A 144,179-nucleotide genomic window follows, 5' to 3' on the forward strand; every position below is an offset into this window, starting at 1 on the left:
TTCAGAAGTACCAACTATCAAACCAGAAAGGGCTTGATTTAGGAAACAAACCCAGGATGTCATGATGGAAATAAAAAAAAAGAAGGCAGAACCTTAGCTATAGAACTGCAGCGTGCAGCAACAGCCATTACTTTTAGTTTGGCCTGACTAGCAAAAAGTTGGCCTCATTATGTATATAAAGCCCCTTTCATAATCAAAATTAAAAATCTTTCTTTTTTATCCCCTTTTGCTGGCCATTTTTCTCCCTCACCACTTCAGAGGCATAGTTCCCAATAACTTGGGACTTTCTTTGGATTTGATCAAGTCAGATAGAGTTGATCAAACCCAATGGGGAAAATGACCAAAACAACAACAAAAACAGAAATAAACAACAATGAAAAACAGCTAAGCAAAACAAATGATGGTATGACTTATATGATCACCAAGCACTCTATTGGTAAGGTGAAATTAAGACCTGCACAGGTTTTTAATCTTAACTTTAGCCAAGACAAACCCCAATTTAGTTACTTACCTAGAGATGGGTCTCAGGCTGTAAATTGCTCTCTACCATCCTAGAAGCAGGGAAAAACAAAAACAAACAAAAAAAAAACCTAATCTTTCTTGTTGGAAGCAAGCTCAAATGGAAACAGGAAATATTGTCTTGTTGGAAGCAAATAAAACTCAAAAAAAAATAAATAATAAGTGGAGTTGTAGAGCAAAATTAACTTTAGATCTTGACCAAATTTTGGGAGATCAGGGATTCTGTGGTGGAGGTACTCTCAGACCTCAGCAAATTGTCCTATTGGTTTGAGCCATAAAGTTAGCTCATGCTGGTACCAAACACCAATAGGAGATTTGTCAAAGGTCAGTGGCATCTCCACTCAGAATCCCTCTGTGGTTAACAAAATGTAAACCCCGAAAACCTGAGACAGGTGTCAGTTAATTTTGAAAGTTTATTTTGTCAAGGTTGAGGACACACACCTATGACACAGACTCAGGAAGTCCTGATGACATGTGCCCAAGGTGGCCAGAGCACAGCTTGGTTTTACACATTCTAGGGAGACATGAGACATCAATCAACATATGCAAGATGAACATTGATTTGGTCTGGAAAGGGAGGACAACTCAAAGCAAAGACAGGAAGACTCAAATCAGGGAGGGAGCTTCTAGGTCACAGGTAGATAAGAGATAAATGGTTGCGTTCTTTTGAGTTTCTGATTAACCTCTCCAAAGGAGGCAATCAGATATGCATTTATCTCAGTGAACAGAGGGGTCACTTTGAATAGAATGGGAGGCAGATTGGCCCTAAGCAGTTTCCAGCTTGAGTTTTCCCTTTAGCTTAGTGATTTGGGGGCCCCAAGATCTATTTTCCTTTCACATAGCAAACCTTCATATGTACCCCCAAACATCGAATGTTTTTAAAAAGAAATTTAGAGATCTCTTCCACAATTCTGAGACCCCAATGCCAGAAAACTTCCAAATACTTCACACTCAAAAAAATATGAGCTTTCAGATCTGGGCTTTGCCCTACTGGATATCCCCACTCCATTCTAAGAAATAAGAAGGAATCGCTAAAATATGAGGTGTTTCTGTCAATAAACCTCAATATAATGACCGAATATTTCCCAAGAATTGCCTCTTGTCAGGCTCTGGTCAAGGTACTGAGTCTACAGAAATGAATATAAAATGTAATCTCTGACATCAGTGATTTCATGAGGTAGCACAGGACACTGAGCCAATATTAGCCACTTGATCAGCCTTCCAGCTGTGCCTACTCTAGCCTTTAAAATGAGAAAGTGTGTCCAGATAATAAATCAAATATTTACATGTGTGGAAGGAAAGACTATTGCCAGGGATTTTTTTTTTACTCTTAATCACTCACTTGAGCACACATAGTACCCGGCAAGAAAAAAAAATCTCTTCTCTGTCTTTGCAACACCAGAAATTTGCCTTGCAAAAGGAAGGGTTTCCTCCATAGTTCAGGTTTGCTTCAGTTTCACCAGTGATTGTTCTCAAAGGTCCCAATATCAGAATCTTTCAACATATTTTTCCAAAAACAAACTATGATAATCTTATGTCTTTATAACATGACCACTTATGGGTCCCAACAAAACTGCGAGAAATAATAGCTTTCTTTAATTCTTCTTTAAGAGCACTCTTCTCTACTCTCATTGTCTTCCGGATATACATTTCTGTCCCAGATCTTCCTGATCACCAGACCTGTAATGACTGCTGGACACCTTTATTTGACTGTCACGTGGCTGTCTTAAATTCATCATGCCATAGACTGAACTCACTGCTTCTACCCCACCTTAATCTTTCTATTCTCAGTAGTTAGCTACATGGTTCACTGGTTCCATCCTCTTCTTCACTCTTTACTCAACATTCATCAGTTTCTGTGAAATAAACCCATAATGTCCTACTGACTTACTGTATTCATCCACTTCTTTCAATTGCCACTAGCACTACTTTGGTTCAGTCCACTGTTCTCTTTTGGATTGCTGTTACTCTCCCAACTAGTGTCTCCACTTCTAGTCTTACCTGCTCTAGTCCAGTTTCCAAAGTTATTTTTAGAATTTAAAAATCTGAGTATGTGTCCTCCATTTGAAGCACTTTAATAGGACTGCCTTTATCTTTAAATAAAGCCCTTCACATAAACAACTATGCTTTCATTATATGACCTGTTTATCTCTCCAGCTTCACATAATCCACTCCCTACTTTATTGTCCATAATTCATACTGTTCCAATTGTAGTTCTCCCAATGAAAAAAAAAATACTCTATTGTCTCTGAAATTTTGCACATGCTGGCTAAAATATTTATTCTTTGTCTTTTTTGTCTGTGCTCTCTCCCAGTTCCACTTTCCTTTTTTCCTGCTTACTCTTCCAAAAAAAATTTTCCCTGATACCTAGAGTACTACAACTGTGTTGGTGTCTCTGAAATTTACTCCCATAGGGTGCTTGACTTACTCAATATTGTAGCTCAAACCCATTGAACTGACAGTAGATGCTTTGGGAAGCAGAACCATGACATGTTTGTTGTTAAGTTCCCGATGATTAACACAGAGGCTGGCCCAGAATCAGACATCAAGAAAGATCAATAAAAGGAGAATAACACCAGTAAGATGGCAGAGTAGGAAGCCCTGGACCCTCCTTCTTCCTACGAACACAAATTCGGCAATATTTTATGGACAAATTTCCTTTGTGAGAAATCAAAAACTAATTAAAAAGCTCCTGCACCCTGGAACAGCATAAAAACAGACATAGCAACCAGGCGCAGTGGCTGGAAGACATTACATTAAGTGAAATAAGGCAGTCACAGAAACAGAAACACTGCAGGATATTACTTATATGTAGAGTGTAAGAAACTCAAACTCATAGAAACAGAGAGTAAAATGGTGGTTTCCAGAGGTTGTAGGGTGGAAAAGATTAAGAAGACCTTAGTCAAAAGACACAAAATTTCAGTGAGAAAGTAGGAATAAGTTCAAGAGATTTATCATACATCACAGACACTACAGTTAATAACAATATATTGTATACTTGAAAATTGCTGAGAGATTGAAGTGTTCTCATCACAAAAAATTATAAGTATGTGAGGTAATGCGTATGTTCAACAGCTTGATTTAGCCATTCCATAATGAATACATATATTAAAACATAATGTTGTACACCATAAATATATATAATTTTTACTTGCTAATTAAGGTATTTTCAAAAGAAAAGAAATTCTGACATATGCTACAAAATGAATGAACCTGAAAACATTATGCTAAGTGAAATAAACCAGTCACCTAGAGTATTTGTCTTTTTGTGACTGGTTTATTTCACTTAGCATTTGACTTCAAATTTATATGAATTTATGGTTAATTTCACTTAGCATTTGACCTCAAATTTATGTGGAGTATTTAAAGTAGCCAAAATCATAGAGACATAAAATAGAATGGTAGTTGCCAGGGGATAGGGGGTGAAGGAAATGTGGAGTTATTGTTTAATGGGTATAGTTTCAGTTTTGCAAGATTAAAAGTATTCTGGAAATGAATGGATGTTGATAGATGTACAACAATACGAATGTACTTAATACCATTGAATGTACACTAAAAATGGTTAAGAAGGTAAATTTTACGTTACATGGGTTTTACTTCAAGAAAAAATTTAAAAAATGAAAGGAGAGATAAAAACTTTCCCAAACAAAAATTCAGAGAGTTTATCTTCAATAGACCTGACTTACAAGAAATGCTAGAGTTCTTAGAGTTGAAACAAAAGCACACTAAGCAGTAACATGATAGCATAAGAAAACGTATAAAACTCATTGGTAAAGGTAAATATGTAGACAAATACAGAATACTGCATTACTGTAATGTGGTGAAAAATCACTCCATTAATACTAGCATAAAAGCTAAAAGACAAAGTATGAAAAATAAATATAACTAAAATCATGTTAAAAGATTTACAATATGAATACACATAAACTGTGACAAGAATAATATATGAGGGGTTAAAGTGTAGAGTATGTGATTGAACTTAAGTTGTTATCAGCTTAAAATAGACTGTTATAACCATATTTTATGTAAGCCCCAAAGTACACATGTAACCACAAAGAAGATAATATTTTATGTAACCACAAAAAGTACCTACAGAAATTACACAAAGAAAACAGAGAACAAAATCAAAGCATATTATGTTAGTTTATTTGGGCTGCTATAACAAAATGCCTTAGACTGGGTACTTTATGAATAACAGGAATTTATTGCTCACAGATCTGGAGACCAGAAAGTCCAAAATCAAGGCATCAGCAGATTCAGTGTTTGGTGATGTGTCAATCTCTGCTTCAAGGATGATGCTTGCTCACTGCACCCTCACATAGTAGAAGGGGTGAATAAGCTCCCTTAGGCCTCTTTTATAAAGGCACTAATACATTCATTAGGGTGGAGCCCTCATGATCTAATCATCTCCCAAAGGCTCCACACTTTAATATTATTGCACTGGGTGTTAGGTTTCAACATATAAGTTTTAGAGGGAAACAAACATTCAAATCATAGCACATATTAATACAAAAACTTTACAAAACACAAAGAAAGTCAGCAAGAGAGAAAAAGAGAAAGGAACTACAAGACTGAGAGAAAACAACTAGCAAAATGACAATAGTAAATCCTTTCCTGTCAATATTACTTTAAATGTAAATTGATTTAACTCCCCCAGTCAAAGGACAAACAGTGATTAAGAGTTTTTTTAAAGACCCAACTACATGCTGTCTACAAGAAACTCACTTTAGATAAAAAAACACACATAAGTTGAAAGTAAAAGCAAGAAAAAAGTATTCCATTCAAATGGTAATCAAAAGAGAGCAGGAGTGGCTGTACTTATATCAGAAAAATAGACTTTAAGTCAAAAATTGTCAAAAGAGACAAAGAAGGACATTATACAATGAAAAAGATTCACCCCATAGGCCATAATTCTGCTATAAGAGCACTTAAATATATAAAACATTGACAAATCAAAGGGGAAAACAGACAGCAATACAATAATAGTATAACTCAGTACCCAACTTTCAAAAATGAACAGAATATCCACACAGCAGATCAATAAAGAAACAGAGGGCTTGAATAGTATTATAAAACAAATGGACCTAACATACATGTACAGAACGTTCCATCCAACAGCAGCATAATACACATTATTTTCAAGTACACATGATTCTTTCTCCAGAATAGGTCACATGTTAGGTCACAAAACAACTTAACAAATTAAAAAAGATTGAAATCTTACTAAAGATTGACCATTATGGTCAACCTTTTTTGACCACAATGGAATGAAATGAGAAATCAGTAGCAGAAGGAAAACTGAAAAATTCACACATATATGGAAACTAAACAACATACTTATGACATACTCACAAAAAACAATTGAGTCAAGAGAAAATTAAAAGGAAATAAGAAAATATCTTAATACACATAAAAATGAAAACACAACATACCACTGCCTATAGGGTGTAGCAAAAGCAGTAGTAAGAGAAAAGTTTACAGTGATGAACATCTATATTACAAAAGACAAAATATCTCAATAAACAAACCTAACTTTATACCTCAAAGAACTAGGAAAAAGCAATAAATTAGTTCCAAAGTTAGCAGAAGATAGGAAATAACAGACTATCAAACAGAAATAAATGAAATAGCAAATATTAAAACAATACAAAAAAATTACTAAAACTGAGAGTTGATTTTTTTAAAGATAAATAAAAGTGACAAACTTGTAGCTAGACTAAGAAAAAAACACTCAAATAAATAAAATCAAAACTGGAAAAAGGAAACATTACAACTCTTGCCACAGAAATAAAAAAGGATCCTAAGAGACTGCTATCAACAATAGCCAACAAACTGGATAACCTAGAAGAAATGATAAATTCCTAGAAACATATAACTTTTATCAATAATAAATCATAAGGAAATATAAAGTCAGAACAGACACATGACTAATATGAAGACTAAATCCATAATGAAAAACCTCCCCAAAAATAAAGCTCAGTATCTGATAAATTCACTGGTGAACTCTACCAAACATTTAGAGAATTAATGCCAGTCCTTTTCAAACTCTTCCAAAGAATTAAAGAGGAGGGATACTTCCAAACTTATTGTATGAGGCTAGCATTACCTTGATTCCAAAGTTGGACAAAGACAACACAAGAAAGAAAACCTAGAAGCTAATATTCTCAATGAATATATATACAAAAAAGTCTCAACGAAGTACTAGCAAACTAAATTCAACAGCACATTAAAGGGATTATACACCATGACCATAAGAGACTTATCCCTGAGATGCAAGGATGGTTCAATGTCAAAAAATCAAGTAATTTAATATACATTAACATAATAAAAAATAAAATCACATGATCTTTTTAATAGACTCAGGAAAAGCATTTGACAAAATTTGGCATTATTTCATGATGAAGACTGTCAACATATTAGGTACAGGAGGAACCTACCTCAACATTATAAGGGTCACATATAAAAGTACATAGCTCACGTTATACTCAATGGTGAAAAAGTGAAAGCTTTTCTGCTAAGATCAGGAACATGGCAAGGATGCCAACTCTTGCCACTTCTATTCAACATAGCACTAGAAGTCCTAGCCAGAGAAATTAGACAAGAAAAAATTAACAAAAAGATTCAAACTGGAAAGGAAGAAGTAAAATTGTTCCTATTTGCAGATGATATTATATTATATAGAGAAAACTTTAAAGACTCAATTTTTAAAAAACCTGTTAGAATAAGCAATTAATAATAATAAATTCAGTAAAGTTGCAGTTAACACACAAAACTTGGTAGTATTCCTATACACTAACAACAAAAAACTGTTAAACAATTAATAGTGATAATCAAATTCAGTAGTCAACATACAAAACTTGATAGTATTCTTATACACTAATAACAAATATCTGAAAAGAAAATTAAGAAAACAATTTCACTTGCAATAGTACCAAAAAGAATAAAATACATAAAGATAAACTTAACTACAAAGGTGGAAAACTTGTATACTGAAAACTACAAAACATTGATGAAAAAAACTAAACAAGACACAAACAACTGGAAAGCACCCCATATTTATAAATTAGAAGAGTTAATATTGTTAGAGTGTTCATACTACCCAAGGCAATCTACAGATTCAATGCACTCCCTATCAAAATCCCAATGGCATTTTTACAGAAATATAAAAAAAAAATTGAATTCATGTGGAACTACAAAAGACCATGAATAGCTAAATTATTCTTGAGAAATAAAAACAAAGCTGGAGGCAGCATAGTTTTTGATTTCAAAATATGTTACAATGCTACAGTAATCAAAACAGTGTGGTACTAGAATTAAAAAAAAAAAACAGACATATAAACCAATGGAATACAATGGAGAATCCAGAAATCAATCTATGCATATACAGTCAAATGATCTTCAACAAGGGTGCCAAATTACACAATAGGGAAAAGATAGTCTCTTCAATGGTGTGGGAAAACTGGATATCCACATTCAAAAGAAGAAAATGAGACCCCTATTTTATACCATACACAAAAATCAACTCAAAATGCATTAAAGGTAAATCCCCTAACTGTAAAACTCCCAGAAGAAAACATAGGAGGAAAGTCTCTAGACATTAGTCTTGGCAATAATTTCATGGATATAACACCAAAACTACAGGCAACAAAAACAAAAATAAACAGGTGAAGCCACACCAAACTAAAAAACTTCTGCATATCTGAGGAAACAACCAACAGAGGAAAAAGGCAACCTACAGAACAACCAACCTATAGAGTGGTATTTGCAAACCATATATCTGATAAGTGGTTAACATCCAAAATACATAAGGAACTCCTACAACTCATAATTCATAGTGTACCCCATCACTACAAAAAATACAAAAAATTAGGTGGGCATGGTGGCGGGTACCTATAATCCCAGCTACTTGGGAGGCTGAGGCAGGAGAATCCCTTGAACCCAGGAGATGGACATTGCAGTGAGCCATCCGAACATCAGGGTGGACGTTGCAGTGAGCCATCCCGATAGCAAAAGAGATTCTGCTTTTGCACTCCAGTCTGGGCAACAGAGTGAGATTCTGTCTCAAAAAAAAAATTATATATATATAGATACACACACACACACATACATATATATATATACACACACACATACATATATATATATACACACATAATATATATATGGTCATGTGCTACATAATGATGTTTCAGTTAAAGACAGTCTGTACATTAATATGATGGTGGTCTCATAAAATTACAATGGAGCTAAAGAATTCCTGTGGTCTAGTGATGTCCTCGCTGTGGTAACATCATAATGTAATACATTACTCACGTGTTTGTGGTGATGCTGGTATAAACAAACCTACGGTGCTATATAGTTGTATGAAAGTATAGTAATGTGATTACATTATTTAATATTTTATAATGATAATAAGCAACTATGTTACTGGATTATATATTTAGTAGACTACAGTTTTTATTGTTGTTTTAGGGTGCATTCCTGCTTATTTTAAAAAAGTTAGTTGTAAAACAGTCTCATGCAAGTCCTCAGGAGGTATTCCAGAAGAAGACATTATTATCATAGAAAATTACAGCTCCATGCGTGTTATTGCCCTGAAGACCCTCCAGGAGGACAAGATGTGGAGGTGGAAGACAGGAATAATGATGATCCTGACCCTGTGTAGGCCTAGGCTAATGTGTGTGTTTGTGCTTAGTTTTTAACAAAAAAGTTTAATAAGTTTAAAAATTTAAAATAGAAAAAAGCTTATAGAATGAGAATGTAAAGAAAAAATATTTTTGTGTAGCTGTGTAATATGTTTGTGTTTTAAGCTAAGTGTTACTACAAGTCAAAAAGTTAAAACAATTAAAAAGTAAAAACGTTACAGTAAGCTAAAGTTAATTTATTATTGAAAAAAGAGGCCGGGCACGGTGGCTCACACCTGTAATCCCAGCACTTTGGGAGGCCGAGGCGGGTGGATCACGAGGTCAAGAGATCGAGACCATCCTGGTCAACATGGTGAAACCCCGTCTCTACTAAAAATACAAAAAATTAGCTGGGCATGGTGGCGCGTGCCTGTAATCCCAGCTACTCGGGAGGCTGAGGCAGGAGAATTGCCTGAACCCAGGAGGCGGAGGTTGCGGTGAGCCGAGATCGCGGCATCGCACTGCAGCGTGGGAAACAGCGAAACTCCATCTCAAAAAAAGAAAACTATTGTTTAATAAATTTAGTGTAGCCTAGGTGTACAGTGTTTATAAAGTACAGTGGTGTGCAGTAATGTCCTAGGTTTTTATGTTCACTTACTGACTCACCCAGAGTAATTTCTAGTCCTGTGAGTGCCATTCATGGTAAATGCCTCAGCCTCCCAAGTAGCTGGGATTATAGGTACCCTCCACCATGCCCAGCAAATTTTTTGTATTTTTTGTAGTGATGGGGTTTCACTATGTTGACCAAGCTAGTCTTGAACTCCTGATCTCAGGTATTCCACCTGCCTCGGCCTCTCAAAGTGTTGGGATTACAGGTGTGAGCCACTGCACCCAGTAGCACACTATATATTTTATATTGCATATATATATATCTCTCTATGAAAACTCAATTTTATAATTTAATCACATTAGTAAGCCAATAAGAAATGTTTCTAAATTCTGAAGGAATATAAAAGTCTCTAATAAGTATTATTCTACCATATGTGCTATTTATACCTTTATGTTGTCAATGCTAAAAGATCTCTTAAGTGTCCTTAAAACTGACCTTTTTGCATCGTACAGCAAAATCTCTAGTTAGTTGAAATAAGCTTACTAGCAACCAGTGTTTAAGGATAACTTTCAGTATCTGATATTTATTGATACAAACACAAGAAGAGAAATTTTAATTCCGGATGTATCGGTGAATATTTTATTTAAAAAAAAAAAATTAAACGCCCATAATCCCAGCACTTTCTGAGGCTGAGGTGAATAGATCGCCTGAGGTCAGGAGTTGGAGACCAGCCTGGCCAAGATGGTGAAAACCCATCTCTACTAAAAATACAAAAATTAGCCAGGCATGGTTGTGCATGACTGTAATCCCAACTACTCGGGAGGCTGAGGCAGGAGAATCACTTGAACCCAGGAGGCAGAGGCAGCAGTGAGCAGAGATCGCACCACTGCACTCCCGCTTGGGCAACAGAGCAAGACTCCATCTGAATAAAACAAAACAAAATTAAAATAACATAATATATAATAACCTATGAAAATCTTTCCTCTATTTCTTTTTAATAAATATGCAAGTAAGAAGACATTAAAGTTTTATTAGATGTTTCCTTTGGTAATTTTGGTGTTGATTCAAAAATGTTTAAGATGCTTAGAAAATTATCAAATTGTGTTCTGCAGCAGAAAATAGTAAAAATAACTTTAAACTTGCGAGTCTTGTGTGTTATCAGTGGCACCAAATGTATCCATAAAACTGCTCTGCTCAGGATGATGAACTCATCTTCACCATCAGCACCCGATTCTTGCCCAGCCTCCACCGAGCGTACCTGTTGGCAATCCTCCTGATTTCTATAGCAAATGAATTTTTAACAATATCCCATAGGAGATGGAGTAGAATATTCAAGTAGCCAAAATCAAAGCCTTTGTAGATTAGAGTGAGTCTCTTTCTAGGTTAATGGTAAGAGTCCCAGGAAAGGAAATTTGCCATGGACTTCCCAAAAATGAGGCTGCTCTTTCCACTGAGAGATTGTTGTGGCCTTTGAAACATTAACTATTTACTTAAATTTAGGAAAAGTTACCAAAAACTTTCAGCAAATAAAATTGAATCTACTTCAGAGAACAGTGATACTGGCTGAAAACCATAGTTTACATTCCATCTTCAAAGTGAGATAATGCAGGAATGCCAAAAATTCAGCAAAGCCTTCTCAAGTAACAATCTTGTCCTTAAGAAATCATTGGGATTTTGAGCTGTGGAATTTTCCACCCATTTATCCTCTCATTATCTATATTTTTTGCCTCAAGTGTCAGTTGAATCCTCTCACTCACAGTTGTACAAATCACAGGACTTTTTTTCAATTGTCATAAAATAGATACATTATTCATCTACCCAGTTTCATCTGAAGGGAATCCAATAAAGAAGAAATTTTATTTTCCAATAAAATATTAAAGCTGCTTTACCCCACAAGAGACAGAGCAGAAATTCCATCCATGATCTATGTAAGTACAAAACTTTTTGCCTATCGGAGCCTGTGTGAATTTAATTTTATGAAATGTAGAACTCTCTTTTCCTGTTATGCTTCATAATACTTGTGTATGAATATGTAACAAATTCAATGTTTTTATTAGTTTGTAAAGCATTATGTACCATGATGATACCAAGAACATCCCATGCTTTTCCTAGCAATTACTGACTTAGAAGGACACTGTTGACATTTGTGCTGCATCCTTGATAGAAAGCATGTACATATTACAGGATTTGTTTCCCTCTAATGTAAATACAGTGGAGCAGAATATTCAAGTGGTGATTATGCATAAGTCATTACCTTTGCCTCTGGGTTATGGATTGAACTAGAACCCAGGTTAAGGTCATAATAACCCTCTCTTAGCAGAAGCTTCTATCACTAATGAAAAGAGAGTGTGCTAAGCTCAACACACACACCTTTCTAATTGGCAGAATCCAATTCTGATTCCTAAAGTCCTATATAAAAGGAAGGGAGAAATGATGTTAGCATTGATACAGAGGTACATATCAGCTCAGTGTACAAACATAGGTTAATTGTGTAAGGATAAATCTTTCTTTTTTCCAGGAGACAGTTCACCACTCTGACCTGTAAAAGGATTGTGGGAGACATAAAGTAGCAGGGAGAAACCTCCATCTGTCTCCCAACCTACCCTTGTGTTTGCATGTTCCACCCAACTCTCCATGATTGAATAATTAAGTTCTTAGATAGTTACCATGTGTTCTTAAATAGTTACCATCAACCTCAAATGAAAACACTCGGCAAAAAAAAAACAAAAAAAAAATGTGGGATCAGTGCTCTTAGTCCAAAGATAAAAGATACATTATGGAAAAGATAGGTATGACTTTATAAACAAAACAGAACTTTCTCAACAATCTCATTAACCAATACTCTTTCATCGTAAGTGATCATGGTTATTTGGCGTCAGAAGCAAAATATGGAGAGATCTTTCTGCAGACAAGTAGAGACAAGGCATAATAAAGGTAGGGTTAGGTGTGTAAAGAAAATGATGAAATTGACATACTTTAGTGTTTAATTCATAAGGAAGAAAATACATCAAGTAGAGCAGAGATTTAACCCCTTCTGGGTGGAATGTCAAATACACATATAAACAATTATTTCTGTTCCTTTCAGCATCAATGCACATTAAATAGTTTGAACTTTTATCTCAGTACTTGGGTTTGTTTCAAAGCTTGGTAAATACACTTCGTAAGATACTTTCACATATGAAAAGTTACAAATTCCAACATCTTTAACTGTATAAAAAGGTCACTGATTCCAAGTTGAGGAAGTTATAATTTGTGACGATTCCATTTCAAACCATACCCAAACCTACCATTAAACTCACAGCCAGCATCTAAAATGACAGATAGGGAGAATTTCTGGGACTTACACTTTATGGGGGATGAGAAGGGTGGTCCTGTACTAACTGATGTTAAAAGAGCCCTACATTCAACTACAGTGAACCCAGACAACATTCCAACAGCATTACCCAAGTGGTGAGGCTGACCTCTTCTGCAGATGCTTGTACACAAGACTTGATGTTTATTTTGTGATGTCACCTTCCTCTTTCCCCATTTCAAGTTGACCTTGTGTCCATTTTAACCTGGTTTTGTCTGTATAAACACGTTGGGTAAAGGAAAGAACTGTAGGATTTTTGGACCTCCTATTCCTTAGTTGAGGACTTTGTATTACCTTTGACAAATGAGTTTGCTAAAACAAATATTTTAAGAAGTGGGAGAGAGAAGGAGGGAGAGCAGGGGTGGTTATTTAGTCTTCTTGTTTTCCCCTAAGTTAAAAAGTTTTGAAGGACTAGCTCATCCTATGTTTCTATACAAATAAAACTGATAATAATGCATGACTTTTGTTTATCCCTGGAAATCGAGCAAGGCAGGGAAGGAAGGGAATTGAGTGTGATAGGACAGCATATGTCCACAGAGCATAAGAGGGATGTAAGAAGATGTGATAAATTGCTAACCATGTAGAATTAGAGCAAACCCTCAAGGTCAACCATCTCAACTCCATTGTTTTAGAGTTTAAAATTGAGGTTCAAAGAAGGAGGATCTTTGCCCCAAAACAAACAACTGAACAACTGGAGTTATTATATAAAAATGACCATTGCAAACATTTTTAATAATAACAACAAAAATGTAAATGTAACTTATTGGTCATTTGCTAACTGTGTTACCTAGAGCAATTTACTTAAGCTTTCTGTGCCTCAGTCTCAACATCTGCAAAATTCAGATAATAATGGTGTCTATTCTTAGGCTTGCTGGAAAAATCAAATCAGTTAATACCTATAAAGTGTCTAGAACAGAACCTGGAAAGAGTAAGTGTTTGATTGATAAGCATCAATTGTTAATTATTATTATTACCACCACTACTACTAATTTCAGACAAGCATTTTTCAAGTACATGAGATTTTGTTGATGAACTGAAAAATTCAATCCATTGTGGATCGGAATGTTGCTGTGATATGAACATCAGCTTTTAAGGATACACTAGAGCAGAGTCTAGCATTAGCTTAGAGCCAAACAAAGGAGGGAAGTAGGGACAGTCTTATCTCCATGACTAATACTCGCTCATTTTTAAAAGTACTTAAATGTCAATTTTCAAATTGTATTTTTTAAAACTCAAAGAATGGAATTGAAAACCCAACACTTCTATGTCTGTTTTAATTTTTAGAAATCTTGACCAAGCCACTTTCTCTTACTTGGTAGTTTTCATATATGGTGTAAATAACAATCTTAGTCAGGTGTGGTGGCTCATGCCTGTGGTCCCTGCTACTTGGGAGGTTGAGGTGGGAGATAGGTTGGACCCAAGAGGTCGAGTCTGCAGTGAGCCATGATCATGCCACTGTACTCTAGCCTGGATGACAGAGTGAGACCCTGTCTCTAAATAAATAAATAAATAAAATAAAATAACAATCTTTACCTGAATTGTAAAGATTAAATGTACTTGAAAGCATTTCTGGGTTATAAATTTTGCAAAGAATTGTACATTCTTTAAATGCACCGTGCATTACAATTATAAAATATTTATATTACCTTGAGATCACTGGGGGGAAAAATGTCATTTTTGTTTTCTTTCAAGGATTTAGCATTGACCATGGAAATAGCATATGTAATCAGAATATTCATGGGAAAATGTGCTCAAAAGAAAGAACTCCGAGTTTGGAATTGGAGGTTTGAGTTCTAGCCCCAGTTTTCTCATGGACACCTTCGTATGGCTTTGGGCAACTCATTTAGACTTCCTGGCACCATTTCCTTTTCTGTAAAACACAGGGTGCATTAACTGATCTCTTCTCCTCTAATTCTATAATTCTAAATGTCATGCAAATGCTTACATGAATCCATGAAGCACTAAAACCTAGTCAATTTCAGACAATTATTTAATAAACAAAATGTCTCATGAGCAATTCAAGAGATCTTGGAACTGACTTTCAAAACATTGCATAATCATGTTCAGGCAAAGACTTCAAACCCAGAAAGAACATGTTGGAATTGTTTCACCATTCTGCATTGGAGAAAGGCTGTGAATTAATATATTCACACTCATTTAAACATCTCTAATCTCTGAGGCACTTAATAAAGAGAAAAGGGTATTGCCTCTTTCAAAATGAAATATAAGTTTAAGAGGATGCTATATTTCTATAACATTCTCAGCATCTCAGCATCTCACAATGCTGTGATAACAATGTTACTTTTTTTTTTTTTTTGAGACAAAGTCTCACTCTGTCGCCCAGGCTGGAGTGCAGTGGCAGATCTCAGCTCACTGCAACCTTTCAGGTTCAAGCAATTCTCTCCTGAATAGCTAGGATTACAGATGGGCACCACCACACCCGGCTAATTTTTGTATTTTTAGTAGAGACAGGGTTTCACCATGTTGGTCAGGCTGGTCTCAAACTCCTAACCTCATGATCTGTCAGCCTTGGCCTCCCAAATTGCTGGGATCACAGGTGTGAGCCACCGCAGCTGGCCAATGTTACCTTTTTTTTTCTCACACTTCTGATTTGATCAATGTAACAACTTTGTGAAAGAGGTTGGACTCAGGAATTATTGTACCCATATTACAAAGAAATATCTTGGGGAGGAAATAAAATAACTTGCTTCCCACTTAGAGCTGCTGGTCCTCACATTTGGATCTCCTGACCCATATGACACCTGACCCATCCTAGGAGTAACCTCTGGGCTGCAGCTCATGTGCACATTGACCACCTGCCTGCTGCATGGCGGTGAGCAAGATCAGTTCCTAGCAAGGCCTGGCTCAGTTCCCTGTCAGAAACAAAAAGTCCTCCTCTTACTTTCCACCCCAAATCACTGTCTGGGAATCTGTACAGAACTGAAGTGATGCAGTCCTTCTGAAGGACTTCCATGAATAAAAAGGTTCCCAGATAAGAACAATAGACTTATTGATGACCGAATCTGACCCTGCTTCCCATGCTCTGAGGTTTCTCCCGGCAAATGTTTTTTCCATAATCCAGTGGCTGCTTTGGAAGAGTTCTCCAGAACATTTTCATCAGGACTATTTTTTCATCCTACGATTTTGGCCATCATTCAGTTTATTTAAGAAAAAAAAAAAAAAAGGGCAGCTGGGAGTAAATCATGTCCTAGAGAAAAAAAAATCCTACAAGGTTCAAAACATTTTATATTCATAGGTATAATTAGGAAAATTTGAGAATTATACCTGTTAGTCAATTAGGGAGTAACCAACTTGAAATCACAAATACAGGTTCCTGAAAACAACGTGTAATTTTATGTAACTGACTTACCAGCCTGGGTATAGAAACAAGGCCATGATGCATTTGAAGGGCCTGCCCAGGGCTTGGTTGGTAACTAGAATCCAGCAGAACTGGCGGGCTTGGAAGTAAAGGATGGTACAGAGATTAGCTCCACCAAACCATGCCTGTGTTTGCATACATTTATGTTTCCACCCTCATAATGGCTTCATTTCATTTATTCTCCAAACTGAATGGCAGAGACAGCTACTTATTGTGGTACACATGGTTACATTGCTCCTTTTGCCAATTCCATGTAAAGAGCATTGTCACTTTTTCTCTGGATGTTGAAAACAAAATAAACATAGGTCTGAATCTTTGACTCATTTTTCACTTAGAATGGAAGATATTGGCAGCCATAGATATCATTTCACTTAATTCAGATCCGCAAATATTGAAAAACTTCTATGGGTAAGCCATTATGTTAAGTATTTCAGGGGCCTAAATCTGAGCAAGACACAACCTCAGTTTAAAAAAAATGTTAAATGAAGTGGGCGATTGCTGGTAAATATTGCGGGAAATAGGCATCAGAAAGAGATTGTGGGGAACCAGAAGGGATGGCAAGTCTTCAAATTACTGCTTAGAATCAAAGGTCGAATAACAGAAATGAACCTCATGATCAAATACAACATAGATATAAGATTAGGGACCACATGAAATTTTCTTGCTCTATAGCACGTAACATAATTTTTAAAAAGTAAGAAAGAGAGGCACTTTGAAGTTTCCAAAATAGAATGGCTCTTAAGTCAAAGGGATAAGAAGTGGTTTCATGAAGGAAGTGGCATTGAAAATGAGCCTGGAAGGTTGAGTAGGCTTTTAATAAACTAGTAATGTAACTATAGATATAGATACAAATTCATAACTTTAAATGGCACTTTTGCATATAGCATCCACTTTTGCAGACAGAAAGATAAGGTCCCTCCATGCCGGAAGCACACCATGAGCAAATACAAGGACTGGGAATCGTCGAACAGTCTTAGGAACTAGTACATAATTTTCCATGCACACAACAAAACTTTAGTGAGTAACTACTATGTTCTAAATCTGAAATATAGGTGTTACAGGATTTTGAGGCACAGATATCTGCCTTCAAGTGTAACACAGTCTGTCGGACGGGCTGCCATATTATGTTCATATATGTCAGATGGTATTAGGAGATACAGGTGAGAGGCTATGCCTGCATCATGTTAAGAGGGTCCTTAAAAATAGGCTAAGGGTTAGTATTTAATTCAGTGACAATAGAAGATCATTAAAGATGTTAGGCTAAGGAGTAATATCATCTGGGTTGAGTGTACAATTTATTTAGAGTAAAAATATAGAATTCATTCAGAATAAAATGGAATGAGGAAAAAGACTGGTTTAGAGACAACTGCAAAGCACCCAGGCAGGAGGTAATAGGAAATATGAGAGGAAATATGGTAAGAAGTAAGAGGAAGTATGGTACCACTCAAGAGAATTAAAGAGAACGAAAAAAGAGAAACTCAACTGAAATTGACAGTGTAGAATATTGACCTGTGTCGGAGGAAAAGAAAACGTTTGATATGTCCATGCTGAGTTTGAGATGCCGTTGGTGTCTAGCTATCAGTTGGACATTCAGGTCTGAGGTATTTGGGTCCTGAAAAGAAAGATACGTGTGGGCACTATCCTCACGGGAGTGATGGTTAAAGGCAAAGGATTGAACAAGATAGCTGAGGTAGCAAGTGTACATCTAGAAGGAGGAAGAAGAAAACATTCCAGGGGGCACACATATATAGAGAGAAGTAGAAAGAGAAGCATGTGAGGAGAAAGGAGAACTGAGAAAAGAATACCAGGGAAGCAGAGAGGGGGATGCTTAAAGGAGAGAAGCAACAATCAAATGCTAAGGAGAAGTCAGGGAAGCTTAGCCTAAGATGACCACTTGGATCCAGTGCGTAGGTCTCCGTCTGCCTCTGAAAAAGGCACTTCAGTGGGGCTGAGAATGGAAAAGTCAGCACTCAAGATAATGAACAATGAGTTGGTACACAGCAAGGAAGTGGACTCTAGGAAGTTTGATAGGATTATAGAATGAAGATGGAAATGACAATGGAAGGATTGATGGGGAAAGGGTCAAGGGAATCAGGCTGGCAGTTAGAGGGGTTAAACTGACAAGGAAAAAGGGCACATACTCCTCAGAAGCAAATTAGAAAGAAGAAAGCGTAGTAAGGGGCAGTGAAAATACAAAGACTCTCTCCCTAGACCTTGTCGCCCACGCCTATGGGCACAATTACCACCTCTCCTGGAATGACTCACAAATGTCTATCTGCTGCCTTAACCTATTCCTGAGCTCCTGAGCTATATATAAAACTGCCTGCTAAAAACACCTGGCTGTCTGCAAGGCACCTCAACTTCAATTCAACCTACCCAAATCAAATTCATGACCTTTTCTCCCAAACAATGAATGTCATCCTGTACTGTTCCCTGCCTGATAAATGATATCATTATCCACCAAAATTGCCAAAGTCAGAAAGTTAGGACTTACTTCTGCACCTCTATTGCTCTCAACTTCACCCCCAACCAAAGGGCTTTTAATGTCTTCTCAAATCTGCTTTTTCCCCCTTCTAAGCTCTGCACTGCAGCTAGAGTGACCTTTTCAAAACTCAACTCTGAACATGTTCACTCCTGCTTAGATCCCTGCAGTGACTTCCTCTTGGGCAGGGCCACAGTCTGACTTGACTGTTGAGGTCCTATGTTGAGGCCCTATCTGGCCCTGACTACCTCCCTGCTTCACCCCACATTCTCCCCGACCCAAATAATTCCAGTTCTCTTCTACCTTTGAGCTCTGCACATGCTGTTCCACCTGCCTAATACTTCCTTCCCACCTTCCTTTCTACCTGGTTAACTTCTTCTTCAGGGAGATTAGGAGACAGTAGTATATTATGGTGATTAGGACTCCAAGTTTGGAATCAAACAGAGTTCCAAACCCTGCCTCTCGACTCACCCACTGGTTGATCCTAAACAAGTTATATACTGTATCTAAGCCTAAGTTTCTCACCTGTATGTTAACATAAGTCCATACCTCACAGAGATGATTCATAGAAAGCACTAAAATCTGAGACTAGCACATAATGCCCATTTGGTAAATTTCTGCTATTTTTTGTTAATCTTTTTTCCAGCCATGGCTCAATCATCATTTCTTGGAGAAGCCTCTGCCCAGGTCAGCCCCTCTTCATCTGAACCCGCAGTCTCCTTTGTTGCACCCAACACAGATTTAATTCTGCACTTAAGTATAAGAGTTTCAGAATATACCTGTTTTCTCCATCAGAAGGCTCCTTGAGAGCAGGATTCGCCTGCTTTGCTCAGGCAGGGAGCCCAGCCTCTAGCATAATGCCTGACACAGAGTAGACACTCTACCAATACTTCCTCAATGAAGAAATGAATGAATGAGCAAACCACAATAGCCCAGCTGTGGTTAGAGCAGGAGTCAGCATATCCAACTTGTCCTGTAAGCAACAGCCCAGTATTTGGTCATTTGGCCAGTGCATCCTTGCTTTAGCGGGGGCCTGATTAGCAGTTTGTCATCTCATCTATCAATGCCCGTAAATCAGTATTAGCAATATTTATTTTTTAGAAACTAGATGAGTCTGAGGTAAAATTTGTGTTTGTGCAGGCCTCGTTGACCAAGGACATTTGGTCTTCCCTGGTTGAGGCTGATAAAGATGATGACAGCAGGGATGATAATGCCATAATTAACAAAACTTATGAATATTAGCACATTAAACCCTAGAACGCTTTGGCCTAGTAAATGGAACATACAGAACAGAAGCTCCCGAAGGCCATCTCACATGCCAAGTGAGAAACAGTGAGAGAGCCCCATCACTTGCTCTCTTTGGCCCATCTTAATTTTCTGTGTTGTAGACACATACACACATGCCTCACCAGGTCCCCGTGCCTGGATATGACCTTCCCTGGTCTTCTATTAACTGTGACACATGAAATTCATGAGTCAGTCCCCATAGTCTGCATCCCTGCTTCTCCCTCCCCCCAATGTCTCTTCCAAAGAAGACCACTGAGTCGGCTCACATTTTATCTTAGGGAATGTTTTCTGACTACTTCTCTTGGTGTCTGCTAATGGGCAAATACCAAATCTATGGGAAATTCCTACACAGTTCTCAACAAATATGAGGAAAAGCAAATAAAAGTTCCCTATAATTCTTTATACGTTGCTTTTACAGCATGTAAACCCTTTGATTAACATTTGGCCACGTGCAGTGGCTCACACCTGTAATCACGGCACTTTGAAAGGCTGAGGCGGGAGGATCACTTGAGTCCAGGAGTTTGAGACAAGCTCGAGCAACATAGTGAGACCAATGTCATTCGGGAAAAATGACAAGCTAAGTCTCAATCATTTTAGAAGGTTAAGAATGTGTGCCCAGGAGACAGGTCTATGCCTTTCTCTGAAGATGATTTTGAGAGCTCCAAATTTAAAGGGGAAAGGGTGGGACATTGAGAAGTACACAATTTTCATGTAAGAGGCAGATAGGGAAAAATGTTGTTCATGTCTTTGGCTCAGTGAATCTGCATTTTTTAATGTAAGGTGATATAAACAAATGGGGCAGAGGAAAAATCAGATATGCCTTTCTGTCTGGAGGGCAGGGGGATGACTGCACCGGTAAGGATAAGCTATCAATTTATGTTGCCATGGCGAAATTGCGAAATTTTAACAGAAACACCTTAAAAGATTTTGAAGCTCATTAAGAATTTCCTTGTGGGCAAAATATGGCAGAGGTATGTGGCTTTTCATCTTGTAGCCATCTTATTTAGGAACCAAAGAGGGAAGCAGATTTACATAATCCAGTTCCCAGCTTGGCTTTTCACTTGGACTTAATGAGTTTAGGTTCCCAAGATTTAATTTCCTTTCACACCCCTATCTCTACAAAACAAATAAAAAAGTTAAAAATCAGCCGGGCATGTACTAATAGCTAGGACTACTAGCACACACTTGTAGTCCTAGCTATTCAGGAGGCTGAAGTGAGAGGATCCCTGGAGCCCAGGAGTTCAAGGCTGCAGTAAGCCATGATCACGCCACTGCACTCCAGCCTGGGTGACAAGGAAAAACCCTCCCTTTGCCTCTAATGACAAATGGTCTTTCCCTTGGTGGAATAGCTTGGGAGCTTTGGGAACACTGAATGCACAGTATGTTCTGCATTGTCATTAGAATCTGTGCTAATGTTATTAATGGCCTTTCTTTTGTTGAGTACCTAGTAAATGTAGCAAACCAAAGGCCTGAGATGCATTTACTTTACTTGTCATGAAATTAGGTAGTAGCTTCAATGCCATAAGAGTAAAATCTAGGGAGCTTTGTACTCTTTTTAGAACAGGTAAGGAAAATTGAAGTTTTAGCATTCACAGATGATATGGCCCTTTGTGTCCTAGTTTATCTTAGGAGTTCTGTTTGACCCTTGGCAGACTGTTGTCTTTAGTTGAAACAGTAAAGTGTGATTATCCACAATATGATAATGCTGAGAATAGCAAGGAAAACCTTTCATTTCCAGAACTTAGTGATCCTTTTTGAAGAAATCCATTCTTGTCTAGCAATTTTATTACAAAAGCACATTAGTGCTTAAAAATATGAAGTGGCTATGGAGGAAAAAAAGGCGTATGTAACATTAGATGCAAAAACAGATTGTAAAGTCATGTCTATGCTAAGATTGTAACTATGTGAAAATTAGATAACCTATTGACAGTAACTGGAAGGAAACAGTAAAACAGCTGATTTTTAGACTGGCAAGATAAGAGACTTTATTCTCCTTTTTTTCTTGCTTGATTTCTTTTATTGTTGTTATAGTATTATTAGTACAATATAAGATTGTCAGCTGAACATGTATATTATGCTTAAAATTATAATTCTATGCTTATACTACAGACATTAAAAAAATTATACTCCACCTTAAAATTGAATATGGAAAATATGAAGCTTTTGCCTTATCTTTAAAAACTATTATTTATTCTATGAAATAAAAAAGGGAACAACTTCTAGGACAGTTCCTAAAACTGGCAGAAAACAATTTATCTCCTTTGGCATCACTGACAACAGCCTAAAAATGTTTATTTCTTTAATGAGAAATGGTAGAACAAAATAACTTATTATTAAATTTTCTTTCTGATTATCTAGTAGACCAGAGAACATCTTTGCAAAAAAAGGAAAAAAAAAAAAAAAAAACCAACATACATTTGATGAATCTTTAGTGGGACTAGGCCAGAAAAGACTTCACCTTGTATTTGCCTGGTGAGTACTAGTGCTTAAAGATAGAGAATGCTGGCTGGTTTCTAACAACCAGAATTAAATCTCTAAATTATAGGTCTACAAATTCAACTCAGAAAATAACCATACAATGCCCCTGTTTCTTAACCCTCTATTCAGTACTTAGCCCCACAGGGACCTGTTGCCCGTAAACAAAACTGAATATAGAGTTAGGATAAATCTCACAGGGAATAGGCATTTCCTGCTGTCTTAAATTTCCATTTACTTCTTAAATCAAAAGACTCTCATCCATAAGATTTGGCTGCCTTTTCCTTCTCGTGTGCCATGAAGCTAGGTCTTTTCTTGTACACCTTCTATGCAATCCAATCCAACAAAAATGTATCCAGCTGAGTGGCTTCCCAGAGCTGTTAGGTCAACAAGCTCTACCAGCAGGCTATGGAAATACCTATTGGCCTTTGAACACTGTGTCTCATCCACTGGTTAGCACAGTTTATGCTGGACATCTAAACAGTTCAATCAGGAATTGCTGGACTGCATGTTCCTAATCTTCCTCTTCATGTGACTGCTTGTAAGCGGTGAGAGATATCAGCGGCAAAAACAAATAAGTCAAAGCTACAATAATAAGCAATATTCTGAGCAACAAATGAACTACCCAATATCAGTAAATTGACTGCCATGCTAAAAAGAGTGAACTTCATTGTGAGAGCAATGGGGACCGATGGGGAATGACTTTGAAAAGGAAGAGGATAATGTAACCTGGGTTTAGGATAAGAACTCAACCTAGAGGCAAGATTAACATAAATTTCAGAGGACAGAGATCAGAATTGGGTAACAAATAAAGGCTATCGAAATAGTTGAACTGACTCAAATCAAGGCAATGATGGTAGGAATAGAAATGGGATAGACAATAGAGTTTACATGGATAAAATGATGCAACAAATTTGATGCAGAGTAATGAAGAAAAGCACAGTGTAAAGACAGAGTTAAGAAGACATTAGAGTTTCTAACCTGGATTACTGAGTCTGAGTGATGCCATTAATATAGTTGAGGAACCAAGAAGAAATGTTGGTTTAGGGAAGAAGACAATGAGTTTGATTTTGGATATAATAGGTTTAAAGTGTCTGAAGGGACATCCATGAGGAATGGCCCAGCAGACCATTAAGATATGCCAGGGCTAGAAAAGAACATTTAACAGTACAGACTTTGAAATTAAATCCTGGTTCTGCCACTTAGAATAAGTGGCCTTGTATAAGATATTTAAACTTCTGAACTTTCTATTTATTTATCTAAAAAAATGAAGATAATTACATTTAGAATTTGGCAAGCATTAAATAAAAAACATGCGTGGAAAGCACTTGCAATGTCTGACACATAGTAAGTACTCAAATAAAAAAATGGTCTCCCAATGAACTGCTACAAAAATCTCTTCCTGTTCTCATTGTTTCATACTTTGCCTCCTTTGGTCCACCTCTGCATGGCAATTTAGGAGATCTTGTCATAACAAAGAGGAACTCCCCATCACTCCTCGGCCTAAAATCCTCTAAGGTATCCCTCTGAACCATGATCTATATGGTCTGGCATTTCTATTCCTTGGCCCTTGACCATGCTGGTCTCATTCTACCCTCAGGGCCTTTGCACGTACTGTCCTCTCTGCCTGATGTGGTCTCTCCCAGATTTCTCAAGGTTGGCTTTTTTCATCCTTTTGCTATTAGCTCACATGGTACCATCTCATGGAAGCTTTTTGGTGATTGTTTCTTCATCTATCCCAGGCACACTATATCTTGTTATTCTGTTTTCATTTTATCTATAGAACATTACTATTTGAAATGAAAAATTTAAATATGTTTACATGATGTTGTCTGTTCTCTCTGTTCAATAAGAATATCAGTTCCTTAACAGCTTGTCTGTCTTATTTCCCACTCTATTCCCAGTACCTGGCATAGATTAGTCTCTCCATAGTCATTTAATGAATGAATGAATGAATGAAAGAATGAAAATATCTGGAATAATTGTGGACCCTTAAATATAAAGTGTACATTTCACCTCCAGTAAGATGAAACAGTTTGACTCAGAAACATAAGCCCATGATGTTGAGCTACTGTAATCTGGATGTCCCACTGAGGTAAGCCAATTAACCTCTCTGGCCTCCATTGTCCTTCTCCCTGTAAAAGAATGAACAATTGTCACTCTCTTGCCCAAGACGGATGCAGTGAAGAACAAGTGAGATGAAATCTGGCATATGTCTAGAGTTTTACAAGAGGAAGACATTCTATTTAACTGTTAAACCCATCATAAAGATGACTGACACAGGCCAAAATGGCATAATCAAAATCCCTAAAGTCACATCAAACCACTAGACTATGAATCCCCAAAAGGTCCTGAAACAATAGTCTATCAAAATTTCCACTGAGCTACAATCATAATGTAAATCCCAGGATCACAATTCACTGTGGTAGTTCCTGAAATATTATGAAAAACAAAGCCACTCCCCAAATGGATTAGTAATCACAAAGAAAATGCAAAATACCTTCTGCCAGAGCATGATCAACACTGTGATTTCCAGACTCCTGGCTTCCCTCTCTCTGTGGACACAGTCAGTGTCCCCTTGGTACACAGGGGCACACTGCTGGAGCATTCAGTCAGCATCTCCTTGGAGGCTTACTCTTAGAAAAGCTTTTTGACATATACCCAAACAAACTGAAGAAAATATCTTAGTCTTGAGCTCTACTTCAGGCCCAGCAAATGGAAGCTGGCTTTGTAGGTGAATAGATAATGGCTCAGCTCAGGATGACTCTGACTTAAGCAACATCGCTCTCTAATTACCTACCTTCTATGAGAGCAAAGAGATCCAGAAAGCTCATCATACCTGGTATAGAATTTAAAAGAATGAGTGCCTCACTTAGGTGGCCCAGGTTATTTTGACTTTGTTGCTTAGCTGTTGCATAACTTTAGGCAAGTTATTTTAAACTTTCAAGGGATTCAGATTTTAATTTCTAATGTAAGGATAATAGTGCCTGTCTTTAGTTGGTTGTTGTAAGGATGAAAGTGATAGAATAAAATGCTAAGCATACTCAATGAACACCATCTATTCATATGAACCAGTAGCTAATAATAATTATCAGTAATACCTGAATCCAAGCTATTTCTTTTTAATTCATTCAGCAAATATTAATTGGGCATCTGCTTGATACCAGGCTTTGTGTTAGAAGCTAGAGATATAAAAATGAACATGGTAGACTGATCCCTATCTTTGTGCAGTCAACATATTTGTAAATAGGCAATTATGGTGTGGCATTATAAGTGCTATCATGGGAAGAGTCCAGAGTGCACTGAGAGCATCTGGATGGGACATCAAACATGGCCCAGGAAGTCAGGAAGGCTTCTTGGTATAAGTGATGCTTAAGTTATGGATCAAGGAGGTCATCCAAAAGGTTGGAGAGGATGGAGTAAAGAAAATCCTATGCAGAAGAAATACTATTTGCAGATGCCTGAAGAATAGAGAGCAAGGCATTCTTAAATTGCAGAAAGTAGGTTTGAGCAAGGCACAAAAGGCTAGTGAAAAAAAGAGTTTTTGTAAGTTCTTGTTAAAGAGTTTTTACTTTAATCAGAGAACCACCTGGAACATGGTAAGATTTAAGCCAAAGAGTGGATTGGTTGTATTTATGGTAACTCTATTTATAGTAACTCTAGTTGCAGTATAAAAAAATAGATTAGGCAAAGAAATCACTATGAGTCTATGAATTAAAGAGATATCCTTCAATAATGTAGACCAGAGGACATATTCTACAAATACCTAGAAGGGACAATGATGGGATTTGGCAATTGATAGGAAGATAGACTGAGGGAGAGAAAGGGATGGAAAATGAATATCAGGTTGAATGGTAGTGCCACTCACTGAGATAGAAAGTACAGAATAGAAGCAACCTTGAATGTTCAATATAGGATAAGCTGAGTTTAAAATGCCCACAGAGCTCTCAGATGGAATATTCAGCAATAAGGTGATTAAATCAGGCCCAATGATATGGTTCGGCTGTGTCCCCACCCAAATCCCATCTTGAATTGTAGTTCCCATAATCCTGTCATGTCATGGAAGGTGCTCAGAGGGAGGAAATTGAATCATGGGGGCACCTACCTGCATGCTGCTGGTCTTGTGATAGTGAGTGAGTCTGCACAAGATCTGATGGTTTTATAAGGGGATTTTCCCTCTTTGCTCCACACTTTTCTCTCCTGCCACCATGTGAAGAATATGTCTGCTTCCCCTTCTGCCCTGATTGTAAGTTTCCTGAGGCATCCCCAGCCCTATGGGAGTCAATTAAACCTCTTTCCTTTATAAATTACCCCATCTTGGGTATTTATTTTTTATATATTTTTTGAGACAAAGTCTCACTCTATCACCCAGACTGGAGTGCAGTGGTGCAATCTTGGCTCACTGCAACCTCTACTGCCTAAGTTCAAGTGACTCTCATGCCTCAGTCTCCCACATAGCTAGGACTACAGACCCCCACATCCACACCAGGATAATTTTTTGTATTTTTAGTAGAGATGGGGTTTTGCCATGTTGGCCAGGCTGGTCTCAAACTCCTGGCTTCAAGTGATCCACCTATACTGGCCTCCCAAAGTGCTGAGATTATAAGCATGAGCCATCGTGCCTGGCCAGTCTCAGGTATTTTTTTATAGCAGCATGAGAATGGACTAATACAGACCCAAATATTTTTTTGTAATCACCATCACAGCTACCTTCTTTTAGTATTTAATTCCTTTAGTACATGCCCCAATGACCTAGCACACAGGACTTCTGTTCCTCAAATACACCAAGCTCATTTCTAGCTCTGGGCCTTTTTATCTGTTGTTCTTTCTACTGGGAATACTCTTCTCTGAGATGGCCAATTGCCTGGCTTCCTGTCATTCAGATGTCAATGCAGACATTACAGAGAGATCTTCTTTGACCATCCAACCTGAACTCTTCCCAAAAGCGCCCTCAATCACCCTGCCCTATTGTCAGAAATTATCTTGTTCTTTTATTTATTTACTTCTTTCTTATCACTCACACTCTAGAACTGCATTCTTCAATACTATATTTACTAGCCACCTATGGCTTTGTGAATTTAAAGTAAACAGAATTAAATGGAATTTTAAAATTCTGTTTCTTCAATTGTACTAGCCACATTTCAAAGACTTAATAGTCACGTGGCTACTGGCTACCATATTAGGCAACACAGATATAAAATTTTTCTATTATTGCAGAAAGTTCTAATGGATTGCTTGACACTAGAAAGCAAATTCCATGTGAGACACTTCTATATTCCCAGTGTCTACAAGAATGTTTTCTAATCTGTAGGCCATAGTTCATTAGTTGATTAGGAAATTTAGTGGATTGTGGCCAATATAAGTTTTAATGAAATAGAAGAGAAAATAACAAAATATATCACATTAACATAAGGAAAGTAGGAATTTCTTTTATTATTATTTTTTATTATTTTTTTTTTGACAGAGTCTCACTCTGTCACCCAGGCTGGAGAGTGCAGTGGCATGATCTCTGCTCACTGCAACCTCCGGCTCCAGGTTCAAGCAATTCTGCCTCAGCCTCCCGAATAGCTAGGATTATGTGTGCCCACCACCATGCCCAGCTAATTTTTGTATTTTTAGTAGTGATGGGGTTTTGCCAAGTTGGCCAGGCTGGTCTCAAACTCCTGACCTCAGGTGATCTGCTGCCTTGGCTTCCCAAAGTGCTGGGATTACAGGCATGAGCAACCACACCAGGCCAGGAGTTTCTTAATGAAAATTCTATTGTGTATGTGTGTCCTAGGTTGCATTATAAATTGTATTATTTGTTATATGTCACAGTAAAAAAAAAAAAAAAGTACCTGTACCTGTAATATGGGTTCCAATATTTTCACTGAATCAATAAATAAATGAAGTGATTTTATAAAATTTATTTGATTTAATAAAATCTACCCCCAATTACAGCCTTGTGAGGTAGGAATTGTTGTACCAGTTTTAAAGATGAGAAAACTAAGACTACAAGAGTTAAGTGACTTGCCCAGATAACAAAACGTATAAGAATAGGAATTGAGAGTAAAATCCAAATGTGGCTGGGTCTAAATTCAAGGCCCTTAACCACAGATGGGTTGTTCTTGAAGCACTGGACATGGCTGGCTAACATAATCTCAGAAGAATTGAGAAGCTCAGATAAAACCCCAAAGAAGCCCGGTGTTGAAAGATGAGCAAAGGAGGAAGAGTCTTAAAGACCCTAGAGAAGCAGCCAGAGAGGAGTCTTGGGAAGGAAGGGGGGCACACCAGGAAGGAGGGAGAGGTCCCAGTTGTGAAACAATCCAAATTTCAAGGAAAATAAAGACTGAACTTTATTAAAGACGTTGGCAAGAATCATTTCAGTGAACTTATAGAATGCCGAAGACTGACAGTAAAGGGGAGATGAATATAGACAACCGCCAGGAAGTTTGGCTATGAATCAGAAGGAAGAAGCCACAGTCAAGGCAGGGTTTCTGCTTATATATTGTAGGATGTTCTGAGTGTGACTATATGTTGATGTAAATGTTGGTATACTGAGAGAGGATAGTTAAAAGAGCAGAGTTCTTGAGAAGATGAGAGGTGACAAAATCCAGGTAAGAGGTGGGGCAATTGGCCTTGGATAAAGCAAGGAATGCTCTCTTGTTTAATGAGGAGGAAAGAGAGGAAAGGTAAATGCCCAGAGACTAACTGCAAGTCTCTATAGCACAATGTTGCCATAGCTCCTCTCTGATGGCCTCTTTTTTCTCTAAGACACAGAAAGAGAACTTGTGCTGTGAATGAAGAGGGATCAGGAAACGTGTGGAATTGCCGCCATTTAAAAAAAAAAAAACAAACCAAGGTTGTATTTACATTTGGATGAGCATAAGCCCTCAGAAACCTGTTTCTAGTTTTCCAAAATCAGTAAGCCGAAACTTCTCTCCATTGCAGTGCACTGCAGGAGTGGAAATACAAAATGTTGATAGATATGTATTCCAGTCAGGTGAGAATAGAGGAGGGAGCAGACCAGGAAAAGTAGACTATGAGGCAGCACAGAGGGTCCACTTGAAGGTGGAGCCTATGAACTTTTAGTGACATCAGTTGGCAAATGTCATGGAAATGAATGGAAAATCTCTTACTCTAATTGAGCTGTTTAACACATCAGGACTTCGGTAATAAGAACCTGACTTCATCCCTCCTGTAAACACTTAAAGCTGAAAGAAACAAAACATCCAGCACAGACTAAAAGAAAAATATAAAAATATAGCCATTTTATGGGACTTATCTGACCCTCAAGTGCATAAAATCTAAAGCAAAGTTGTAGCCCTTCGGCATCCTCATTTGAGCCTTATGCATTTGTTGGAATTTCCCAATCTTGTATTTATAGGTGCATAAGATGATATTAGTATTACAAGGTTTATTTGAAGTTAAACATAAGTCCTCAAAAATCTGTTCAGAGTTGTACTAAGTCAAATTTTTAAATGCCCTCTATCACTGTGTAGTGAGGTAACAGGGATACAAAACATTAAAATGAATTTCATTCCCAATGGTAAAAGCAAGTTATTATTTTTCTTTATCTTAAATGCTTGACTGCTCCATACCACCATGCTCACAGCCACACACCCCTACTCCCTTCCAATGAGTCAATATTTTCCTCTTTCTATAAGGCTCTTAACATCTCTGAGAGCTCCCCAGTGCCTTTATTGCAGACACACTGGCAATGGAATGCGCCCTCCAGAATCCAGTGTAGCTCTACAAGGCAGGGTCACATCTGCTCTGCAGCCACACCCTGCCTAGCCCAGGGCTGACTAAAACAGAAAGATCAGTAGATATGCTGAAGGCCCTCACAACCATCTGGTGGGAAATGTTGGATCCTTGCCTTACTCCACATACTCCCAAAATTCCAGATACACCAATGTCAGAGACGTGTGAGCCAGAGCAACTCCATCTTGAATAGGAGCTGGATAAAAAAGACTGAAAACTACTGGGCTGCATTCCCAGACAGTTAAGGTTTTCTAAGTCACAGGATGAGCTGAGAGGTCAGCTCAAGATACAGATCATAAAGATCCTGCTGACAAAACAGGTTGTAGTAAAGAAGCCTGCCAAAACTCACCAAAACCGAGATGGTCACAAGAGTTACCTCTGGTTGTCCTCACTGCTTACACTCCCACCTGTGCCATGACAGTTCACAAATGTCATGGCAATGTCAGAAAGTTACCCTATATAGTCCAAAAAGGGGAGGCATGAATAATCTTGAAGGATAGGTTGCATTATAAATTGTATTATTTGTTATACAATATAACAAATAGGAAGGATAGTATATCATCAAGAAATAACCATAAAAATGGGCAACCAGCAGCCCTCAGGGCTTCTCTGTCTGTGGTGTAGCCAATCTTTTATTCCTTTACTTTCTTAATAAACTTGCTTTTGCTTTGCACAGTGGACTCGCCCTGAATTCGTTCTCACATGAGATCCAAGAACCCTCTCTTGGGGTCTGGATAGGGACCCCTTTCCTATAACTCCAATATGTAAAATAGAAAAATAAAGCCGTAAGAGTACCAGGAAGGGAAAAAAATGGAAGAATTTTTTTATAACCTCAAAAAAGTGGAAAAGGCCTTTCTAAATTTTTCCATAAAATTCAGAAGGTATAATATCAAAGATTGAAAGCATTTGACTACAAAAAAATAAAAGTTTCTGTATATCTCAAAATACCATAGGCAAGATCTAAAGAAATTGTACCTTACATGAAAAACTAAGGACTAATTTATTTCCTGCATAAAGAGCTCATATAAACCAATAAGAAAAAATAATTAAAGGCAAAGGATTGGAATGGTCCACAGAAAAGGAAAAAACAAATTACTCAGATTATAAAGAAGCACTATACTATTCGTAATAAAAAAGATGTGAATTTAAGCAGATCAAAGTATTTAAGAACATTGTGTTGGCAAGTATTTAAAGAAACAGGCACATTCTTGCTTTGCTGGTGGAAATATGAATCATAACCTTTTGCAATTTGACAATAATCACTAAAATTTAAAGTACACAAATTGGTGGAACCAGAAATTGAATTCTGGGTATTTATCCCATAAATATATTCCCACAAATGAAAATGCATCTTTGTAATAGCAAAGGATTAAAAATAACCAAGATGTCCCATAGTGGAAGATTAAGACAGTGTTATTAAATATTGAGAAGGGAGGATCTCCAAGATATGGCTAAGGGAAAAACAGCATGGTTCAGAACAGTGTATAGAGTATGTGATCACCTGTATTAAAAAATATATGCCCATATACTTATGTATGCATATGATTGTAAATATCCAACATACCCCTGTTAATATATATAAGAAACCAGTAACAGTGATTGGGAAAGGAAAACATGGCTGGAAAATAAAAGAAAGAAGGATATTTGCTATTCAACATATTCTATGTGGACATTTTAAATTTTTAACAGATGCTAACAAGTTAAAAATATCAATATCCAGCAAACTAAATGACGATACCACCAACTCACATACACATAAAGTTAACAGTATAAAACTGTGGGAAGGCTGATCAATGATCAGTTGAATTCAACTCAGAAAGTTTTTCTCTAAATATGAATTCTGGGCCGTGTGTGGTGGCACACCTCTGTAATCCCAGCGCTTTGGAAGCCAGGGCAGGCGGATCACCTGAGGTCAGGAATTTGAGAAGAACCTGGCCAACATGGTGAAACCCCGTCTCTACTAAAAATACAATTGGCCGGGTGTGTTGGCAAATGTCCGTAGTCCCAGCTACTTGGGAGGCCGAGGTAGGAGAGTCGCTCAAACCCAGGAGGTGGAGGTTGCAGTGAGCCGAAATTGAGCCATTGCACTCCAGCCTGGGCAATAGAGCCAGACAGCGTCTCTAAAAAGAAAAACTAAATAAATAAATATGAATTCTGGATGAAAGCTGGAGCTTAACATTCTTGTGGGCACAGAAAGCACACATACAGTGGCAATAGCACCATTGCTCCCACGAAGAGGAACGGAACAATTCGAGTCACTAATGTATGAATGTAGGACTTCTTTGCAGGCCATGATTATGTGATTCTGGCTTAGTTCCCATCTTAATTAACTTCTATTTTAAAAAATAATTTGTAATGATATCATTAGAAAAGTTAAAATATAGAAAAAAGTTCTTAAATGGTCCTGAGTCAAACTTGAGAAGTATTTACTCTGGGCCTGCTCAAGAAGAGAGAAAGCCGAAATGGCCTCTGAGATAAGTTTGAGTCTGCTTAAAAGCTTGCTCCTAAAACCATATTTCGGCCTTTAGTGGACTGTTTGTCATCAAAGAAATCTGGCACATTATGTAGAAGAGAACGATTAATGTGACTACCAAGTAAACGTAACAGTGAAATCCAACCATCGTTACTCAAGTTAATGAATGATTTGGAGTGCTGGTACGCTGTTGTAAAACACAGTTGACTATTTATAAGACAGAGCAATTTCTTTTCTTACATTTTCTCCTCCAGCATTTCTGAGCAATTACATTAGGAAGTGGCTGTTTACCCTGGCAGCTGGGCTCCATATCTCCACCACTGGAAAGACAATTCCCCGTGCCACAAATACCCAGAGAGCTGACTCATTACATAAAAAGGAAGTTCTGTTTGGTAAGAGAGTTTAAAGAACATACTTTAGAACGTGCATTAAACACTAGTGTTAATCATTGTCAGAAAGGACGAGTAGGCTACAGGCTGGTTGGTGAACTTAAACTTAAACTTATTTTGATAAAATGTGGTACCTTGGACTCTAGATCTTTTGTGAAAACTGAGGCTGTAGGCCCAGCACCCAGCACTAACCTCAGTGTCAAGAACTTTCCATTTCCATTATAAATCTAATAAATTATTAATATCTTACTGTGGTAAGTATGACACTTCTGTTTCCTTGTCTAAAACAATAAGCCTGGCCTACTTATCTATATTCGAGGTGATGGTGAAATTCAGTTAACTGTGCCTAACACCCTATGATCCCTGGTATGGATAGTTCAAAAAATAAATTTTTTTTTAATTGTAGGCAAAGAGGAGAAAATAGAAAATATCACAAAATTTCATAGCTATAAAAGATATCTATAGGCGTGTATAGTCAGGGCAACCTGAATCTATGCTCCCTGACTGCAGTATATAACTATGTATCTAGTAACTATACTCACAAATACATATGTAGTAATTTTTTTTTCCCAATTTGCTTGTACATTTCCTTTCTTTTCTATCATAAGACAGAAGAAAAAAATTATCACTGGACACCTCCCCAAGTGGATGCATTTTTTTCTTGTCTGGGCACACAGCCAATAGAGATTAAACTAGGTAGGGAATTGATATGACTGTGGGTGAATGTGCTAACTCCTCTGGATGTTGGTTTTCTTCTCTGTAAAATAAAAACTGGACAGATAAGTGGTTTTCAAACCTCAGTATATTTTAGAGTTACCTAGGAAAGCAGGTCTTAGCCATCAGGGTATGATCTGTGCATTGGTATTTATTTTTACAAACTCCCAAGAGATTCTGATGTACACCAAAATTAGAGAATTTCTAAATCCAAGCATTCCTAAAGTCACTTCTGGCTCTAACAATCGTTAATCTTTTTTAAAACATACCTTCTCTGCATATATAGAAAAAATTTTTAAGTGTAAAACTGCAATTATATACATACTTTGGGGGCATTTTTTCTCTTTTCTATTTTTGTGTGGCTTCCCCTCCTGCTGACCCCCCCATGGGTTCCATGGTAACAATCTATCAATGATCTTCATAAAGCAGGCAGGGGCCTTCCTGGTCCCTTTTTCTAGATTTGGGATGCTGAATCCCAAACTTCAAATGTATTTTTTTAACCTAACTGAAAATATCAATTATGTGCAAATCCTCTGTTTCCTCTCATTCTGTCTCCTTTGCCACCATCAAGATAACCTTGTTGCAGCTGATTTTGCACAATCATGATTGTTTGCCTCTATGTCTCCAGGGTGAGCTCAATGCTTGGTGGGAATTTAGGAATTGTTTGTTAACTAACTGTCTTTGGAAAAGAAGAAATTCAATCTTTGCTGCTGATTGGTGACTCTAAGTGAGAGGTTGTCTTTACTAGAAGTAAGAATATCAGAGATGCATGAAAGTAACAAAGCAGCCAAAGTCAGAACCCGAGTCTCCCATGAGTCTATTGAACTCTCTCAATTCACAGGCAAATGAGACTCTTAAGTTGGACATTCCATATATAAAAAATAATGGCTTCCTCCAAAATAGGTAGAGACCTACCAAAGATCACATATCAATCCAAATAAATACCATGTGGAATTTCACAAAAGTTCTTATGCTTAGTCTATTTGATTATCTTTGTTAAATTTTCACAGAAATTGGATCAAGCAGAGAAACTGAATGTACTGTATGGTGTTCTATTTGAATAGTAACAATAATAATAAAGGTAATTGTAATTTGGAACAGGCAAAAAAATTAATAAATATTTTTCTGATGAGTAGAAATCTTTCTGAGACTATAATTTGATTCATTTGCTTATGGAACCAAAACACTGGAGGGAAATGTTCCTAATGAATCACTATGGATGGGAAGCTGAGATATGATTTACCACCTTACCTCCCCTTACAATGCATTAATGGTCCCCTGCATGTTTTACTTTATGTTCATCCAAAAACACTCAGATTAATAAGCAGGCACAAGAGTGTATATAACATCACAGGGCCCACCTCTGAGGTGCCAGGAAGGATCGTGCCAAAACCATAAGGATAATGGATTGTGCCGCCTCCCTTGGCAACACAAACCAGCGTGTAATAATCCTCCTAGTCAGTTTACCCTTCTGTTGCCATTAATGCAGATTACAAGCTTAATTAAGAATTCAGCAAAAGATCCAAAGATCAAAAGACTATGGCTGATTACACACCATCAAATCTATATATTAAAAAAAAAATACAGAGCATACACATCAACCTGTTCTTAAAAACACTCTCAGAGCTGTCACATGTGCTAGATAGTTCTCCACAGAGAAGACCTTCGTCTTCAGGATGTCAGGCAAACCTCCTGACTCAAGCATTGAAATAAACGCAAATCACCATTATGAAGTCAAATCTATAAACAACCTTGGAACCCAATCTCAAAGCCCTCAGATCCACACCTATACACTCAGTGACTCATGTCTATGAGCCATGGTGACCACGTCCAGGGTTGGGGTCAGAAGAATCAGGGGAAATGCAAGAGCAAGGGGACTCTTCTTCAGTCCTGGGTGACTCTGCATTCCATTTATGATGCCTGTGAGGAATAAAAGAGGAGCTTCAAATAAGCACTGGATATATGAGCCTGGAGCTCACAGGAGAAATCTGAGTGGAGAGGGACATGTGGGAGTTTGTATCATGTGGGTAACGATAGCAAAGCCTTGCAAATTAATAAGGGCCCCTTTAGATCAAAAAAATATTTCCATTATAATTTTCGCCAGCCTTCCCAAAATAGACTTTCTGCATTATTAATACAGTATTTTAATTTTGAAATTTTCATAAGATTTACTCTGTTGCAAATTAGTTGTTAAAACTTAAACAAGTCATTTAATTAACTTATTAGGTTCTTGGTTTTTTCATCTGACAAGCTGAGATAAATAACCATTATAAATTCTAACTTCAAAGGTTAATCTGAGGATCGAATAAGAAAACAGAAAAGCACTTAGAAGAATGAAAACATTATCCAAATGTCACTTTTTATTTCTGTTAGGTTTCTTTTTTTTTTTAGAAATACAGTTTCTTGGCTATTAGGAATGAAAAGAAGACAAAAGTTAAACATGCATTAAACTTCATGTGAGGGAAACAACCAATAAAAGAAAAAACTATCCAAAGAAAAATAAAAGTGAAATAACATGAACAAAAATGGAAATAAATACACTGGAAAACACTAAAATTCTAGAAAAAATAAAACTTAGCTGTTCTATAAGCAAAAATATGAAAATAGTTTGCAAATTGATGACAAATAAAAGATGAGCTTACATAGAAAATGACAATTGAATAAAATAGAAAAGATTATTGAATACAAGTGAATATTTACAAAAATTAAGTACGCTACTTTACTCACCCCCTTCATTAAAATGATCCATTTTGTTTTTTGTCTTAAAAGTAACAGTGACAAATTTGCCTCACCTGGAAATTAATTGTAGTTCCTGTATAACTAAATGAGAGATATTATGTGTCGTCCATATTTTTGTTCCATACTACACTTTTTAAAGTAGGGAATCGAGTTTTAATTGTCTATAGAAATGTCTTTGTAAGTTGTTTTAAATGGAATAATCTCAAAAAAATAATAGAAACTACAAGGATGTCCCATGAGAAATTCAGATTTCAACTATATGGTCTGGATGTATCCTGCTCTACCCACTGCATCCTTGCTGAAGTGGGGGCGCCATTTTCCTCCTTGGCTTCAGGGACTCCTAGGCTCTTTCCCAGTGGGATTGAGCCAACAGTGGACTTGGGTACAGAATTTTTTTCTTCTTAACATGTTAAGATATGATTATTAGAATTGACTGGGGCCATTTGGTTCTGGAATGATGCACTGGCTCTCTCATAACAAAATGAGAAAAAAGAAGATTCCTGTCATCTTGGCAATAGTCTCTATAAAATGGGAGTTCTCTTTGATGGAAACCTTCAGCTGTCTGTTTCTTTTTTATGGGGTCTTGGTTTCTTCATCTGACAAGCTGAGATAAGCAATAATTATAAACTCCAACTTCAAAGGTTAAGCTGAGGATCGAATGAGAAGACAGAAAGGCACTTAGAAGAGTTAAAACATTATCCAAATGATACATTTTATTTCTGTTAGGGTTTTTTAATTTTGAAATTTGTCATAAGATTTACGTTGTCGATTCCTCTTAAACTGTTAATTTCTCCAAAGCTTGCCTCTCAGTCTTGGGGTTTGAAACCTTTGGGAACAGTCCTCTCTGTCTGCCTTTCACACCCTATCTGGTCCACATTTGTCTGAACTACACTCAGCTGGTGGGTGTTACTTTCCAACCAATGTGCTCCTAGAGGAAAGTCAGGCTCACAGAGCCTCCCTCCAAATGCATAGCCATCAAAGAGAAAAAAATATTTGTCAGCTTGGACCACCATAACAAAATATCATAGACTGGGTGGCTAAACCAACAGAAATTTATTTCTCACCATTCTGGAGGCTGAAAGTCTGAGATCAGGAAGCCAGTATGGTCGATTTCTGATGATGCCTTTCTTCCTGGCTTGTGGGCAGCTGTCTTTATGCTGTGTGCTCACATGACCTTTACATAGGAGAAGGCGAGAGAGAGCTCAAGCTCTCATATCAGGGCCCCACCCTTATAACCTCATTTAACCTTAATCATTCTTTATCGGCTCTGTCTCCAAATTCAGTTTCATTGTGGGTTAGGGGTTCAACACATGAATTTTGGAGAGACACAATTCAGCCCATAACAGACAATGCAGACAATGAGAATACTCTAAAGCTAATCCCAGAAACAAAAGTGACCTGAGGAGATTTTATTTAATGCAATATGAATTTGCTCTTATCTTCCACTCTTTCTTCCACCTGCAGGGTCTTTCTCATGAAAGTGGAACAGGGTACGCAGTATTCTCTTCGCAAAATGCAGTCACATTTTAGAAATAGAATTACTTGCAAATTCAGAGAAAAGCATTGAAAGGTATTCCCCAAACTATAAAGAGTTCCCAAGTGGAATTGGCAGAAAGATGGGGGAGATGGAGGGTTAGTACTATGGTGTTTTCTATTATACATACTTTATATTATCCATTTTTATATCAAAAGAATGGACATGTATTACTTTGCAGTTGAAAAGAAAAATAAACTATAAATGGAAAAAATAAATTGAACTAAAATGCTGACATTTAAGGAAATGTGTTGTGAATATCAAGCCTAAGGAATAAAAAAGTTGACTTTTAGCACGCTGTTTAGGCAACTCTTAATCACACTCTTGAATTCTCCTACTTGTTTTTCCTATGATTTTGAAGCTGGAAATAGATTCTTTAAGAACTTTAATAAACTATTAATTTTTAGTAAGCAAAAAGTTGAAAATCTTCAGAAATAAGCTGGTCTTTTAAAATTACATCTCTTATTTCTCTGTTTTCTTTTAAAGAATCTAATCTAAATTTGTATTTTTTAAAGACTTGGCAAAGCATAAGATTATTTTCAAATTAAGAATACCTATTTAAAATAATGTTTTATGTGTTGCAGCTATTTTATATTATTCTAAGTCATATAATCACACATGACATGAAAATAACTAATGAAGAGGAGTAGGTTGGGAAACAACTCATCTGGCTCATCCATGGAACTCTTGTCAGGTGACCCCTCTGTAACTAAGGGTAATTCGTTTCTTCATGGCTGAAGAGCAGCCAGTTTCCCTATCTGTAACATGGGGACTGTGAAAATTTAGGAAAATTTGTCCTCAGTAGAGTATGTCCTTGAAAAACTTTGACTGCTCAAGACAGTCCTATACATAGTAGGCATTCAATTAATATATAGTAAATAAATAAAATTGATAAAATTACTAGCCACACTTGCAGACAAATGACATATTTAACAATTAAACTTCTAAAAATCGTAACAGCTAAAAGGATACTCTTTCAAAGAACTAGGTTTATTCTGACTTGTATTGTTTTTGCTAGATTCAAGAAGGATTGGGAAGATGGAAATCAACCCTTAGATCATCAGAGCAGGTGGAAAGGAATCAGGAATATCTTCATAAGCACCAAATCCAATAAATGCTTTTTAATTGAATCAAACAGTTTGGAGTTGTTTAAATAATTTCATTTCTTTTAATGTTTCACTGTTAAATACTGACTGAACAAAGTGCAGCTGCTGCTCCTCAAGATGAAATAGATTTCTCCTACCCTTTGAATTCAGCCAACTTTCTCTCAGTGTATTTTTAGACTGCACAGGAAATACTAAAGACTAAGGAAGCTGGAATGTGACTGACCTTTTACCTGTAATGATACCAGCAACACCAACATTCGCCACCAGTGACGTGGGGACAGAGCTAATGGGAACTCTGCTAGGGAACTGAACGGCTTCTTTTCATTGAGTTGATATCTATCCCTGTAGTTTTGCAATGTTCTATAATTACTTCAGACATCACTGATTTTAAAACAGGTTATGCCACACTTTATAATCTATTCCACTTAAAATAAACCATAAGAATACTATCATAGTGTTGTCATCCTTGACTGAAGATCCAAACAGATTAGTAAAATGAGGCTCTAACAAGATAATCTGCAGCATTTGCAGCCAGACCGTTCTCTATACTTATTCATGGACACTCCCTGTGCAAGGTATCTTGTGAGGGTAGCCTGAGTAAAATGCCTAAATCATTAAAATATATAGTCATTTAACATGAAGCAATTTACCAACATTTTGGTCACTAACACTTAACAGTGCAGCATAATTATGCTTTGAAAGCCTTTCACACTCAGCCATTAAATAACTTTGGACCCAGTTCATAGAAAACTTTATAAAATATTTCCTTCCTTCATAGTTGTAAACCAACAAAAGATGACATCGTCTTCCTATACTCTTGTTTAATTATATGAATCAGAATCAGGCTTTTAATTCATACCAGGCAATAAGTATCCAAAGGCACCTACAGACATAGTGCACATATTAGTAGAGAAACAAAAATTAATTCTATTACTCCAAAGTTTCCTCGACAGAATTCAGAGGTAGCAATCACCAAGTTCTGCTGAGAACACCTCCCAAACTGCTTGTCTCGCCTCCCAGAGCCACTGTTCCCGTGCTCTAAGCTACTACCATTGCTTGCCTAAATTATTGAGACTGCCCACTAACCATCCGTCCTCTAATGTATTCTCCATTTCACCAGAGACAGCTTCCTGAAAGGCAAATCTGATAATGCCTCTCCCCAACTTAATATCCTTCCATAGATTTCCATTGCTCCGAAACAGAATGCTGATTCTTGAAGATGGTAAAAACGATTGCACCCCTGCTGCTTTCTCCAGTGTCACTCCTCTATTGTTAAATCATGGAGGGGTCTCACTTTCTTGAGTATTCACAAAAGAAAATTTACCTTCAAGTGGTAGCTTTTGTAATAATAGAGTTGTTACTACTGTTATATTATTATACAGAAAAGCGATTCTTATCAAACTTATCAGTCCCTAGCCAGCCGATCATTTTTTTGAAAGAGACAAGACTGTGGCAAACAGGCATAATATTTTAAGTAACTAAATGATATTATAACATAGCATCTGTAATTATTTGAATTTTTAATACGTACCAAACATATATATGTGCTTCCCATTTATTAAATCTCATCTAACTCTTCCAATAGCCCTTTAAAGTGGACAACATATCATTTCCATTTAATGATGCGATAACTGAGTGCTGGAACTATGGATTTGTTCACTCAATTTCCATTCATTCTCACTGGAGAGGTTGCAAAGACAAAAACAACATTTTCAAGATCTCCCTGCAGCTAGGGTTCTAGAAAGAAATTGGGTCCCAAAAGGTGGATATACACAAGTGTGGCATGAAGATATAGAAGGCAGAGACCACCTTCCTAACCCTTCTTGGCTATTTCTGCTGACAAGCAGGGTAAGGCTCCTAGCACCATGTTCCAGGGCCCAGTGTTCAGAAGCCATGGCAGCAATAGTAGCAGCATTAGCTTCTTGACCCTGGCATAGCTCCATTGCTGGTCTCATGGTTGGTAGCTCCCATGTCAGTCAGTTTTATAAAATATCTTTCCATTTCAAATACTTAAAGTTCTTTCTCTTTTCTTATATTGAACCTGACAGTGTGCAGAAGTCTATAAGTTCATTAGACTACAGTTAGGCTGCTGAAACAAAGACACTCAAAAAATAGAGTGGCTTAAATAAGACAGAAGTTTATGTTTCTTCCACGTCACAGTACAGCAGTGGGTGGTATCACAGAAGTGGAGTGGCTCTCTTGTTATCGACATGCAGCATCTTTCTTTGGCCCACAGCGTCCCCAGTTGTTGGCTATTTCTCAGTCAGTTGTGGAGATAGAAATGGAATAAATACCCAATGGTGTTCAAAAATTTACAAAACTTCTATTCATGTACTGCTGGCTATAACTGAGTCACACAGCAATCCCTAGTCACAAAGAAGACTAAGAGAATATAGTCACCAGGTAGGCAACCGTGTGCTCTGCTAAAACTAGGTGGGTGGGGGGTGCATTTTGTTAGATAAAGAAAGGAAGAATGGTTACTAGAGTTAATTATCAGCTTCTGCCATGTCTATCCCTCCTCCCAATATCTATGCACACACTTCTTTTTGCAAACAGATACCACAGTCATCCCCGTCTTTGAGTAGGATTCTAATCTATTGGCTTCTATATGAAAGTCACAATAGCCAAAGTTTGTCTCTGGTCACAGTCTTTAAGCCAAGTCTTCTCTTTTATTACTGGTCTCTGTACTCAGCCTGTCTCTCTTTCCTTCAATTTAATGTTGGCTAACTTTAGTGGAAGCCATGTGAAACAGGAAGGTAGTATCTTCAATGTAATCTTTGCTCTGGGCTGGCTTCAGTTCTCCAGCCAGTTGAAGGTACTTAACAGTTGGCAATTGAACACTTAACAGAAAGCATGTGAAAAAGGCCTCCATCATCAAACTTATCCACTGCTGTTTGAGATATAAACAGATTTTCCAACTCTGCATAACTGAGCCTTTCAAGCACTAAGGCATATTAGATTACAAGCCATAGGTAGTAAGAACCTCCCTTATCAGAGTTATATTTCCTTCTATCTTTGCTTGCTGGCTAATAATTATGTAACTTTCATTTCTTCTTATAATACATTGTTAAAAGTAGTGAGGTCTAGCCAATATATATCTACATACAAAGATTCATCCACTGAGCTAAAGATCAGTAGACACATGGCCTGTCTTTCAAGTTATGATAGGTAACTGTTTTAGCAAATTACATACTACAGAATTACAAAGGTCACTGATGTTCCTAGATCAAATTTTGTGCCCATGTCACCTTTGCCTGTTGCTAGGCAATGACACAAAATTTAGCTTTGTGTTATAGAATACCCCATTTCTGGTACAAATTTCTATATTAATTAGGGTACATGCTATGATTTTCTTTAAAAAAAGATGCCCACCCCACCCCAAAGTGTAGTATCTTCACAACATAGACATTTGTTTCTCTCTTACCTAACAATACAGAGGTGAGCAGAGACTTTACTACAGGTATTGGACTCATTAATGGACTCTCTTTAGCTGTTCTATTATTATCATTTCCCAGCCAGCAGAAATTGTTTTTTAAAAGTAAAATTCAGAAGATCCCTACATTACTTCTGATCACTTTCCATTGACAAGGACCTAGTCTTGTACCTCCAAAGGATGCTGTGAAATATTATATCTAGCCAAGTAGCCATGTGCCTTGCTAATACTCAGGAATTCTATTACCAAAAGAAAAAGAAAAGGGATACTAAGACATAATTAGCAATCTCTTCCACCATGAGAATTGGAGGATGACAACTGCCTGACTCCAAATCCCAAAGGCAAAACTACTTTTAAACACTCTTCATTTATTTACAGAGTGTTAAGGCTCCCAGTATTCCTGTTTACTCTGCTGGTGCATCTTCTCTAGAATAAGTTGTGATGTCTTTGTTTGTCATAATGTTTTAACTTAATCATTCATTTATTCTAGCAGTCATCATTTATTGAATGCCTACTATGTGTCAGACATTTAGTTATATAATAGGAATATAACAAAAGGAAGACAGAATGGTCTGGGTTCTTTATTCAAGAGTTTCTTTTTATTTGGATTTTTTATTTTCAAAATTTGTCATTCTTTTCTGAACATTCCATAAGAAATAAAAATTTGTTTTAAAAAAAGTTCAAAGGAAATCACACAAGGGAAAGGGTTTTATTTTTCACTCTCCTCAATTTTGTATCATTTACATCAATTGGCCTAACTAAAATTATAATTCGCTGTAAAATGTAGTGAATCATTTAAGGTACAAAAATCTTGGCAATAAGAACAAGTTTCAACCTAATTACACCTACACACTCTTACTAATCAACTGCTATATTGATACCACTTTGCATCATTCAAATAAAACTGCAATATGCAAAATACTTTTTTCCTCCACTGAGGGCCCCCAATTTGGAATCCTACTTCCTGTGATCCAAAGCAACATCTGAATATTTCTCAAAACAATTCAGACACAACAAGTACCTATGATATCATTCCATTTGTACTAAATGTAGACAAACAGGAGAAAGCTCATCTATGCTGTTAGAAGCAAGGATCAAGGTACCCCTGGCAGGGGCATGGAGGAAGCTTCTGGAATGCTGGTAATGTTCTGTGTATATACATCAGGGTGCTGATTACACAGGTGCATTCAGTTTGTAAATCCCATCAATACCCTATACTGAAAATTCTAGTAGTAGTTTTTCATTGTCTATACTATTTAGAAGGCATTTAAAGAAATCAATGGGGTGCTAAGCACTGTATGAGCCACTGTGGAGGCTTCAAACAACATATAATACATGTGCTCTTCCCTCAAAGTGGTACCTTTCTATTTTCCCCTCAAAATAAGGCAGTTGTGACATGGGGGGAAAGAGTGAGAATCTTTGAGGAGCTCTGGCACTGCATGTCCATGCATCAGTCCAGGCCGATAGTCACCACTCTGACCTTTAACTTTCTGAGCTATATCAGAACTCTAAGATTCTCTGCTCTATAATTCTCTTCTGTTCAAATGGTCATGGATGCCATTTTGTTCTTTTATTCTAAATAAGTCTTTTTGGCACTAGGAATATCAAATTAGGTTGACACTGGAAACAAACGTGATCAAATCATAACAATCTATGCAGCTTTTTATCAAAAGGCAGGGCCATAGGACTGAAAATGTCTAGGACCAGACACCCCTGACTGCTGATTTATATTCAATGCCCAGTCACTAGCTTGCATGGCCTTAAGCAAGGCCTTTCATTTTTCTGGTCCTCAGTTTTGTTATTTGTGGTCAAGAGGGCTGGACTCCCTCCAAATCCCTTCAGTTCTAAATTTCTGTTTCTAAGTTAATTTGTTGAAAGCTAAGAAGTAGCAGGACCAAGACTGGTTTTCTGGCTTAAGCCCAGTTTTCTTTCTACAGATACGTATGTTTAAATTCAGATTTTAAAATTAATGTTGCCCAATATGTGCTGGACAACATCATGTGAGGTAGGTATGTTATTCTTTTTTCAGATGAGGAACTGACCATCAGAAAGTTAAGAGACTTGCCCCAGTGCATGCACCTGGTTGGTGCCAAAGGCAGGATCAAAACCTTGGTCCTACCAGCTCCAGAACTTCCCTCTCCCACCGAGGCTTGTAATACATCCAAAAATCAACAAATAGGCCTAACATATATGCAATCCTAAAGCAAAAACAATCTTTCTTTTTCTAGTTACCTCCAATTGAGAAAGAAAAACAAGAATTGGGAGTTTCATTTATAAAGATAAAATTTCACGTCATTTGTTAAATTTACAAAACTATACGCAGTTTGTAGAAGGTCTTGCAAAGCTTCAAGTCCCAGCATGTTTTAATACGTGACAAACGTCTTCATTTGTGCTGCACGTCACATTTTATTGGAAGATCTTAATTCTTTGGGGGTATAAAAGACTTTCATGGGCATAGAGTCAAAGAACAAGTATTTTCTGGGGTTTGTTTTAAAATTTCACTGCTAAATTAGAAAGGCTTACAGATAGACCACTCAACCTACCATGACATCCTCTGTCAGGTGTCATATGTGTTTTGCAGGAGTTGCTGCCATGAAAACAACTGCAAGATGCAAAGGAAAATAGCTTTGCAGTGAGGTGCCATGAACAACACTCATAGCAAACTCAGAAATATTTTTTATGTTGTTTCAACTAGACTGATGATTGTTTTAGAATAAGTCTCCTGCCATGGTCTGACACTTGATCCACAGAATTCCTTAAGACACTGGGCCAGGCAGGCAGTAATATATCATATGCCTGACAAAGACACAAAACATCCTGGACATTGCCGTAACTCTCAAGGAGTTATTAGAGTGGCTAGAGGTCACTTAAGTACTTCTAAAAATACAATGGTATAGCCTTCCTGGGCTTGTTTCTTTTAGACACTAGACCATCAATTAATATTTGAGAAACATGTATTATAAAAGTTTGCTCTGAGAAAAATTTACAATATTTAGTCAGTCTTTATTGTGTGGTTCTTCTGTGCTGAATCTTCCATTCAATTTCTCTTCCCAAATTCTTCCCTAAACTAAATACTGAGGTTTTAGGTTAACACTATATATAATAGGATTATTTTCTAAATCAAGCCTTATGACCCTGCATATTTGTTTTTTCCTGTGGTTGTAAATTGACAGTATGTTCCCACAACACTTGTGTTCTCATGCATCCCTGCCCCCGCCCTGGCCCAGTGTGATAACCTTATTAAGTACACGAAAAGTGTCTCTTGGAAACTGCTTACATTCAATAGCACTGTCTAGCTTTCCATGTATCATTTGTTAAACATGTTTTTAGAATCTATCACGCCAGATGCTAGGAGTTACTGATATAGCATTAAACAAGTTGGACATAGTGCTGTCCCCACAGAACTGACTGCCAAAAGAGATAGGAACAGGAACCCTGGGAATACCAAATGGGAGGGAAATCGAGGGAGCAGCAGAAACAGAAATAGAGAGTCCAGCAGAAGAGGAATATTCTCCCATACATCAGGAATCTAAATTCTACTTGATATTCTATCTCTTATAAGCATGTGTCATTCACACTTCTACTTGGGGTCCCTATAGAACACAGAGATAAGAGGGATGCTCTACTTCCCACTCATCTGTAAGCTTGCATTTAGGGAGCACTCACCATATGGTGAGTCTGATGTATGCTGCAAATAGTAACAGTATACCCTGAGCCAGATGCTGTTTTAAGCCTTTTATATATATCTGTGAATTTTTTTCATTTAATTCTTACAACCTCTCTATGAGGTAGTATACAGTAGTGTCTCAATTCTACAGATGAGAAAAGTGAAGCACAGGAAAGATGAGTAACTTGCCTGAGGTCACACAGCTATTAACTTAGCAGCAGCATTTAAACTCAGACAGCCTTGCTCCAGCCTGAGCTCTTTGGCCCTGCCTTCCATGCCTCTCTACCCCAGCACATAGATCAGCAAGCACACCATACCTCTCTTTCCTGCAGGAGCTCTCACTCTACTAGCAAAAGTGGGTAGAAACACCTACCCAGAGTACAGGGGCTATACTGGAAATATGAATCACATGACTAAAACTCACAAAACAAACTTCAGAAGATATAGTCCACAAGATGTATACAAAACAGAACCTATTCTTCGTATGAGAAATGGCTACCACATATTGAGTGCCCCCCCAAGGTACTTGGCACTTCATTTAAATTATCTTGTTGGCTTCTCTTAACAACCGTGCAAGGGACATAGTATTGCTTCATGTTACACAGGAGGAAACAAAAGCTAAGAGAAATTGTGTGACCTGTTTTAACTGAAGCTGAGGTTCTTTCCCTATTTATGCAGTCTCCTTACTCCTAAAAAGTGACACCAATGTCAAGTAACTTCATAACTTTTCTTTGATGTAGAAAGTAAAGGGAAGTGTTTCTGTTCAGGCAGTTACCAGATTCACTTCCCAAACTCTGCAACAGGAAGCTGGTGCAAACACACCAAAACATCATGCTTGCAGCAGCCTGACTGCTTAGAGAGAAACCTCTAGCTCCAGCCTACACCATCCAAGGCTGACAGAGCACTGTTGAAGGCACTTGCAAGGTAGGAGGGTGCCACATTGGAGTGCTTCGTCCCAGAGGTCAGGGTGATCCCAGGGACAAAGTGATTGAAGAGCTCAGCAAATCATAAGGAGGGGGAGGAGAAAGAAGAGAGGAGGGGAGGAGAGGGACTGGGACAGGATCCTTCCATCAAAATCTTCCTTCAACAACAAAGGTTGCCTCCACTTTTGGCTGGAAAGTGTCCAAGAATGGAAAAGAGAACTGAAGATCAAGGATGTGTATCCAGGATTTTAGGAGAAGAAGAAAAGTACATTTTAGCCCTGAAGTGCAAAATATATTGCTTCTAAGAATAGAAAAGAGATGAAAATTATAACTGGTTTTAAACATATACTACAGTTTTATAATAACAGCTTCTTTCCTCCCTCCTCTATCCCCTTCTCACATGGAAAAAACACTAACTGTACTAATTAAATCCACAGTAATAGAAGGCCAATTTAATATTAGTTTTTACTATTTTTTTTTTTTTTTGAGACACAGCCTCGTCTTTCACCCAGGCTGAAGTGCAGTGGTGTGATCCCGGCTCACTGCAACATCCACCTACCAGGTTCAAGCGATTCTCCTGCCTCAGCCTCCCGAGTAGCTGGAACCACAGGTGCATGCCACCATGCCCAGCTAATTTTTATATTTTTAATAGAGATGGAAGTTTTGCCAGGCTGGTCTCGATCTCTTGGCCTTATGTGATCTGCCCACCTCAGCCCCCCAACATGGTGAGATTACAGGTGTGAGCCACCATGCTCTCTGTAGAGGGCAGAAAATGAGCAAGTCATTAGACTTTACAAAGAGTAGAAAAAAGAAAAGAACATGGCAAAACTAACAGCATTTATCAGCAGCATCAATGACTCAAACACGAGCATAACAGAGGAAGGGATGTGTGGGTGAGTCAAGAAAGTAGTGACCTGTGTGAAAACCAAAGAGAAGTGAATACTGTTCCTTCTGGCTCCTCAGAGCCTCATGGCATCCTGCTTTCCCCTGGGGCTGCTAGGGGGATTAGGTAAATATAAACATCTTCAAATAACACAAAATGTGAGAAATGGAAAGCATAGCAAGCTGGAATAGTCATCAGATGATATATTTAGGAGAGCTTATTTTACATGCTACAATTACAGAGCAGAGAGAGGTGGTCAATTAAGAGTATTTTAAGGATGAGTTTCTATGATGGGGGTGGGTGGCAAGAGGGAGTTGTAATCCAGGACAAAGAATCAGAAGAGACCACCATTCTCCAAAGACCAGGTGGTGATTTTAATAAACTGATTCATGTACTATCACCCCAACAGCTAATTTCTATATCAAGTCTAGTTCAAGATTTCAACAAGAGGAAGTGGTTTACAAAAGAATTACCAAGAACTCAGAAATGTTTAATGAAAAAAAAAAAAATGCTACATGGGGTAAAAGTTGACCTGTGTACTATTTAGGCTATGCATTGTTTTCAAACAGGGGTGTCATACCAGGAAGTAGGGCCTTAAAAAATAAATGACACTGCTGCAAAATTCCTACACTCACAGAGTTCTTCATGCAAGGCCTGCGACACACTGTCATGTCCCTGTCTCCTAGACCAGAGCCTCATGCTTACCTACTCAGGTAGTGCAGAAATTACACTCCTTTTACAGATGGGAAACTGAGGCACAGAAAAGTAAAACAATTTTTGAAGGGTTACACAGCTAGCAGTTGACAGAGTTAAGTTCATCTTAGAAACTGCATTTTACTTCACAGGTTTATATTTTTTTTCACTATGTTGGCCAGGCTGGTCTCGATCTCCTGACCTGATGATCCGCCCGCCTCGGCCTCCCAAAGTGCTGGGATTACAGGCATGAGCCACCGCGCCCAGCCTGAGACTGCATTTTAAATGATCACTTAGTGTAATCACAAAAACAATTATTCTGTGATCTGGGATTTTTTCCCTACTGATTATTGAGATATATACAATTTGCATGACTTTTTTATTTTAATCCTCACAAAAACACTTTGAGATTTGTAATATTGTCCTTTTGGCACCAGCACTTATTAGGCTCTGTAACTTTAAAACATCACTTAAAGTGAGGTATCTGCTTCAGTTTCTTCCTCTCCAAACAGTTATTTTACAGCTCCAACTCATTTATTCATGAAAAGCACTTGGAATAGCACCTAGTACATAGCAGGGTTCTGTTGGTGTAAGTTATTATCATTGCTGCCGTTGCCCTGACCTGCCTTCCCCAACATGGTCAAAAACTTGAATTATAGACAATCCCTTATTACCATACTAAATCATATCAATTTCTTACTAGTGTTTACAGTGTGCTTCAAAACAAATTAGTTTGCCAAGTGTAAAAGAAATATGCCTAAATGAAAATCTATGCCTTTATGTTAAAGAAATGTAATTGTACCTAGAACAGTGACTGGCACAAATTATTAGGTCATTGAATATTTCATGATAAACATATTAACAAATGAATGGGCAGCCAAATAAAGGAATAAGTGATCAAAAGTTCAAACAAGAAAGTGAATAACTAGTGGCTGGGTGCAGTTGCTCTCATCTGTAATCCTGGCACTTTGGGAGGCCGAGAGGGTGGATTGCCTGAGCTCAAAGTTCGAGACCAGCCTGGGAAATATGGTGAACCCCGTACACTACTACAATACAAAAATAGCCAGGCATGGCGGCATGCGCCATGTAGTCTCAGCTACTTGGGAAGTTGAGGCAGGAGAATTGCTTGAACCAGGGAGGCAGAGGTTGACAGTGAGCCGAGGTTGCACAACTGCACACCAGCCTAGGCAACAGATTGAGACTCCATCTCCCAAAAATAAAAAAGTGAATATCTAGTAAACAAAATTATGCAACTTAAGTTAATCTGCAGAATCTGGGAATAAATAAATCCAAAAAAAAAAAAGAAAAGCAACATTTTTTTATTTTCTAAGAATTGTTTTTCAATATTACACTTAATTCACTGTAAACCATGTCTCTATAAAATGTAATTAACATTTTTCAAAAGCAAGTGTATGAAGTCACATAAAAAGCTAATAAAATCAACATTCAATTATAAGAGAACCTCACTGAAATCTTATTCAAAATTGAGGAAGGAAGTCTAGGAAGTCTATAGTCGCGTTTTTATTTCATCCTTAATTTCCCATGCTTTTCAAAGAGCCATATTATAACTCTCTCAAATATTTGCAAGGAAGTATTGTGATTGTGAAAATAGATGCTCCGAGAACACCTAAGCTAAATAAATATTTACATTCTGCCTTTTTAGTTGAACAATTGACTTTGTTCTTTAGCATTTAGGTCAAAATACTTAAATGTTTTAAAACATCAATAACAAGAGGATATGATTTTTCACCAGATAGTCTAGACTTACAGGTTTTATCAAAACCTTCACAAGAATGAATTAATTTTAAAAATGTTAATGCACACACACCATAAAAATAAAAAAAGGGAGGGTGTTGGCCACTGATTCTTTTTAACACAAAAAAATATCTCTTCCACTTCTCTGTTTTTGTAGTTATGCCTTGGTGAGCATTTACATCTACTTACATCACTATAACGACAACCTCAATTTGCTGACTTTATGTGGGATTTATATCAAAGGAGTCTTGGAGCTTGGCATGCCTTAGTTCACTTTCATAGCATTCTTGTACATCACCATGTGAGTAGCATCTTATCTGTATCATACAAAATTAAAACCAGATGTACTAGGAGATGAAGCAGCTTTCTCAAAGGAGATAAAGTCACATAATTATCAACTGATGAAACTTGGCTTCGAACTCATGTCTTCTCTTAATACAGCCAAGTTTTTCCCCACTAGATTATTCTTCCTTCACATAAATTTAAGAAGTCATGGTGGCAGCTGAGCAGAAAGAACGGACTACCTAGACAAACTCCAAGATTTTTTGAGGTTGGGTTAACCTGACCCAGCAGAAGTTCTGAGACTTGGAAAAAAGGAAAGCCAGGCTATAAGAACTATTCATATTTTTTGACAGTCAGTGAGTAACACATAAGGTACTGATAATAGGGTAGCAAAATGAAAGTGTAAAAAAAGGTGAGAAACATCAGTGTTTCATAATAAACTTTTCTCATGGGCTTCACTCGAAACTCTTGTTCCAACCCTGAGCTGTATGTCTGAGCCCTGGAGCAAACCCTCCTTCCATCAGAACTCTCCCTTCAGTTGTAGGAACTGCTCCTGTGGGTACTGGAAAACAAGGCTCTCCTGCAGCTGACTTAGAGTGGGTGGCTTTGTGTGAGGAGACTGCAGATGTGTGTCAGGTATGACCAGATGCACTGAATTGTTCACATTTTTGACAATGGAATTTTGCACATTCTTTTAGAAATAAGCCTTTCATTTGGATTCCCACAGTCACCTCTCTTAAGCCTAACTTGAGCTGCCAGGACTGAGTCACCTTCTCTCCATGGTGGTTCGTATTACTGGTGGCAGGTTCCACCTGTTTTAATATTTGCTTGATAACAAAAGTGATCCTCGAGAGTTGAGTGACAGGGGCTGCTGAGCAGGCTTCCAAACCAACTGTGGGAGAGATCAAGATAACCAGTCCCCTACAGGAGGAACTATGAAGACAACTTGGCCAAAAGAGAGTGTTCTAATAGATACCTTTGTCCCAAGATCTTACTTGGGATTAACCAGTGTTGGGCAAGGTATCAGTTTAAACAGAAGTAGGAGAGGAAGCTTAAATTACAGCAGAAAGAATGCTGGCCTAATAGACAGGAGAACTTCAGAACATGTTGGAGGAAAAAGCATAGATCTCTACAGAGATCTCTAAAGTAGACACCTGGAAATAATGTCCATCATGAGCCTTTCCAATACTAAAAATCTCTGGGATGTTTTTAGGCCTCTCAAAGGCCAAATGAAGTGCCTTTGAGAGAAAATCCAACCTTTGAGTTATCTCATCCCTGTCCTCCACGACACACCACTAACACTTGTTTTGTAAATAAGCTGCTATATTCCTGAATATAATGCCAGCAACCAATTTCTGCCAGCACAGCTTTTCACCATACTTAACTTCTCAAAAGCATCACCCCTTTCCTACCATCTCCCATCAATGGATGAAGTGGTAGTTCCACTTACTATAAGTAGTGGGCAAAGTTCTCAGTTATACCCTATCTTAACCTCGCAAATCCAAGAAAGGGTTATCAGCTCTTATAGAATCAGGAAACCATGTCAGGGTGTGGTAAAGAGAGCAAGTACTTAAAGAGAAGCTCAAAAGCCAGGCAGGATAGTGTGCACCTGTAGTCCCCAGCTACTGGGAGTCAGTGGAGGGTTATGGCTTGAACCTAGGAGTTCCAAGTTGTAGTGCACTATGATCATGCCACTGCATCTGCACTCCAGCCTGGGTGACAGAATGAAACTCTGTCTCTAGAAGAAAAAAAAAAAAAAGAAACTCAAAGGACCTGGGCTTTTATTTCATCTTTTCCACTTGCCATTTGTGTGGCCTTGCGTTAGTTACTCGACAGCTCTCTGCCTGCTTTCTCTCTCATAAAAACCTGCTAATGTTAGGATGTGGCACTTGGAAGATTGTCTCTCTTCCTCCTGCACCTGGAAGGCATGAATAATCAATATTTCCACAGGTTACTCATGTTAAAAATTTCATGTCATTTCCTAAGGACATTTTTATTTCTAGAATATGTATATTTTTATCATTATGAGCCCAGGAAAAATCCAAGAGATGGTCAAGGCCATCAAGTTCAACATTCAATTTGCTTAAAGTCAACCCTTTATAAGTCAGCCAACATAATGTTAATAATACTCATATATGTGTGTATGTGTTTATGTTATTAACATCATGTTGACTGACTTATAAAGAATTGACTTTAAACAAATGTATCTATGTATATCTGTATATGTATAAACATAAGTATATACGTGTAAACACCACACAAATACACACATATATATATACACACACATATATATATATATTTGAAATCTAGCCTTTCAGAAAATAATTCACTTTAAGGAACAAGAGTAATTCTGTAATTGAAAATTATTTCAATTTAGAAATCATCAGCAAAATCAGTTAAAATGTAGACTTGGGTTAATTGTGTAGCATATCAGTCTATGTCTAAATAATCTGTTATTTTCTTGATACTTTTCTTCAACTGCAACAAGCACCGATATTTACATGACATGAAAATATCTGTAGTTAAACCAGAACATTAAATGCCGTCCCAATTCAGCATTTCTCTAGTTGAGGAAGACGAGGCTGAAGAAGAGGAGGCTGAGTTTTCATTAGATAATGTTTGTGGGGTTTTTTTATGATCATTGTGCTTAATTATATTATTACTACATTATTACTAAATTTTTGTCTTCTATAAAACTTTGAGATCATGACAGATAGTAAGCCAGAAAAGATGCAGGGATTGCTATATCTTCATCGCCAAATGGAGAAATGGCACAGGAAAATGAAAGAGTTTATCATAAATCACAAATAAAGGTTTCTGAGATAAAAAGAGAGAGCAGAATTCCTGATCCCACACATGAAATCCCCCCTTTTACTGTAACACATGTTCGAAGGGATCTAGTGGCCTTTTCCTCATGCCTCACAAGAATCAGGCATTGAAGAAATTATGTTGTTCCTGAGCCCCTTATGTTTCACAGGTAACACTCGGAAGCCCACAGCATGTATGTGACATGCCCAAGATCATGTGTTAGTAAGAGAGAAAGAACTAGGACCTAGGCCTCCTTCCTGCCTCCTCAACATGGCCCTTTCCTAGACAACACATTGCTCAGTTCCACATTCCATCACAGAGCAACTGGACTGGACTCACCCATTCACTCAACAAAAATGTATTGAGAACACACCTAACATGCTAAGTCCCAAATACAATACAAAAAAAAAAAGTAAGATTCCTCCCTCCCCCTTCCCAAAGGAAAAAAAAGTCAAAATAAACAGGTAAGTAGGTGAGGACAAGGCTTAGCACAGGCTTTAAGATTGGACAGACCTGGACACATAGCCTGAGTCTATGCTTCACTAACTGTGTGACCTTGAGCCTCTATGTGTTCTTGTATAAAACTGTGAAAAATTTTCAGAGGTGGTTTGTGAGGATTAAACGTGATAGCATTTATTTTCTTAAAATAGTATAGTGTCTGGACTATATTTTTACTATACTGCTATTACTATAGTAAGGGTCTCAGCAATGGTGGCAATTACCACTACTACTGGCTGAAATAAGGCTGAGAGGGAGGAGTACTTGTGGTCCCTTTTCTTCATTCTCCCATCAGATAGCTTAGAGTGCTCACTTTCCTGCCATCTGTACCACACAAATGGGGAGAGTTACTGGGAAGTTACAAGGGTCCCCAGAATACCTCACTTAGTGGGGTCTGTCTACAGAAGGGCTTAGTATCTCTTGATCTCTCTCTCTCTCAATTTCTCAGGCTGACTTTCTTAGTAAACCAGCACTATTTAATTCTTTAGCATCAATGAGTCATCCACCAGTCCAAACTTGTACACGTTCCTGCAAGATATAATTTGGAACCTTTGCCGAATAAGTTTTTGTTAATAGTAAGATTATCAGACTAAGATGAAAATTGCTGCACTAAAAAACCAAAAGAAGTGTATTGAGAGTTTTCCCAGATACGCCCTTTGTCCACTGTCTTTATAATTCATTTAATTTATAACAATGTAGGGCATTACATAAAAAGCAACATGGGATCTCTATCCTCATAAGCTCTCCTGGAGGAGGCAGAATAAATACGGGTAAACACCAAGTAGTGAACATGGAAACACAAAGGCAGTTAGGGCTATATAAAGACAGGCACGTCAGTGTTCAGGAGGGAGAACATCTATAAGAAACAAGAGTTAGCAGAATGTCACTCAGGAATGAAGCAGGACAGCACCTGCTTGGAAAGACTTCAAGGGAAAGAGTTCTGAAGGGCAGTGGTGATGAACGGAGAGATGGCTTCAGGTTTGAAAAGAAACAACAAAGCAGGGATGTCAGGAGATAAGAGGGAAAGTAACCCTCTAAGAGCAGAGAGAAAAAGTGAGCGGATTTGCAAATGTCTCCAGAATACTGCAGTACTCACATAGTCAAAGCAAACTAAAGAGCTAAATAAATCTGATTTATTAAGGCAGATGTGAATTATATTGCACTCTCTCCCCCGTACTTGTTTATCTGCATTAATCAAGTAATGAGTCAGCTTTCTGCTCATAGTTATCACAAATGGGAATGAGAACGTCCCAAAGCCAAAACCTAACATATAACTTCAAAGGTCCAGAAGTGAATTATTGGCCTCATAGAGATCACTGAAAGTTAGAGACATCTAGGGATAATGACAGGACTTTTTTAAAACTATTAAAAAGTATATGAAAAGGATCTAGAAAATTACAGAAATACTTATATTTTAAAAAATTAAATGTTTCTAAATGTTTTTGTTACCATGTCTTGCCAAATATGATTGAAAGTTTTTAATAACCAGCAAGTTTATATTTTTGCTTTTTGTACAATATTTATTGAATACAACAGCACTATGTTGTCAATGGATACTTTTATAAACATCTGTTGACTAACTTGGCTGTACTTCTTACTACAGTCATGAGACTCACACATATCCCTTTCAAAAAACCTTGATTTGCTCCTCTACAAAGTCCCTGAAGGCCACATGGGTGATAATTAATGTAGGAAAATAATAATTCTCATTTAGTGAGCTCGTTTGATGTGCCAGGCACTATTCTAGTGCTTTACTCATCATTTTCAATCCTTGATGATTAATGAATACCACTCTATGATAAAGTAGATGTCATTACAGATGAGAAAACAAGGACTTAGAGAAGACAGGCAACTTCCTCAAGGCACACAATTAATATGTTAGTGAGAGGAAACTACAGTCCAGCTCTACCTCATGTAAAAGAGAGAAGAAGGAAAGAAAGAAAAAGAGAGAAGGAAGGAAAGAAGGAAAGAGGAAGGAAGGAAGGAGAGAGAGGGAGAGAAAGAAAAAGAAAGAGAGAAAGAAGGAAAGAAAAGAAGGGAAGGAGGGAGGAAAGAAGGAAGGAAAGGGGAAGAGGCAAGGAGAGAGGGAAAAGAGAAGTATACCCCAAATTTTGATTAAAAAAGAGACAGAGAAAGATCTAGAAAAAAGGGGAAAAATCATAAAAACAACTCACCCTTCTTAAAGAAGGCACAGCTGGAGAATTCAAATCAATTATATTTCCCAACCCAGAAAAAGTTCAGCAAACCACAGATTTTTTTAGGGCTCCAATATTATTCCATAGCACCTCTTTTCAAACACCCTTCTATACTATAGATTACTAGATTTTTTTTTACTCTATTACTATAGATTACTAGATGTTTTTTAGAAAATATTGGTAACTCATTAATGAATCTCTTCCTTCTCAGGAAGGAAGGAAGGAAGGAAGGGAGGGAGGGAGGAAGGGATACTATCTTTGTAGACCTCTACAATAGTTTTTCAAATGAAAAATTAAATATCTAGTAAATAAGTCCCAACAGTCACCACACAAGATTGAAACCAGACTAGAGCCCTTTTCTTCCATTCCCCAAAACATGATCAATGAATCAGATTTCTTCAGGTTCCCTACACACCTTTAGCAATGTGCCAGGAGTTCTGCTACAGAGATATAAAATCAACCAGGTTGGAAATAATTATAGCATATGGTCTCACTTTATTGCCACTCATAGAAATAATCTTACTGGTCAGTAAAATCTCATACGAACAATCCACAATGCCCCTTGCCACTTAGAAAGGTAGATGTATGCAACATCTACCCTCTCCCTGCTCATCCTTCAGCTTGGCTCACTTCCAGTGGGAAGTGCTGTGGCTGGAAAGGAACTGGCCAATTTTGAAAGCAGCCTCAACTCCCACAGCACACTGCCTCCGTGTTCTTCAGGATGGGTCATAGGAATAACATCAGCCTCTACAGAAGCAGTAGGGAAAGGCCAGTTGCACTGACATAGTTGTTTCTGGACTGGTTAGCATGTCAGGAAACATGAGGCCATGCAAGGACTGAAAGAGGCTCTTGTTGAAAAGGAGCTGCCTCTTTTCTTTCCCCACATTACTTCAAGGGGGGTGTACACTGCTCGTGCACCCCACTCTTCTTATCTGAACCTCAAAAAAATGACAACTACAACTTTGAAAATCCACTGTGACAGCAATGCCATGCAGATGAGATTTTCAGCTGAATTGGACTCTCAGAGTAATGCCCAAGGAGCTGGTTAAGTAAGAAAGTCTATGTGAAGGGGCTGGGTAAGGTTTGAAGCACTATAGAAATGTGCATTTATGATGTAAGCAGAAATAAGAGACTGATCAGGAAACATAGCTCAGCCTAGACAAAACCAAAGCAATGGTCATCACAATAGAAGGAAATAAATCAAAATTCCAGAAGAAAGGGGGGGAAAAACTTTAAAACACCTTAACCTTCGTAAAGAAGCCACAGCTGTGGAATTCAGATCAATTCTATTTTCCAGCCCAGAAGATGTTTAGCAGATCACAGATTTATTTGGGGCTCCAATATTATTCCACAGCCCCTCTTTCCAAACACCTTTCTTCTGTTACTAAATGGCTAGGTTTCTTTTAGAAAATACTGATAACTTATCACTGAATCTCTCCTTTCTCTCCCAGCTTGAGTCTCCAGCGAAGAAAAATAATAAAAGAATAAAAAATAAAAGAACAATGTGGTTTAAAAAAAAAGTGGGGGCAGAGGACCTAAAATGTCTTAGATCTGACTTCACTTCCTCTTGAAGACATGTTTTCTTTATAAACTGCCTTTATGAACACACAAACACACATTTAGTGGCTTCATGATCCTGCATCCTTTCACTGTGGCACATGCTGGCTTTTATGTACCACAAGTTTCCCCTTTCCATCCCACTCGCCATGCCTGTGTTCAATCTCTTGTCACCTTTTGCCTTGCTGAGAGAGCAGGCCCTCCATTGCCCTACCTCTAGGCTCAGTCTCTCCGAGCCACTCTCCACTCTGCTACCCAAGTAGCATCCTAAACTTTAAATCTCTTTATATTCTCCTTTGTAAAATTTTTCAGTATCTATTCATTACCTATAGCAGTGGTTTTTAATGGTTTCTTGGAGATCTGATTAGAGCTTTGATCAGAGCTTTTTTTCACCCCTTGAAAACAAATCACCCATAAGCAATAAATCCTGAGTTAAGAACCCTTGGCCTAGAGCAGAGGTCTCCAAAGGGTTAAGCACCATATGGTACAGAAAAACAGTATTAGCATTCCTAATTTTACATATTCCTACTCTTTAGCAAAACTAAAAAGAAAATAATTAGAAAGTAATTTAAATGTATGCATGTTGAGTGTATGGAATGATACTGATGCCCTCACCTAACCCAGCTGAGTTTCCCTGAAGGAAAAATTCTTAAAGAGTCCCACAAGTGAGGGGTGACGGGGTTGAGGGGGGATCTACATTCATTTCTTCACTCTCAGCATATTGAAATAACTTGCATTCTATATGCTAGAGGATGTTATTAACAGTTCACTTGATAAAATTAAGCCCTTTATAAAGTAGGTTATTTGCAAGTCTTTTAAGTTTGATGAAAAAGTTTATAAAGAACTACTTTATAAAGGGCTTAATTTTATCAAATTAACTGTCCCAACTAGTTGGCTAGCTATTTTGTATCCAAATACTTAACAGTTATCCAACTAAAAGTGGACTTGCACATTTTTCTTTTACAAAAGACAGGCTCCCAAGTTGTCTAACCTTTCCTATGATGACTAGTGGCTGCCAGGATTATGCAGAAATTTTCAGAAAAACAGATATGCTTAATATGTCTCTTCAAGGTAAAGAAAACATTTTAATAGTGAATAAGAAAGTAACTTATTTTCTAAATTAATTTTTTGTTTTGAAAATGGGTGTAGCAGAAGCCTCTGAGGTTGCCCCTGCTGATCTTCTCTTCCTGATATCTAAATCCTTGTGTAATCCCCTACCCTTGAATATGGACTGGACTTAGTAACCCTAACAAATAGGATTACGGAAAAAGTTACTTTTGAGATTATGTTACAGAAAGGCCGAGACTTACATCTTACTCACCCTCTCTCACTCTCTCTTTATGGAGAAGCCCATGGCAAGAAACTATTACCTCTAGCCAACAGCTGACAAGGACCTAAGGCATGCCAACAGGCAGGTGAGGGAACTTGGAAGCAGAGCCTCATTCAATTTGGCCTTGAGGGGACTAGAAGCCCAGTCAACCCCTCAGCCACAGCTTTGTGGGAGACTCCAATTCACAATAATGCAGCTAAGCCACTCCTGGGATCTGTGACCCACAGAAACTATGAGATAAGAAATGTCTGCTGTTTTGTGATACTAATTTTGGGGATGGTTTGTTATGCAGCAAGAGATAACTAATACAATTGGGAAAGTGTTTCCTCTTCATTGATTTGATGGCTAAAAGTAATGTGACTGTGTCTCATTTTAAAAAAAAAAGGTACCTTTCCTATCTGCACATTTAAAAAAGATTAGAAACAGAATTGTCTAGCCTATATTTAAATAATCCAGATGAAGACTATGAATTTGAACCAACTGTTAAAATTACTAAAATGCAATACTTCCAAAGAGTTTACAAGAATGACTGAATGATATAAGAAAAACCAGAAAGTTATTCATTACATTTCAAGAAAAACCTAAGTACAGTGTTTAAGATTAAAAAAAAAAAGCAGCATGATTTAGTTAGTCCTGCCAACAAACACTCCTTCAGTCAGCACTGTATTTCTTTGTGAAGTGTCTTGATTTGATTAAAACTAGGAATAAAAATAAACTGAACTCAGAACCAGTCCTTTAAATTACCCCATCACAAAGTGTTAAATCAAATTTTTCAAAAACATATCTGCATTTTCAAACACATTATTCATTCTAATGTTTAAGAAAATTTTATAGGAGCAAAAACTAATATGTATCTTTAAATATTTCCTATTTAATCACATTTGTGTAATTTTCAAAGGGATATAATAAACTAATCTGATAGTGCGTGTATATAAATAAATATAGCCAAATAACCACATATTTGAAGGGTATATGCTCAAGTTATTTTTACTGGTAGGTGTATGCAATTAAAAGAGGTTATATAGCCCTGACCTCAAAGACAAGTCCAAATGCTTTCCCTCGGTTTGCACAATCTATCTTTTTAGTCCTGCTCTTACAGCCACTTGTAATTCTCAGGACTGAGCTTAGAAGCAGATCCTTCCAGCAGAAGTCCCTTTCTACACCACCACTCCTACACTCACCCCCAAACCCATGGAAGAATTCCTCCTAATATTTCAATGCCTAGCTTACTTGTCAAACAATTCATGACTTTTCCTCCCTCCTTCCCCTCCTTTCCCTCCTTTCACCTCTTAATGCTCTCAAAGTTCCTTTTTAAACCTTTTATTACAGAACTTACCATGCTATGTTATATTTTAAGGATTTGTTTCTGTTCCATATAACCCTACCAAACCAAGGTTTTTCTACAAAATTGGCTCAGTAGCAGGAAGTATGCTGAAAATGCTGTTGAACAGATGAATTAAATAATTAATTAATTTTTTCAGAACATTTTTTTCTGTGGCTCAAACTATAGCACACTGAAAAGGGAATCTCTTGTCATCTTATTCCGGTCAGCTATCTGTATACCTCACCACCAACATTTAACTTAATAAATATTTTCCCCAAAAAAATTTAAAAAATAATTTAAGTACCAGATTCAGCATTTCTGAGCAGATTTCTTACAACCGTGTAAGCAGCATTATCCTATGGTAAGGAGTCAGACTGTGTCAGGTTAAACCCACCTTTGCCACCTATTAACTCTGTAATCTTGGACACATTAAATATCCTCATTGCTCTGCTGTTTCCTCATCTGGTAAAATGGGGAAAACAAGATATGGCACAGACCTTGTCTTATTAAAGGTCCGTAAAAATTGCTTGTTATTCTATTGACCTTGTGCAGAGGTATTAAATAAATATTAAGTCCTAAATATATTCCCAGCCTAAGCCTCCCTGGACCTCCAGTGAATGTACACAAGCACCCACAGAGATAAGTGTGTTAAGGACAGGGGTTCTGTCTACTTTTATTTTCATTGTAGCCCCAGTACCTGGCACACAGTAGGTGCTCAATTACTGTTTGCTGATTGATTTCAGAATTCCCCATACATTCCTGCCTTGTACAGATTTGAATCCACGTTGTGGTTTCAGACCATCCTTTCCAAAAGCATTCTCAGGATGGCTATTGTCAGAGGCAGGATGTGGAAAAACAGTTAATGTGGCTATGTTGCAGGAAAAGCTGAGAAGAAGACATGAGAGGAAATGACAGTTCAATAGAGACCAAAATTCTATCTGTAAAATAATGGGAAATGATTCACAAATGCAGTATTTACACATAAGTACAAAATGTTCTAGTACTTCAGAAAGTAAAGAAGGTTCATTTAAAAACAAACAACAACCTTGGCAGATTCTAACACAGAATAAAAACTTTCAAAAATTAAACCAATTCTATTGTCAGAATTCTTTTGATTGTCAGCAGACTAGAAAAAGATTAACTAGTATAAGAAAGAAACTGTATGGGGTTACATAAGTGACAAATTTAGAAGACTGTCTCGCCAACTTAAAGGTCTTTTGAGGTGGGCCTGTCCATCTCCCTACCCCTTTGTCCATACGTCTGTTCATCCCTCTGACTCCAGTCTCTCTCTAGTTTTTTTATCTCTTACTACAGGCAAGTTTCCTCCATTTGGCAGAGGGGAAAAAAAGCAGGGGCAAGACTGCCAACAACTGTGGGCAAACAGCATCCCAGCTCATCTGCCAGAGGTGAAAGGTTTCCTTTCCTCTTAGCTGCATATAGGGTGGGAAGGGATGCTGGGGAGACCAGACAATGTCCATCCACCACATCCAAAAAAGGAAAACACACTCAGAATCCTACAACCACACACAAACTACATCCCATCTTCACACTTCCTTCCAATATTAATGACTTTTATTTAGTATCCTGGTACATATTTTTTCTTTCGGCTTTTTGTCTTAAGCATTTTACCTGTTCCTTCAAAGGCTTTATAATAATCAGTTTTAAGTGTCTAAAAGTCATTATGCAATAATTCACCTACCATTTCCTTAATGATTAAAATTTATGTAATTTCCAGATATAGCTACATTTAAAATATATCATAATTATTCTCCCCTTACCTATAACATGTTACTTTTAAAATGTATCTCCTTAAGATAATTCTCAGAAATTGAAATGATGAGTGCAATGTTAAGAACATATATACAGATCTGGTTCTTAGGATACATTATCAAATTTTTGTTCAAAAAGTTGTATTAAATTTCAGTGTCTCCACAATACATGCGTGCTGCAACATCACCATATCTTCATCAGTGTTGGGAACCACACAGATAATCATTTGTTAAGTCATGGTTCCTAAACATGCTCGCTAGCTCATAATGCCATCATTAATCCCACTACACTTACAGCCTGACTTCCTCACTTGGGAAGACACAGGAAACTGCCGAGCATAGTTCTAGCACACAGTAGGCACTCACTAAAAGTTAGGTAAAACTGCAATTGAATGTATTATGTTCCTATTCATGTTTCCAGGGAAGACCAGCTTTTGAAATGTTAGCTTTGATCATACTAACTACAGAACAAAAATAAGCAAAAATATATATATCTTCTGGTTATTTCTTTGAAAACCTAAGACAAAAGATGCAGGACTTACCTTTTTATCTGTCTACTCCCTTGATCTTCTCTTATCTCGGTTTTGGCAGAAAGGACAAATAAATCTGAGGGAGTTTTTTTTGACACAGAAGCATAATGCAATTAGCACTGGTCCTTTTCAAAAACTATTATATTTTTAAAGATTAACCAAGCCTATCGTTGCTTAATTAATGTTGCAGGTCAAAACCCTGGACATCCATCAGAATGACCTGCAGTGGAATTTTAAAACATAGGTATCTGAACCTGTCCTGTCCCAAAGCCTCTGATTTAGAATCCCCAACAGGTAGAGCCAGGTATTTGTAATGTTTTAAATCTCCACAAGTGATTCTGACACAGAGCCATGGTTTGAGAATTAAATAAATCAACCAGTAATAAGGCATAAGTATTAATATCAGTTATTCTTAGCCCTTGGATTTAAATTTCAAGCTACATTTATTAGGGGTTTTTCCTTCTCCCTTTCTGCTGTTTCATGCTCCCATGTGGAGAAGGCTCCACAACAGTTAACACTACCCTTTCTCTCTCAGCGCGATTGCTCAGTCCCTCTGCCTACCCTCTTCAGACCAGCCTGCAGCACCAATTCTGTCCCCCCACCCCAGGAAGCCTGTAGTTCATGTTGCCAATGGCTGGCAACTGGGGATGTCCTCTTACTGCCTGACTGAAGGACTGGTAAGTCCCCTGAGCTAACACATCCATGCCACATTCTCCAGAATCTGCCAACCTCTGGGACCCTCTGTCAATCTCCTTGTCACCAGCTGGGCCAGGAAAGGCATGCTTATTTCTTGGGCTCCCTTAAATCCTACCACTAGTTGTCTATCTATGCATTTCATCTTCCTTGCTAGACAACATGCTCATTGAGGGCAAGTTTGCACATCTCTCCCTATGGTTTGTAAGGCTCAGAGCTTAACACAAAGAGATACCAGATAGGTACGTGATGAGCAAATCACAAGCAGAAACAGAAAACTGACATCCACTCCACACCTATGCCATGCCAAACAGCACATAAAGTCTTTATCTACCTTAGTTCATACCCGTACACAATCCTATGAGGTAGGATTTAACATTTCCAATTTGCAGGCAAGAGTAGAAATGGTCATCAAATGGAGTTCATTCCATCAAAGACTGTAGGCGGGAGCATAAAAGAAGTGAGATTGCATTGCTCTTTTTCTACCTGCTGCCTAGTTTACTTAAGATAGCTGACTGTAAGCACACAACCAGAGTCTATATATCCCTTATATGACACACATGTAGTTATCTAGAGATGTGTTTGCTGTTGAAAATTGTCTAATTGATGACATCTGACCCAGACAAGTGTTGTCTTTCGACGTTGTTCATTATCATGAGATCTTGTTATTTTAAGTAGGATTATGCCGTTTGGGCTGGGCACTTAAAATTTCCCTAGGGGCCAAGGCTGAGTAATTTTCAGGTAATGAGCTTTAATGTCCAAGGAAAGAGACATCCTGAATCACCTTCTGAACCTGTGCCATGGATCTGCCTTAATACTCAGTATCAGTAGTTATAGAACCTCACATAATTGATCTTGTGACCTGGAATTGAAGCCCTTTCAAGGTTCCTTCCAAAGCGGTTTTGCCCTCCTGAACCATACTCTATTACAGCTACACTAACCCAGTCAGAAGAAGAAAAAGAAAATGTCAGTTCTCTGGCATTCCTGCCTTTGTTGAACAGGCTTTAAAGCCACTCTGAGCCCATATACCCTCAGGAGCAGAGAGGTATATCAGAGGCAAACTCTTTCCCAGCCTAAAACAAAACAAAACAAAACAAAACACTGAGGTGAAATGCAGAGAAAAGGGAGAACAGCCAGGTATGGTGGCTCACACTTGTAATCCCAGCACGTTGGGAGGCCAAGGTGGGCAGATCACAAGAGATCAAGACCATCCCTCCCAAAATGGTGAAACCCCGTCTCTACTAAATATACAAAAATTAGCTGGGCATGGTGGAGCACACCTCTAGTCCCAACTACTCAGGAGGCTGGGGCAGGATAATAGCTTGAATCCGGAAGGCAGAGGTTGCAGTGAGTTGAAATTGTGCCACTGCACTCCAGCTTAGTGACACAGCGAGACTGTCTCAAAAAAAAAGAAAAAGAAAAAGAAGAAGAAGAAAGGGAGACCTTACTGTTCATGAGCCACAACTTGGGGATTCAGTCTTTCATTTTCCAGGGGCTCTGAGCCACTGTGCTGAGGAAGTGAGCTGAGTTACAGAAACCCTTGTGCACATCACAAGAGAGAGACTCTATGTCAGTGTGCAATATTAGTGTGCAAAATGTAGTAAAATTTGTGAAGCCAGATCCCACTAGTTCAAAACTGGGGATCATAAAACCTTATATCTGGCACTCTCTTCCTGTTACAGGAAAGAGATGAGGAAACAGGCTCACAGAAGTTGAGTGACTTGCCAGAAACCACACCGGTATCAAGTAGCAGAACAGCAGTTTGAAGGTAGTTCTCCAGAATTTAAGTCCAGTGCTCTGTTTATTAAGAATATTTTCGGAAGATCCAAGATGGCCGGTTAGGAGCAGCTCAGGATTGCAGCTCCCAGTGAAAGTGCAGAGGGTGAGTGGATGCTGCATTTCCAGACAGATTTTTATTGCCCACAGACCAGGAGATTCCCAGATGGAGGAGCCCCACAGGTCGCCAGCGCGGCTGTTTTGGCCGGAGCGGCTGTTTTGCTGGTGCCCCGGCATGGTGCTTGTCGGTGCACAGTAAACGGGACTGGGTCCCCTTCTAGCCAGCGAGGGGAGCTCCGGGAAGGCAGAGTAGCCCATTCATCTGATTAAAAAAAAGGGGACTGAAACAGGGAGCCAGGCCAGGAGATTCCCGGGCAAAAAAGCGCCACGAATCTCAGTGCCGCTGTTTCAGCTGGCGCGGTGGGTCGCCGCACGGGAAATCACACAGATCCCGGCGCCTTTAACAGGCGACTGGAACACATGGGAGAGAGTCGACCATTCAACTAAAAAAAAAAAAAAGGCTCTGAGGCAGGGAGCCAGGTGATCAGGCTCGGCTGGTCCCACCCCCACAAAAAAAAAAAGAACAGCTATTGGAAACGCTCTGGGTTGAGAGTTTCACAGCAAGCACAGCTGAACCCGGGACGGTCCAGCTCAGTGGGGGAGGGGCGTCCACCATTGCCGAAGCACTCCATCACTACAGAGGTAGTCCGCCATTGCTGAGGCAGCCTACCATGCCGAGGAAACCTGCCATTGCTGAGGCAACCCACCATTACAGAGAGAGTCTGCGATCACAGAGGTGGGCCACCATTGCTGAGGCAGTTCTAACTACACCCATATAAACAGGACTGCAAGGAAGTTCACACGGCAGCTGGGCGGAGCCCACAGCAGCTCAGCAAATCCTCTGTAGGCAGACAGTGACTAGACTGCCTCCTTGCTGGGCAGGACAGCCCCGAAAAAAAAAAGGCAGCAGCACAACGGAAACTGATAAATAAAGCCCTAACTCCCCAGGACAGAACACCTGGGAAAAAAAAGGGGTTTATGAGTTCTGCTGCAGCAGACTTAAACGTACCTGCCCAGCAGCTCTGAATGAACAACAGAGCTCACAGATCAGCACTTGAGCTCCTATAAAGGACAGACTGTCTCCTCAAGCAGCTCCCTGACACCCATATATCCAAAGAGTCAGCTCATAAATGAGAGCTCAGACTGACATTTGGCAGGTATCCTTCTGGGACAAAGATAGCAGAAGAAGAAACTGGTAGCAACCCTTACTGTTCTGAAGCTGCTGCACGTGATCCCCAGGCAAGCAGGGCCTGGAGTGGACCTCAGCAGTCCTACAGCAGAGGGGCCAGACCATTGTTAGAAGGAAAACTAAGAAACAGAAATAACTTCATCATCAACAAACAGGACGCCCACTCAGAGACCCAATTTGAAAGTCAGCAACTACAAAGACGACAGGTGGATAAATCCACAAAGATGGGAAGAAACCAGCGCAAAAAGGATGAAAACACCCGAAACCAAAACACCTCTCCTCCTACAAGGGATCACAACTCCTCACCAGCAAGGGAACAAGGCAGGATGGAGAATGAGTGTGATGAAATGACAGAATCAGGCTTCAGAAGGTGGGTAAATAAGAAATTTCCGTGAGCTAAAAGAACATGTTCTAACCCAATGCAAAGAAACTAAGAAGCTTGAAAAAAGGTTTGACGAAATGCTAACGAGAATGGACAACTTAGAGAGGAATATAAGTGAATTGACAGAGCTGAAAAACACAACACGAGAACTTTGTGAAGAATGCATAAGTTTCAACAGCCGAATTGACCAAGCAGAAGAAAGGATATCAGAGGTCGAAGATCAACTCAATAAAATAAAACAGAAGGCAAGATTAGAGAAAAAAGGGTAAAAAGGAATGAGCAAAGTCTCCAAGAATTATGGGACTATGTGAAAAGACCTAATCTACGTTTGATAGGTGTACCTGAATGTGACGAAGAGAATGAATCCAAGCTGGAAAATACTCTTCAGGGTATTATCCAGGAAAACTTCCCCAACCTAGAAAGTCGGGCCAATATTCAAGTCCAGGAAATACAGAGAACAAAACAAAGATATTCCTCAAGAAAAGCAACCCCAAGGCACATAATCATCAGATTCACCAGGGTTGAAATGAAGGAGAAAATGCTAAGGGCAACCAGAGAGAAAGGTTGGGTTACCCATAAAGGGAAGCCCATCAGAATCACAGCAGATCTCTCAGCAGAAACCCTACAAGCCAGAAGAGAGTGGGGGCCAATATTCAACATCCTTAAAGAATGGACGTGGCTATGCGGGCTGTCTTTTGGTTCCATATGAAGTTTAAGGTGGTTTTTTTCCAGTTCTGTGAAGAAGGTCATTGGTAGCTTGATGGGGATAGCGTTGAATCTGTAAGTTACTTCGGGCAGTATGGCCATTTTCATGATATCAACATCCTTAAAGAAAAGAACTTTCAACCCAGAATTTCATATCCAGCCAAACTAAGCTTCATAAGTGAAGGAAAAATAAAATCCTTTGTGAACAAGCAAGTACTCAGAGATTTCATCACCACCAGGCCTGCTTTACAAGAGCTCCTGAAAGAGGCACTACACATAGAAAGGAACAACCAATACCAGCCACTCCAAAAACATACCAAATGGTAAAGAGCATCAACACAATGAAGAATCTGCATCAACTAACAGGCAAAACAGCCAGCTAGCATCAAAATGGCAGGATCAAATTCACACATAACAATATTAACCCTAAATGTAAATGGACTAAATGCCCCAATCAAAAGACACAGACTGGCAAATTGGATAAAAAGCCAAAACCCATTGGTGTGCTGTATCCAGGAAACCCATCTCACATGCAAGGATACACAAAGGCTCAAAATAAAGGGATGGAGGAAGATTCACCAAGGAAATGGAGAGCAAAAAGAAGCAGGAGTTGCAATTCTCATCTTTAAAAAAATAGACTTTAAAGCAACAAAGATCTAAAGAGACAAAGAAGGACATTATATAATGGTAAAAGGATCAATGCAACAAGAAGAGCTAACGATCCTAAATACATATGCAACTAATACAGGAGCACCTAGATACATAAGGCAAGTTCTTAATGACTTACAAAGAGACTTAGACTCCCACACAATAATAGTGGGAGACTTTAACACCCCATTGTCAATATTAGACAGATGAACGAGACAGAAAATTAACAAGGATATCCAGGACTGGAACTCAGACCTGGACCAAGCAAACCTAACAGATATTTACAGAACTCTCCACCCCAGATCCACAGAATATACATTCTTCTCAGCACCACATCACACCTACTCTAAAATTGACCACATAATTGGAAGTAAATCACTCCTCAGCAAATGCAAAAGAACGGAAATCATAACAAAGTCTCTCAGACCACAGTGCAATCAAGTTAGAACTCAGAATTCAGAAACTAACTGAGAACTGCACAGCTTCATGGAAACTGAACAACTTTCTCTTGAATGTTGACTGGATAAACAATGAAATGAAGGCAGAAATAAAGATGTCTTCGAAACCAATGAGAATGAAGACACAACATACCAGAATCTCTGGGACACATTTAAAGCAGTCTCTAGAGGAAAATATATAGCAATAAGTGCCCACATGAGAAGCAAGGAGAGATCTAAAATTGACACCCTATCATCAAAATTGAAAGAGCTAGAGGAGCAAGATCAAAAAAACTCAAAACCTAGCAGAAGACAAGAAATAACTAAGATCAAAGCAGAATTGAAGGAGATAGAGACACAAAAAACTCTTCAAAAAAATCAATAAATCCAGGAGCTGGTTTTTTGAAAAGATCAACAAAATAGACATACCACTAGCCAGATTAATAAAAAAGAAAAGAGAGAATAACCAAATAGGTGCAATAAAAAACGATAAAGGGGATATCCACAGATTCCACAGAAATTCAAACCATCATCAGAGATTATTACAAACAACTCTATGCACATAAACTAGGAAACCTGGAAGAAATGGATAAATTCCTGGACACTTGCCTCCTCCCAAGCCTAAACCAGGAAGACGTCGAATCCCTACATAGACCAATAACAAGGTCTGAAGTCGAGGCAGCAATTAAGAGCCTACCACCCAAAAAAAGCCCAGGTCCAGATGGGTTCACAGCCGAATTCTACCAGACATACAAAGAGGAGCTGGTACCATTCCTTCTGAAACTATTCCAAATAATCCAAAAAGAGGGAATCCTTCCCAAATCAATTTAAGAGACCAACATCATCCTGATACCAAAACCTGGCAGAGACTCAACAAGAAAAGAAAACTTCAGGCCAATATCCATGATGAACATAGATGCAAAAATCTTCAATAAAATACTGGCAAACCAATTGCAACAGCACATCAAAAAGCTTATCCACCATGATCAAGTAGGATTCATCCCGGGGATGCAAGGCTGGTTCAACGTACACAAGTCTATAAATGTAATTCACCACATAAACAGAACAAAAGACAAAAACCACATGATCATTTCAATTGATGCAGAGAAGGCCTTCGACAAAATTCAACAGCGCTTTATGCTAAAAACCCTCAATAAACTAGGTATTGAAGGAACATATCTCAAAATAATAAAAGCTGTTTTACGAAAAACCAACAGCCAAGATCATACTGAATGGGCAAAAACAGGAAACATTCCCTTTGAAATCTGGCACTAGACAAGGATGCCCTCTCTCACCACTCTTATTCAATATAGTACTGGAAGTTCTAGCCAGAGCAATCAGGCAAGAAAAAGAAATAAAGGGTATTGAAATAGGAAAGGAGGAAGTCAAATTGTCTCTATTTGCAGATGACATGATTGTATATCCAGAAGACCCCATCGTCTCAGCCCAAAATCTCCTGAAACGGATAAGCAACTTCAGCAAAGTCTCAGGATACAAAATCAATGTTCAAAAATCACAAGCATTCCTATACACCAATAACAGACTTAAAGAGAGCCAAATCAAGAACAAACTGCCATTCACAATTGCTACAAAGAGAATAAAATACCTAGGAATACAACGAACAAGGAACATAAAGGACCTCTTCAAGGAGAACTACAAACCACTGCTCAACGAAATAAGAGAGGACACAAACAGATGGAGAAACATTCCATGTTCATGGTTAGGAAGAATCAATATTGTGAAAATGGCCATACTGCCCAAAGTAATTTACAGATTCAACGCTATCCCCATCAAGCTACCAATGACCTTCTTCACAGAACTGGAAAAAACCACCTTAAACTTCATATGGAACCAAAAGAGAGCCCACATAGTCACGTCAATTCTAAGCAAAAAGAACAAAGCGGGAGGCATCACACTACCGGACATCAAACTATACTACAAGGCTACAGTAGTCAAAACAGCATGGTACTGGTACCAAAACAGAGATATAGACCAATGGAACAGAACAGAGGCCTCGGAGGCAACACAACATATCTACAACCATCCGATCTTTGACAAACCTGACAGAAACAAGCAATGAAAAAGGATTCCCTGTTTAATAAATGGTGTTGGGAAAACTGGCTAGCCATGTGCAGAAAGCAGAAAGTGGACCCCTTCCTGATACCTTACACTAAAATTAACTCCAGATGGATTAAAGACTTAAACATAAGACCTAACACCATAAAAACCCTAGAAGAAAATCTAGGCAAAACCATTCAGGACATAGGCATAGGCAAGGACTTCATGACCAAAACACCAAAAGCATTGGCAACAAAAGCCAAAATAGACAAATGGGACCTAATCAAACTCCACAGCTTCTGCACAGCAAAAGAAACAGTCATTAGAGTGAATCGGCAACCAACAGAACGGGAAAAAATTTTTGCAGTTTACCCATCTGACAAAGGGCTGATACCCAGAATTTACAAAGAACTAAAACAGATTTACAAGAAAAAAACAAACAAGCCCATTCAAAAGTGGGTGAAGGATATGAACAGACACTTTACAAAAGAAGACATACATGAGGCCAACAAACATATGAAAAAATGCTCATCATCACTGGTCATTAGAGAAATGCAAATCAAAACTACATTGAGATACCATCTCACGCCAGTTAGAATGGCGATCATTAAAAAATCTGGAGACAACAGATGCTGGAGAGGATGTGGAGATACAGGAACACTTTTACATTGTTGGTGGGAGTGTAAATTAGTTCAACCATTGTGGAAGACAGTGTAGCAATTCCTCAAGGACCTAGAAATAGAAATTCCATTTGACCCAGCAATCCCATTACTGGGTATATATCCAAAGGATTATAAATTGTTCTACTATAAGGACACATGCACATGAATGTTCACTGCAGCACAGTTTACAATAGCAAAGACCTGGAATGAACCCAAATGCCTATCGATGATAGACTGGACAGGGAAAATGTGGCACATATACACCATGGAATATTATGCAGCCATCAGAAATGATGAGTTCACATCCTTTGTAGGGACATGGATGAACCTGGAAACCATCATTCTCAGCAAACTGACACAAACACAAAATCAAACACCGTATGTTCTCACTCATAAGTGGGTGTTGAACAATGAGAACACATGGACACAGGGAGGGGAGCACTATACACTGGGGTCTGTTGGGGGGAAATAGGGGAGGGACAGTGGGGGGTGGGGAGTTGGGGAGAGATAGCATGGGGAGAAATGCCAGATATAGGTGAAGGGGAGGAAGGCAGCAAATCACACTGCCACGTGTGTACCTATGCAACAATCTTGCATGTTCTTCACATGTACCCCAAAACCTAAAATGCAATTTAAAAAAAAAGAATATTTTCTTCAATAGGGATAGCAAAGATTTAACAAATATTTTTTAAAAAGATTATTTCCTGTAAAGGTAAGGGAAAGTTGAAATTTAATTTTATTATAAGTAAATATCATTTATAATCTAAAATAGCATAATTGAGGATAAACAGAGGTGAGGGTAAACAGAAAGAGACACATTTTTCTTACTTAAAAGAGATTACTGGACTTGAGGAAGAAGTAGGAAGTAAGAATTAGAAGTCCACTCTTGAATTTACCAGCTGGGTAATTGTCGGAAAGTTAGTTGACTTTCTAGTTGTGAATGTCCAGTTTTTGACCTATAAAATAGACCTACTCACAGAGTTATTGTAATAATTAAATGAAACAGTGCAGATAAACTAGTTGAAACTTAGCAGGTATGCAGTAAATGTTACTTGCCTTTCTTGAAACAGCTATAAATTAACACATCATTCTTACCCATTCAGTAAAGAGCTCTCCCAAGGACTTCTCTCAAAAAAACTTCATGTTTTTTTTGGCCTTTTATTGGGTCTACTTATTTGCTTGTTTATTGTCTGCTTCTTCCTACTAGAAGGTAACCTAAAGGATAACAGGCCATTTCCATCCAGTTCCACTCTTTATTCTCAGTTCATAGGACAGGGCTTGACCAATAGTGACATTTAAAAAAATTTGCCAGGCCAGGCACAGTGGCTCATGCCTATAATCCCAGCACTTTGAGAGGATGAGACAGGCGGATGCTTAAGCTCAGGAGTTCAAGACCAGCCTGGGCGATATGATGAAACCCTATCTCTACAAAAAATACAAAAATTAGCTGGGCCTGATGGCACATTCCTGTAGTTCCAGCTACTTGGAAGATTGAGGCAGGAGGATGACTTGAGACCAGGAGGCAGAAGTTGCAGTGAGCCAAGATCACACCACAGTACTCCAGGCTGGATGACAGAGCCAGACCCTGCTTCAAAGAAAAGAAAAGAAGAGAAAGGAAAAGAAAGGAGAAGAAAAGAAAAGAAAAAAAGGAAGGAAGGAAGGAAGGCAGGTAAGAGAAAGAAAGGAGGAAGGGAGGGAGGTGGGTAGGAAGGAAAAAAGGAAGGAAGGGAGGGAGGGAGGAAGAAAGAGGGTGAAAGAAGGAAGAAAGGAAGGAAGGAAGGTTGGTTTGCCAAGAGACATAAAAGAATTAAAAGAATTAACAGCTTTGTAGGGAGAAGTGAACCTGCTTCCCCCACCATAATTCTTTCAAGAAAATAAAATGTTTCACTAATTCTTTTATCCTAAATTTTTCCTATGTAGAGGACATGGTTTTATGCATATTTTATATTTATTTATATACAAATATAGTAACTTACATGTTTAATAATCTATATGTAAATATCAAAATAAAGGATATACCCTTTATGAGGTAGTTGTTGTTACTGAAGAAAGACTATATACCTGGGGAGAAACAAAGAGAAGCCCAACATGAATCTACAAATACCTTACTTCTTTTATATTAAAAATGATAGACAAAGTCAAACAAGAGCTAATTTAATCAGATGGGAAGAAACTGAATGGGAAACAGGCATTGATATAGAAGAAATAGAAACTGACCCTGTCCTAACAAATTTATGAAGTAAATAGTCCCATTCCAAGTTTACAAATTGGGAAATTGAGGCTTAGCAAATTGTCCAAGATCAAGTAGGCAGCAAGCAGCTGGACCAGGTGCAGAAATGAGGGCAGGGGTTTAGCCATTATAGCCATTAGACCCAACTCTTGCCTAGAGGACTCAGCTTCATTTCCCTGCAGCTCAGATTACCATTAGCAGAATTCCCAGTGTATCTGCCTCTGGAATTACCTATATAATCACCATTATTAGAGCAGTGTCATCACCCAGAGGCGTGGAATCACTGAACGCCCTTTAGGCAAATACTGTATTTGTGAATCATTGCCCCATTCTAAATAAAAACACTGTGTTAGGCAGCTTTCACCCAGCTATGGTCATTAATAACCACAATAAATCTCAGTGGCTTTTTAACAACCAAGGCTTACTTCTCATTCACATTTCATGTATTGGCCATGACTGTGATCCACATGGCTTTTTCATTCAGGATCCAGACTTGAAGAAGCAACTCCTCTGGGAAACGTGCAGGACTTGTGGCAGGAGAAAAAGAAAGTGCCAAACTATCAGGGCCCTGAAAGTATTTACTCTGAACTTCTGCTCAGACATGGCTTACATCACATCCTTTCATTCCATTGGCCAAAGCAAGTCACATGGCCACATGGGAAGGATAGACAGCATCCTTTCTCAGGTAATTACTATAAATCATATGGCTACCTTCCTCCCAGCAGGAATTATAAAACTTTTTTTTTTTTTTTGAGATGAAGTCTCCCTCTGTAACCCAGGCTGGAGTGCAGTGGTGCTATCTTGGCTCACTGCAACCTCTCCCTCCCAGTTCAAGCAATTCTCTTGCCTCAGCCTCCCAAGTAGCTGGGATTACAGGCCCATGCCACCACGCTGGGCTAATTTTTATATTTTAGTAGAGACGGAGTTTCATCATGTTGGTTAGGCTGGTCTGGAACACCTGATCTCGTGATCTACCCACCTCGACCTCCCAAAGTGCTGAGGTTACAGGCATGAGCCACCACGTCTGGCTGTACAACTATTAAAGGGGAACAGTGAGTAGTTGTGAACAATACTATAATACAATATTCCATAGATATCATGTTCTCTGCTTTTGTAATCAACAGGTAGGGTTTCTGTTTTCATTTCCAAAAAACATACTAACACTTGCTTTTTATCATTCTCATCAATTATTTCTTTCAGAGGCAACAGGCTGCTCGAGAAAGTATTTAAATATTCCCTGAAGTTCCCAGAAACTATCCTTTTCTGGGGGAAATGCAACAAATACTAAACATTCATGACCCATTCTAATATAGTTCTTCCAAAATTGTCATGGCCACACAAGACTGATTTAAATATATTATCGTAGACCCTTATATTTTTGCTACATAGTAATAAGACTTCAAAGGAAACAAATGGCATAAATACCCAGAGTGGGTTCGTTTTGTTAAACAATGGTTTGGAATTTTCCCATTGTGGGTATTACAGTCTAAGTAGAAGAAAATTCAGTTAGAAGTGTTTGTGCTTCATCTAATGCTCAGCTGTCACCATTTTGAAATTCTTCATAGTTTTTGAACAAATGGTCCACATTTTCATTTTGCACTGGACTCCGCAAATTATATAGCCAGTGTGGCTTAGAATAGATATTCCCTCTTCTGAAACATTTCCCAACACTTCCAGTGAAACCAGGCACCTCTCCTAGGTGCTCACATAAGGCCCTGTGACTATGGCCCTTGACGTCCTGTACTGGAATTTATATGTTGTCTTCCCATCTGGCCCGTGTGCTCCTTGAAAGCAGGGACAATAACTAATTCAGCATTGTATTTTCAGCATCTACTACGCAACAAAATTTGATGAATAAATTACTATCAGACATTAGCGTACCTTTGTAATATCTCTAGTTTGTGAAACTTTTTCTCTGGCAGCTGAAAAACTGCTCATTGCTGCTCTACTGTTCTTCCTGTGCTCTTTGGCAGACACTACCAAGTAAACTGAGAGCAGCAGAGTGCCATTTTCCTACAGTCAGGCTGCTGTGACTTTCCCTAGAGGGACCTGAGCCTTCAGCTGGAGTCTCACATAACTTGGATCCGTCCCCCAGATTCACTTTTTTCCTCTCATACCATATAGAAAATCACATACAGTATTTCATTGATGTTTAATACTTGAAGTCTGCAGCTATGGCCAAGAGCATAGGACTATAGGGACAAATGGAAATTACCATAGTCCAAAGGAAAACCTAGAAATTTACACAGAACCCTGGAAATCTACAGCCCCTTCTTTGTTTTATTCTTCTCCTTAACACTTGGCAGCATCTGACATCCTATTTTACTTATTTATTTGCATGTTGTTTACATCTCCAAATGAGATAATAAGTTCCATGAAACCTGAGATTTTTGTCTATTTTTATCTATTTGGTGCCTAGAACAGTGCTTAGAACACTGCCAAACACAGAGTAGATCCCCAAACATATTTATTGAATGAATGAATGTCTGATAGAGAAAAACATTCTACAAATAATCACTATCCTTCTTTCCTTTTTTTTTTTTTTTGAGATGAAGTCTCACTCTTGTCACCCAGGCTGGAGTGCAATGGCACAATCTTGGCTCACTGCAACCTCTGCCTCCTGGGTTCAAGTGATTCTCCTGCCTCAGCCTCCTGAGTAGCTGGGATTATAGGCGCCCGCCACCACACCCAGTTAAGTTTTGTATTTTTAGTAGAGACGGGTTTTCACCATGTTGGCCAGGCTGGTCTTGAACTCCTGACCTCAGGTGATCTGCCCATCCCGGCCTCCCAAACTGGTGGGATTACGGGCGTGAGTCATCGCGCCCAGCCCCACTACCCTCCTTTCTGAAAATTCACCAACCCAATTCACACACCAGTTTACCATGAAATATAGGATTAAAGAGTATTCTTCGTATGAAGAATACTCTTAATAATTTTATGATATTTTGTTATCATTAATTCATTTATACAACAAATGTTTATGATGTCTACTATGTTTCAGACACTGTTCTAGGAGCTGGGGATGCAGCTGTGAACAAAAATGGTGTCTGTCCTCATGCAGTGATGTTCTAGTGAGAATAAAATTCTTTTTCCCTTATATTTTATTAATGGTAATGGTTGGTATATAAGAAAGCTATTGAGTTTCATATATTTTAACTTTTAAATTGTCTTTTTACTAAATTTTTTATTGTTTCTAGGAGTATTATAATTGACTTTCTAGTTTTACTAAATAGACAATTGTATCATCTACTGATAGTGACAATTTTGTCCTTTCCTTTCCCAAGGTATAAATCTCTAGTTGATTTTCTCATTTTATCCATTAGCACAATAAAATATTTCAATATAGTCTCTGTATTTACCCATACTTGCATTTCTGGAAATTAAATCCATTTTTATAGTCAGAAAGTCATAAAAAAAATTTTAATCTTTAGACCTGCATAATATATCAGAAGCTTTAAGTGAATCAAAATACCTGACAGGATACAATTTATATCAGTGATATGCAACTGATGCAAAAGTCATTCTGAAGAAATACTAATTTTGTTCTCATTCCTGGCAGTTTGTTGATGTAAAATTGAAAAAAAACAAAAAAACAGAAAGATGAAGTTGATTTATGTTTAGGAGGTTAAGTAATGCATTGAAACTGCTACTGCTGAATCTAATTTAAAAATATGTATAATCATATTTCTCCATTAAAACTCAGAAAACATTAAATCTACTTATTTATTTTATATTACTTTCTATTTGCCAATTATCTGTAAAAACACTGAAATGCTAAATATTTAACTTGCATACACAAGTATACTGAAATAAGGCTGCATAAGTAAAGTTTTACACCACCTCTGCAAACTAAAATTTCCTGGGGTGTTACAGAGGTTAAGAAATACAATTCAGTGCCCATTTCTACAGCTGAAGCCCTAGGTGTCTTGCTCCTGCTCACCTAGCAGATGGTGGAGCCTAGATTTAAGCTCTGGTTTTCTGCTACACATCAAGTATTCCTTCTGCAGTGCTCTTCCTTTCACTCAGCATTATCTACATAATCAGAAACACTCAAATGTCTTTACCCATCTGCCTGAAAAACTTCCCCAATTGTTACCTTTGCATATTATTTTGGTAGAAAATTATCTCTTATAATACTCACATGTAGCTTTCAATTTTATGGCATCCTTTTCCTACAAGTTCAAATATGTATTATGTTTCAAACATGTATTTTGTTTGAAACCAGTAAATTCTTACAACAGACCTATGCGTGGGGAAGCAGAAATGATGAGTCTTCTATGATATAAATCAACATTTTAATAGTTAAAAAATAGTTGCACCCATTCATAAGTGTCAGAAAGCACTCCATACTGAATAGGAAGGGATATCTGAGTGGCACTGATAACAGTCAAGCCTGAAGAGGAGGTACACAGCCCATTACAAGCTATTGAAAAGTTCCATAGGAAAAAAAAATGGCATACAGCAGAAATTCCTGATCAATAGTGTAATTTCTTACATAAATGTGTTGGCAGATAAATGGATTTCTGTGACTTTGCTTATGGCTGCTGCTTACTGCCCCTTTAGATATGTCACCTTGCAAATGTGTTATAACTTCACTCTAACTCTATTTAATGGTATGACTCAATAAATTATAGGTTCATCTTAATCTCCTCAAAATACTCTTGGCATTTTGCCCAAAAGTGGGGGAAGGAATTAGTAACTAAAAAAGCAAAAGAAGCTTGCAGTCAGCCTCCTGGAAAAGTACTATATTGAAGATTCAATATAGCAATACCATAGCTTACTAATGTGGTATATAAGGAATTCGACAGTGGAAATTTTAAGGTACAGATTAAAGTTACAGCTACAGGACTATAAACATGGCACTAAAAAGTAAATGAGGCCACGCACAGTGGCTCACACCTGTAATCCCAGCACTTTGGGAGGCCGAGGGGGGAGGATTGCTTGAGCTCAGGAGTTGGAAGACCCACGTGGGCAACATGGCAAAACCCATCTATACAAAAAAATACAAAAATTTGCTGGATGTGGTGGTGTGTGCCTGTAGTCCCAGCTACTTGGAAGGCTGAAGTGGGAGGATCACTTAAGCTCAGGAGGTCAAGGCTGCTGTAAGCCAAGATCGCACCACTGCAATCCAGCCTGAGCAACAGAGACCCTGACTCAAAAAAAAAAAAAGTAAATGGAATAAATTTGTATCAAACTCCATGTTTATGAAAGTACTAACCTAGATGTCTTCTTTACATAATTTCAGGGTTTTCTTAATAACAATACTGTAAAATGAGCATTATGCCCACCTTACAGCTCAGAAAACTGAGTTTCTATGAGATTAAATTACACAATTGATGCCTTCCCATTTCCTAGGTAGACCCAGAAGTAGTAATGCATGGCTCTTTCACTTTCAAACTGTGTAAACCTGGGCAAGTCACTGAAAAATCTGTGAGCCTCATTTTCCTCACCTGAAAAAATGAGTGATGAGATCTACCTTACCACTTCCAAAAGTCATCACGAATATACTTAGTAAACTACCAAACAAAACACAAGTGATGGTTACTCTTATTAATACAAACAAATAGTTAATAAGAGAAAGTGATAGAGACTGATTTCTAAACTGTTCCCTGACACTTTGTTTTAAAATGCTTGATGATGCAATACTGAGCTGTGTTTTCCCAGCAAGTTCTTTGGGGTTGTCAATGAATCATTTCCTTCACATTCACATGAAAGATATGCCTGGGTAGACCAGGTTCCCACCCTGTTTTATCTCAACAAGCCATACATTGCAGGTAAGCAAACAATTAGCACTGTTCAGATTTTCACTTACAGAAATCTAAAGTTCCCTCTCTGCGGATATTTTCCAGCACAAAGGACAGGGGCTTTTGGGTCACTGACCTACTGACACTGGGTTTACAATGACAAATTGTATGCCTGTAATGTAGGAGGCAAGAGGACTAAATCTGTTTTCCATTTTTCTTGTTAACTAAACTGGGTTTGCAAAGAATATCTAACATGGATCTACATCATAAAAAAACAGACAACAAAACAAATATTTTATTAGAATATTTTATCAGTTCAACTTTGTAACATATTTATTATAAGATTAATCAATAGTAACAATAAGTTTTAAGGAACATAAATTTGAAATTGAAGATTATTGATGATAGTAATAAGAAATCTAAAAACCTCAGCATTCAATTTATTTTCTTATTTGGTTTTTACTAAACTAAGTCTGATTCATAAACAATTGCATATGAGAACATTTTTTAATATTTTGCCACATTTACTTTATTTATTCATCAATCCACCCATTCATCCATTTTTTGTTTGTTTACTGCATCATTTCAAAGTAAATTATAGGTAACAGCATACCTCCCTCCTAAACCTCTTGGCATGCATCTTTTAAAAATTAGGGAGTTTTCTTACATAGCCACAATACCATTATCACTCCTAAAAATTTAGGAACTCCTACAATATAATTATTATTATAATTATAATATCCAGTACTTATTCAGAATCCCAGTTGTCCCTCAAATTTGTTCTCCCAACAGGATCCAATAAGGAATGATACATTGTTTTCAGGTTTACATCTCTCAAGTTTTGTTTATCTTAATATAGCTCACCGTGTGGCTCATCACCTACTCTTTTTTTTTTTAACCCTGCTCTTTTTCCCATCCCACTGACCCTAAGAGACCAGAGTAGTGATCCATATTCTTGATTTTTTTTTTTTTTTTTTTGGAGACAGAGTTTCGCTCTTGTTACCTGGAGTGCAATGGCGCAATCTTGGCTCACCGCAACCTCCGCCGCCTCCTGGGTTCAAGCAATTCTCCTGCCTCAGCCTCCTGAGTAGCTGGGATTACAGGCGTGAGCCACCGCGCTCGGCCTTCTTGATATTTTTTTTTAGGATTATGCCCAATTCTTTCATTTATTTATTTATTTACTTTAAATTTTAAATTCAGGGGATATATGTGCAAGTTTGTTACATGAATATAATACCTAATGCTAAGGTTTGATCTTGTAATGATCCCATAAACCAAACAGTGAATAGTATTTGATAAGTAGTTTTTAGCCCGTGCCACCTCCCTACTTTTGGAATCCCCAGTGTCTGTTTTTTCCATCTTTGTGTCCATGTGTACCCAGTGTTTAACTCCCACTTATAAGTAAGAACATGCAGTATTTGGTTTTCTGTTTTTGCATTAATTTGCTTAGGATAATAGCCTCCAGCTGCAACCACGTTACTGCAAAGGGCATGAATTTATTCTTCTCTATGACTGCATGGTATACCTGGTGTATATTTACCAATTTTTTCAGTGCAGTCCACCACTGATGGGCACCTAGGTTGATTCCATGTCTTTGCTATTGTGAATAGTGCAGCAATAAGCATAGGAGTGCAGGTGTCTTTTTGATAGAACGATTTATTTTCCTTTGGGTATATACTCAGTAATGGGATTGCTGAGTTGAATGGTAGTTCTATTATTAGTTCTTTCAGATATCTTCAAACTGCTTTCCACAGGGGGTGAATTCATTTGCATTCCGACCAACAGTGTATGAGTATTCTCTTCAGTCTTGCCAGTATCTTCTGTTTTCTGAATTTTTGATAGTACCCATTCTGATTGGTGTGGGATAGTATCTCACTGTGGTTTACATTTCTATTTCTTTCTTTCTTTCTTTACTTTTCTTTTTTTTTTTTTTTTTTTTTTTTGAGACAGAGTTTTTGCTCTGTCTGTAACCCAGGCTGGAGTACAAGGGCATGATCTCAGCTCACTGCAACCTCCACCCTACCCCCCGGGTTCAAGAGATTCTCCTTCCTCAGCCTCCTGAGGAGCTTGGACTACAGGTATGCCCCACCACACTTAGCTCATCTTTGTACTTTTAGTAGAGACAGGGTTTCGCCATGTTGGCCAGGCTGGTCTCAAACTGCTGACCTCAGGTGATCCACCTCAGCCTCCCAAAGTGCTGGGATTACAGGCATGGGCCACCACACCCAACCTGTGTCCCTCTTATTATTAGTGGTGCTGAACATTTTTTTATTTGTTGGCCACTTATATATTTTGTGAGGAGTGTCAGTTCAAGTCCTTTGCCTACTTTTTAATGGGGCTATTTGTTTTTTCTTGTTGATTTGTTTAAGTTACTTGTAGATGCTAGATATTAGTCCTTTGTCAGATGCATAGCTTGCAAACATTTACTCCCATTCTGTGGGCTGTCTGTTTATTCTGTTGATAGTTTCTTTTGCTGTGCAAAAGCTCTTTAGTTTAATTAGGACCTAACTGTCCATTTTTGTTTTGTCACATTGGCCTTCAAGGACTTCATCATAAACTCTTTACCTTGATAAATGTCTAGAAAAGTATTTTCAGTGGAAAGTGTCCTTTCCACATTGTTTGGTTTTGTTGACTTTGTCAAATATTAGTTAGTTGTAGGTATGCAGCTTTATTTCTGGGTTCTCTATTCTATTCATTGGTCTATGTGTCTGTTTTTGTACCAGCACCATGCTGTTTTGCTTACTGCAGCCTTGCAGTATAGTTTGAAGTGAGGTAATGTGATGCCTCCAGCTTTATTCTTTTTGCTTAGGATTGTCTCTTTTTTGGTTCCATGTGAATTTTAGGATAGTTATTTCTACTTTTGTGAACATTGACTCATAACCTGATAGGAATAGCATTGAATCTGTAGATTGCTTTGGGCAGTACAAACATTTCAATGATACTGATTTTTCCAATCCATAAGTATAGAATGTTTTCCATTTGTTTGTATTATCTATGATTTCTTTCAGTAGTGTTTTGAGGTTCTCACTGTAAAGATTTTTAACATTCTTGGTTGGATATATTCCTGGGTATTTTATTTGTGTGTGTGTGGCTACTGTAAATAGTATTGCATGTTTAATTTTGTTTTGAGCTTGAATGTAATTGGGTATGGAAATGCTACTGATATTTGTGCATCGATTTTGTATCCTGAGACTTTGCTGAGGTTGTTTATTAGGTCTAGGAGCTTTTTGGGAGCATCTTTAGGGTTTTCTAGGTATAGACTCTTATTGTCAGCAAAGAAAGATAATTTGACTTCCTTTTTTCCTATTTGGCTATCTTTTATTTCTTTGTCTTGTCTGATTGCTCTGGCTAGGGCTTCCAGTACTATGTTGAGTAGGAGTGGTGAGAGTGGACATCCTTGTCTTATTTCAGTTCTTAAGGGGGAAATTATTCCATCTGTCCATTGAATTTGATGTTGGCTCTGAGTTTGTCATAGATGACTCATTATTTTGAGGTATGTTCCTTCAGTGCCTAGATTGTTGAGGGCTTTTATCATAAAGAGATGTTGTATTTTATCAGATGCTTTTTCTGCATCTATTGAGATGATCCTATGGTTTTGATTTTTAATTCTGTTTATGTGTTTGATTTGCATATGTTGAACCATCCTTACATCCCAGGAATAAAGCCCACGTGATTACAGGGAATTCACTTTTTGATATGCTGCTGGATTTGGTTTGCTAGAATTTTATTGAGGATTTTGCATCTATGTTCACCAAGGATATTGGCTTGTAGTTTTCTTTTTTGTTATGTCTTTGCCAGATTTTGGTATCAGGATGATAATGGGTTTATAGAATGAGTTAGGGAGAAGTCTCTACTCCTTGATTTTTTTGAACAGTTTCAGGAAAATTGGAACCAGCTCTTCTTTGTACTTCTGGTAGAATTCAGCTATGAATCCATCTGGTCCAGGGCTTTTTTTGTACAGTAGGTTTTTTTTATTATTTACTCAATTTCATTCCTCGTTGTTGGTCTGTTCAGGATTTCTATTTCTTCTTGGTTCAATCTTGGGAAGTTATGTATTTCCAGGAAATTATCCATTTTCTCTAGATTTTCCAGTTTATGTGCATAGAGATGTTCATAGTAGTCTCTGAGGATCTTTTTTGTTTCTCTGGCATCAGTGGTAATGCCATCTTTCTCATTTCTAATTGTGCTTATTTGGATCTTCTCTCTTTTTTGATGCTAGTTAGCAGTGTATCAATCCTGTTTATCCTTTCAAAAAACCAATTTTTCATTTCATTGATCCTTTGCATTTTTTCTTAGGTTTCAATTTTGTTTAGCTCTGCTAAGCTTTGGGATTAGTTTGTTCTTGTTTTTTTAGTTCCTTTAGGTGCAAGTTTAAGTTGTTAATTTGAGATATTTCTATCTTCTTGATGTAGCCATTTTGCATGCCAGAGGTTTTGGTAGGTTGTGTCTCTATTTTCATTGTTTCAAAGAATTTTTTTATTTCTGCTTTAACTTCATTGCTTACCCAAAAGTCATTCAGGAGAAAGTTATTTAATTTCCATGTATTTGTGTAGTTTTGAGTGTTCCTCTTGGTATTGACTTCTGTTTTTATTTCACTGTGGTCTAAGAAGATACTTGGTTTGATTTTCAGGTTTTGTTTTTGTTTTTGTTTTTTTAATGTATTGAGACTTGCTTTATGACTGAGCATGTGGTCAATCTTAGAGTATGTTCTGGCACAGATTAGAAGAATGCATTCAGTGGTTATTGAGTAGAGTGTTCTGTAGAAGTATATCTGGTCCAATTGGTAAGTGTTGAATTTAAGTCCAGAATTTGTTAGTTTTCTACCCCAGTGATCTGTCTAATGCTGTCAGTGGGGTGTTGAAGTCCACCACTACTATTGTGTGGCTGTCAAAGTCTTTTCTTAGGTCTAGAAGTAATTGTTTTATAAATCTGGGTGCTCCAATGTTGGGTGCCTATTTATTTAAAGTCTTCTTGTTGAGTTCAAGCGTTTATTATTATGTAATGCTCTTCTTTGTCCTTCTTTACTGTTGTTGGCTTAAAGTCTATTCTATCGGATATAAGAATAGCTGCTCTTTTCTTTCCTTTTGTGTGACAGATCTTTCTCCATCCCTTTACTTTGAGGCTATGGGCATCATTATATGTGAAATGGATCTCTTAAAAATACTAGAAATATGGGTCTCTTTTTTAATCCAATTTGCCATTCTGTATCTTTTAAATGGAGCATTTATGCCATTTATGTTCAAGGTTAATATTGATAGGTAAGGTTTTTTCCTGTCATACTGGTGTTAACTAGTTGCTTTGTGATCACAATTTTGTAGTTCCTTTATAGGATCCATGAGTTATGTGTTTGCATATGGCTTTTTGAAAGCAAGTATTGTTCTTCTGTTTCCTTGTTTAGAATTCCTTTAAGGATCTCTTGCACAGCCAGTCTGGTGGTGATGAATTCCCTTAGCGATTGAAGGTTAGGGAAAGACTTTATTTCTCCTTTGTTTATGAAGCTTAGTTTGGTGGGATATGAAATTCTTAGCTGGCATTTCTTTTCTTTAAGAATGCTACAAATGGGTCCCCGATATCTTCTGGTTTGTAAAGTTTCTGCTGAGAAGTCCACTGTAAGTCTGATGGATTTCTCTTTATAGGTAATATGATCCTTTTGTCTAGCTGCCTCCAGGATTTTTTTCTTTCCCATTGACCCTGCATAGTCTGATAACTATGTGCCTTGGGGATGGTCATCTTACATAGTATTTTGGAGGAGTTCTATGGATTTCTTGTATCTGCATGTTGATCTCTCTAGCCAGATTGGGGAAATTTTCCCCAATTATATCCTCAAATGTTTTCCAAGTTGCTTACTTTCTCCTCTCTCTCAGAAATGCTAATAAGTTACAGATTTGGCTGCTTTACATAATCCCATATGTCTCAAAGTCTTTGGAGAACACTTTTTCTTTGTTTGCATGTTTTGTTTTGTTCTGTTTTGTTGTAGTGACAAGTTTGGTTGTGTTCATGTTTAACAGCTTATATTTGGTTTCGGTCAAGCAATTAGCCAGAGAGACTTTGTTAGAGAATGTGCATATAAAGAAGTTAACCCAGACAGCTGGGTGCAGTGGCTTACGCCTGAAATCCCAACACTTCGGAAGGCCAAGGCGGGTGGATCACCTGAGGTCAGGACCAGCCTAGCCAACATGGTGAAACCCCATCTCTACTGTAAATACAAAAAATCCTTCCATATTTTCTGTTATCCAAATTGGGAGTTGCTACTCAATAGGTATAAACCTTCAGTTATATAAGATAAATGAATTCTAGCGATCTGCTGTACAACACTGTGCCTATAGTGTATTGTGCCTATAGTGTACAATACACTGTAGGCACAGTGTCACATGTCTGTAGTCCCAGCTACTCAGGAGGTTGAGGCAAGAGGATAGCTTGAGCCCAGGTGTTTGAGTCCAGTATGGGCAATGCAGCACGACCCCGTCTCTAAAAAAATAATGATAATAATAAAGATTTTTAAAAATGTTTTTACCACAATAAAATAAACATTTTTTTAAAAAGTTACCCTCATCTCAGGCTCATGGCTGTGCATACTAAGAGTGAGTCCAGCTGAAGGAGCAGCAGGCTGGTGTGACAGTCTCCCACTTAGTCATCAAGTAGAATGACATGTGGATCACCATCACTGATTCTTTCCTGCTTTGGTTTGGTTTATTTTTTACGATTTTTTGTTTTGTCACACACATGCAACTGATTTAATGTAAATCAATTCACCTATAGAGCATCTCTACTGTAAAACTATCTTATTTTTGTAAAATAAATAAAAGAACACATATCCACAAATATACTCACCCATACACAGATATTTCTGGAGGTGCACTCAAGAAACTGGAAATACAGGTTATTTTTGCCAAGAAGGACAAGGAATCTGGAGAACTGGAGTCAGAGGACATTTTACACTCTAATATTTTTCTATTATTTGAATGTTATCATGTATATGAATTATTTTTTTAAAACCTACCAGTAAAAGTGCCATGTTTAAAAATACATAAAATCTAATGATTTAAGATATAAGTGTAGACTGAATACCTACTTACATTCCACTAATAACAACTGACTCCATCTCTACTCTAATTCTTAACTTTGGGGGTCTCATATAATCTTTGGAAATTAGGTAAGAACTAAAACCGTTTCCCCAGTAGAAGACATATAGATATACACACATATACCCATGAAGTCCATAAATATTACATTTACAGCTGTTGTAGTACATTTATCTGTGGGATTCCTGCCAAAAACGTTTAACCTGAATCTATCCATGAAGATATAATCAGATGAATCAAACATACAGGGCATTCTTCAATATAACCAGCCTAGACTCCAAAAATTTAATGTTATAAAACAAAGCAAAATAAAAACACAAATCCAAAAAGACTAAGAGACACAACAACTAAATAAAATTTAAGAATATTGATCGAATCATGAATGGGGAGGGGAAAAACCTATAAAAGATATATTTGGAACAGTAAGAAATTCAAATCTAGATTCTGTATTGGATGATATTATAGAATTATTATTTATTTTATAAGTGTGATGATGCCTGTTAAACAATTGAGTAGTGAAAGTTATGATGTCTGCAACTTATTGTCATGATTCAAAAAACTATACCTAGAGATAGTGCAAATGAATGTGACTAAGGGTTAACAATTGCTGAAGCTACATAAAGGGGATATGGGTATCCACTGTACTATTTTTGTAACTTTTCTGTAAATCTGAAATTTTCCTATATACAAAGTTAAAGGCAAAAAAAATTATCCTAAAAAAACTTCACTCCCCTATAATTCTAACACAGCACCCACCACCAAATTTCCCACTCTCCCACTTACTCCTGTGGCTTTCCATCTCCCTCTTTCTTGCCAAAATGGATTGTTAGTACTATTCAAGAAATCTAGCACTTGATTTTTTTCTTCCAAAATTATTATAAAGCCTAGACAATATCTCAACTTGGGCTGTCTCTTTTGTCTGTCTCTCTTGGCTAAACTATGAACTTGGTGAGGGAGGTCAGGAACTACACTTTTGTCATCTTTATAATCCCCGTGTTGGTACACAATAAGAAGAGGCAATAAACATGAGGTGAACTGAAACTTTGGACTAGTTCACTGAACTTTAGTACTGACTGTGCTACTCTTTAGCAAATTGGGTAACAGAAAATATGGAAGGATTTTTTTAAATGCTGAAACTAAACTGCTAAAATAAAATACTAGAGTTGCCTCTTCCTTAAGTATAGAGAAAATGAGCCTTCCTTATAAGTAGTTTTGTATCACATTAACAAAAGTCTGGAAATACAAGGCACACTCAAAATTAATAAAGTTAAAATTTTTGCACTGCCATCTGTGCAGGCCACTGGCTTGGACTTCTACCTATTAGTTTTTTTTTTTTTTTTTTTTTTGAGACGGAGTTTCGCTCGTTACCCAGGCTGGAGTGCAATGGCGCGATCTCGGCTCACCGCAACCTCCGCCTCCTGGGTTCAGGCAATTCTCCTGCCTCAGCCTCCTGAGTAGCTGGGATTACAGGCACGCGCCACCATGCCCAGCTAATTTTTTGTATTAGTAGAGACGGGGTTTCACCATGTTGACCAAGATGGTCTCGATTTCTTGACCTCATGATCCACCTGCCTCGGCCTCCCAAAGTGCTGGGATTACAGGCTTGAGCCACGGCTACCGGCCCCTCTTAGTTTTTAATTCTCTAATTCTACACTGACAACATTTTCTGTGATGATGGAGGTGAAGAGCCTGTCACTGGCAACACAGCACCATCCTCATTTAGAGTAAATAAAACTATTTCAAGCAAATTGGAAACTGAATGACAGAAAGTGCCCACATATGGACCACACTGGGAACAGGAGTGGAATGCCCCACCATCCAGGAATGAAGTTGGCACCAAAATGCTGGCAGTAGACCAGAGTGGAACATCACTGTGTATGCAAGACAATCCAAATGAATTGTACTATCCTTTGAGATTAAGAAGCAGTTCATGAACTTTTCACTAAAATAAAAATCAAATCTATCAGTTGCCATTAGTGTTTCACTTTTTTAAAAAATGTTTCCTCTTAACTTCAGTCATTATTGCTCATTATTTTTTCCTCTTTCTTTTCATGTACCTTATTTTCTCTTTGGAGATGTCTCTAGAATGGAAACACATGGACCTCATCCAATAGACACTTAAATTCTGTAAACTCTATGACATAAAGTTACTCCATTTACCATAAAGCTTAAGAGCCCCAATGCAGACTCTTTATTAAAGTCATGATAATTTAGAAACTGAATTGAATTTAAATAAAGGTATTGCTAACAGCATCATGAGTGGCAGAAATCTGAGAACTTCTTTCTTTCTAGGGTGAAAAAACCACAGGCTAACAGTTTGTTTCCTGCCTATAGGAAATTGCTTATTCTTTTAAAGACCAAGTATTCCCTTTGTCCTGTTCTCCTTCTTGCTTTCTGTTAATCTAGGAAGACATCAGAGGAGAATGAAAGAAGTAAGAAAAGTTTATGAGAACAGAAAATTTTAAATCATTTCTTTCACAGCAGTGCTCAGGCAAGAACTCTACTTATTGAAGTAAATTGGGTAATTTACATATACCTATGCAGTGCTAGGTCTAACCCAGCCTTGCTCTGGATAAAATGTGTACAGCTCTCCCAAACTGATATATGACCTGTTGCATAATTACCCCTCACTGCATAATTGATCCTGCCTTCTGCTATTCCTTTCCCAATAACCACTAACCATTGTTGTGAGCCTGAAAGTTCAAATATTCAAATTTACCAGCTCAGGCTCCATGTTCCTACTGGAACTCTTGACTTGGCTATAGGAAGAAAAAATAGTGACACACTTTTCACTGCCTAAATATTTTCAGCCTCATTGCTTTCTGATTTGAAAGCCCACTGAAATTTACTATCTTGGTTAAGCTAAAAAAAAAAAGAAGATACCTGTGGTTGGGGTAATAGTGGGACATACTGGCTCAAGACGGTTGTACTAGAAATAATTGGTGATGTAAAATATATTCCCTATCCTAGCCCATCTTTTATTATCTTCAGTTTCTTTCTGTATTTTTCTGCTCTTTAGCCCTTTTTTCTCCCTTTCCACCCCTTTCACACCCTATGGTTATGTCAGTGACTGCCAAAGATGCCAGAATTGGTAAAGTTATTTCTGCTCCCTTCTCATTTTCATTCATTTGTCAGGTAGTGGCAGCAAAAAGGTTTAATTCAAATTAGTATAGAGTAATCAACTTGTCTAAGTGCTCTGATATTTACTTAGTAGTGCTCTGTACAAGGAGTGCAAGAGATACAGACACAGAGGGAAAAGCAACTAAATGCCAATAGGGAGATAGTTTCACTAATCCCTACCAGGAAATTATACTACAGAGAAATTTTTTTATAAGAACACTTAGACAAGAGAGCAAATTAAGTGTTACTGGACATGATGTAAAGGAATCATCAAGCCCAAAAAGTATATCGTTCCTCTCAAGTTTTTGCAAGGGGTGGGGAGTTGCACAGTACAAATATTTTTTCTTTATTTTTTGGCTCAGTATATTTTTATTTAATTTTTATGTATACATAATAGTTGTACATATTTATAGGGTACCTGTAAAGTTTTGATAACTTACAATGCATAATGATCAAATCAGGGTAATTGGTATATTCATCACCTCAAGCATTTATCATTACTTTGTGTTAGGAACATTTCAATTCCAATCTTTATTTAGAAATAAGCAATAAGTTATAGTTAACTCGAAGACCTACTCTTTAGCACAAAAGTAACTGAATAGATACAAAACCAGAGGAACTACTTATCAATGTTGTTTCCACCTACAGTGACTCTGATTTGAGAACAGAACTTATTTTGCCTCTTCCAAAAAATGGTACAAATGAAGCTGTGCAGATTGACTAGGGTTGCACAGACAAGCTAAGCATCCAGGTCTACATAACATTTAAAAAAAAGGGGGGGTAGATATCTGACTGGTAAGTTACCCCTCTTTCCTTCTTTTTGTTACCCAGGGAATTAAGCAAGTTCAGAGAACAGAGCCTGGGTAATTACCCAATTAAACATTTTCCTAGCATTGGGAAATCATGACGCATGCAAAGGACACCACCAGTTGGAGAAGGTAGGAATGCAGAAGGAGACAAGTGCCAATCAGAGGCAAAATCCGAGGCCCTTATGGCCTGACTATAAATAATTGCTTTTCCTCACATCCTTGTCACCTCTTCCTAAAATTAGAATTAGCTTCCTGGCCTGAAGACTAAACCTCACTCTAACACCCGCCTTTCTCATAAAGCAATATTCCCTAATGCAATAAGGTGGTGGGATGTCAACAGCAGCAAGAGTTTAGGAATCAGGTAACTCCTACCTTTGCTCAACTCCTACCTTTTTTTTTTTTTTGAGACAAACTCCCACTCTGTCGCCTCAGCTGGAGTGCAGTGGTGCGATCTCAGCTCACTGCAACCTCCGCCTCCCAGATTCAAGGAATTCTCCTGCCTCAGCCTCCTGAAGTACCGGGATTACAGGTGCATACCACCACACCCAGCTAATTTTCTGTATTTTAGTAGAGATGGGGTTTCACCGTGTTGCCCAGGCTGGTCTCAAACTCCTGACCTCCAGCAATTCCCCCACCTCAGCCTCCCAAAGTGCTAGGATTACAGGCGTGAGCCATCGCACCCGGTCAACTCCTGCTTTTCATTTCAGAGCTTTATTAACCTCTGAGCCAGGCTTCTTCATCTAATAAATGGGGGTGAGGATGATGATGATGGTAACAGCTAGTAATCGTAAAACAGGCACTGTGCAAAGTGCTTTACATGCATTATTTATGTAATAAGCAGTATTCGTGATTATTACTATTTCAAGCGTAGTCCTCCTTTACAGATGAAGGAACTGCAATTCTGAGGAGTTAACTTTCCCAAGGTTGAATCTCAATTCCTTAACTCTTGACCCCGTCTACTACTATAATAATACCTGCCTAAACAAGGTATAACATTAACATATACGGACACACCAATTAATGTTATTGTCATCACTTTTGATATTGCTGTTGAGCCTGATACTGTTTTCAATGCTTTTCTCTCTCCCAGACGCTAGGAGTTCTAAGATCTAATAAACACAAACCATCCACCCATATACTTGGCAGATCTAAACCAATGTCATGGGGACATTTGTGAGCACCAAATATCAAAGCTGATACACCTTTCAGATGTTTCATTATTAAAATATATCTGTTGAGCATGAATGAGAGAGCAAGAGAAAAAGAAATGGGATTCAGTACTACCTAAAATGATCCCCCATGCTTACATTTTTAAAAATGACAAACGAAAGGTATACTGCTCTTACATGTGTCACTTAGATTTCTTAAGATAAAATTATGTATAATATGCTAATTTTTGACTATTCAAACTGCATTTTTACTTCATTCATATATTCTAATTCACTTTCAATTGTAATGAAATAACTATAATGCATGTTTAAACCTCTGACACGCTAAAATGCCAATCAGATTAAGCACAATAGCAAGCATTTGGCATACATCTGGAGACTTTCCTAAATAAAATAAAATTATTATTATATTTCATCACTTCCTTTCTTGTTGCCAACTAATGTCCCCATGTCTGAAAGGGTCATTTTCAAGCTACACATCTATTTATAATAGTGTGTTCACTGTCTTCCTTCCTCTGGCACATTATCTATGACCTTGACCATTTCAGGATGGATAAAAGAGTGCCATAAACATATGTTTATGAAGCTCCAGACATCTTGTAAGAGATTTTGTGGTTATTAAAAGCAGTAAAGAGTGACAAGGACAGTTCTATACTATAACACTGCCTGTCAAGAGAAAAATGTCACCCTTACCATAAAATACCCAGAGGCATAATTAGGAGGTGGCAAAGGGAGTGATTTCCTGGGCACAGTAATGACAGGGCTGAGATGAAACCCAGCAGCAATAGAAGCTGCCTTCTGTCCTACATGGAGCCCCAGTTCACACCAAGGATCCAGGGCATAGTCAGGCTCCCACATCCAAAACGTGGAACATCAAGGAATGTCCAGGACAGCCACACTCATAAAGAGGTGGGCACAAGAATTCTCACTCATAGGAGGGTGTTGAACAAGGAGAACACATGGACACAGGGAGGGGAGCACTATACACGGGGGTCTGTTGCGGGGGAGTGGGGGTACAGCGGGGGGGGAGTTGGGGAGGGATAGCATGGGGAGAAATGCCAGATATGGGTGAGGGGGAGGGAGGCAGCAAATCACACTGCCATGAATGCACCTATGCAACAACTTTGCATGTTTTTCACATGTACCCCAAAACCTAAAATGCAATTAAAAAAAAAAAAAAAAAGAAAGAAAGGGAACTTGTGCAAAGGAAAAAAAAAAAAAAGAATTCCTGGGAGCAAATGAGATATTCTGATGTTTCTGACTTTTCCTAATCGCATCATTATGAAAATTAAAATAATGAATCCTCCTGGGCACCAACTAAGAACATTAAAGAAACTGAAACTTCACAGTTCCTGATGTTCCCTACCCATAAACACAGATCCATACGGTCCCTACAGAACTATAAATAAATCCTGCCTGAAGGTCTCCTTCCTGTTCACATGTTTCTCCATAAAACTTAGTAGTATCTCTTTCCTTTTATCTTAACTCTTAACCTTGTGATTTCTGTCCATCAAGGACAAGAGGTACAAATAAACTAGGCTCCAGAGGCTTGCTCAGTTTATCACAATTCCCCCTGAAAAAGTCTCCTTTCCCAGGACCAAATGAATTGTTAAAAATCCCTGTAAAGTTATGAGCTGCTTTGGGGCCCTTTCTGTAACATAGGGAGTTCAGTGTATCCCTAGACATCCTTCCAGCTCAAACATTTTCTAACTCTGGGATGTGTGAGGCTGGAGATGAGAGGAGTCTCAGGAGCAGCCCCAGAAGACTTTATCCTAGTTAGGAGCCCCTTCTCACAGTTGGGGGCTCAGCTCCAGCAGCTGCAAGACCTGGGACTGGGAGGTTGGCATCTGTCCTTCTCAGGGTTAACATTGGTTTCAGCCAGGGAGTAGCTTTCTCTCAAGTGATTTTTCTCACTTACAGAAAAACCTTATCTTTCTCACTTTTACAATCAGTATCATTCACCTGTCAGCACCCACTCCTATCCCAGCTTCTCCACTTAGTAGATGTGTGACCTCTCTGGGCCTCGGTTTCCTCACCTGTAAAAACAGCATAGTAATGACATCGATTGCTGATGCAACGACTGAATTAGTTAATGCATGGAAAGTGTTAGAACAGTCCCGGAGTACAGGGAACACCGGGCAATTGCTAACCACTGTGTGTATTAGTAGTAGTAGTGGTAGTGTTCTCTCTCACCAACACAAGGCATCCCAATACTACTGTCTTTCCCTTATCTTTTCAGTCTACTAAGTTTGGAGTGGATGGTTCAGATCCCCATTTTAAGAGCCCCATTGGACTTCACAAGGCCTCCTGCCAGTGCTCTGAGACTCTACTGGAAGGTTTTCATTTTCTCTTGATAGGAGGCACTGTATATGGAAAGTGTCCTTGCCACCTCTATAGTATAAATAACTACCAAATGTGACTAAGAATCATAAACATGTCAGTTATTTGATTCGATGGATCTACATCATAACTGAAATAGTCAAGGTCACAATGGGCTAAAGCACCATACTACCAATCCTGAATTTTCTCCAACTTTTCTTTAATATGTACTTTTTAGCATTTTAGAGTCCTTTTGAGTGCCCGTGTAGGAGGAATTAATTCCTCTCTAATAACATATGTATTTTGAATAACACCCCAGTTATAGATTGAATCAGGGTGACAACAGGAAATGGCAGAAAAATAATGGTCTAAACTATTCCCAAACCCAAACCTCTTCTCTCTGAAAGAGGTATAGAGCTATGTAAAGTAAGCTACCACATCGTTCACTTCTGCCCACAGTATTCAGTAATATTCAAAGGCTGTGCTGTTGAACTAATATTTTACCTAAAATTAAAAAAAAGTTAACAGATCCAATCATTTAAATTATTTTTGCCCAATACTTGACACCTGTACGAGCTTTACCTAAAATGATAATATGCTCCAATCACTGAAGGTTTTATTTTATGAGATTCTATAATGTCAACATATGTCATGAACTAATTTATCCTTGTTCAATTTAAATCTAGACAGATACCGTGGTACCAGTCAAGGCAAATGTGGTCAGAATCACTGAAATAGAATGATTTACTTAACACTGTGCACATTCTTCATGGGGTGGGGGCAGATATGTTCCTAAGAAACTGGAAAATCAGAATAATATTATAATAAATAATGTATTTAAAAACTGAATGAATACCTTTACCTTAGTATGGGTGAAGTGGAAATGTCAGGAGATGAAGTCTTCCTGGTGGTATATTGGTCAAGAGACAACTCTGTTCTCCACTATCTTCCCCGCTGGAGGGGTCCAGACATGTGCAAGCGGGTGGGGAGGGAAGACGGTGTCCTATCACAACCTCAAATGGGTATACCCAAAACCCAGGATATTGTACAGTTTCAAATTCACTCCAGTCTCCTCACTCAAATTTAAGTGAGGTAACCCATCTAGACAGTGATGTAATCCATCGTGTACAACATCCAAAGTGTGGTGAGGAATTGAGAGTGTCATCTCTAATTAGCTCATTCCTCGGTACTAACCATGGGAGTGGGGCTCAACCTCAGACTTTTGGGGGCCCCGTATGTCCATCCCATCAGTGGTCAGTGAGTGACTTCCCCCTGCAATTTTCTTTCTTACATTCTGTCCCTATCTCTCATAGTTCCTGTTTCCCTAAAGTTTCTAATCCTCTGGTGTCCTGGTCACATGAATGGATTTTTATTTATAGTCATTATCTGCCCCACATGGTTCTGTTGCTAGATGGGGAAGATTAAGATGTCTGTGGGTGGAGGTGCTAGGGGAAGAGTTCCTCACAATGATGTTGTCTCTCAGGGACACCAGCTTAAATCACGAAGGTTAATCTCTTGCTGGTACAATTATCCTACCTTATCAAGCCAAAGAGGCTCAGCCTCCTTCCCAGCTTTAAGTTGTAGTTCAAAAAGCTGCCTTCAATTTCCATACTACTCTAGATAAAACAGCTTCCCCAACCTTCTCTATCCCATTAATTAGATTAACTTTATTCTTAGCATTTAACATTGGGCAAAATGTATAGTTAACTTTTTTACACACTAATTGTCTCTGTCCCTCACTCCCTGCCAACCACACTGAAATATAAGGATTCTGATAACATTTGTATTTTGTATTCACATTCACTAGAATGTGAATATCTTAGAATATTCACAGCTTTACATGCAATTCCTATAAAGGTGCCTGGCACAAGGTAGGCAGGTTCCAGACCTGCATGTCCAATTGCCTGTTGGTTTATCACATGGGCATCTCAATCACTTGGACACTTGGACAAATCACTGAATCACTTGGACAAAACTGAATTCTGGAAAGCTGTTCTTAGAAAACCCATCTTCCTCCTATATTTCCTATCATCTACCATTTTCCCCAGCTAGAAAATTATCATCCTTTAATTAACTGCTCCCCTTTTCCTTTCTTCAATTCCCCCACATTCCTAATTCTTCATCTCCTTCCTCTACATGTATCTCACCTCCCCACATCTAACTGGCTTCCAACTCATGCCAATTCTGCCTCCTCAATCCTCCCTCTTTCCTACCTTTAAATGTTACCACTTCTGTGAAACCTCTTCTTTACCACTACTGCTAGTAGCTTTGATCTCTGTGCTTCACGCCATTGTGTCTCTTCAGTTTTTTTAGGTCCTTTTAGGATTTCACACTTTTTTGAGATCTGCTACAAATCATGGGCCCAAGAAAGTCCATTTACACTCAGAGCTTTACATAAAATGATAGCACTCTGTATTTCAAACCCATTACTGTAACATGCATCATGGCTATTGTGTTATATTTATTTATCTCCTGTCTTCCTCACTAGAATGTAAGAAGTTCTAGGACCAATTTATATCATGTTATCTTTTTCACAAAACCCCTTTGTGTATAGCACTGTGCTTAGTATGTACAAGGTACTAAAAATCAACTGACTGACTGTCTACTGCAATATTTAGATGTTAGGTTAAGACAGCATCTGCCAAATAGTCATTTGAATATCACCCTCACAATTTTTGCCATATCTGCTACAACCCGTCCTATTATTTATTTAACCATTTGTGTTGATTGTTTGTAAAATCTTTACTAAAGATTCTTCCCATTTCTGAACATATGTGCCAATAACCCCCCAAAAGGTGTGGAGTCTATTTCTCCTCCCCTTGAATCTGGACTTGTTTTGTCACTTGATTTGACCAATAAAATGTAGTAGTAGTGATGCATTGTGACTTTTAGGTCTGGGCCTTAAAAGACTTTGTAGTTTTCTTTTTTACTGTCTTTGTATCCAGCCATCATGTTAAAAAGCTCCATGTGGTCTCTCATCACTAGGAAGTGATGAGATACCACTAAACATGGAGAGGCTTGACCAGCTGCAGCCATTCTGGCCACCCCAGCTAAGTTGCCAGATGTATGAGTGTCTTAGTCCGTTCAGGCTGCTGGAACCAAATACTTACAACAGAAATCTATTGGTCCTAGTTCTAAAGGCAGGGAAGTCCAAGATCAAGGTACCAGAAGATTTAGTATCTGGTGAGGACTTGCTCTGCTTCATAAATAGAGCCTTCCTGCTGCATCTTCACATGGCAGAAGGGGCAAACAGCCTCCCTCAAACCTCTTTTATAAGGGCACTAATTCCATTCATGAGTGCTCTGCCCTCATGACCTAATCACCTCCTGAAAGTCTCACCTCTTAATCTTACACTGAGTCTTCAGTTCCAAAATTTGAATTTTGAGAGGACACTAAGATTCAGACCACAGCAATGAATAAAGCTATCTTGGTCCTTCCAGCCTCAACCAAACTCTCAAGCCACAGGAATGCCCCCAGCAGACCTCATGGAGAGACGAATTGCCTAGCAGAACCCAGCCAACCCACAGAATCCAAATAAGTCATTGTTTTTTAAACCAGTATGTTTTGGAAGTAGTCCATACAGCAATAGATAGCTGATGTGATGCTTTTCTTTAAAACTCTTTTTTATAAATCTAAGTCTGTGTTAAAAAAATTTTGTCACTTCTATAAATACAAATTACTATCACTTTGCATAAAATTAACCACAATGAAAGAAGAAACAAAGCAATGTTATTCACTTCTAGCCAGATACTGCTGCCTACAATAGCCTCTCTGTTCCAAAGGAAGATCCCCAAATGTCAGAGAGATATTAAGATACACCAGAACTAAATTAGGACTGCCTCCTTGGTGTGAGTTAAGCTAAAATGAAATGGAAGGGAAATAACATGCTCAACTCTGAAATTTTATAGTATTTAATGCTGTCTATCACCAAAAACCATTATCTTGTAAAGTAATACAGGTGGTAAACAGCTACCGCAAAAATTGTGAGGGTGTTACTCAAATGACTGATATTTGCAAGATGCTGCATTAACCTAACACCTGAACACTGAAGTAGGTAGGCAAGTGGGTGATCAGTATTTTTACTACCTTCTATGCATCAGGCACAATGCAAAACAGAAAGGGGTGTAGATAAAATATAAAACATAATGCACTCCTGTGCTAGAAGAGCTTTTACTCTAGTGGAGATGAGGGGAATATAAATAGTTATAACACATTAACTATGGTAAATGTAACTATACAAGATTTAAAATACAAAGCCCATGGACTCAGACATTGTCCAGAACATGAAATCCTTGACATTTTGTGCAAATGTATGAGGATATATGGATATACCGGGCCCATAACTTTCATTAGATTATCAAAGAAGTGCATTGAAACACATTCTGTAACATAGGAGACACTGGAATAATTAATGCATGGCATTGCTGGTTCTTGGTTCTTGCCTGGATGTTCTTTTTTAGTTTGTCATTTTGGAATCATAACTGTTGCCTCCTCCTTGTTCTTTATGATTTTATACATTTCTCACATAGCTGTATGAAAGTTATCTTTAATTCCCTGATGACCAAACTCCCCTAAAGGTCTCTACCCACATTTTAAGCTCTTTGAAGCTAGAGACATGCCATATAGCTTCCTGCCTTCTATTATCAATAAACATCTGTTAAATGAAGAATAAACCTTGTAGAACTCCTGCAGGAATTTTTCCTGCTGTCTAGGACTGATTAAAAATGTTTTCCATTGCTCAGACTATGAAAACTGAGTGTGTTTCTAATCTGAAATGTATGCACAATAAAATATTTGGAAAAAGGCACCAAGTTCTTCCTGCAATGTGTTCTGTGTGTATATTCACAAACATCTGTCTGGAATAGCATTTTATGTCTATGCCTGTTTAGGTCAATGTTGAATATTTTAAACGGTGTGGGGACTGTGTTTATTTACACACTGCATAAAGCAGCCATTGCAACGTTATTCACACATGGGGCCTCTGGGCTTCTCCTGAGCATGAAAGTGCTGCTGTTTACATTTATGCTTTTCTCACTGTTTCTTCTTTTATCCTATCCTTCCAACTTAGCAATTTTGTCTTCCTCTGGAGCTGAAATTCAGTAAAAAATATAGGCCTCTAAAGTGTTAGTACTTTCATCCTAATTTTTTTTAAAATTTTTTAGCTATCCTGTGAACTAAATGAGCTGAAGCCTCCTCTGTTCAAAGTTCTTCAAGGTTTGACATTTAAATTTATTCTAAAATAGTTTTTGCATGAAAAACCAAGAAAGGGAGGATTGTGGTTTGTACCTTGGCATGGAATTTTATATGAGTGGGATAGAAACAGAGTAGTGGTGTTGAAGTTGTCTGCAGGATTTACTGGCACTGATTGGGAGCAGGAGCGGCCCAGTCGCCAAACAAGCCCATAATTCATATGACTAATTCTAGCTTTTGCCTTAAGCCTCCACCCGAGCCCCCACCCCGCCACACACACAATCAACATATATGGAAATGTTAACAAAGTCATCATCTCATTCTCTTCAAAATGATTGATTCTCATAACACCCATGCCTCATCATTTCCAGGTAGGAAGGGGGCCTTCAGAACAAGAGGTTGCAAAGGGAAGCAAATTCAAGTGAAAAACCCTGCAAAACTTTCTGGGAGGTGATAGAATTCAACATCTCATTCCAAGATGTGTTCTAGTAGGCGTGTTTCTGAGCTATAAGAGCATCCGTGTTACAGCTTTGAAAATATTTTATATGTACATTCTCAAACACTCTAAAACTTTATTTTTTCTAAATTCTTTTTAACCTCAACTTCTGTTTTTAAGGCAAGTTTAAGATTCATCTAAATATATTCTTTGGTTAAGTGAGTTCTATTTCAATACGTGAAATGCCATTTTCACCCATCTATACCTCTGAACCTTTTTAATAATGCCTTATTATAATTAGGAGTTCAGACTGGTTAGCCATGACATGACAGTCATCTACAGAGACTTAATACACTATGCATGTGTAATAGAAAACACTTACCACTCAGAGTGTACAGTTCACTTAATATAAAGTAGCAGATTTTGAGGGAAATCCATCATAGAGTGACCACGAGATGCACATCAAAGCCCAGTCTCCAGTGGCCCAAATAATGATTGCAATGACAGCCCTTGGAACAGCAGGGAGAGTTGTTTTCAGGCTAAACCCTCACAATTTTTCTCTTAAAACTCCTTCCAAAAGAGAACAAAGCAGCTCTGTGTGTGTGTGTGTGTGTGTATGTGTGTGTGTGTGTGTATGCTCCCACACATGTGTGTGTATGTTTTCCTGTTTTAAGGGTAGAAAGTACTGGAAGTAGATAGATAGTGCCTAAGATGCCAACATAGGCAACTGAAGAAGGTGGAGTAGATATGGAGAGGATTAGACCAGAAGTCCTACCATAGATTTTTCCAAGTACAAAAGTCTCTGATTAGGGGCAACTGAATCAGAAAGAAGAAACCCTGCTTCTCCTCAATATAATAAGCAAAAGGAAAAAAGCTGACTTAAAGATGAAGGAGGATGAGCAGGCAGGAAAATGTGGTCAGAGTGCAGCCCCTCAAAGGCTGTGATGAGGGGTGGAGGCTCCCCAATGCTCCAAGCCCCTTCTCAGCAAATGGGGCAAAGGACATCTGTACATTGTACACACCTGGAACTCCCCTCCATCTGGTAAAGGTGCCCCTATGCACCTGAATAGATTGTGCATTCACACAATCATTTTCAAGGTGACAACAAATCCCAGATTCTTCAGAAGAAAAACTTCCCTGTTTCCTTGGTCTAACCTGATAATGATGTGAAAGAACCCAGAAACAGTCAAAATGTCTATTCATTTCTCTGACCTAACATTTATCAGTATGTGACCTTATGTTAATGGCTAAGCCAGTCTCAGCTCAAGATTTTTTCAACTGCAGAATGGACATAAATGCAATGTTATGTTACCAAAAGAAAGTGGTGAGGACAAGAGGAGAGGCCTGGGAAGAGCCCATGTCTGTTTGTGCTCTTGAGGGGAGAGTGAGAGGTATGGCCTTTCATGCAGCACCCTGGTGTACATGGCACGAGAACCACAGACTACACCTTCATCTGTCAAATATACTAACTGTGGCAAGAGGCCTGATGAGCCACCTGAGTTGGCAACTATGCTCCCACCCATGTATATGTCTCTGTGTCCAAACACCCAGCCTGTCTCCTGTAGCCAGTACAGCTCAGGCTCCTAGCTAAGACCCATCCTGCCCTTTGTGCACTGGAGCCCATCCTTCTCATCTACTTAAAAACATTGCTCCAACAATTGTCCATTTGCTCTTGTACCATCAAGTTGTTATTCTCTACTGGATCATTCCCAGCATACAAATGTGCTGTCATAATTTCTTCCACTTAAAAGATTTTTTAAAACTCTCCTGGCTCCACATCCTCCTCCAGCTACCACCCTATATCTCTTCCTTTTTAGAGTAAAACTCCTCTAACGTGTAGTCTCTACTCTGCCTCCAGTCCAATTACTCCCATTCCTTCTGGAATCCATTCCAAACAGCTTTCATCCTCATTACTTCATCAAAATAGTTCTTGTCAAAGTTACCAGTGACCTCCCCATTGCTACATCCAATAGTGAGTTCTCAGCCCTCCTCTCCCTCACCCTGTCAGCAGTACCTGGCACACTTGATCACTCCCTCTTTCTTAAACCACTCGGCATCTGGGCCATCACTCTGTTCAGAACCCTAAAATGTTGTCTCATCTAACTCTGAATAAAAGCCAAAGCCTTAGAATGGCTTAACAAGCTTTCTTTGATTTCTTATTCTAGGAATTCTCTTCCTCTAGATAACCACAGAACTCATTCCCTCAATTCTATTAGTTCAAATATTACCTTTTGGTCTGTGGGTCTTGCCCTAACGTCCTATATATAATAACCGCCTCCCTAGCCTCCCTCCTATGTCCCTTACCAGAAGCTTCATATTATAGTCTATGTTATATAATTACAGGTTTACTTATTTTACATAAGCTGGGTTTGTTCACTGCCATATTGCCAGCGCCTATAAGAGTATCTGGCACATAGTAGGAAGTCAAGTATTTATGGAGTGATCTAGGGAAGGAATGCTAAACCCTAGAAACTGAATGGAGGCTGGGCACATAACCAGCCTTCAATGTTTGCTTCAGAGGAGAAGTTCTCAGAATACAAGTGGACAGTGCTAGGGACATTCTGTACATCCTATTTATATTAGGCTGGAAAGACCACTCCCTGTCCAAGGATAATGCAGGACAAAGTCAATGCAGTATCTCTGAAGAGATTCTACAATACCATAGAAACTTTTCAGTAACATCTGTTTGGTGCCCTAAAGAGAGGTGTATGAAAACACAATCTCTATGAAGTAAGATGAAAAAACTTCAAGAACGAATAGGCTAAAATGAAAACAGAAAAGAACATGAAGCCACTGGAATAAGAAAAAAATACAAGGAAACACAAAATGCAATACCAGAATTAAAGTACTCCTTTGAAGCAGTAAAAACCATAATTAGTACTGCAGAAAATCAATTGTGATGTGGGTAGATGAGTAACTCTTTTAAAATCCATAAAGGTTAAAAAAATACATAAACAAGATTAAAAGAAATTTCCCAATATATTAATATTATCAGTATCTTCAGTGATTTTTGTTATATATTTCTTCTATTCTAAACTTTTCATAATATACATATAAATCACAATAATAAAAGAGAAAAATGGAAAGTAAAAACTTTAAATATATACCTTAAACTGTTTATTCAGTCTCTATCTTATGAGAGGAAAATTATTCCCTAGCCCATTATCCTCCTTACAGTCCAGCAACGTTATACCTCCCCACAGCACTCAACTACCTAAAAACTTGTTCTATTGGAAATAATCATATCTGGCTTTTTAAAAATTACTAGATCTAAGAAAGGTTCCAAAACTTGGGTAAAACTAGGAGCACTGAGAAACAAGCATGAAATTGAGGACACTGTTTTCTTCGTGTTTCTCTACCTCTCACAGTGACGGGGGCACAATCATTTTGTTAAAATGCCTGTTAGGATGAAGAGTGCCAATTTCCACTTACAAATACATATTCTGAGTATGGGATAACAAAATGTTCTTAGGCTACTGAGCCTATGTGTACGTTAGAGTTCTGATGGGAAATCGGCCTATGATTCCATATCCCTAATGCAGTGGACTTAGCTGTTTCAGGAACACTTCCAAAATTGCAGTTAGGGCTTTTAAACCTCAGTTGGCTTTGCTGGCATGTAGCACTATTTCTTTCCCTCCTTCCCCAGATTTGCAAGTTCGTTTCTTCTTAAATTCTCCATGAGATGATGCATGAATGCATTTTATTTCCTCAATGGAAATGTAGATGCTGCACAGATGTTAGACTTGAAATCACCAGGTGGTACTTGGAAGCAGGAACTAAACTGCTGTTGCCAGGGTAACCACACATTCTTCCAGCTATGGGAAGAGCTGCCATGTTTTCTATGCTCTAGGGAATATGTGTTATTTTAAAAATTGACTTAGTGCATATGAATATTTACTATTTAAAAAGAAGACCCATTTCTTCACAAACCAGTGAAATACTTTTTGATTACTCACATGCCTGAAAAAAAAAACATTTTATCTTTTCAGGGCATCAGGCCTCACCTTTCTTTGCCAATAGAATTGTAAAGGTCCAGTAATAACGAATATTTTATGCTACCCATAATATACTGGTACATCTCATTTTATACATTACATAGATTCACTACAAATATGCAATCAGAGCTTACTATTTAAAGAAGTACCACTGTGAATTCTGTAAGAAAATGCATTTACAGAATGTATTCATCAGTTATTAAAATCCTTACTGCCATTCACAGTAAAATCTGAGAGGTAGAGGTGAATCTTCTGAGATTCCCGAAGTTCCACTGGAGTCGACAAACCTTTGGCGTGGTTTGAGATCATACAGACAAGAAAGTAGCAGTCCCACAACACAACACCCAAAACCAAGCAAAAAGAAGCCAATGATACAAATATTCTTATATCTAGCCTTTCTATCTTCCATCCTTCCCTCCCTCCTTCCTTCTCTCCTTCCTTCTTTCCTTACTTCTATCCTTTCTCCATTCCTTTCATCCTTTTCTTTTTGTAACATCTATTTACTGAGCTCTTACTTGGCACAAGGAACTGTGGCAGGTACTGGGAGACTTTCTATAGGGATGAGACCCAACAGTCGAGGTGCAAGTGATATGGCAGGCTCATCTTCAACTGTACCAGATTTTGTTGAATTGTTTTCCAAAGTGGTGATGCCAGTGAAATTCTCCCATGAGCAGTGCATAAAATGTCTTTGCTATACATCCTCACCAATACTTGATCTCTGGTGAATGTAAAATCCTACTTTCTGGTGGTTTTAATTTTGTGTCTCCCTGATCACTATTTTCATATGGTTATTGGTCATTCAGGTTTTCTTTTCTGTCCACTGCCTGTTCATATCCTTTACATATTTTTCTATTGGATTGTCTTTTTATTGATTTATGGGGGTTCTTTATATACACTGTGTATAAAACTTTTTATATGTTTAAATCTCTTTCTCACTCACTTTTCACTTGTTTAGGTATTGTTTAATTTCAGAAATTTCTAATTTTAATATAGTCAAGTTTATCCACCTTTTTCTTTAATGTTTATGTTGTTGTACATTGTTTAAGAAATTCTTAGGTATCCCAAGGTGATAAAATATTTCCTTTTAGATGTTTTAAAATTCTACTTTTCACATTTAGATCTTCAGCCTACCTGTGACTGATTTTTGTACATGGCATGATATAGGGATGTAATTTTACTTTTTCGCATGTGAATAACTAGTTGTACCAGAATCCATTACTGAATCATCGAACTCTTACCCTATATTACCTATTATATATAACAAGTTTCCACTTGTGTGTTGGTCTGTTTCCTAACCGTTCCTTCTGTCCCATCAGCATATATGTCTATGCCTTTGCCATCATTGCCCTTCCTTGATTACAATGGCTTCATAGTAAGTCTTGAGATCTATTAACGTATATATCTGCACCTTGGTCATCTTCAAAATTATCTTAACTATTATTTTTGGCCTTTTACTCTTTGTGAAGAGTTCAGAATGGGCATATTGAACTGCTACTGTCACCATAGGTCTTTTATACCATAGATTATGCAGCTGGATTTTTACACACAAAAGTTAATCAGAAAATATACAACCTATTAATTGGGAGCTCTGTTAATTGGCTACCAAGTTGTATACACAAATAAATTCTAAAAATGCATGAACTTTGAGCACATTTTATGCATTAAGCACTGTGCAGGGTACCTTGCATATATTAATTCAGATGGTCCTTCCAGTAATGTTGTAAGGTACATAATATAATCCCAAATTTGCAGGTGAAGAGACTGAAGATCAGATAAGTTATGTGGAATGTGTAAGAAAGGTGTAATAACCAGCAGTAAATGTTAAGGTGAAGATTCAATTCCAGATCCTTTCAGATTCCAAAGTCCTTGCTTCTCCTATAATATCACTTCAGACTATGCCAAAACCTTCTAGTTTAAAACGATAAACATAATGCGACTTCTATTTGTATTGCATTTAGGTACCCTGCATTTAGAGATACCTATTTACAAATTGTCATTTGCCCATACGGTGAACAATTCAGTCATTTATTTGAAATGGAAATACCTATACTATACTAGACACTAGGTATTCTTAAAAGCAGCTCAAAATTGACCTGAATGTCAAAACACTCTGAAAAAAAGTTAAAAAGGTGAAAATGTCAAATTAGCTGGGGTTCAAGGTTCTCTGATTACTTTGAAAGGCTGCAGATTCACTACTGTTAATTTTGCTCAAGGGTTGTTCGTGTGTGTGTGTGTGTGTGTGTGTGTAGTCTGAGCTGATAACCCAAAGAATTTTAAATCATTTCTTTTTTTTTTTTAAGACAGAGTCTCTCTCTGTCGCCAGGTGCCAGGCTGGAGTGCAGTGGCGCGATCTCGGCTCACTGCAACCTCCGCCTCCGGGTTCAAGCAATTCTCCTGCCTCAGCCTCCCAGGTAGCTGGGACTACGGGCACACGCCACCACGCCCAGCACATTTTTTTGGTATTTTTAGTAGAGACGGGGTTTCACCATGTTGGCCAGGATGGTCTCAATCTCTTGACCTCGTGATCCACCCGCCTCGGCCTCCCAAAGTGCTGGGATTACAGGCTTGAGCCACCACGCCCGGCCAAATTTTAAATCATTTCAAAAGATTCTCTAAATAAGTTAGGACAAATTCACAGGTAGCTACTAATTTAGATATTTTCCAATTTAGGCCACATCACATGTACTACACAGACACAGTCACATGGGAAGGGCTCCCCAGCAAAATTCCAACTGGCCTGCACACTGGGGCGCAGCCACAGAAGTCTGCAGGGAGGAGCCCGGCCCCTCCTCTTCCCAGGTGAAACCTGGGATTCAATCTGCAAGGCGGGAACCCAGGGGCAAGAAGCACACTCTCTCACTTTGCTAAGAGTCTCCGTTTCCCCTTGTTTTCCTTTTCACCCAATAAAACCCTGCCTTACTCACCCTTTAAATTGTCTGCAAGCCTAAATTTTCATGGCCCTATGACAAGAACCCCATCTTTAGCTGAACTAAGGAAAAGTCCAGCAACAACACTACATGTAATTAAGTGAGCAAAGGATGTCTTATAATTTCAGGTCAGGTTAATCACATGGAAATTGTGATGACATGTCTCTTTTTTTGATCAATTAAAGGTAAAAAGTCTGGTTCTCTTCCTATATCCTTTGGGTAGCACAGTACGTGGATCTCTGAGCTTTAGTTTCCCAGTTTGCAAAAAAGGAGAAAATTGTAATATCCATCTCAAAAGATCATGATATTAAATGTGTAAAAAAGTGCTTTATAAACTATAATGCATTAAGTGCATGTTACTTATTGTTAGATAAAAATTTAATAATCAAAACAATTGTTTCTAGAGCACGTGAGTGAGCTAAAAAACTGTACTCATTTCAGAATGGAAAAGACAGGGCAGGGGAAATGAAAAAGATTTCTAAACAAACAGAAATAAGAACAAAACAATACAAGGTATTTCAAGTTTTCTTAAGAATGAGAATAAATATATTTGAGACAACAAAACTTCTCAGTGCCTTATTACAGGTGGCATCCTCCTTGTAGGGGACAGTGGAGTTATTACCTTATCTGCATCTTCCAAAGTTCAGGACCACTGAAACCATAACAGAAGAATCTTGGGAGGTAATGTCAAAGAATCAAGACTATTTGCTACGTTTAAGTCCAAACTTTAATGTGATTTTAATCTAGTGCATATCCAATGAGGAATTTAACTGTGATAATCCTGAAAAGAAATATTGGATGAGAAACAAGAGGCCAAAACCCACAAATCTCGCGGGGCCACTCCTGACATGATTCTATGTCAGTAGACTAGTTTTAGCCAGAGGCTTTTCCGAGCATTCTGTCTTTCAGTTATAGTCTGCAAACCACTGGAAATAAAATGCATCATCTTAAATTGCAAGAGCATGTAGAAAAAAAGTAGCAACAGCATTACAGAAATATGATTTATAGCTAAAAGGGTGTGATATTCTGATGCCTTTCTCCTTGCTTTTAGATTCCTATAAGGTCCAGCAGGACCTTAACCCTAAATTAAGTGGTTTCATGAAACCTCTGATAGAAAACAATCTTGAATGTCAGCAGGATGTTTGTGGATTACCTTAACTAATAATTAGCAATCAACCATTGGATTACCTTAACTATTAATTAGCAATCAACCATTGGATTCAATGACAAAATAATACTGAACCATCTCTTCCCCAGATCCAGCTATTGAAGTTGACTAAGACAGAACAATAGAATAAACAACGTATCTCCTGGGCTGAAGCACAGAAAGTAAAATTCAAACACCTGTCTTCATAGCTACACATTCAATGTGCCATTTGTGTACTGCACCATGTCCTGGTGGGAAGAGGTGGTAAGGGCTGAAATCCAGCCTGTACTCCACTTGCCAAGCCCTGCACCCTGGTATGGGGCTGTGTCACCCAGAAGGAAGAGAGGTCTTCTAAGCAAAAGGTTCCATGAGTCTGAAATGCTGCAACAGCACAAGGCTAAGTCACAAAACTGTTGTAGAGACTAGTGGGCCCAACCTAGCTGGCTCAATAGTGACTCTAAATGACTTAGGGAAAAATCACAACTTTTTCATTTCCTGCAAAGAAAGCCCTTCGCCTTGTTAAACTACAGATGTTTGTCAATCCACGCAAAGACTACAGTTCATCTCCTGCTGACGGGTAACACCAAGGGTCTTTCTCTCCAAATAGAAATAATAGAAACAATTGTCATAAAGCAAGGACCTGGCCTTTCTTTAATCAATGGCATTCACTCTGCTACACTTTACTCACCTTCTTGTCCTCCAGCTTTTGATTACAGCTGGATGGAAGCTCTAGAAAACTTTTCACAAGAGAGGATTAATCCCAAAGATCATTTTTCTTTTAAATCTAACTAGTTGTATGCTTCTTCAGTCATCACTTGATGTTAGCCTCTCTGACATGACAAAGACAAAATTTGAGATTCTTTTGTTTATTTAAGCTCACACTTGCATAGTACTTAACATATGCCAGGCATGGTTCTAAGTGCTACCTTTACAAGTTCAGACTTAACTAAATCCTCACGAGTTATTATTCATCTTTCACATTTGTGAAATTGAAGCACACAGCTAGTAAAAAGCAGAAGCAGAAATGAAACCAAGCAGTCTGGATCCAGTCCATCGTACCCAGACTGCTTTGCTGTAGGTACTGCCCTAGTTGCAACAAAACAGGTACCTCTGAAGAATATGTTTGCCAATATTCCCATTTAGTGTATAATGCCCTAGGTTACAGCCTTTAGCAATAAATGGTTTTGTCTTTGATGCCAGATAGCATACCTAAATTTTTAAAAATTTACTTCAGAGCAAAACAAAATCAAAAGAGCACACTAGGATGCAATATTCTCAACTCAAGTAAGACCAGCTAAGAAGGCTTCAGTTGTATTCAGCAGAAAACATAATTTCTGCAGACTAATTTAAAATATTTGAAACCAAAATGAAATGTTCACCTTCAACTCTCCACCTTCTAGGGCCAAGTGATCCAAAAATTCCATATTCCTAATAATAATCTGAATTATCAGGGAAAACATTCATTATCTTTTCTCTTTAACTCTTTATTACAAATTTAGATTACAAAGAAAAAAATTTCAAATCTTGCTTTTTAAAAAAAGAGAGGGAGCCCTTTAACCAGGACTTACTCTGAAGTTTATGCTTCGGAATCACAATGACTATCATTGCAGCTTCATCAGTGAGAAGAAAGAAACTAGAATACTACTTCTCAGATATATATTTTCCTAATGTTTCTAAATGAAATTTCCAGGTCAAAGGAACCTAATGATCATTAAACCATTACTCCAAATGAACTTCTTTTTTTTGTTTTTTTTTTTTTGAATACGGAATTTCGCTCTTGTTACCCAGGCTGGAGTGCAATGGCGTGATCTCGGCTCACCACAACTTCCGCCTCCTGGGTTCAGGCAATTCTCCTGCCTCAGCCTCCTGAGTAGCTGGGATTACAGGCACGAGCCACCATGCCCAGCTAATATTTTTTCTATTTTTAGTAGAGACGGGTTTTCACCATGTTGACCAGGATGGTCTCGATCTCTTGACTTCGTGATCCACCCGCCTCGGCCTCCCAAAGTACTAGGATTACAGGCGTGAGCCACCATGCCCGGCCCCAAATGAACTTCTTATCATTGTCAAAGATATGTCTGTGTGATTATATGTGTGTGTGTGTCTGTGTGTATAAATATGTACATTTTATATGGTTATAATTGATATCCCCAACTTGAAACATACTGCAAATTATAATCAACTTAGAATCAACTTTATGAAGTAACTAGGAATGACTAGTTAATTAAAGAACTCTGGCTTCCCAAAATTCTGAAAGTGGATTTTAGCCTAATGGGTTAAAAATATAAAAACTAGGTACTTGCTGAGAGCACATCTGGAATCACTTTATCCTGAAACTGTTGTATAATGAGGTGCTAACATAGCCAACTATGGCTTGCCTCCCCCTGAAATGTGTGTGTGTGTCCTGGACTTAACCCTCTTCCAGTAGCGAGTTCAAATTCCAGAACAGCTTGTCCAGGGATCATGTTGGCAGGAATGTGCTTGTCTTGGAAACCTGTGGACCAAAATATGTTCATCCTTAAGAAAAGCACACCCTGCAGATAATAGGGACTGGCCAGTTGGTGTTCTCATGTCACAGAACTGTGGGTTTCATATTCTTACCCTCTTTCCAATATCAAGTCCATATTATCTTCAGCACTGCTTGTGAAACAAAAGGCAATAAGCAAGAAGTTGTAACAAATCCTAACAAAACAGCAAACAAACCAAGATTTGAGGAGTTGCAATCTGGGAAACAGAGGGTCGATTTTTCACAATGGCATTGATGAAGCCTGTGAACTTACCACAGATTTTATGGTCTATCAATTCACAAACTTTCTGGTGAAAACAGATTTCTATAACAATAATAATAATAATTACATTGACTAATTTCCATGACAGGACATGAGTGGAATGAAGAGGGAGAAGATCTGGGTTCTACCTCCAATCTGGCCACTGACCAGCAATTCAACCAGAGGTAAGTCATTTTCCTGTCTGGCCTCAGGCGCATTCATCCATAAAATAAGAAGAATTGTCAGATAATCTCTAAAATCCTTTCCAGTTTAAATATATTTTATGACAAAGTTTTTTACCTAACCTCAAATATGCGTGTGTATGCTCATATTATTATCTCAATGTGTGTGCATATGCTTATACACACACACACACACACACACACACACACACAGAGAGAGAGAGAGAGAGAGAGAGAGAGAGAGAATGAATCCAATCTATTGAAGATTAAACCAGGCATGGAAATCCAGATGCTGCTGTACACTTCAGAGACGATACTTTGGTTATCATTTCTTCCTTGTATAAACAAGGGTATGGGGGGGCTCACTGAGACAGGCCTTGCGTTCCCGTCGCTTATACCTTTTAGTCTCTCTCATTTCCTGTTTTCTTAACCACTGTCATACCAAAAGAGGTACAGTATGGTGCTGAAGTTTGCAAAACTAAAAAATGATACCATTCTTTGATTCTTCATTCTTCGATGCCATTCTCAACCTTTTGTACTTGGAGAAACATAGCTATTTTCACATTTAAATGTTATTTATATTAGTATATTATGAGTCAGTTATTACTTTTAAATATATTCACTATTTCTTTAAGGCAGAGTTTCGCTCGTCACCCAGGCTGAAGTGCAATGGTGTGATCTCAGCTCACTGCAACCTCCAACTCCCGGGTTCAAGCGATTCTCCTGCCTCAGCCTCCCGAGTAGCTGTGATTACAGGCGCATGCCACCACACCTGGCTAATTTTTCTATTTTTTAGTAGAGACGGGGTTTCACCTTGTTGGTCAGGCTGGTCTCAAACTCCTGACCTTGTGATTCGCCTGCCTCAGCCTCACAAAGTGCGGGGATTACAGGTGTGAGCCACCATGCCTGACACATTGCCTAGTTTTTAAGATTTCAGTCTTAATTTCTACTATAAATATCAACAGATACAGTCCACATAAACAAAACTCTTTGTAGTCCTCAATACTTTTTAAGACTGCAAGGGGGTCCTGAGACCAGAAAGTTTGAAAATTGCTGATGTTGTAGTTAAGATGACAAACTCCAGATCCAGCTGCCTGAGTTAAAATGTCACTTGTATCAGGAGTGGTGTGGCACTGAGTACAGTTGCTTAGTCACACAGTTGTTCTGTGCCTCAGTTGGGGACAATAACAATAATAGTACTGAACCTACAGGGTCATGATAAGGCTTAAATGAACTGATACATGTACCATGCTTAGAACTGTTGTTAGCCAACATTCTTTTTGGTGCTCTTCACCTACCTCCATTCCCTTGTGGTTTGCTCGGTTTGGTTTGATTTGGTCTGGTCTTACTACTGCTGCCTCTCCATTTGACTGGCAAAGCGTGACTGGCATTGCTTCACCAGGGGCTAACGGCGTCACTGTCCAGGCTCCTTCATAACCACAGCCACACATTCCCACTACTGTGCTGCAGCACCCAGCTGTACTTTGAATTTGCCCTTCACAGAAGCTCCATCAGCAAAAGACAACTGGAAAACCAAAGTAAGCAATGCTAAGTTTTTTAAAAACACGCTATGTCAGATGAATTAGAATGTAAAGTCGAAACTTTAGCCTTCAGAAAAAAATCAATGAAAGAGAGGAAGGAAGTAGAGAGAAAATGCAAACAATTACATTCATTCCTTAAAGGAAAAGGTGGTATTTACCCAAGCTCCCTGCAATTTGAACTATGGTTTCACAACCTTCCATCTCTTTTTTAAAATCTCTCTTCAATATCCCCGAGCAGCCTCCTCCCACCTGGCCAATAACCCTCAGGCCATTAACTTGCTTTAAAAAATATGATGGACCAGATTCTGATCACGTGCACATGACTGATGGCCATTTGATCTTCCCAGGGAGTACTGAAGTTTTATGAGTATGTATGATCATAATCCTTTGCATTTTTATTCATTTTCTAATTTATATTTTCACATAAATTTTTCTTTAATTCTTGGCACTCAGCATGCAGTTATTCCATTTAACAGTTTGAAAAACTGAGGCTCAGAGAAGCTAGCAAACTTCCCCAAAGTCTCAAAACTTTGTATTGACAGAACTGAAACTGAAGCGTGAATGAAATGGGAAAATTTTTAAAGATTGAAGGACTTGAGGGAAATGCAGACAGCAGGGAGGGGTGGGGCATGCTGGGGGGGAGGCGGAACTAAGCTATTTCTGTCAGGGGATTACTTAAGCAAATCTGCTCTACCGTGGAAATAACCTCTACTAATTCCCCCAGAGTTTTACACAGCCTCTTTATTGCCTCCATAGCTCAAACTATACATTCTCTAATTCTGAGACTCATTTTTATTTATTTTTTTATATACTAATTTGTTTATACAATGGATACCTTGGTGGTACTGTCGTAAGGAGGATTTTAAAGATGGTACATATTTTGTATTTAACTTACGGCTGCTTCTGAATAGACTGTTTGTAAATTGAGAACTGTCTGTATTGCATGTGTGATGTCATTAAATATATATTTGGTCTGTCCAAAACTATCTGGCATTTGTCCTTTACCAACATTACTGAGTATTTTAGTTTCTCAATCATGCGAGCTTAAAAAGCACAGCCAAATCTAATGAATGTCAAACTTGTGTAGTGACTCAAGTTGATTTCAGTATGTTTAAACAGAAAAAAAATAAGACTCACAAAGGATCAATTGGAATGAGCATTCACCTTAAAGGAATGCAAAAAGGAATCCTTTTGAACCATCCGTTCTCCTGAATATGTTTAAATTTGCATTAAGGAAAAAATGTTTATTGTATATGAAATATTTTGTCATTAAAAGAATGGCAAAAACCACAATTAACTTTTGCACCAACCTAATAAAAGACACCTGGAATATGTGATGTTCTTTGTATGTAAGGATGCTAAGGCTAAGCTAACTAAAATATCTTCTTTTACCTGCTTTTTTTCCCCCCTTTGGTAATTTATCAGCCCTGTCCAATAATACTTTCTACAATAATGGAAATATCTATGTCAGTGCTATACATTTTTGAATAAATTAATAAAATTAATTTTATTTAAGTAGTCACATGTGGCTACTGAGCAATTAAAATATACTCCTGAAGAACTTTATTAATTTTAATTCATTTGAATAGACAAGTGGCTAGTGATTTCGTATTGAACAGAACAACTATAAGGTCTCTTTCAGTCAAAAAAAAAAAAAATCCTATGATTCTATCATTCTAAAGACACCAAATTGTGAGGCCAGAATTAAGGCTGGTTATTAAACCTCTGACCATTAATGGATGCTGAAATAAAGTTAGCTAACTGGACATACAATTTTACAGAGGATGTTTTTATTCTTAATAAACATCAAAAAAACTATTATGTGCAAAATAACATATGGGTCAGTAGGATATATACAGACCAAGATTGAAACACGGTTGCTGATGGGTATATTGCTCTCACGGTTTCTGCTAAATCTCAGTTCAGTACATGCTCACAGGACATGGCTGACCAGTTCTGTAAGCTCATGCTTTAACAAGTATTGCTTAGCTCAATAACTCCCATAACTCTGGGACAAACAACTGTCCTGAGCCCTGGGGACACGCTAATAGCCTGACAAATGCCAGCTCTTCCGGGCACCTACCCTCCTGGGAAGCACAGCCAGGTGAACAGGCCACGAGAATACAGAGTGGTCAGTACAACAGGAGCAGACCTTGGGTGCCACATGAACACACAAAAGAGGCTTCTAACTCAGTCTTGGCTAGACAGGGAAGGTTTCAAGTGCAGAAAAGAAGGTTCAAGAAGGAAAAAAACAGTAGTATCTTGCTATCAAATATATCCATTATTTAGGTTTCTTTTGGAAATTTCCTTTTCATTTGGCATTGTGTCATCGCCCTTTCAAGGGTATTCACTTCTTGAGTACATTTCAATCAATATCTATTTATCGAACCCTTAAGACTAAAGAGCCTCACCGTCATTTTCCTGAGGACTCACCATTTGCTCGGGGCTAAAGGTCTAAGAAGATAAACCTTTCTCCTGAGAAAAAAATAAGTTCTTAGGTCAAGTATTTCAATAATCTACCATGTAAGAAAAATGTAACATTGCCTTGGATGCCTGTAAGACTTCCCAGTCTGGGGTCAAATTCCAGTTCCTCTTCTTAAAGAACGAATAGCCTCAGGCAAGTTATCTAACTTCTCCAAGGATCAATTTTCTCATGGGTAAAAGGTGAACAATGGGGTAAGAACAGCCGTTACCTCAGAGTTGATGAGAAACGAATACGCACATATTTATAAAGGTCTTAAAATAGTGCGTCCCCTAAGCTTTATAAGAGGATTATTACTCTTCTTAGTTATAATAATTCTAATTGCAGAAACCTGTAAGAAAACAATACACAGTCCTGGCAGGAGGAAGTTGAAACAAATATGAAAAATAAGGGATATCCAGAAACTCCCTTCTGTCCTATGCCTCGAGGTACCAGAGAGGGAAAAAGACCCCCAGGAGAAGCTGTGAGGAAGCCTGAACTGCAAACCCACCACGCTGTCGTCCCGGGAAAGGCAGTTGGTAAACAAAGATGTGAACTCTATTTCAGGCTAGTATATTTTTTCATTTGCTTCCAAGACTTTGATGGAGTGACTTGAGAGGAAAAGTTGACAATTACTAGAATGAACCTAAAAGGACACGAGAGATGAAACGGTTGTAGTATTTTTGAAATAAATGTTTCCTTGCAAAAGCAGAGTCATGGGCGGGGTGTCTGTGTAATGTCTACTCAACACAGCGGAAGGGTAAGAGGAAATCTTGGTATGCCGACTTCTAAGTCTTAGTGGGGAACCATATGGAAGCAACTGCACGCCAAATCCCACGCTCACCGAAGCTTCAAGGATTTCCTCGTGGGTCTGGGGGTTTAATCTGACAACTCCTAGTGCCTTCGGGACTTCCAGGACACAGAGAATGGGCCGCGACTGCACCCCGCGCGTCCCTCCCGGGTAGCAGGCTTTCCACAGCTACAGTTCTCCACGTCAGCAGCCACGTACACAAGCGCGGGCAGCTGCCTACAGGGCGTGCCCGCTTCCCACCCTGCACTCTCCCAGGCAGGGCATCCCTGCACCGCCCGGCGCGTTCGCGAAAACTCCGCGTGGCCTCCAGGCGGCGGCGGATTATCCCTGACGCCTAGGGCTCTCTAGGTGTTCCACGACGCAGGCGAGCGTGACTGGCGCGCACCCGGCAGCCTCCCAGCCTGCCCAGGCTGGACTGGAGGAGGCGTTTCGGGGCCCCAGACCCCAACACATCGGGGTGGCGGGGCCCAGGTAACTGCCGGCGCCTCCGCACCTCCTCGTCCCCTCTGCTTCCCCTCCTGCCTCTCCCCAAACCCTTCCCTCCTCATCCCACACCTCCTCAACCTACTCCTTCTCCTCCTCCCAACTCCCCTCAGACTCCGACTCCGCGCGCGGGATCTGGAAGCGGCGCCGGGTGAATCACCGTCACGTGGTCGCGGGCGCGCAGAGGCGGGCTGCGCCTGGGCTGCCCTGGCGCTCAGAGCTTTAGTGGAAAATTTCCGGAGACCTACTGGGGCTGCGCGCCGCAGGCCCCGCCCGTCGCCTCCCCGCGCCTTCGCTTCCCCCCTCCTTTTCCCCCTCCCTTCTCCTTCTTCTTGCTCTTCCCCAGCCGTTTTCCGGCCCCGACCGGGCCCCGACAATGCGGAGGTTCCTTTCTCTCCTGGGAACAGCGCATTGCACGCCCCGCCCGCTGCAGCCCCCCCAGGCTGGCGCCGCCCGAGCCGTTTGCTCTGGGGCCGCCAACCCTCGCTTCCTTCTCGCCGCTCCAAGCCGCCACGCGGCCTTGCCCCCGACCTTGCGTGTAATCGGCTGGCATCCTGAGAGGCCAGGAGCGGCGTCCTGGCGCCTCAGCCTTAGTCTCTGGGGCGCCGTGCCCCCGCCCCCCAGCCCCGCCACCTCCGTTCCGCCTTGAGTGGGACCCCACACCTCCGGGGCGGAATGTGAAACAAAGGGAGAAGACGGTGACGATGGGCGTCTCGTCTTCTCATTTAGAATTACTGCACCGCCTTCTAAACAAAGCACATGCACAGCCCAATTGTGTTTTACCCACTCCCGCTTAACCACTGAGAAAACAAGCTACTTTCCCTATCCCATAACATTCTCCACTTCGTTTTCCCAGCCACGAGCAAAATTCATTCCTGAGACAGCAACTTTGAGGAGTTGGTTGACCTCATCCATGTAGAGGTGACAAACGGTTACACGACAAAATTGTTTCACCCAAAGGGGGTGTGTTGTGTGCGTGGTTCACCTCAAGAAAACACACATTTATCTGTTTCAGCAACTGGTTGGCCCTGGACTGTCAGCCAGGTTCTTGTCGTTGAATAGGTCGAAAAGTGGGAGGTTGAAAAGTGGCATTAGCGCCACGTGTCCCAAGACGAAATGACTTGGAACCGGAAGCAGGTGACTTAATCAGTCACAAAGTGCCAAAGATGTCAGCTAAAACAGTGGGAGTTTTACTTGAGTAAAAATCTCAGAACCAAGCCCGTATATTAAATGCTTCCCATCTTAAGAACCAGAATTGCAGGTATGTTAATTTTAATAAATCCTTATTTCAGTATCTTAGCCCTGGGCAAAGAAAGATCCGGAAACTGACTGAAAGCCAGAAATGTAGGTCCATCGTGGCCTATGAGTGCTTTGGGTAAATCACATTGATTCAGTCACTGTCATTGCTCTTTAGACAAAAGACAACAAGTATACAAATAAAGGTATTTTTTAATGATCCTGTTTTGGGAAATTGTAAGGATCTGAAATTTTTAATTTTTTAAAACAATGGAGCACTTCAATAAAACATATATTTTCTTTACTAAGAATATACACGGCTTGTTTTCTAGCTTAATTCTTGATTGTTGCTGTGACATTACCACGATCTGAATAACCTGAAGCATGTAGATGAGAACTCATATCTGTGATTTTGCTTTCACACTTCACTTTCCAAGACACTTATTGGTAATTAACAGGTATCAGTTTACCTAGCCAAACCATTGTCAATAAATCCCTCATCTCTCTTCCATTGTTTTCTTTCACATTCATTAGCATATACTACCCCTAGCAAAATGGACCATTCCAGGGCTAAACAAAAGGCCAACAGGTAAGTATCACAAGAAGGTCATTAGTCAAGATTCTTTCCCTTTTTTTATTTGGGGAGGAGGTGAGAGAAACAGAGTTCTGATACTAGATCCCTAGAAAGTTCTTCAGTTTTGACAGAATTGAGTATGTTTGTGCTAAAATATCTAAAACTATCTAAATATTTTTTAATTTTGTTGTTGTCATGGCTGTTGTGAGACAGAGTTTCGCTCTCGTCGCCCAAGCCGGGATGCAATGATGCGATCTCCGCTCACTGCCACCTCCACCTCTTGAGTTTAAGCTATTCTCCTGCCTCCACCTCCCAAGTAGCTGGGATTACGGACACCTGCCACCACGCCCAGCTAATTTTTATATTTTTAGTAGAGACGAGATCTCATCATCTTGGCCAGGCTGGTCTCTAACTCCTGACCTCAGGTGATTCACCCGCCTTGACCTCCCAAAGTGTTGGGATTACAGGCATGAACCACCCCGCCCAGCCATATTTCTAAATTTTTTAAAGACTGAGTTTCTTCGGGTTCCTTATTTTTCTTTTTCTTGATGAAAAATGTGGTATGCATTTACAAAATACTGATGCTTGCAAATATACGGATTTACAATATAATGTATTTTTTAGGCATTACTGTGTTATCCAGTCCTGGCCAATGGGATCTGAGACAACAATAATAGTACTTCCAGGAAATGTTATTTCTCATAATAAAATTAACTTACAAAAATGACACTCCTTTCTTTTGCAATGGACGTGGTCCTGTCTGCCTATGACCCCTAAGAGCACTGCAGCCAACATGTGACCACGATTGGAGACATCCTCAGCATGTTGAAGAAGGCAAAGAGAAAAAATAATGAGCATTTTGTCTTGGAGGCAGGAATCAAGGCCAAGAATTAACCCCAGAACTGCACTCTCTACAGACTTCTTATTATGTGAGGTAGTGTCATTATTTAAGCCACTTTGGATTGCATATTGTGTTTATTGCCATAAAAAGTTTTCTGGCTGGGCACAGTGGCTGATGCCTATAATCCAGCACTTTGAGAAGCTAAGGTGGATGGATTGCTTGAGCACAGGAGTTTGAGATCAGCCTGGGCAACTTGGCCGAAACTCTGTCTCTACAAAAAATTAGCCCAGCCAGGTGTGCCCTGTGCCTGTAGTCCCAGCTCCACAGGAGACTGAGGTGGGAAGATCACCTAAACCTGGGCTCTCTGATCGCACAGCTGCATTCCAGCTTGAGTGACAGAGTGAAACCCTGTCTCAAAAACTAAAATAAAATAAAATTTTTGCTGCTGACAACCTCTCTGCGGTAGCCAGCCTCCAAGATGCCCCCAATGATGCTTACCTCCTGGTATTCAACCCCTTGTATAGTCCCCTTATATGTCGAATCAGAGCTTCCCTTTGTGACTGATAGAATATGGGAGAAATGATAAAGTGTGACTTCCAAGGCTAGTTCATAAAGGCATTGCAGCTTCTGCCTTGATCTCTCTTGGCTAACTTGCTCTGGGATAAGCCAGCTGCCGTTTCACGAAGACATTCAGTCAGGCTTGTGTAGACACCTTCTTGGAGAGGAACCCACTGGCCAGCACTGACTTGCCAATATGTGAGTGACCTTGGAAGAACTTGCAGCCCCAGTCATGCTATCAGATAACTATAACCCTTTGACATCTGACTGCAACCTCATAAAAGACTTCAGCCAGAACACCCGACTGAGCTGCTTTTGAATTCCTGATTCAGAGACACTTTGAGAGATAATAAATTATTGTTGCTTTCAGACACTAAGTCTTGGAATAATTTGTTACATAGTAATTGATATCTAATAGAGTATCCATCAACACCAGAAAAACATGCCAAAGTCAGCAAAGTGCTCACAGAGTCCATACTATTGCTTTAGACCTGAAAGCTATCTCACAAAGATTAAATAAAACCATTCATTTTTCAAGCACTTTCTAAATGTGATCCCAAGAATAAAATATATAAATTGATAAGAAAAAGAAAAAAAGAGTTGAGACTAGAATTTGCTCAGACACTTAGAAAGATTAATATTAAAAGTATGGAAATGCAACCACGTGGATGACTCTCAAGGACATTATGCTAAGTCGAAAAATGTCATGCACAGAAAGACAAATCACATGATCTTATTTGTATGCGGAGTCTAAAACAGTCAAACTCATAGACGTACAGAATAGAATGATGGTTACCAAAGGCTGAGGGAGTGGAGGGGAGGTGGTTTGGGGAAATGTTGGTCAAAAGATAACAAAATTTCAGTTAGATAGGAGGAATAAGTTCAAGAGCTCTATTGTACAACATAGTGACTATAGTTAATAACAATGTATTGTATTTTGAAAATTGCTAAGAAAATAGATTTTAACTGTTCTCACCACAAAAAAATAAGTATGTGAAGTAATGCATATTAGCTCGATTTAACCATTCCACAGTGTATATATATTTCAAAACATCTTGTTGTACATGATAAATACAATTTTTATTAGTCAATTTTAAACATTCTATTATTCTCCAATCTTCACTATGTGAGGGGGAAAAATTAAGTTAAATTAAATAAATAAGAAAATATGTAAGTCATTGGAATAAGGGGAAGGGTGTGGTTTGAAGGGAGACAGAGGAAAGAAAAGTAATTTCACTCTCTCTCCACAATGCCAGAGTTCACACTTGAATTTTGAATAACTCTGTCCTAGGACAAAGGAGTGAGGCTGTGTACATAACAAAGGGGCATTTAATTAGGTGAAACAAAGCCATTAGAAAGCAAGCCTTGGAATTCATCCTTATGCTTGTGTCTTACAAAAGACTGGATCTGAAATGCCAAGCATGGTGGCAAGCGCCTGTAATCCCAGCTACAGGGAGGCTGAGGCACAAGAATTGCTTGAACCAGAGAGATGGAGGTTGCAGTGAGCCAAGATCGCACCACTGCACTCCAGCTTGGGCGACAGAGTGAGGATCTATCTCAAAAAAAAAAAAAAAAAAAAAGGAAAGAAAAGAGAAGGCTGAGTCTGAGGAAAACAACAACTGTCTTTTCTACCATCACAGCATTGCAACAAATACGGATTCAGAGTTTATTTTGTGCTACACACTGAAGGAAAATGTTGAAAGTACTAATTCAACAAGCACTTATTGAACACTTTCTATGTATCAGGCACTGTTTTAGGCTCTGAAGATTCATTTGACAATGAGCCTAACCAGTCTTTATCTCATGGAGTTAATGTTGCAGAAGATCATAAACAAACAATGTGTTTTCTCACATTGCACTAAAAAATAAAATAGGAAGTGGGGAATGGAGCTTGAGTGCAAGGAGCAACTTTTGCTGGAATGGCCAAAGAAGATTTTTTTTAGTCAGTGGCATTTAGATAAGATCTAAATGATAAGAAGGGAGCTGCACAAAGATACAGTAGTTCTCCCTTATCTGCTTGAGATACATTTCAAGACCCTCAGTGGATGCCTGAAACTGCGGATAGTACCACACCCTTTACTGCTTTTCAATCTGATTGCCAAGATGGCTATTAAATGACTCACAAGTGGAGAATGAACTGTGAGCACCACGAATGGAAACCCACACATGAGTTAGGCTATGATTCAGGAGAGAGATGACAGTCCCACTAGGGCCAGAGCAATGCAGATGGTGAGAAGTAACAGAATTCTGAATATATGTGGAGGCAGAGCCCTCATGACTTGCTGATGGGTTGGTTATTTGAGGAAAAGGACTCAAGATGGTTCCTTGGTTTGGGGCCTGAGCTCCCTTATGAATCATGGTGTTATTCTAATTTGGAAAGGTTAGAGGAAAGACAGTTTTGATAGAGAAATCAAGAGTTCTGCTTTAGGCAGTAAGGGATAGGATAGATGCCCTTTAGACATAATATATGATAGGTTTCTTCTGGTTCTTGAGAAACTCAAGACTATTTACCCTGCATTTATTCATTCAGCAAATGTATTGTCAGGTACTCTTTCAGGTGCTGGAGCTAGCAGTGATCAAAGCTGATTAAAAAGCTGCCCTTGTGCACTTACATTCTAGTGAGGGAGACAATAAAAAATTAAATAAACAAACATATTTAACATAATTTCAGGTGGTGATCAGTACTATAAAGAAAAAATATTCATGTATTCAAAAAATACCTTCTTTTACAAGTAACTAGACTGGGTGTGATTAGCAAGAGTCTGCCCCCAAAAGACAGTAACATCAAATCTAGTATGTAGACAACAGAAAAAGAACTGTCACCAAAAAAAAGAAATTTATAAAGCACTAAGTTGAAAGTAAAGTGAGATCCGTTTCAAATGGGATCACCAAATAAAGAGGAGTTGATGAAAGTTGTGATAGTTAATCTGGGCTTCAAAGTAAAGATGTAATTTAGATATACAGTGGTAGGGAAGAGAGATATAAAGAACATTCCAAGTGGTAGAAATAGTATAATGGAAAACAGTTTATATTGAGAACACCGAGCAACATATTTTGGCAAAAGCATAGGGTATATGAAGCGGAATATATTGGTTATCTATTGATGAGTAATAAAATGTGTCAAAACGTAGTGGCTTAAAACAATAAACATTTGTTAGCTCTTGCTTCTGTGGGTCAGAAATCTGGGCTGAGCTTATCTGTTCCTCTGGCTAAAGTATTAGCTGGGACTACAGTCATCTCAAAGTTCAAATGGGCAGAATCTGCTTCCAAACTTACTCATGTGACTGTTGGCAGGCGACAGGTTCTCCCTGGTAATTGCCGGAAACATCTATTCCTTGACGTGTGGGCCTCTCCAAAGGACAGCTCACAAGATGGCAGCTTGTTTCTTTCAAAGCAAATGAAGGAAAGAACCAGAGTAAGTAAACGAGAGAGCAAGATGCAAGCCACAGTCTGTTTGTTTGTTTTCAGACAGTTTCGCTCTTGTTGCCCAGGCTGGAGTACAATGGCATGATCTCAGCTCAGCACAACCTCTGCCTCCCAGGGTCAAGCAATTCTCCTGCCTCAGCCTCCCAAGTAGCTGGGATTACAGGTGTACAGCACCACGCCCAGCTAAATTTTGCATTTTTAGTAGAGACAGGGTTTCTCCATGTTGGTCAGGCTGGTCTCAAACTCCCAACCTCAGGTGATCCACCCACCTCAGCCTCCCAAAATGCTGGGATTACAGGTATGAGCCACCGTGCCTGCCTGTCTTTTTATAACCTAGCCTCAGAAGTGACATGCCATCACTTTTGTCAAATAGAAGTGTATCACCAGGTCCAGCCCATATTCAAGGAGACAGGATTAAAAATATGTATGAGTAACAGAAGGTGGGGATTTATTGGGGCCTATTTAGGTGCTGCCTACCACAAGGAATAATGGGAAATAAGATTGAAAATATAGGCTGGGCCAGATCAAAGAAAGCCACAGATGCTAACCTAAGAATGAAACTATATAATTGGAAATGGAGGGTAGAGAGAAGCAAATAGTATGCATAAGCTCACTTTTGGCAAATTGAAGTGCTGGATAAATAGGATTTTGAGGGTCGTCTTAAAACCCAGATTTTTTTTTTTTTTTTTTTGAGATGGAGTCTTGCTCTGTCTCCATCTCAAAGGCTAGAGTGCAGTGGCACAATCTTGGCTCACTGCAACCTCCGCCTCAGCGATTCTTCTGCCTCAGCCTCCCGAGTAGCTGGGACTACAGGCATGTGCCACCACACCCAGCTAATTTTTTTTGTATTTTTTAGTAGAGACGGGGTTTCATCATGGTGAGGATGGTCTCGATCTCTTGACCTCGTGATCCGCCCACCTCGGCCTCCCAAAGTGCTGGGATTAAAGGCGTGAGCCACCGTGCCCGGCCTAAAACCCAGTTGTTTAACAAGTAGAGAAGGTTAACCAATGATAGCCTCCAGGAAACAGAACCACTCTGTTTTATCAGGAAATAACGGTCAAAAAATTGTACAGAAGACAGCTATCTACCTTCAATAAATAGTTCTAACAATCTATCCTGACAATGCATTCCTGAAAATCCAGAACTGACAACTGATATTTGTGACAATTTTTCTGTCTCAGGATAGGAAATAAGATTCACTTTCAGTAGCTTTCAAAGTTCTTTGACCCTCCAACCCACAGCAAGAAATACATTTTATATCAGCAGTCTCCAACCTTTTTGGCACCAGGGACTGATCTCGTGGAAGACAATTTTTTCACAATTTTCCATGTGGAAGACAATTTTTCCACAAAAAATTGGGGGAGACGGTTTCAGGATGAAACTGTCCCACCTCAGCTTATCAGGCATTAGTTAGATTCTTATAAGGAGTGTGCAACCTAAATCCCTCACATGCGCAGTTCACAATAGGATTTGTGCTCCTATGAAAATCTAATGCCACGGCTCATCTGACAGGAGGTAGGGCTCAGGTTGAATGCTGGCTCAACTGCCACTCACCTCCTGCTGTGCAGCCCAGTTCTTAACAGGCTCCACACTAGGACCAGTCCACTGCCCAGGGATTGGGGACCCCTGTTTTACATCACAACTCAGAATACACACACACGCACATACATATACATACATATAATCAAGAGAAAAGATTTACAGAATAATACTTAGCATTACAACATATGGCATACTGATTTTTTAAAAAACATTTACTCTGTTCTGCATCAAAGTAAATAAAAAGCTAGTAGTAATCCACTCAATTCATCACTATCCACCACTTGGTCCCATTCTGAAAGTGTAAAAAATGCTGCTCTTCTAGAAGATTAGCTTAGAAATCAAACAAAATTATGGCACACTGACCAATAGGTATTTGGCAATATCATTTCCCAGAAATTGGGTGAGGGCACTGTGTTCAATGCATATAAGCCCAAAGCAAAACAGTTGTTGCTCAGAGCACAGCCGGCCTCAGTTGGAAGCCTGATGGAGTTAGCAGATGTGCTTCAGTTTGGCCCTGGAAAAGGCAAATCAAACTGGCAATAAAAACATGGAAGTTTCACCTCCCCGCCCTTCTTTTTTTATCATTTACTGTTCCAGTTCTGATCAGACAGAGACCAGATCAAAATTGCAGTCCTCTTGCCCCTCTCCACACACATTTTGCCCTCAGCGGTACAGATATTAAGCTTCTCCTAAATTTGTGTTGCAATACAAACCTCGAAAAAGTCCAAAGGACACGAGATTTTCTTGTAGTGCCACTTGCCAGCCATAACTACCAACCCTGAGGGCCTCCTTAGAGCCTCTAACTGGAGAGAGAAAATGACCGGAAATTCATCTGGAATGAAAAAGTTGTTTAAGAGCTTTTTTTTTTTTTTTTTTTTTTTTTTTTTTTTTTTGAGAGAGAGAGTTTCGTTCTTGTTACCCAGGCTGGAGTGCAATGGCGCGATCTCGGCTCACTGCAACCTCCGCCTCCTGGGTTCAGGCAATTCTCCTGCCTCAGCCTCCTGGGTAGCTGGGACTACAGGCACGCGCCACCACGCCCAGCTAATTTTTTGTATTAGTAGAGATGGGGGTTTCACCATGTTGACCAGGATGGTCTCGATCTCTTGACCTCGTGATCCACCCGCCTCGGCCTCCCAAAGTGCTGGGATTACAGGCTTGAGCCACCACGCCCGGCCTGTTTAAGAGCTTTTGATTGCTATCAGTTGAAACCTGATATAAAGAAACTTCCTGGGACTCCTCACTAACCTACCACTACCAAGATTGTTGTGACAAGAAGAGTGGATTGATTTTACTGGGGAATGTATGTGGAAGAAGATAGTTTTTCAGCCCTAATTGTGTGTCAAATTCCAAACCTGCCCTTCAGAAGTTCACAATCTCTTTGGGCAGATGATACTACAAATAGTCTTGAACAATTTTGAGTGCGCGACAGCACGGGTTGTTAAAAGTCCGTCACCATATTGTTTTACTAAACTGGTACCTGCGAAAAGAGGGCTGAGCAGGGAGGGATTAAGCATGCGAGGCGCTTTCCTGAGGCTCAAAGACTAAGCCTTGAGTGATAGCGGCATTTGAGAGAGTGAGAGGAGGTTGGACACTAAAGCAAGAAAGGCTATTATTTAAGACAGGCCTGACCAGAGTGGAAGGTTTGGGGTAGGGAACGCAAGAGTGCGATGGGGGAAATCGGGACTTCGCCTGTCAATCATAAACACTAGTGCAGGCGAGGCCACCCAAAGCCTCACGTGCGGCGGAAATAGGCAGTTGTACAGATTTCCTCAGTAAAACATTGAAAGCAAAAATTGTGATCACACCCAGCCCTTTCCTTTATGCCCTGCCCAATTTCTCCCACATCTCTAAAAGGAAGAGAGCAGTAGGTTAAACTTGTTTGTTCATTCATTCCACGAACATTTCTCTCTCCTAAGGGGTCTTTGTTTCCAGCAAGGGAGTGAGTCTTGCCTTTCCTGCAGCACCAATTATTCCACAGCGAAGGGGCCCCCTAGTTGCCTCGCTCAGCAAGACCACATCACCACTGAAGGGAAAGGACCAGGCTCCGCAGAAGGCAGTGCCTTTGCCGGGGGCGGCAGTGGTGGGATAAGAGAAGGAATGTGTCAGTGAAGGGAAAACTGGGAACTCCCAAAGGGCCTTAGGAGCTCCGGGCTCCCCACTGGGTCCTCTTTCTAAGGGGTATGGCTTGCTGGCCAAAAGGTAGCCTTTCCCCTAGTCCGGTTTTCCATGGCCGTACAAAAAGGACACCCCAAAACGGAGCTGCCCGCCGACCTCCGGCTAGTTTTGAAGAGTGAAAGCAGGTCTAGGTGGAGAAGAAAGAACGACAAACCATCAGGACAACGTTGCTGCCTTGGCCCAAGTTTGTGAGACAAAACCCCACTGTAAATCACAAAAATAACAATCAGGAAAGGGTTTGGTGGGAGGAATGTGTCCCCCAAAAGCGAGGACTGTTGGTGACTTGGACAGGAGAATATTTTAAGGAGATGGCCCCTCTAAGACAACCGGATGTGTTGAGCACCAACCCAGGCTGAAAGGGATAGGCAGGGGAAGCATCTGGGGGTCTTTGCAGACTATCTAGGAGGCTGGAGAGACTGGGCTTGGGCTTCGCGGTAGCGTCTTGGGGGCGCCCACGGGCAGGGCTGGGCCGGGCCGCCTGCGCGGGCCGCAGAGGGAGGGGCAGGGAGGCAGGGCCTCGGGCTGGGCGGGCCGGGGCGGGGCGGGGCCCAGGTGGTGTTGATACACAAAGAGAAGGCGCTAGGGCGGCCGCGGCCCCGCCTACTGACGCGTCCCGCGGGTGCCGCTATAACCCGCCGTTCGCAGGACTGCTCTAGAGCCGCGCGACGCCGACGCCCCGGAGCGCCTTTCCCATACTGCCAGCAGCAGCCCGACCACGCGTTCCCGTACGCTAGCGCCTTTCCCTTGACACGGCGGACGCCGGAGGATTGGGGCGGCAATTTGCCATTTCCTTTTTTATTAAAATTATTTTTCCTGCCTGTTGTTGGATTTGAGGAAATTTTTCGTTTTTTTATGATTTGTATTTGTCTGAGAAAAACCCACTGAAGACGTTTGCGTGAGGTTTCCGGGGTTCGAGAGCAGAGACCACCGAGGTAACGCGTGCGCGGGGGTAGTCCGGGTAGGGCGCCGGGCCCGAGCGGCAGTGGGGGAGGGGCTCCCGGGAGGGGCCGCGCGGGAAGGCGGCCCGGGGGCCGTTTCCTTTCGAAGCGGACGTTTTCGTTTGGCCTGGCCAGCCTTCCATCCTGGCCCGCCGCGCAGGGGTCGCGCTCGCGACGTGGGCGGGAGAGAGGGCGCTGGGTGGGGGCCGCGTGCCTGCACGGTGCGTAGCCGCATCTTCCCATTAGGGGGAGGGGAGCCAGCCCGGCCCGCGCGGTTCTGCTGCGGCAAGTCTTGTGACTGATTTGCATTCAATAAAAAAATTTAAGTCCAGGGAACCAGGAATCTGGGGGCGGCGGAGGTGGGCTTGGGCTTTTATTATAGGAGAGGCCAAGATTGGGGAAGACGAGTTAGGAACATTTGACAATCGACGATCGATATTGCATCAGTTTCCTTTCCTGACATAGGAGGGGCCGGGCGAAGCACTCACGGGTCAGCTGCCTGTAGACGGGTGTGCTTAAGGGTACTGGCGCGCTTGTGTAAACAAACCCTTTGCTCCAGGGGCTCGGGCGTTCGCCCCCCTCGAGAAAGGAGGAGTAGCGTCGGCCCTTTCCGCCTCTTTGGGGGAAGGCTGTCTGCTGCAGAGGCATTTCCCTATGTAGGGGCTCCGGGCAGTAAAGGATAGATTAAGCAGCACTGCTGTTCCAGATGCTAGAAATGGGAAGCGTAGGTTACTTGCTCACGAGCCAGGGTCGGGGCCGGATGTGTACCCTGCGTGCCTGTGCACTCCCGGTGCGGCTGGGAAAAAGCAAAACAGCCCCCCTCGCCCCCTCCACTGCGACTCGGGACAATAGAGAGGGTGAAAGTCTGAAATCCGCCGGAGTAGGGGGCCTCGGCGGGCGCGGCACAGCGATGGGATCATCTTTGTTCTTCGCGACTCAGCCGTCTGTACTTTTCCGCCCCTCGGCGCGCCCCCGCCCCTCGCGCGCGGCTGGTACTTTTCCACTCGCCTGGCCGGGGATGAATCAGCCGCGCTGCGCTTCCCGGCGGCGTCACGTGACCACGGCGGGCGGGCGCTGCGGTCCTGACGCGCCGCCTCTACCTTCGCAGGCCGACTCGCGGTCCGGTGCACCCACCGCCAAGGACAAAAGGAGCCCAGCGCTGCTAGCTGCACCCGATTCCTGCCAGTGCTGAGCATGAAGAAGGCCGAAATGGGAAGGTTCAGTATTTCCCCGGATGAAGACAGCAGCAGCTACAGTTCCAACAGCGACTTCAATTACTCCTACCCCACTAAGCAAGCTGCTCTGAAAAGGTGGGAGAAGTTGTAGCACTTTTGAAAAAACGGCTAGCATGGGTTGGGTTCGGGGAGTTACCTAGGACTCTGCTTCCATTGCTTTAATTTGCTATATAGCATTTAGAGGAGATGCGTAATCACTGAAAGAGTAACCGATTATCTTGTTGAAATGACAAGATAGCTCTTGTAAAAGTCAACTCCTAGTTAATATTTATACCTTTAAGTAAAAGTGTTGTAACAGAACTACGCTGGTGGTGGAGGGTGTTTTATATTAAAGCAATCTTGTGTGTAATGATAGATATTTCAATCCAGTTTACAATTATATGTCTTTGTTTGTTTTGCAGCCATTATGCAGATGTAGATCCTGAAAACCAGAACTTTTTACTTGAATCGAATTTGGGGAAGAAGAAGTATGAAACAGACTTTGTAAGTTAAAAATAATAGTTTGTCTGTCAGTGGCTTTATGGAGTAAAAGAATAGTTTTACTTTTAGAATTCAAATCTAACTTGCCCAAAGCTGGTTTTCTCCATTTAATTATTGTTATATGTTTGGTTATCGTTTTCCCTCTATGTAGCATCCAGGTACTACTTCCTTTGGAATGTCAGTATTTAATCTGAGCAATGCGATTGTGGGCAGTGGAATCCTTGGGCTTTCTTATGCCATGGCTAATACTGGAATTGCTCTTTTTATGTAAGTATGTGTAAGTAGTGAGTCTGCCATGCAGGGCAGTTACTATGATAAAACATATTTTGGCTCCAGAAACTGAATTTACAGTTGCGGTAGCTGATCAGAAGTTACTTGCGTAAAGTTAAAAGTATGAGAAACTCCCAGAATCTCTTTATTCTACTACATACTGCACAATATCAAGAAAGCCAACTAGAAAAAAATAGGGCAGTCCTTAAAACTGACAAATTAAGCCAGAAGTCTTCTAAGTCAGTGGGAATAGTTAAAACTGTAACGGATGGTATATACTGAAAAAGAACTATGGCTAAATCCAGGGTAGCAGGGTAGCTATAAATTTTGTTCTGGCAAATCAGAAGCTGAAAATCCTAATAAGCTCCAAATCAGTTTGGTAAATCGACACAGTTCTTAAGGACCTGTTGCCCCTTACAAGAATAAGGAAAAGAAAGTTCTTCTAAACATATAAGGTGTGGTGGTATTTACCCAGCTTGGAACGTGTTTGTTTTAAGACGAGTGAGTCATGATTTTCTGAACCCTGAAAAGCAATCCATACATGTTTTTTTAATGTTTGCTTTTTTCAGAGCTGTTCGATTGCCACATGCTGTGGCAAAGAATGAATATTTTAATAAATACTTGTTTTTAAATGTTTTCCCCACAATTGCACAGTTAGACTTAATTACTCCTGTGCTTTCCAACACAAATACCTGGATAGACTCTTGGAGGTACAGAAAACTTAAGAGCAGTGGTTCTTAACTATTTTTGGGTCACTGACTCTTGGAGAATATGATGGAAAAATGTGGATATTTCCAGGGAAAAAGCACAAAGCAAAAATACATGCAATCTTGAGTGTGTCTTTTTCAGTGATGGTTGTGTCATAGCCCTTATGTTTACCTGTGGACCCCTGGCTAAGGCAATTTCTGTAGAGGATTGTGTAACTTAATACCTCCATTGTACAGATAAGGAAAGCATATGAACGTAGCATGGAATTGTCCCTTTGTGACAGATGTGTTTTACTTAGCTGACTGGTGCCTTCTACTCAAGTTATTTTCTCCAGCCTGATAGAATGTTCATGAAAAGAAAAGCAGACCTTTGCAAAGCTCTGCTTTGTGAAATTCCACACGGAGGTTAAGCCTGGCTTTTTGAGTACTAGGCGCTAGGATTCACTGTGGCTTGCTTCATTAGGATGAGGCTTTTTGAGAACTCTTACTAAGGTGAAGGACCAGCGATTTACATAGAATCCTACAATCACAAGAGTTTTTAGTGGAGAACCTGAATAGCATCACTGTTGAATATTTGAAATCCTTGTTAGCACTTGGTATAAAAACTGGAGGGCAGTTTTAGAATGCAGCCAGTGTAGTTATAGTAAGAATTTAAATGAGATTAAATGGCACCTCTGTTTCATAAGTGAAGGTCAAATTCTGATATGTTACCCTTGTACTCTTGGAATTATACTTTAATAGGTGCTTATGTGATTGATTTACCATTTTACTAAATGTCTAAGTAATATCAAGATTGCTGAAGTACGTTTTTATTCGTCAGTATTTACTTTACATTTAGAGGTATAGAGGTAAATGGGCCAAAAACCACATGGCTGCCATGGTCCACTTCAACAGCTCTAGGAGAATCAATCTTGAGAATCAATCTTGAGATTGAAAGTGATCTCAAAGATTATAAAGTCTATCCCTTGTCATTTGAATTTGGTTTGTTTTTAATTAAACCAACTTCTTTTCTCCAGTTAGAATTGAGGCTGATAGTGTCACCTCAGACTGACTAGGCCTTGTAACTGGCATTTAGAATGGTAGTATAACGCCACTTCCTCTGTTTAACTAATAGACATCAGTTTCTTTGTCAGCACCTTAAATGGTACTGCATGCAAATTGGTCATACAGAATAAAAAAACATGCAGCTCTTCTCCTTTGCAGGATTTTCTGTGAGTTTCCCTGTTTTGTTTTGTTTTGTTTTGGTTAATTTCTTTAAAAAATTAGTCTCCATCTCTTGACTCTCCTAGGTAGAAGGAAAGTGAGGCTGGAATGAGAAACCTTGATCTAAAGGAAAATTAGGTAACATTAGGGTCCCTTTAGTCACTCTGTGTTACCATATTTTTTTTTCTTTTGCTCAATCCAAGTGAAAGTGTCAAGGGAGGAAAAGCTTAGACAGTCAGGCTAATAGCCGTCTTGTTCCAGCATAGACATTGTTTAACTGTGACAATACTGGGCCTGTATTCCTCTCCATGGGGTGCAGTGTAGTATATCATCACAATGGTTAGTTCTCTGATTTGTGCCCAGTTGTTAGTAAAGCTTGTAGTGCCTTACTCTTAAAATGTTAGTATCGTGTTAGTATCATTTCCCCCTTATCATTCTTTCCCTTTTTTTTTTTTTTTAGAAAAAAAAGACTATTTCATTTTGTCCTCCAGGCTGAGTGCAGTGGCAAACTCCTGGGCTCAAGTGATCCCGCTATCTCAGCCTGAGTCATTGGGACTATAGGTATACACCACCACAGCTGGCTTTTTTTTTTTCCTTTGGTAGAGATGGGATTTCCCTATTATGTTGTCCAGGCTGGTCTTGAACTCTTGACCTCAAGCACTCATCCTGCCCCAGCCTCCCAGAGTGCTGGGATTACAGCTATGAGCCAGTGCACCTGGCCTCTCATTGCTATTTTTATCTATATGGTCCATGTAGTCTTAAAACCTTTCCTGAACCTGTCTCAGTTGAATTTCACAAGAACCTTGTGGACTGGGTTTAGTGGCGGATATTACTAATATTTTACAGATAAAGAGAACTTGAAATGCAGAAAGGTGGCAAGCATACAGCTCATAACTGTGGTGCCAGAATCAAAATACAAGTTTTAAAACTCCACCACTTGGAAGTTGAGCTTTCCAGTGTCTCATGTTATGTTTGGCTCCGTGGATAGACATCCTTGTTCCTAACTTACGCTGTAGAGCTATCACCTGAGACATGATGCAAGTTTTTACTGCTAGGCGAGAGACAATGTTGACTATTCCAGTTAGCAGGAGAGGAAATGCCAGTTCTTCGAGGCGTTTTGACACATACAGGACAAGTTTCACACATAATGTTACTTAACCAGAAAGAGTTGTCTTTAAATAGAGCTGTGCTTGCTTATAACCCTGTGCCTTTTCTTTCTCTCATCAGAATTCTCTTGACAGTTGTGTCAATATTTTCCCTGTATTCTGTTCATCTCCTTTTGAAGACTGCCAATGAAGGAGGTATAATAATAGCATTCTTGATTTTTCTAAAACAATGTATACCTATCATGATTTTCTTTCCCTTTTAAAATCCTTGGCTTCATGCTTCTGTGTTCTTCAAATTGTAGGATCTTTATTATATGAACAATTGGGATATAAGGCATTTGGATTAGTTGGAAAGCTTGCAGCATCTGGATCAATTACAATGCAGAACATTGGAGGTAAGAATTTTTCAAAAAATGATTTGGGTTGACTTTATGCTCATTGTGTAGCACAGAGTGGTGACACGTGTTTTAGTGTCACTTGCCACATTTTGCACTTGTAATGGTATAATTTTGTTTTCCTCCAGCTATGTCAAGCTACCTCTTCATAGTGAAATATGAGTTACCTTTGGTGATCAAGGCACTAATGAACATTGAAGATACAACTGGGTAGGTGCTAAGTAAGGTTACTCATAAAAAACAATTATAGTCAAAAATGGTTAGATACATTTTTATCAAAGTTGGATACAAAATGATTATTGGTTAATATCCATAATCTTTCTGTTGAAACTGACCAAGAAGGCCCCCCATCCCTGTAGACCGTTTGGAACTTTGGAGAATTAAAGGCCAAAAGATAGTAGCTAACCCTACAGTTTTGAATATCTTAATTTCTAAAACAGGTTTTTATAAGTTTGAAATTCTTAAGACTTAATCTGTTCAATGCAGTATATAGGTTGGACATCCCTAATCTGAAATCCAAAACTTTTGGGGTGCCAACATGATGCTACAAGTGGAAAATCCACACCTGATTTCGTGATAGATGTGCAAAATTATTTAAAATAGTGTATAAAATTACCTTTAGGCTATGGGTTTAAGAAGGTGTATAGAAAACATAAGTTTGTGTTTAGACTTAAGTCCCATCTCCCAAGATATCTCAAATATGTATATGCAGATACTCCAAAGTCCAAAACACTTCTGGTTCCAACCATTTTGGATAAGGGATACTCAATATGTGCCAGAAAATGTGTGGCCATGGTATGGAAACCATTTTCTTCTACCACAGGTATTCATCCCAGTTAACTCATGGGTTTTTATCTAAAGTAAACATGGGAAGGAATAATTTATTTCCCACCCTACATGCAGATCATTACATCAAAATAGAGAGCTGCTGTTATTTTTGATATGGCTTTAGAAATTTAAGTTGATCTTTATTAGTTTTTTGCGGAGTACTTACTGCTGAAGTGAATGGAATAGAACTCATGAGGCAATTAGAATTTGAAAATAGTGATTTAAAAGAGAGTGCAATTCATGATTTACCTTAAAAGGAAAAAAAGGCTTGGGGATATACATAATGTTTCCTATAAGTTTAAAAAGGACATTTTTTGGCTATCTTTGGAGTTAAAGGTGGGTCAGGATGTCACAACATACTCTGATAACCTGAAATAAGTCCTGGTTCAGGGGATTGAGTTTTATAATTTTCAGTGGGGGGCACAGTTTGCCTATGCATTTTATGAAAATATTTTCTTTGGAAAAAACTTGTTTTAAATTGTTTTTGTTTCTAGCATTAGAAATTACGTGCTAAAGCTGTACCAAAGTTGGTGTACAATTTTTCTCAAAATGCTTAAAGATAAGATTACTGGCTTAACAAAGCAGCTTTGTTCCCTGCATTAGTATCAAGTCTTTAATAAGCATTTTGTGTTATGAATCAGCTGGCAGCCTTCCCAGAGCAAGCAGTGGGACAAAAGTTACACTGTTTTATACCCCACTTCTAACCTGAGTGAATATTCATCTAGCACAAAGCTAAGAAGTTATTCCTGTCTTAAACAAGGGAAACTTTCTAAACATGTCTTTTTTGTGTTTGTTTTCATGGTATTTTTATAAAATGAGCCCTATTAGAAGATGTGTATATTACTCTGAGTACATTGTGACTGGTTTTGACCTTGTTTCTGTTTTCTTTAGATTGTGGTATCTGAACGGTGACTATTTGGTTCTGTTGGTGTCACTGGTGCTCATTCTTCCTTTGTCGCTGCTTAGAAATTTAGGTGAGCAAACTCACTAAAGAGAACTGAAATGAGCCTCTCACCAGTAGTTGGACTTCCTGTTAATAGAAATTAATCAGAATGAAAACGCCCTAAAAGGATATCTTTGGGAGTTACAGCATGCAAGATTTAGGAGCCAAAATATTTCATTGACAACCTATGTTGTGCTTTGTAAGAAATAATGCAAATGTTAGATTTTATTAGCTTGGGTTATGACAATTATATTTAAGTAATTCTATATTTTAGTATCATAAGAATTAAAAATTTAGTACTGTCTCTATACTTCAGTGCCTAAAGTCTTCGTAGCAGAATTGAGTTATTCAGTGGAAAAAATACTTTTGATCTAAATCAGTTTCATTAAACTAATACTGATTCCTGCCACCCTCCCTTACAGGATATTTGGGATATACCAGTGGCCTTTCCTTGTTGTGTATGGTGTTCTTTCTGATTGTGGTGGGTATGATTTTTCTTTAGAAAATATTTTTTATAAGCCCTGTCATGTCACTTGTTTAACAAATGCAAAATAATATATTTTTAGGTCATTTGCAAGAAATTTCAGATTCCGTGTCCTATGGAAGCTGCTTTGATAATTAATGAAACAATAAACACCTCCTTAACACAGCCAACAGCTCTTGTACCTGATTTGTTATATAACGTGACTGAAAATGACTCTTGCAGACCTCACTATTTTATTTTTAACTCACAGGTAACTAAATATGCTTATTTACTCAAAGGAAGAGTTTAGGGAAGAAAAGAGGGGAGCTATTCAGTGGAAATTTAAAAATAACTCCCAGGGTAAAGGGAGGAGGATAATAGGTGCTTTTTAGAAAACATGTGATTAGCTAATTATTGAGGACTGTGAAGTAAGTTTTGGTTCACATCTTAAAATAGATTGAGAAAGGAGATAATCATATGGTGCTAATAATTGACACATTAAGAAGTGAGAATATTGATCATACTTCATGAACAGATTAGAAGAACGGAAGCTAATTATTCAAAGGAAACTATTTTAGGCTTTGATTCTAAGATTGTTTACATAAAATATATGCTGCAGAAATGTGACAACACGAGTTTGTTACATCACGTTAAGTAGATATTTACGTTTTGTTTCAGACTGTCTATGCTGTGCCAATTCTCACCTTTTCATTTGTCTGTCATCCTGCTATTCTTCCCATCTATGAAGAACTGAAAGAGTGAGTACTTACATAAATTTGTTGAGAAGGTATTAAACAACTGCTGTAACTGCTGCTGAAATATATATTTGAATTTTCTTTTGAATTACATAGCCGCAGCCGTAGAAGAATGATGAATGTGTCCAAGATTTCATTTTTTGCTATGTTTCTCATGTATCTGCTTGCTGCCCTCTTTGGATACCTGACATTTTACGGTAAATAATGCCTCCTTTACCAAAAAATAAAAAAAAAATCCACTAACTGAAATGAAACTGCTAGTTTTCTATGTATACTTCCATCACTTTAAAAATAGTCTGTTTTTATGTATTTCATATTTGATGAGAAATGAAATTTAGAGCTTAGAATTATCTGTAGTGTATTTAATCAGTAATTTCTAGAATCCAGGTTTGAAAACATCATTAATCATTTGATAGCATGTTTGTATGATATGCTAGCCTCTGAGTTCATCTTGCCCGTCTCTTCTCCCCTCACCTTCAGACTGTATAACACACACACAAATTGTAAGCCAAGCCAAGAGATTTAGCAGTTTAATAACTCCTGTTGTTTTTAATGGGAATCATGTGGCTAAATCTCTGTGTAGTATTTAAAAAAATTTTCCTTCAATGTTATTTAATTGCTTTAACCATAATTCCAAACTAATCTTATTAGCCTCTTAGTTCATAGTCGTTTTTTTTGAGTAGCCAAATAACTGATGCACATTTAGCTGTTAAATTTTCTGCTTGGTTTCCAATGAAAACAGCCACTCAAAAGTTTTTTTGGTGTTTCCCTGTAGAACATGTTGAGTCAGAATTGCTTCATACCTACTCTACTATCATGGGAACTGATATTCTTCTTCTCATTGTCCGTCTGGCTGTGCTAATGGCTGTGACCCTGACAGTACCAGTAGTTATTTTCCCGGTAAGTAATTACTTGCTCTGCTTTCAGTAGGAATGAGTTTTTAAACATACGGATATTTGTGAGATTTTTATCTTCTGGGAGACGGGAAACACCAGTAGAACAATACTAAGTTGGTGATGGTTTTGAAGGGGCTTTATGAAAATACAGTGTATATTTTCAGAATATCCTGGGGACATTTTTTTCAGCATAAGATACAAAATGATCTTTAAGGCCGGGCAAGGTGGCTCACGCCTATAATCCTAGCACTTTGGGAGGCCGAGGTGGGTGGATCACGAGGTCAAGAGATCGAGACCATCCTGGTCAACAAGGTGAAACCCCGTCTCTACTAAAAATACAAAAATTAGCTGGGCATGGTGGCGCGTACCTGTAGTCCCAGCTACTACTCGGGAGGCTGAGGCAGGAGAATTGCTTGAACCCAGGAGGCGGAGGTTGCGGCGAGCCGAGATCGCGCCATTGCACTCCAGCCTGGGTAACAAGAGTGAAACTCTGTCTCAAAAAAAAAAAAAAAAAGATCTTTAAGTGTTCAGGTAACAGTGGAGAAAGGCACAATTTTATTTGGAAATAGTTACTATTTTAGGTAGATTCCTTGTTACTTGGGCATTCTTTTCATTCACTGAAGCTAGATTTTTAAATTTTATATTGCTAGTATTTTAAAAATGTTTATTTATTTTTTTGCAGATCCGGACTTCTGTAACTCACTTGTTGTGTGCATCAAAAGATTTCAGTTGGTGGCGTCATAGTCTCATTACAGTGTCTATCTTGGCATTTACCAATTTACTTGTCATCTTTGTCCCAACTATTAGGGATATCTTTGGTTTTATTGGTAAGTTTTAGAAAGTATCAAAGTTGATTCAAACATCAGGGATTTTAAGATTTAAAGAATGAATGACGGGTGATTCATTGAATCCTCAAGAAACATAAATGTTCTTTTACAGGTGCATCTGCTGCTGCTATGTTGGTTTTTATTCTTCCTTCTGCCTTCTATATCAAGTTGGTGAAGAAAGAATCTATGAAATCTGTACAAAAGATGGGGGTGAGTGAAAGATTATGACCATAAAAACAGTAATGACTTTTAATATCATAAATTTCCCAAATTGATTTTCAATTTTATTCTCTTAGCTGTCATTTGTTGTAGTTTCACTTTTAAGTTGCTAGTAAACATTTCTGTAACAGTATACTTCACAGATGGAAGATTGTGGAGGGAAAGGGAAAGATAGTTTGCCATCCAATAAATACTTAATTGCAATAAAGTTACTAGATACCTTGGAGATAGGAATAGGAGTGGAAGACCAGTGTGATACTTAGCTTTCAACATTTGTTCAACCAGTTTTTATTGGACTGCCTACCGTGTGACAGACACTTAAATGGGCCTTGAGTATATAAAAGAGAAGGACTGTTGAGTTGAGACTGACCATCTTCAGAGCAGAGCTCACCAGGAGACCATCTCTCCATAGTGTTTACTATTATGTACCTACTTTACAATTATGTAACTACTATGTAATAACAGCTGGTGACAGAGTTTGATGTGCTAACCACAAATGATGTGGTTCCTAGTACCAGAATCCTGGTGGTGGTATTTAGGAAAAAGACTGCTTTTTAGTCATTATTTTCCACTTTCATTCTGCTCTGATTAAAGTACTGGAGTTGATGATAAACCAACATACTGTCATCTTGTTTTACTCTAAATTACATAGTGGCAGTATTGAAGGGTGGGATTTAGGAATTAATTTACTCAGCTATCTTCTAGAAAGACCTCTGGCTTTGACTTGGGCTGCATTTTAGATGATTTGGGTTTGATTTTTGTGGCTTTATTTTTGATCTTAAAAAAATTGCAAACAATCCAGTCCAGCTCTTTATGAAGTAGCTGTTTAGCAAGAAAATGCCCTTTTCACTTGAGACAAAGGAATGAAAAGTGAAAGTTGAGGCTTCAAAAGTACAGTTATTTTGTACTGTAGATGACTTACTGATCAGTTAGGAGTTTATATTTGGCACGGTTAAATTTTTGTTCTATAAACATGACGTAGTAGATAAACTTTAGTAATTAAAGCACATTTTAAAAAGTAGAAAAAGGTATGTTTGGCATATATGTTTTATTACTTGCTGATCAGTTTTCTCTATGCATTGCAGGCTTTGTTATTCCTGTTAAGTGGCATACTGGTGATGACCGGAAGCATGTCCTTGATTATTTTGGATTGGGTACATAATGCACCTGGAGGTGGCCATTAACTGGCACCACTCAAACTCAAACTCAGTCCATCTGATGCCAGTGTTGAGTAAACTCAACGACTATGAAATTTCACCTAATGTTTTCAGTTTCACTTCCTTTTGAAGTGCAGATTCCTCGCTGGTTCTTCTGAGTGCAGAATAAGTGAACTTTTTTTTGTTTGTTTTTTGTTTTAAGAAACTTATCTGTATGTTAGAAATGGATCTGAACAACAAAACCACGAGTCTCGGGTTAAGGGAAGTGACAATTTTATTCCATTCCAGAGAATGGACGAACTCTTAACTTTTATCAAGCCACATGCTTGGCTGTGTCATTGTTTAACTTGGATATTTTATGATTTTACTTGAATGTGCCTAATGGAACCATTAGATGTGAGAAACAATTATTCTTAATTTACAGCAAAGTATTGAATAACCATTGAGAAAAACACTATTATTTTTTGTACCAAAAATACTTAAAGACCTCAGAAGCACTCTTTTACTTTTAAGAAATCGCTTTTTTTTAATTTTATTCAGAAGCAGTTGTCAATAAATTCCGTAAAATAATTTCATTGTTATTTAAAAATGAATATTAGTATAATGAAATGATTGGCCTTTTTGTAGGCATAATAAGCCAAATACTTTTTTACCCAAAATAATTTTTAGAGAAAATAATGTAATGAAAAATTGTACCATGAACTAGGAGCATAGTTTTTTCCATTTAAATGTCACCGTTAACTTAAAAGATAATTGATTGATTATTGCTATACCAAATCAGATGAACCCTGTTCATCACTTCTCTGTCCCTGAACAATTTGGTTCATTCAGACTGAAATGTTGATGTCTTCAACTTATTAGAATGGAAGATAATGCAGATATTTCTGTGGGAAATAAAATAACTAATTTTGAGGTACCAAATAGTGCAATTGGGTAAAACAGGGTTTATTCAGTTGCATCTGTCTCCAGTGTTGCATTGACAGCTCTGGGTCTTTTTGGGCCAGCCCTTTTTTGACATTGCTTCCAGCAGTGGAAAATGGGCATTTGATGGCAATAGGCCAAAATTATTATGTCCAGAGAGTACACTTTTTCAAAATGCTCACCTACTGGAAGTGTGAATTACTTGACAATGTGTGGCTTAGTTGTGTTGATGTTTTGTCTACAGTAGAGGTCTAATCCACAGGTTACACCTGTGGTATGATATAAGTTCTCTTTGTGTAGGCCACTGGGTTTCTCATGCAGTAAGCTTTATAAAAACTCATTTGCACTGGACTGTCATCTCATTCTTGTACAACGTAGAATTATTTGTTTACATCTAACAAATGGTTAGCTAGGGAAAACAGTGCAAACCGAGTGTTAGTAGTTTTGTTCCAACTGCATGTCAACCCTTCCATTTCAATCCCAGTTAGAAGTGAAAATATTACTTTAAAACTTGGCTTTAAGAGCACATTTATTGTACATCACAGTGTATGATGAATATATTATTAAATAACGTGGTACTTTGCTCATCAAGCATAATGTCTAAAATCTGATATACGTAATTCCATGAAGTGGTTGAGGGAAGCAAATAATGGAATCGTCAATTGGTTATCTGGCTCTAAGGTTTTCCCTTGAAATAAAAATGTTGAGTTTGGGGCAAGATCAAGCATAATGTCTAAAATCTGATATACGTAATTCCATGAAGTGGTTGAGGGAAGCAAATAATGGAATCGTCAATTGGTTATCTGGCTCTAAGGTTTTCCCTTGAAATAAAAATGTTGAGTTTGGGGCAAGGGCCAGAAATGTGGCAGACATGGTTTTTGTTACGCATTCTTGTATTATACGTGACTAAATTTACAAACAAGATACATGTGTAATTAAAACCCTTATGGAACTGGAAGACGTCTTGTAGTGCTACATTGGGTGAAACCGTTGGTCCATTTTTGTCTGTTTCTATGAAGAAATAATTGGGGACCATCAAGAAATACAAAGGCAGTGGAAAGACAGATTCTGTAGCACTGCTTACATTTAATTGGGGTTTAGGCACTCCATTCAAATGCAGGACCTCATCTGTAGTTCAGACCAAGAATTGGCACATTTGCATGAGCTCTTGGAAAGAGTTGCTGACTTTGTATAAGACCTGCCCAGGGAATACCAAGTAAAGAGTTGTTACTACAGACTTTTTTTTTTTTTTTTTTTTTGGTATGGGAGAAGATACTGTCAACCAGGAAGAAGTGGAAAACAAAATTCTCAATAGCAAATTAATAAGGGGAAGCTCCTCCAATTCCTTGGCTATTTGAGGTTCAAAATCAACTGCCTAGGGAAAATTCCAATGCATGGTTCTCTTGGAGCTATCATGTCTGCCTTGAGGTTCCTAAACAGTGAATTCCCATTAATGAGCAGTCTTCAGTATTAAAACCACTGTCTTGTCACCTCATTTTGCATTACTGTCTTCCGTGGCTGTTTCAGTTATGACTAATGTTATTTATAGAACAACATTAATCCATTAAAGCTAACCTATTTTTCCAATATTTATGATAATCTTTGTACATATATTGTCTGTCCATATGTATTTGTAAATAGGTTGTATATAATGTCAGGTTTGGGTCTTGGGTTCAAGTATATATATTCCTGTAAGTTTCTTAACTGCATTTTGACGAATTCACATTAATGTAACTATAAGAATTGTCCCAAAAGTACCTGTGCAGAAAATTGGATATTGAAAAATTGACAAAATTGTGTACACACACTAAAAACTTCAAATACTTGTTTAAATTGTATTTGCAATAAACTCTATCATTTTTTTCATGAAATCTTGGTGCAAATTCAGATGGCTTTAAAATTTAAGGTATAAATTTTCAAAATGCAGTAGTGATCAAAATGTGATCTAGTGTAATGAAATAAAATGTGATCTAGTGTAATGGAAGACCTTTGAGAACCTGGGTGTATTAAACTTTGTGTATATAGTGTAAATATCCCCACTGTACTGTTAGAGGCCAACAATTCTAGTATGGCTTGTTGGCAGAGAGTGCTACACCGTTTCAATGAAACAATGTATGTTTGTTTTAACTGAACTAAAATAAATACATGCTTAATCCTGAGTAGCAGAGCTTTTTCTTTTTTTTTGTTTGTTTTTGAGTAATGGGATAGGGAGTGTTGAATGCAATTTGCGTTGTCAGTGCAGTACCTAGCCACCAGTAAGTGTTCCTATGATTGTGACGAAGAAAAAGAATGGTCAGGAAAAAGTTTATTTTGCTTTGGGACAAGAGTTTCACTTTTGTTGCCCAGGCTGGAGTGCAGTGGCACAATCTCCTCTCACCGCAACCTCCACCTGCTGGGTTTAAGCGATTCTCCTGCCTCAGCCTCCTGAATAGCTGGGATTACAGGTGCCCGCTAAGGATGAGGCACGTTTGTCAGGCTGGTGTCGAACTCCCAACCTCAGGTGATCTGCCCACCTTGGCCTCCCAAAGTGCTGGGATTATAGGCATGAGCCACTGTGCCCGGCCCCTATTTTACTTTAGATTCCCCGAGATTCTAAGTTTCCAAAGTGAGAAGGAATGGAAAGTTAAGTTGGGGGAAGATGCTAAAATGCATCTTAAGGGCCCAGGCACAGCCCTGGTGATGGAAATAAATAGGCCAATAATGTATCAGAATCGACTGGAGAGCTTTTTAAAACCACAGCTTTCTGATAAATGGGCCTAGTTTGATTGCAATGGTCCAGCTGGAGGGTAGCCTAGGATCTGGTGTTTGTTTTGTTTTAGAAGGTCACTCAGGTGATTCTGCTGCACAAACTCCAGGAGCAATGAAGTCGCCTGGAAAGAAGCTGGGATATGTTCATCTTTGGTGGAAAAGTCACAGGAAAAGTGAGAACTTAATGGACAAGCTTATGCATGTAACAGCATGGTTTCACTTGAGTGACAGTGGAAGTGGGAAGGTTACTAAGATACACAGGCTAGTTTAGGTATGGCCTACTGATAAGTCTGAAAAGCTTGAAGCTTGTGAAATAACCAGAGCTGAAACACAAGGAAAGGAATACACCTTGGGATAGCCAGGTATGCTCGAGGGTGGTTCCAAAGTCAGGAAATGTCTCCAAGAAACAATATGCAGTTACTAATGATGGTCAAATGAGAAGGATTAGGAAGGGCGATTGGGAAGAGCAGCAGAATTTGCAACAAAGCAGTTGAAGAATGACTTGTGGAATTTTTATAGGCAAGCTTTAACTGAACACCCACAATATGCAACTAACATGCTCATTGGAAAGAGCAGGGTTATATGTCAGATGGGTTCTAACAAAATCCATACACTTTCAAATGTGCTATTTTTTAGGAAAAAAAAAAAAAAAATGATACCCGCTGGTTGTGGTGGCATACCTGTAGTCCTAGATACTCCAGAGCCTGAGGCAAGCGGATTACTTGAGCCCAGGAGCTTGAGACTAATTTGGACAGCATGGTGAAACCCTTTGCCTCAAATAAAATGAAAAAATTACCAATGTGAACCAGAATGCAAATTTATTAATCTACAATTAGAAATATACTGGGTGAAGCCAGGTGCGGTGGCTCATGCCTCTAATCCCAGGACTTCTTTGGGAGGCCAAGAAGGGTGGATTGCTGAAACCCAGGACTTCAAGACCAGCCTGGGCAACATGGTGAAACCCCATCTTTACAAAAAACAAAAATTAGCCGGGTGGCATGTATCTGTAGCCCCTGCTACTTGGAAACCCAGGGAGGTCAAGGCTGCAGTGAGCCATAATCATGCCGCTACACTCTAGCCTGGGTGACAGAGTGACACCCTGTAGAAAAAAAAAAGGAGAGAGAGACAGAGAAAAAGAAAAAAGGAAGAAGAGGAAGAGAAGAAAGAGAAAAGAAAGGAAAAGAAGGAAGGAAAAGAAAGAAGGGAAGGAGAGAAGGAAGGCAGAGAGGGAGGGAGTAAGGAAGGAAAATTGAGGGGACAGGTCCACTGAATGTAAAAATATAGTACTCTAACCAGAGAGCCAGCTATTCCGAAGATATTTCCATTGAGCTTAAGGAATATTCTAGGACCATTTCTAAATAAAGAACCAGAGCTGTTTGTCATGACTTAGAAATATACCTAGACAGTTGGCTTAGTTAAGTTTCTGATAACAAAATCTATTTAAATTAGTTTAATCAAGAATGTCAGACGGAGAGAACTTCTTAAAAGATTGAGATGCTTCAGAGAATTAAAAGATAAATAGCTTCCAAAAATAAAAAATTTTGTTTTAGACACCTCAATGACAGAATGTGTGAAACTTCACTATGGAGCTATGCTACTAGATTCTGAGCTTCTTGTTTTCAGTTCGATTTCTCAA

The 144,179-nt window shown here is 38.8% G+C and overlaps 1 protein-coding gene and 1 long non-coding RNA gene across 4 annotated transcripts; both read left to right on the top strand.

Moving 5' to 3' along the window:
- Positions 1-11,444: 11,444 nt before the first annotated feature.
- On the top strand, positions 11,445-115,521 carry LOC105721870 (uncharacterized). 2 transcript variants are annotated; one of them, XR_002477587.2, is made up of 4 exons: positions 11,445-11,681; positions 73,160-73,355; positions 74,401-74,601; positions 90,694-91,069. It is a non-coding gene; the product is annotated as an uncharacterized LOC105721870 (long non-coding RNA). The 2 variants fall into 2 exon arrangements; XR_010339954.1 differs by lacking the exons at positions 73,160-73,355; positions 74,401-74,601; positions 90,694-91,069 and adding exons at positions 110,732-110,807; positions 115,155-115,521.
- An 11,606-nt stretch (positions 115,522-127,127) lies between these two features.
- Positions 127,128-140,514, top strand: SLC38A2 (solute carrier family 38 member 2). Of its 2 annotated transcripts, XM_012459091.2 has the most exons (16): positions 127,128-127,384; positions 128,499-128,700; positions 129,027-129,108; positions 129,257-129,372; positions 132,513-132,586; positions 132,694-132,786; positions 132,915-132,996; positions 134,506-134,588; positions 134,980-135,038; positions 135,124-135,291; positions 135,699-135,778; positions 135,872-135,972; positions 136,551-136,675; positions 137,354-137,498; positions 137,611-137,708; positions 138,803-140,514. In XM_012459091.2, the coding sequence occupies exons 2-16, from the start codon at positions 128,585-128,587 to the stop codon at positions 138,899-138,901; spliced, it is 1,521 nt and encodes a 506-aa protein (XP_012314514.1). In that variant the 5' UTR covers positions 127,128-127,384; positions 128,499-128,584; the 3' UTR covers positions 138,902-140,514. The 2 variants fall into 2 exon arrangements, with proteins under 2 accessions (XP_012314514.1, XP_064225908.1); XM_064369838.1 differs by lacking the exons at positions 127,128-127,384; positions 129,257-129,372 and having other exon boundaries at positions 128,610-128,700.
- Positions 140,515-144,179: the final 3,665 nt, after the last annotated feature.

The sequence above is a fragment of the Aotus nancymaae genome, unplaced genomic scaffold (genome assembly GCF_030222135.1).
Source record: "Aotus nancymaae isolate 86718 unplaced genomic scaffold, 86718_ANA_hifiasm-v0.15.2.pri h1tg000092l, whole genome shotgun sequence".
Lineage (NCBI taxonomy): Eukaryota > Metazoa > Chordata > Mammalia > Primates > Aotidae > Aotus > Aotus nancymaae.

Bases quoted from the DNA above. Each gene is read 5' to 3' on its own strand.
- SLC38A2 (XM_012459091.2), top strand. From the start codon at position 128,585: ATGAAGAAGGCCGAAATGGGAAGGTTCAGTATTTCCCCGGATGAAGAC. The intron at 128,701-129,026 runs GTGGGAGAAGTT...TTTGTTTTGCAG, and splicing joins AAGCAAGCTGCTCTGAAAAG to CCATTATGCAGATGTAGATC. The intron at 132,997-134,505 runs GTAGGTGCTAAG...TGTTTTCTTTAG, and splicing joins AACATTGAAGATACAACTGG to ATTGTGGTATCTGAACGGTG.